Below are 122,950 nucleotides of genomic sequence, written 5' to 3'. Positions count from 1 at the left end.
TCGAATACAAAATGATGCCTTATTATGTCGGTATGATATCGACAAAATAGTAGTAACAAATTATAGTGTACAGCAAGTGTTTGATACAAATGTAATGAATATGTCCAATAAACTTTCATTTTATGTAGTGTTTCCTATTTTGAAAAAAAAAAATGTTATAGACAATGTATACACACATCGCGCACAAAAGCAGGATTTGGCAGAATTACCCTAAAACATATTTGTAAATACAAATTCTGGGATACATGGCAAAGACGCCTAAAATACTGATGCTGAAATACGATCTTAAACGATCTTACGCATATTTTTGGCGTAAGATCGTTTTGTGAACCTGGCCTCTGGCCTTTGCACTTTCGAAAGTCGCAGGAAAGGTAAGACAGACGCCGACGACGTTGCGAGCAGACGACGTTGCAAAGGAGCAGACGACGCTCAGACGCGATCAGCCAATCAGGGCTCGGCGTTCTGACGTCAGCGCTACCCCCTGCGCACGAAGCAGACGAACTTGCCCTCCGCATAGCGAAATAAATCAGAAATACACTATCAACATATAAAAAGTATTTGAAAATATAAGTACAATAACACATCCGGCAGAAAGGCAGGTAGTGAAATACATTTTGTCAAAAATCCACTTTTACATGTCCTCGTAATCCGTAGGACCCGTTTGTTGAGTGAATCCGTTGGTGTATAGACCTTTCCAGAAAGAGCGCTCTGGCCGCCGCCATTTTGCGAATCGAGCGACCCCTATCAGCCAGAAATTTCTGGCACCCGCCTGAGCTGTGGAAACCCGGTCAGCGTGGCTCCCCACTTGCATTGTGCATTTGGAGTTCGCCGGCTTTTCTTGGTAGTTTTTACTTTATTTGCCTTCCATTGTGACAACCAGGGAATAGTTCAGGGCTCGGAGCTTACTCGGCCTTCACAGGAAACGAACGAAGAGAGCGAACGTCGAGCTGCCCGCGACGCAGGCAGTTCGACGTTCTTGGAGGATTATTTATGTTGAGATAATCTCCAAAAAGCCTTCCCGTCTATGTTCCGGGTCTTCGCAAAAAATAGCTGATAGGGTCGGGCCCGGGTTGTGGCGACGGAACAGACACGTTCGTTCATTTGCTTTGAAGCTGTGCGAAAAAAACAGCTCTCTTCTAGATGTTCCCCAAAACACACCGGATTCTGTCCGATTGTCATTAAGTGACTATCGGCGATCGTCGGCACTGTATATTGGACACGCTGTTTTATTCGAGACCTTTCTCAAGTCCTGTTCGGATAACGCGGCACCGTGGGGTACGTACAATATATCTCTATGTTGTTCGATTGATGATACTCGTTGAATTTCATGTTGTGGGCGGTGAATATCCATGCAGTTCGGATATCTTGTGTGGTCAAATATTTTCGACGGCTAGACCTTTGTAAATTGACACAGCTTGAGTGTACGGTGCCGTAAAAAAATCAACATAAGATGAAACAAATTTTCCGGTTGCATTTGTTCTGTCGCGCACGGACTCACCAAAACAGCTTTCCTTCCTTTGTTTTTGTTTTAAAAAAAAAAGTACAATACATTCTTAAAAACCCCGAGAAATTCCATTCGCCATAGAACACGAAATAAAAAAATTGAAAGCCGTTTACAACTCCCTGTAACACCGAATTGGAGCGCAGCTCTTGAGGAGGAGGAGGGAAGGGTACTGAGGGTTACCTGTTCTCGGGGCGGGGGGGGGGGGGGGTCATGTGACCTTGGGGGGTCACGTGACCCCCCAGAAAAATGTTTCCGCTAGATTTAGCGGGGAATTTTTTCCGCTAGATTTAGCGGGGAAATTTTTCCGCTAGGTTTAAAGGGAAAATTTTTCCGCTAGACAGCGGGGAATTTTTTCCGCTAAATCTAGCGGGGAAATTTTTCCGCTAGATTTAGCGGGGAAATTTTACCGCTAGATTTAGCGCGGAATTTTTTCCGCTAGGTTTAGCGGGGAAATTTTTCCGCTAGATTTAGTGGGTTAATTTTCCCGCTAGATTTAGCGGGGAATTTTTGCCGCTATTTAGCGGTAATTTTTCCGCTAGATTTAGCGGAGAAATTTTTCCGCTAAATTTAGCGGGAAAATTTTTCCGCTATTTAGCGGGGAACTTTCCGCTAAATCTAGCGGGAAAAAATTTTTCCGCTAGATTTAGAGGGGAATTTTCCGCTAGATTTAGCGGGAAAATTTTTCCGCTATTTAGCGGGGAATTTTCCGCTAAATCTAGCGGGAAAAAATTTTTCCGCTAGATTTAGAGGGGAATTTTTCGCTAGATTTAGCGGGGAAATTTTTCCGCTAGACTTAGCGGGGAATATTTTCCGCTAGATTTAGCGGGGAAATTTTGTGCGCTAGATTTAGCGGGGAATCTCCCGCAAGATTTTTCCGCTAGATTTAGCGGAGAAATTTTTCCGCTAGATTTAGCGGAGAAATTTTTCCGCTAAATCTAGCGGGGAATTTTTCCCCGCTAGATTTAGCGGGGAATTTTTTCCGCTAAATCTAGCGGGGAACATTTTTCCGCTAGATATAGCGGGGAAATTTTTCCGCTAGGTTTAGCGGGAAAATTTTTCCGCTAGATTTAGTGGGGAATGTTTCCCGCTAGATTTTTCCGCTACAGCGGAGAAATTTTTCCGCTAGATTTAGCGGGGAAATGTTTCCGCTAGATTTAGCGGGGAAATTTTTCCGCTAGATCTAGCGGAGAATATTTTCCGCTAGATTTAGCGGGGAAACTTTTCCGCTACATCTAGCGGGAAAAATTTTTCCGCTAGATTTAGCGGGGAATATTTTCCGCTAGATTTAGCGTGGAAATTTTTCCGCTAGATTTAGCGGGGAATGTTTCCCGCTATTTTTCCGCTAAATTTAGCGGAGAAATTTTTCCGCTGGATTTAGCGGGGACATTTTCCCGCTATATTTAGCGGGGAATTTTTATCGCTAGATTTAGCGGGGAATTTTTTCCGCTAAATTTAGCGGAGAAATTTTTCCGCTAGATTTAGCGGAGAAATTTTTCCGCTAAATTTAGCGGGAAAATTTTTCCGCTAGATTTAGCGGGGAATGTTCCGCTAAATAGCGGGAAAAATTTTTTCCGCTAGATTTAGCGGGGAAACTCCGCTAAATTTAGCGGGGAAATTTTGCCGCTACATTTAGCGGGGAAATTTTTCCGCTACAGCGGGGAATATTTTCCGCTAGATTTAGCGGGGAAATTTTGTGCGGGGAATCGCGCGAATGTGCGGGGATTTAGCGGGGAATCTCCCGCTAGATTTTTCCGCTAGATTTAGCGGAGAAATTTTTCCGCTAAATCTAGCGGGGAATTTTTCCCCGCTAGATTTAGCGGGGAATTTTTTCCGCTAAATCTAGCGGGGAACATTTTTCCGCTAGATATAGCGGGGAAATTTTTCCGCTAGGTTTAGCGGGAAAATTTTTCCGCTAGATTTAGTGGGGAATGTTTCCCGCTAGATTTTTCCGCTACAGCGGAGAAATTTTTCCGCTAGATTTAGCGGGGAAATGTTTCCGCTAGATTTAGCGGGGAAATTTTTCCGCTAGATCTAGCGGAGAATATTTTCCGCTAGATTTAGCGGGGAAACTTTTCCGCTACATCTAGCGGGAAAAATTTTTCCGCTAGATTTAGCGGGGAATATTTTCCGCTAGATTTAGCGTGGAAATTTTTCCGCTAGATTTAGCGGGGAATGTTTCCCGCTATTTTTCCGCTAAATTTAGCGGAGAAATTTTTCCGCTGGATTTAGCGGGGACATTTTCCCGCTATATTTAGCGGGGAATTTTTATCGCTAGATTTAGCGGGGAATTTTTTCCGCTAAATTTAGCGGAGAAATTTTTCCGCTAGATTTAGCGGAGAAATTTTTCCGCTAAATTTAGCGGGAAAATTTTTCCGCTAGATTTAGCGGGGAATGTTCCGCTAAACAGCGGGAAAAATTTTTTCCGCTAGATTTAGCGGGGAAATTCTGCTCAATTTAGCGGGGAAATTTTGCCGCTACATTTAGCGGGGAAATTTTTCCGCTACAGCGGGGAATATTTTCCGCTAGATTTAGCGGGGAAATTTTGTGCGGGGAATCGCGCGAATGTGCGGGGATTTAGCGGGGAATCTCCCGCTAGATTTTTCTGCTAGATTTAGCGGAGAAATTTTTCCGCTAGATTTAGCGGGTAAATTTTTCCGCTACATTTAGCGGGAAATTTTTCCCCGCTACATTTAGCGGGGAATTTCTTCCGCTAAATCTAGCGGGGAAAATTTTTCCGCTAGATTTAGCGGGGAAATTTTTCCGCTAGGTTTAGCGGGGAAATTTTTCCGCTAGATTTAGCGGGGAAATTTTCCCGCTACATTTAGCGGGGAATTTTTCCCGCTAGATTTAGCGGGGAAATTTTTCCGCTAGATTTAGCGGGGAAATGTTTCCGCTAGATTTAGCGGGGAAATTTTTCCGCTAGATTTAGCGGGGAATATTTTCCGCTAGATTTAGCGTGGAAACTTTTCCGCTACATTTAGCGGGGAATTTTTCCGCTAGATTTAGCGGGGAATTTTTTCCGCTAAGTCTAGCTGGGAAAATTTTTACGCTAGATTTAGCGGAGAAATTTTTCCGCTAAATCTAGCGGGGAAACTTTTCCGCTAGATTTAGCGGGCAAATTTACCCATAATGCACCGCGCGGTTACGCCGACGGCGACGGCGACGCCGACGCCGACGGCGACGCCGCTCAAGCCGGAAACGGGCCCCTAATGGCGCGTTCACACTGGAAGCGGATCCGCGTTCGCGAAGCGGATCCGCGCGTTCTCAACCGCAAAGCGGCTAGGATCGAGCGGTTGGAGCGCGTTTTTGCCAACCGCTTCGGGACCGATTTCTCCCAACCGCGTTCACGAACCGCAAAGCGGCAACCAATCACAACGCGACGCTGACGTGACGTCAGTGAGTTTCAAAACAAGATGGCACCTGTCGCTGGTGAAGCATCCAAGGCGCTGTAGTCCCAGCGCTGTAGTCTTAGCTTTCGACAAATCAACGGAGAAACTGGATGCTCACGTCCGTCACTTGAATCCGCCGCGAAAAGAATTGACTCGTAATTTTAACGGGCTTCGCACCGGTGATTTGGTTCGGGTAAGAGTTTGTTTATTATTCCGGGTGCCACAGCCCAAGCTCGCTGTCTTGTTAATCTGCCTGTAGAACATCGGAACCCGCCCCTGATCGACCGAAATGTCAGCTTTTCTACCCAATAAGTTTGTCGCGTGAACTATTGAAAGCTTTCGACACCGTGCATGATCACCACGAAGGCCGATAGAGACGTTGTGAGCTTGATTGCGTAGCTGACGCACTACCGCGGAGGGGGCAGGGTACCTGCGCTAGCTCGACCTGTAACGTTTACTACTAATAAAATAAATAAAGGGAACCTACTCAAGGCATAAAGTGTACGTACCAGACAATTCAGAGGTAATCCTTACGGCGTTTATTTGAGCTTAATGTCAAACAAAGAGTAGACTCGATCGACGAGCGAGTGACGAGAGGAGAGTCCGCCACCAACGAAGTCACGACCGGCTAGCACCGAACACATTCCCCCGCACCACGGTCCACCCCACCGCTCACAACTTCGAAAATGATAAAAGCGAACAACAACGAGGGGGGAAAACTGGCCCTCTGTCCCGAAAACAAGGTCAGCTATTCATGCGGGAAGGGTCCACTTCGAAGAAAAGGTCGGCGGCATCCTGTTCTGAGTCAGCAAGGCGCGCCTAGCTGGGCTTTGCGTGTGGGCGAAGTCGAGGGAATCACAGGCGAGTTTGGCGGGTCCATGCTTCTTTTTTCGCTGCCTGAACTTGTGATGCGCGCGAACATCCCGGAGAAAAATATTCCGAGTGCCAAAATAGCAAAACTTTGGCTTTGGACCTTGAATTAAAGTGGATTTTGGATTGTAATACAGGGTTGCCAAACGCAAGTCTCAAAAGATCACGCGTGATCGCCGAGAAACCGCCAACCGCCTCTCGGTGGGTCTGAACGGGGTCGCTCGCCAACCGCATCCGCGACCGCTTCGCGAACGCGGATCCGCTTCCAGTGTGAATGCGCCATGAGAGCTGCGCTCTAAAAATAGAACGCGGCAATTTAGCCTCCACTAGTGCCTGGAAGTGCGCTTACGCAGGCTGCCACTGCCCACTGACTAGAAAACCCACAGCTCAGCGCAGTCGGGCAACACTGACCTACCCTCTCAAAACCAGGGACGTCCGCTGTAAATCGCTTCGTTCGAGACTGCCGCTGGAAAGGTCTATACACCATTCCATTTAGCGCTTTCTGGGCGGCACCATTTTGTTCGACCGCAGCGCCCTCTCCACACATCCGGGAAGTTCAGCGGGTTCGTCGGGGTAAAACGAGAGAGAGGGCACGCGCCCGACTCCGCTAGCAGACGACAAACCGGGAGGTGGCCGTTCTCCATCTTTGGGCTGTATCGGCGGGCTCTACCGAACATCGAACTCTCGCTAGTGGCTGACGTTGTGAAGTGGTTCGCGTTCTTAGAATAGTTGTGGCTACTCCAAAATCAGCCTATAGCTCTCTGTTGCGACGCCGACGGCGACGCCGCTCAAGCCGGAAACGGGCCCCTAAGAGCTGCGCCAAGGTATATGTACATGGGTAGCGAAGCTTCGGCCAAAAAGCGGTTCAAAACGAATCGCCAGCGACATCGACCTGGAGGGTCACGTGAAGAATGCGATTGAAGCGCGACTAGGAGAGGTGCGGACAAACATTATTAAAATTAATTAGTTTGTGACTAGAAGTATAATCATTGGTATTTTTAAACAAGCTAAATATAATTATTAGATAATATCAATCATATTTAACGCGCTACAAAATTCAAAACTGTTGTTGTTTTCGCTAATATTATGCATACTTCTTATTAGCGTCCTCTGTACGCCACTAGCAAAAAGGCCGACTAGCAATAGCGATATTTGCAGTTTTTTGTAGACCTCGTGGCGCGCGGAAAGGCGGTCTGCTGACGTCCGTCTGCTTGCTTGTGCTTGGGCCTCCACGTGCTCTTCGCTTTTAATTGTTCTAGTGGCAGTTAACACCGTTTCGGGAGTTTTGTTGTTTGCTCGGGCGTGATTAGCCCAGTTACTTGCGCGGGAACTTGGCTGTCGTGCGCTTGGATCTTGGACGCTACTGCGCCCAAGGGGCTCAACGTCTTTTGCGAGGGTGAGCACAGCGCGATACGCAAAGGAACGGTGCTCCGTGGAAATGTGTGGAAGCAACACCCGCACGGCTGGCATCTCGCTGCACCGGTTTCCCCTCGACTCTCGAAGGTGAGACTTCACTACTGCCAGTGACATGCCTGCTGTGTGATGTATGCCGCTTGAGCGGTCTCCTCTTAACTCTTGTTAGTTTTACCTAAAACTATTGGGGTTGTCTGGATGTGCACAAGAAACTACACCTGAAGGCGTAATATGTTATACGAGGAATGTTTTAAGTTCGAAATCACTCTGACTTCGCAGCGTTGTGTGCCGTCATTATAAAAGTGCCCATGATATTAAAATTTACCTGTACCGGCCTGGCTCTGAGGAGCCTAGTGTCGTGATCATCGGCGTGGTTATCAGTGGTACAACACAGATATATAATAGGGCATCTGTGCGTAAGAATCGTGTTTTTACTCTTCATGATGTACACAGAGCAGTGATGTCATGCATTTGTTAAGGTCCTTGCACCGATTTGCTTTGGTTTGTGGACATTTTGGCTACATTTTCTTTTCGTAAGTATTCATGGCACCCTCATAGCACTATGCCTTATCTGCAGGCGCGCAGCCTGGCTTCGGTTCTGCAACAACCGAAGTCTACAGGGGAAGACTCCATGGCAGCTACGAGACAGGGTAGTTTGCTCCTTACATTTCGAGGAGTCAGCTCTCCTGCGCGCTGAACACCTCCGTCACAATGCGTTGCCAAGTGTGCTTCCCACAAAAAGTAAGGAGACCAATAAACCTTCCGTGCACTTTGTGACTAAGCATGGTTAATCTGCTCTTAGAAAAAGGGTTACCACATGGGGTTGAAATATTGCTTTTGTGGGCACATAACATTTTTATCCTATTTGAAGGGACGACACATGGCGACATTTCCAGCAAAAGCTCTCCATTATCAGCAGTTTTGTATGGTGAGCTTTTTCACTGAAACTAACATAAAGTGGCAGCAAATGCCAGCACCACTGCATTACCTCATGGTCTTCATGACTTGAGCATTTTGCAAAAGAACTAGGTGAGATTAGCTGGGAAAAGCTGGTTGAACATGGACAGAAGTACTGCTAGAAGTTCATTTCAGGCCCGTTTATAATGACATGTTTTACTTGAGGTGACATAATCAACGTCACAGAGCACCTTTTGCCTTTCCGACACCCAGTCTTCCATAATAAAGCTGCCGATGAAAAAAAGTGATTTACATTTTGTGTTAAAATAGGCGAATTCACCATAAATTTGCAGAGGTGAGTGTGACACCCTCATTGAGCTACACATGCTTCGGCAGTTCAGACTCACGGAGCTTCTGTAGTCACCCTGACGATCAGTCTTCCGAAATGAAACTTTCGTGAGAACAAGGTGATTTTCTTTGTTGTGTGTTAGAATAGACACATAGGAAGGAACTCAACTACTTTTCCATGGCCAACTTCATGCTAAATTTGCAGAGAGGAATTCACCAGCCTCATCGAGCTGCACATACTCCGGCCACTCAGACTGGTGGAGTTCCTGTAGTCACCCTGACGACCAGTCTTCTGAATTAAACCTGTCATAAAAGAAGGCGAATATACTTTTTATGCATTCAAATAGGGGAATAAGGGTGGACTTCCTCTTCTCCTTTGTTAAGTTCACATTAAATTTGCAGAGCGGATTTCTGTGACTTCATTGGACCACACATACTCGTGCACCTTACTAGAGAACAGTCGACTAGGGGCCAATAATAAGTGGTGGCCGAATATTGCTTGTTCTATCTTTTTTATTCCCTTTTCTATGTGAGCTTTCTTTCTCAAGTGGTAGAAACAGCGCAACTTGACGTAAAACAGGAAACAAGGAGTATACAGACAGGCGCAGTAAAAGTACACAGAGAGGCACTGTTTCTGCCAGCTTAAATGAACGACCAACTCGTCCAACTTTCCACTCTGTTGAACTTGCTTTCTTACTTGCAGTTTTTACAAAAGCTTTTCTTTCTTTCTTTCTTCTTTTTTTTTTGCGGTTGATCACAGCTACGCTCTACGTCAAGATGCTGCTCCTGCTCAAGAGTCCAGCGGGGACGTGGCTGACATGGAGATTTTGGTTTCTTCACCGTCGCCTAGAGACTCTCTCTCTGGCTGTGCTGCTGGGCCTTCTCACAAATGTGAGTGCTTTCTATGATGCGAACTTTTTTCTTTTGCAGTTTTTTTTTTGTGAAGTTACAAAAGATCAGGCCGCAAAAATAAAAAGCCAAGGCTCGAAAAACACCAGGGGATACTAAACTTTATCTTGAGAGCAGATGACGGAAGGGGTCACATAACACCAGACCTACTAGCTGGCAGCTACAAATCGAAGTTTGTTCAAAGTTCACCACATTTTTGTTTCACGGTATTGTCATTGTCAAGCACACAAAAAGACAAAAAAAAAAGTTCCACACGCAGGTGTTAACACCGTCAAATCAAAACAGCTGAACCGGTTTCACTGAATCATAAGTCTTCCCGCAAAACCTCACGTAAGACGATGCTTTTTAAAGTTATCGAAAAGCTGCCGTGATCATATGTGTGTGATGCTGAGCCTGTCATGGTCCCTTGTCCTATTTGCCAAACTTTAGTCGCCTGTTGTTGTGCGAGCGCTTCACTGTTACAATGCCATGGGCATAAGTAAGGTATGGTCAAGCTTTAAGAAAATGCATTTCACAGTTTGGATGCCTATTCTGACTTGCATGTTTCTGTGTGCGCCCTTGTCTTTTTGGACTATCAGGACTCTGGCCAACATGAAGCGCCTAGTCCAACATAAAGATGCACTGTTGCTTTCCTAAACTTGAATTGCATGTGTAGTTTGTCAAACTTGCGGTTCTTGTTTAAAGACACTTCAGATCATTGAGCAACGTTCTTGAGCGTGAATAGATTACACATTTAATAATTTGATGGCGAATGCAAGTTTTTCTTGGAGACCTAATCTGGGTCATTTGCCAAATTGCAGCACCCTGCAAAAGCCGCAGCATCGGCAACAAGAAGGTGAACGCCTGAGAGCCAAGGTGCGACAGCTTCAAGAGCGTAACAAGAGGCTGCAAAGAAGGCTGCAACGACAACGTCAGATGAGGGCTGTTGCCGAAGTCGTTGAGATTGTCCGCGTTCATGTGTCTCCTCGTGTAGCCGCACTCGTTGAAGCCCAGCTTAGAATGAGCAATGTGAGCCGGTTTGGCCAGAGATGGTGCAGCCACAACAAAGCCTTGGCTTTAGGCCTCTACTTTCATAGCCCCAAAGGCTATAAGTATTGCAGGCGACTGCTCAGGCTGCCATCAGTAAGGTCACTGCAGCTATGGCTTCAGCGTGTGCCACTAAAGATTGGATTTTACCCTGGAATTTTCGAGCTGATAAAGAGGCGGGCAGCTTCTTTTCCTCGAGCCGATCGGGCCTGCAGCATAGTCTTTGATGAAATGCACATCAAAAGAGGGCTTTCATACAACCCATCGTCTGACAGGTTTGAAAGACTTAAAGAACATAGTGGACAGCAAGGCAAAAAACTGGCAAATAAGGCTCTCATGTTCATGGCGAAAGGAGTCGGAACACCGTGAAAGCAGCCGCTTGGCTATTTTCTGCTCACAAAGGCACACCTTCAGATGTACTAAAAGATCTATTTTTACAGTGCTACAGCGCCCTTGTGGACGCTGGCCTGAAGCCGGTAGCTGTTGTATGCGATGAACGGTACCAGAACGTGTATCTTTTTCAAGCATCGTAACTGCCGAAAAGCCTTACGTAGAGATCAATGGCAAGCCACTTTTTTTTTTCCTTTTCGATGCTCCGCACCTTTTGAAGTGACTAAGAAACATGTTATTTAAATACGACTAAAAAGTTGGTGATTACATAGTGAAAAGTTCCTACATCAAGGAAGCTTATGAAAAGGACCGTAAACTTGAGATCGGTTCTATGCCAAAGCTGAAGGAGAAGCATTTTAATTTTACCTTCTCGTCAAAGATGTCGGTGAAGCTAGCAGCTCAAGTGTTTAGCAATCACTGCGCAGCTGCAATGTATGCCCTTGTGACTTCTTAGCAATTGCCAGCCACAGCTGTTAACACAGAGAGATTCGTTGAAAGAATCGACCGTCTCTTTGGCAGCCTAAATAGCTCGCAGGAATCTGCAAAGACGCCATATGCCTCTGCAATCTGTAACGGCTCTGTCCATGAGGAGTTTCTGAAAGAGTGCATTCTGGTTTTTAAGAGCCTGCAAGTACTCGGATGTGGAAGGCAGCCGCACTGCATTCGTGGCTTCTGCTTAACAGTTAGGTCTCTACTGCTGCTCAGCAATCACCTCGCGGTTAATTGCGGTTTTTCCCACCTTTTAAAACGCCATCTGAACCAGGACACCCTTGAAAACACTTTTGTTGTTATACGTTCAAAATCAGGTGCAAACACGAACTCCACTTTCCGTCAATTTCAGGCTGCGTTCAGGCACCTTTTGATTAGCAACCTATTCAAGCAGTCGGAAAAACCAAACTGTGCTGATGACATGTTTCTCCTTGCTACGTTCCCAGCAGGCCTTTTGGCACCTTCTCCTCGTCTTGCCTTAGGAAGCACAGTTTTTCTTACCACGGCAGACGATTCGCCTTCAAACTACCCTTTGGCAATAGGAGAGAACAACATGGTTTATTTTGCTGAGTGGCTGGCATCGAAATTCCTCAAGGTTCATTCCTGTGTAGGAACATCCCAGAAATATGAGTTGAGGACAGAAAATGTGTGTTTTTCTGAGGGAAATCAAGTGCTCTTGTATTTGAGTGTGAAAGGAACTGCCGACTCCCACTTTGGAATCCTCTCAGTTCCTTCTGCTTCTTTCATATTATTTGTTGAAGCTTGTGAGGAAGTCTTCGAGACATGTATCAACAACATAATTTCAAAGGAGAACGTAGGGCGGACTCTTTGTGTCCTTTTTAACCAGAAGATTTCAAAGTCTCTGACTGTATGTGACGAAACTGTTTATGATAATTTATTTTCTCTGATTGCCAGAGTCATTCTGCGCTGGTTCGAGCGGAAAAAAAATGCTGACTATTTGATACAGTAGCGAAGTGTAAAGCTAGGCAGCAAGTGCACAGACTACGTATGTGAGACCACCCAGAGTACTTTTTAAAGCAGTGCAGGCATGTTCTATTCGAGCCTTTCATTTTCTTCGGTTTCTCGAGGAGTAATGTAGTCTTCTAACTTATTCACATATATAGAGTTTAAAGCTGTGAAGCAAAACTGGCTTATGAAGTGCAGCATACCACAGGGCTCCAAGAGGGTTTACTCCACTTGGCTTCCTTGACATGCACCAAACAATCGCTGCGTTGCAGTGTAGCAGCACCAGCAGATGCAAGTTAAGATATTTTCAGCATTATGGTACCTTGCCCAAGGAATGTGTAGAAAAGTGTAGCTTTTCTGTGTATTACAGTGGTGGCCTCAGCTGTCGTCGGAAAACTGTGGAACCCCCGGGTTATTAGTGGCTGCCTATCAACTGTCAATGTCCTTACAACATCGAGCCGATTGTACAATGTCTTATGTTATAACAGTGTGCCTTATGTACCGATCTACTAATTTTCTTCGACCATGACCTTTTGAAAATAGTTGATACCGATTGTGTAATTCTAGTGAGTAATCTGAGTGAATGATTGTGAGTGAATAAAACAAATAAAACACGACTGTTAAAGCGACGTTGGACTTGCATTAGAGTTACTGTTGTGTATTTCATACGCCCAACACACTCCAGCAATTTGATTCACTCTTTTTTGTGACATTACATAATTTGCTTTAAGGTTTCTCACATATTTCCCAGGGATCCTGAAGGAACAAAAAGCAAAACACTGCGGCTGGAGTTTGACCACAGTGCAAAGACACGATGGTTGTGACGAAATGAAACTACTCTCATAGCAGGTCGGCTAACAAAGTCGGCTGCAGAAAAAAAAACATTTCGAACAAAATATAAAAGCAAGGGCAAATAAGGGTGTAAACGATCCAGTATTCCAGTATATAGTAAACACAAGGTGTAAACACCCCAAGAAAAACCCGAGTGCAGGTAAAAAGAACGACATATACACTAAAAAGTATCAAACAAAGCTCAAACACGGAGCTATGTTTGAGACTTTTTAGTGTTTATGTCGTTCATTTACCTGTGATCTCTGGAATTAGTTTTGTTTAATTTTCGCGCCAAACTGCACGCACGCATGCCGTCACGTTTTTTTCCGGAAGTGCCGTCACTTCCTGTTCATTTTTTGTTCCGCCGGAAGTGTCCCCACGACTCATAGATGGCGCTAAAGCAGCTCCATGGGCCGCCATTTTTTCGACATGTGGGCTTCTATGGAAGCTTCGCTACCCATGTACATATACCTTGGCTGCGCTCTAAAAATAGAACGCGGCAATTTAGCCTCCACCAGTGCCTGGAAGTGCGCTTACGCAGGCTGCCACTGCCCACTGACTAGAAAACCCACAGCTCAGCGCAGTCGGGCAACACTGACCTACCCTCTCAAAACCAGGGACGTCCGCTGTAAATCGCTTCGTTCGAGACTGCCGCTGGAAAGGTCTATACACCATTCCATTTAGCGCTCTCTGGGCGGCACCATTTTGTTCGACCGCAGCGCCCTCTCCACACATCCGGGAAGTTCAGCGGGTTCGGCGGGGTAAAACGAGAGAGAGGGCACCCGCCCGACTCCGCTAGCAGACGACAAACCGGGAGGTGGCCGTTCTCCATCTTTGGGCTGTATCGGCGGGCTCTACCGAACATCGAACTCTCGCTAGTGGCTGACGTTGTGAAGTGGTTCGCGTTCTTAGAATAGTTGTGGCTACTCCAAAATCAGCCTATAGCTCTCTGTTGCGACGCCGACGGCGACGCCGCTCAAGCCGGAAACGGGCCCCTAAGAGCTGCGCTCTAAAAATAGAACGCGGCAATTTAGCCTCCACCAGTGCCTGGAAGTGCGCTTACGCAGGCTGCCACTGCCCACTGACTAGAAAACCTACAGCTCAGCGCAGTCGGGCAACACTGACCTACCCTCTCAAAACCAGGGACGTCCGCTGTAAATCGCTTCGTTTTAGCGCTCTCTGGGCGGCACCATTTTGTTCGACCGCAGCGCCCTCTCCACACATCCGGGAAGTTCAGCGGGTTCGGCGGGGTAAAACGAGAGAGAGGGCACGCGCCCGACTCCGCTAGCAGACGACAAACCGGGAGGTGGCCGTTCTCCATCTTTGGGCTGTATAGGCGGGCTTAGTCCTGCCTCGTCTGGAATACTGCTGCTCCGTGTGGGGACCCTTCCAGGCTCACCTCATCGACAGGCTGGAGGGCGTGCAGCGCCGGGCTACTCGAACACTTCATACTCGGATGTTGGGCCGGCAAGTTCCTGTGCCGCCATATGAAGCTCGCCTTAGGGCCCTTGGGTGGCAAAGCCTCTGCCACCGCCGGACAGTGGCTCGGGTTGGGCTCCTTTGTAGGTTGCTCGACGGGTCCATGAGCGATACCCACCTCCACTCATTCATCAGGATCGGGAAGCGATCCGGGCAGCCAGAACTCTTGCACGCCCGAACAGTGCGCCACTCGCACTCCGTACTCCCCGCCGCCCTCAGAGACTTTCTTGCGGCCCCCCTGTCGATTCGATCTCCACTCCCCAACAACCGTGACGAGTCCGCTGCCTTGCGCCGTGCATTTTCGCGGTCAAAGCACCTAAACTGATTCTACGCCATGATCATTGTTCGGTTTCATTTTGTTTTTATTCGTTCTCTGTTATTGTTGTTTGTTTTGTTATTTCATGCCCCGGGTGGTTGGCTGACAGGCACTCTAGTGTACGGGCTCTCGCCTTTCTGTCATCGCCTCGCAAGCCACCCGGGGTTACATTGCTCTTGCAAATAAAGATTATTATTATTATTATTATTACCGAACATCGAACTCTCGCTCGTGGCTGACGTTGTGAAGTGGTTCGCGTTCTTAGAATAGTTGTGGCTACTCCAAAATCAGCCTATAGCTCTCTGTTGTTCTATTTTGCTAAATGATCAACTAGCATATCTTTTTTCCGTTACTTAAATAGCAGTTGAGACAGCCGGCAGTACTACCCTCAACTACTGCCTGTATTGCGGCAGGAGAGCACGTTTTATTTATTATTTCAGACTTCCACTCATGATCGCTAAAGGCCTACACCAGTACGAACTTTGTATAGTAAAAAAGGTACAGCAACCGGATTTACTTTTCGCCAAAGAGACCGGCCAATCTGACACAGGTTTCCCTTTTTTGTTTTTTATTTGCACGCAGGTAACAGCGCAATTGGACCCTGTGAGTCTTTTTATCTAGCATAGTATAACACGACAACTGGCATACCAAAATCTGCGCATCTGCGCTTGAAAGTTCCAAAATGACGCGATTTTAAACAGAGTTTGCACGCCAGCCGGACGCTAGCTACAGCCCACTCGGCGGAGCGGACGGCATGCGGGGTGAGAGGGGGAGTGCATTTTTTTCTCGTTTACCCTCTCTGCTATGACCCTAATAGAACGGTCTATACAAAGAAGAAGAAAAAAAAAATTTCAGTCTTTTTAGTTTGGCGAAGACGGAAGACCAGCGAAGCTGTACTATGGGGGAAATTAAGTAATGGCCGGGTGCAAGTCGGCAAGCCAGAGTGGAAAGGTTGCCGCCATCTATGAGCAACGGCAGGAACTAGACAACCGGCAAGCCGTTGTCTGGTTGCCGCCGTCGTTCATAGATGGCGGTAGTTGTCCGGAGTTTTGCTTCGACATTTGCTTGCCCGTGGACACGATACTTCGGAAACTAGGCCTTAACAGCTCCGCTGTAAAAAACATTACGTTAATTTTGAGGTATGTGTTTACCAATAAAGAGTACTCACTGTAGAATTTCCCCTTTCACGTTTTTGACCCCCGAAATAAAGGACGCATTAAAATTTGTAGCGAGGTACACCCGGCCCTGATAGTATCCTGATACCAGAATATAAAACCAAAACCATAAAAATTATATATACAGCATATCTTTTTATGATTTTGGTTTTACATTTATAGTGGTTTTATTATTATTAATATTTATTGATTTTAAATAGCTTAAGCGTTAAGCAACCGCAATCTTACCGAGAAACGCATGCCAGGAGCGCTACGTGCTCCGCATTGTAAGCGGGGCTAGTGACGTCACTCCCCACTTCGTACTCTGCCATTGCGGCGGCAGCTTATGCAACCGCTATCTTTACCAAAAAACTCAGGCGGGAAGGCTACATGCTTATCTATCACGTGGCTTTGACGCTTGATTTGAGGTTTTCTTATTGAAGGGAAAGTCAAAACCACATGATAGGAGATAAAGCGCGCGCCAACCGTGATAAGGCACGCGCGGTGGTTTTCTGTCAACTATTCTGTTGACTACTGTTCTGTCGACGGACACGAAAAAACCCGACCAACGAGTCATATGCAGCTCTGCTCTGAAGAGTGCTCACAGATGTTGAAAACTTCTTTATTATGTAAAATATGAAACAGCAAATGATGGGTATAAGCCAGTGTATCAAACAAGCACCAGACAAGCCTGTATATAAGCGCATACCCAGGCTTCACATCATGTCATGGGACTATGTTCCAGACTTACGAACACCGTACAGCTTAGGCAAGGCAACAGTGGGTGAAGGTGAACATTGGTATGCCAGTGTTAAAAACCTTTCTTTTGGGGTCAGACCGAGTAAGCTTGAAAATAAAGCCACAAGGAGTTCTATGTTTGAAACATGTTTGGATGCTAACGAGGAATCCGAAAGAGACTAGCAAATAGCTCGGTTAAACGATCACCGTACCAATGTGATTTTTGCTGGTGTTTTTAGTATGAAAGGGAGTATCAGAATATTAACTTTATTTCCTCTCATCACTGAACAAACCAATTTGTAACTTTCCAGTGTCACCGGGATACACCTGCCTAATTTTAATGCACTAAAAGTTGATGCTACAGATATGTTGCATTGTAAAAATAACAGAGCAAAAACTTTTTTCTTAATTTCAGCACTGGTAAGCCCTCTTATTGCAATACCACAAAGGCTTCAGACAATTACATACAGTCCAATAAAAAGATATGTTGTAAATTTAATAGTACGAGTCGAAATAGCGCACACCTGGATTTAGTACTATGCACTAGTAATAATATCTATCTCAAATAAAAACTAGCACAGCAGCAATGAGTCACTTAATGCAAGTAAAAGAGCTTCTTTCTTCCACATGATCATAGTTTGTGAACTATGCTACCTGTGTCAGGGCCCAGTGTATGCAAGGGCACAGCCTTCATATTCATTCGTAAACAGAGGATCAATGTGACAACCTGGAGTACAGCACAAGTCATTCTTGGCAGTGGAATAAGCAAAAGCACCTGAGGCATCCTCTGCACTCTGGAATGTTATGCTTGAAATAGTAGAGCAGGAAAATACGTATTTCCACCACTAAATAGACAGGTCAAGCACAGGCCCAGAGTTGATTGGTCATTACAAGTTTAAAAATAAAGGTGCATGGTCATCAAGCCAGACTTGCACACACTCTTTTCACATGCATTGGTCAATTGTCATTAAAAAGTGGATATGTTTGCACACGTATGACTGCGTGGTCAGCATTTATCCTTTCCTGGTACATTTCGTCTTCATCCTCATATGTAATACATGCCTCAACCCCCTCTTTCTCATTTTTCATCTGTTATCATGCTGTCAAGAGGGCAGCCAGCACTGCACCGTCTCATATAGGCTCACGCTTAACTACAAGGTTGTCTCTAGCTTTCAGCTATTTGAATATGTTGTTTGTACCAATAAACTTTTAACTTTGAAACTACAACCTTAAAGGCACAAAAGATACGCTGCACTAGCAGATTCAACTCCTCCCACATTCTCATAAGAATGGGAATTATAATGAAAAGTTAGATATATAGTCACACACATGCACATAAACCTGCTTGAGCAACTTTTTCATCCAACGAATGTATGCTTACATAATGCTTTCGTAGCGCACAGATCATTTGGATTATTGCGCTGCTACAGTGAAAATATTTCACCTAGAGCAGCCGTGCAGCTTCAAGAAGATTAATGATAAAACCTTGCAAGAATTAAAAGGAATGTATAACTGCATCTAAAAAATATACAGCTCCTAGACAGAGCTCCAACATTTGAAGCATGGACGGAATGTTGTCTTAGAAGAGACATTTTGATTGTATGGCGTGATATGGTAGGTACACTCTTTCTGCATGACCCATAATAATTGTAAGCAACCTAAAAAAATTAGACGTTTACAATTCTCTGTAATGCCGAATTAAAGTGCAGCTTTTGAGGTGGAGCAGGGGAAGGTGTGGAGAGAAGGGCATGCTCTTCCGCACCCTCCCCTCCTAGTCTGCTGCCCTCCCATTTAGCAAGAGACTTTAGTAAAACTTACCGCTAAATTTGGCGAAAATTTTTCCGCTAAATTTAGCAAGGAAATATTTCTGCTAAATTTAATAGGAAATTTAGGAAAAATTTTCTCGCTACATTTAGCAGGGAGACTAAATTGGTTTGAGGTCACGTGACGTCAATTTCCCTGCTAATTTACCGGGAAAATTTTTACCCTTAACTTACCGGGTGAACTTCCCTGCTAAATTTAGTGGGGAAATTTTTCTGCTATATTTAGCGAGGAAATTTTTTTGCTACATTTAACGAGAAACTTTTTTCGCTAACTTTAGCGAGAAAATTTCCAATAAATAATGCAACGTGCACGGTTACGCCGACGGCGACACCGCTCAAACCGGAATCGGGCGCCTAAAAGCTGCACTCTAAAAGATGTTTGACATCAGCTCCAATCTCAAATTCAGAAATCTAAACTATGCGACATTAGATGATCTAGTCACGAAGTCCACTTCTAGAGCAGCAGTCTTTCAATAGAGGAACAAGACACCAACAAAACTTCATGGCCCTCCTTGCAATAGAAGGAGCAGTGAATACAAAATAGCTACAATAAAGAAATTAGTCTTCCAAAACTTCTTGCACATCCTTCCCTACATCCATATACCAAACTTTCATGTAACAACAAAAACTAAAAATCAGATCAAACATCAGAGTCAGACGTCCACCAAAATGGAACGCTTAGGGAGACGCAGATGCCAAGGAACTTGGTAGAAAAAGTCCCTCGTAGACGTCCAAACCGTACTGACCACCACCGACAAATTAAAACAGAACGACCTTTGGAATAGGGTCCAGGGTAAAACAAGATCTACACTAATGAAAAACAAATCTGCTCATTAAAAAGAAACAAATATTGTTCAAGATGATGCACACACACGTGACGAGGATGTTGATATCAACCACGGCGAAAAGTCTAGCTCTGGTCGAGTCCCGCAGTGAAAAGCACCCGCCAAAATGAGGCGTCGGAACGGTAAAGGCAACGACAGGCCGTAAAGCCACCCCGCTCGCTTTTGTTACGGGGCACTGGCAAAGAGTGCTCGAAGCACTAGAAGTAGTGCCACCAGGGCGGCGCTGGCGGCGATTGAAGATGCGGCTGCAATGCGACACTTGAGGGTGTCGTACTTGCTCGGATTGTCTTCGATTACTTTCTCAAACTCTGCCTCCACAATCTGGCCGTCGAAGTAGGTGATGGGGTCGTTGTAGGGGTACTCGTACCCTTGCAGACACTCGCACTTGTAGCCGCCAGAGTCGAAGCCGCGGCCCAGGATGGGGACACACTACGCAGGAAGAAAAGTATGGGTCATAGATTTCTTCATTTTTATCCACTTTTCAATTGAGCAAAACAATGTCTTTACCCCAGTGTCGGGCACCCCGGACATCAATTTGTGACGGTGCTACAAACCGCCAGTTCTTTAGCTGTTCAGCTTAGGGGATACATAAACCTAGATTTAAAATTTTTCGAAGACATTATTTTTTTTTTAATTTTTAGGTTTTTAAATTTTAGAAACTAATCATGCACCCTTACACTAAATTTGGTAACCATACTCCAAATGCTTACGTTGATATAAAATATTTTAAACACATTGTGAGGCAATAACAAAGTAAAGGGGTTCAATGTTTGAATGCATTTTTCTTAGTTCCACTTTTGCTGCAAATTTCATAAGGAATCTTTTGTTCCAAGGTGGAAGTATATATTCTGACACCTCAACACAGTCGAATCGCGTTCATTCGAACTCGGGGGGACCGAAAATTTGTTTGAATAAAGCAAAGTTTGAATTACCGGGAGTTTCCTCCCACAGAAACGCACACGATGGGACCTGCATGTTAGTTTGAATTGATGAAACAAACGCAGATGAAGCATATGATTTGTTCTTGAACAAATTTAAAAAAAAACTATATGAAAGCTGCTTTACGTATAAAAAATTAAGCACTCATAGAAAAAGTCGTAAACCATGGATTACAAAACAATTGCTCACGAATATTCGTACTAAAAATGTGTCATATCAAAAATTTGTAAAAACAAAATCAATTGAACTAACAAGTATTTAAACGTTATCGAAACCAATTAAACAAAGAACTCCAAAATGCTAAGAAAATTAATTTTTGTGACTTTGTTCTTTCTTCTAATAACAGAGTCGACGTTGTGTGGAAAAAACTAAACTCTGTATTGGGTCGTTCGTGCGCCACGAAACAAGTTTTAAAGATCAGCCATAATGGTCAAGAGCTGTCAGGACAAGCATTGTCAGATGCGTTTTATGACTCTTATGTAAGTCTTGTTAAAGAACGTCCAGAGTTAGATGCTTGCAAATATATCAATGCTCGAAATAATCAATCCATGTTTCTTATGCTTGGAAGAAGAGTGTGTTGGTCCATGTTTCTTATGCCTGTTACGGCCTCAGATGTAATATCTGTCTTTAAAGGGAAGATGGGGCACTTCTACATTTGAGAAAAAACGCTTGAATTGCGTTCATTTGGCCTTTAGAATAACAGATATCAAAATTATATTTCAATGCGACGCGCCGGAGAGCCACAAGAGCAATTTCAAAATAGGGCTGAAGCCCCGCCCCCCTAGCCTTGGGCAGCCAAAAGAGCCGTCGATGACGTCACGGACAGCGACAGTCTTTCGCGTTTTTCTCGCGTTTAACAATACTTACGCAGCAAATGGTTTGGGTATTCGGTTTCACGGGGTAAAAATACACTAGAATTCACTTCTAACTCATTTTTTCCAAGAAGCTCCGTAGCTTCCCTTTAATGTACTAAAAAATAGCCAAAGTTGCGACTCTGATGGATTGCAGATCAAACCAGTTAAATATGTAATTGATCTTATTTCTCTTCCCTTAGCACACATATTCAATCTCTGTTTCATAAACGGTGAGTTTTTTGTCAAATGCAACTAGCAAAGGTAACAGTTTTATATAAAAAAGGAAATAAAAACAAACTGGGCAATTATCGACCTGTTTCAATTCTTTCTGTTTTCTCTAAGGGTTTAGAAAATGTCATACTACTTCAAATAACAACATTTGCTAATAATAATGACTTAATTAGCGCATCGCAGTTTGGTTTTCGAAAACATTGATCCACAGAACTGGCTCTCCTTGCGCAAAAAGAACATATACTTAGAAATTTTAAAAAAAGGAAACTCACTCTCGGCTTATTTGTAGACTTTACTAAAGCGTTCGACTATCTAGATCATAATTTGCTACTAAAGAAGTTAGATATGTATGGATTTTGTGGTCATGTATCAAAACTTCTATGTTCATATTTATCTTCCCGCAGACAGCATGTTCATATAGACGGCCACTCATCTGAAATAAAACCGATTGAATCGAGGGTTCTCCAGGGAAGCATTCTTGGGGAACCCCTGCGAATGCAATGTACATATAAATGATATCGTAAATATTAGTCACTCAACTCAATTTATTATTTATGCAGATAATGCAAGCTTATTGCTTGATGGTGATGATGTGTCAGAGCTTATTGATAATGCGAACGAAACACTAGAAAAGCTTAATAGATGGAACAGACATAATGCATTAAAAATAAATGCCGTTAAGACTAAGGCAGTTATATTCCAACCTAAGAATAAACATAATATTACCAAGAATATTTTTATAAATTCTTCTCAAATAGAAATAGTTCTTGCATTTAAAACTTGGGGCGTTATTTTTCAAGAAAACTTATCATGGGACGACCATATTAATCATATCATATCAAAATTATCTAGCATTGTCGGTATTCTATATCGTCATAAACACATTCTACCACTTAGAACAAAGTTAATATTATATAATCCATTATTTTTTTCTCATTTAAATTATGGTCAACTCATGGGGCACTACTACCTATACCAACATCCACAAAATCTTTGTTACAAAAAAAGATATTAAGAAGTATCTCTAATCTGTGACTAGAACATCCAACTGATGATCTTTTTAGTAAAATTTGTGTGATGAAAGTTTTTCATTTATATAAATATTGTTTATGTGCAAGGTATAAAATAGAAACAAATTTATCCCAATATCACCTTAAAAACTTAGCAAAGCTAACAGATAAAATTTATAGATACCCAACACAAATTAATGAACCTTGGGAAGTACCCTTTTTTAGAACAAACTACGGCCACCAAAGTTTAAAATATACTTTGCCGACTACCCTTAACCAGCTTAGTAGGCAAGGCATTGAGCTTAGCAATATATCGGCGAGCATCTTACGGGAAATGTTTAGTTCAAATGTTTATTTCGAGCCAAATTGTCCGCAATAAGCGCTAAAATCTCTTGAATCGATGTTTTCTTTCGCGTTTATTTCAGTGATGCTCTAACGTTCTGTGCATGTTTTCACTATTGTGTAAATTGTATCAATATGCTACTTATCTTGTATAGCGTTAGTTCTTTTGTAAAGTTTCTCAAACATGTAGTACACATATCATGTTTTATTTTTGTACAAGTCTTTGGTGAATGCATCGCGACTGCTGGTTTAGGTGGCTCGGGGCTCGTCAAACTGTTTTTACAGCTTTTTTTCCCATGCCGCCCTTTCAACAGTTTTTGTTTTGTAGGAAAAAATAAAGGTACTATTATTATTATAAGAGAGAGTGAATCACCGAGATTAGACTATAAAGATGTTTCTGGACTGAAATTTACCGAGAGTTGCAGGAAATTTCCCGCAACTCTCGGGGCGTCGCCCCAGTCAATCCCGGTACGATTATTACCGCGACTGTGTAATTGATTTGCACGGCACACAAGTGCCGGTTTCGGCTGAAATTTGGGCAATGTGGTCCGAGACGTGCCTGCAACCCAGTTCAATCACCAAAAAGATGTCCGAAATTGCCTTCATTGTCCCTTTAAACAAAAAAATGTCTTTTAAGAATTAGTTTCCCTCGAAAGCCCCAATTCCTGCGCAAGTGCCTCTCCAAACGGGAGTTTCGTGTCCTCACCCTCGAGGAGCGCCGGTCGCACTTGTGGGTGTCCTGGAATGCGTTGAACTCCGAGTAGGCCTCGTAGTCCGGGCACTGGTTGATGTCCAGCTCGTTGATGAGCATCGACACGCTCACAACACCCCTGCAGGCAGCACAACACGCCACACTCTGACCCACGGCGCTGGTTGTGCCCCAAAAGACCTTTCTGAAACTCGCAAGTTTTTCACACCGCACTAGGGAACAAAAGTGGCAAGGCAGGCGAATTGGTTCATAACTTATAAAGTTAAACACTCTAATAATGAACAAGGAGAACAAGGAAGGCGAACAGGACGAGCGCTAGAGAACATCTCCCTCTCTTAGCTTTCTGGAAATGGAACAGCTTACAAACTTCATTAGAAACGCAATAGAGACTGGCAAGAGAGGTCCGTTTGATCCGTGGAACGTGCATCGACGCACGACAGGAAAAACACTTTGCTCGGGAGTCGGAACGACTGAGAGGATTTGGATGCACAAACGAGCCCTCGGAACCCCCCGTTTCTGAGAAAGACGGCAGTGTTCCCACTGGGGCCACCTACTTGAACTCGAGGCGGTTGTGAAGGGAGTCCCATCCGAAGAAGGGGGAGGCGTAAGTGATGATCCAGTTTTTGTGGAAGCCCCTGCAGTCGAAGTAGGGCGACGTCCAGTAGCCGTGCTCCACCTCTGCTGCCTTGTACTGCAGCGGGAAGTGGTCGTAGTGGATCGGGCTGTGGCCAGACGAGTTGTACCTGGGTGGCAGAGCCGGGCGTCACCGTACTTGCACTTTTCAAGATACGAAGCAACCCAAACGAAAACAGGCAACACAGTGAAATCCACTTCCAACGATTTATCGCTTATATATAACGATCGGTTTCCGTAAACCGTTCTTGCGCAACGGTTGTTACGTCGAAATGCAACATAGTCGGGTCGGGCGACTAAGCGGGTCCCCACCTGATCTGGATCTTGGTAGTGTACGTGACCAGCTCGTCCATGTTGGCAGCCCAGCGGGTCTTGAGCTTGGCAAAGAAGTCCCGGTGGATGTAGTCTCCCTGGCGCATGCGGGCCACGTCGTCCACGAAGAAGCGCAGGGCATTGCGGGTCTTGCGGTAGGCGTAGGGCGCAAACAAAGTGCGGTTAGGGAACTGTTTGTGGTCGAAGTAGACGCCCACGCCCTGGATCTTCTCGTTGCCGATGACGAGCGAGAGGGCCTCGGCGATCACCTGGTCCGGGGTGAGGGAGCGGTCGGGCACCCGGAACTCGGCAAACAGCTCTTTGGGGTCCACGGTCTGGATGAAGCCCGACAGGAAGTTGGCCAGCCGCACGGCCGACCGGGCCTCGTTCTCCAACTTTTGGTCCCGGCCGTACGCTACGTCCCCGGACAAGACCAGACGCTCTGGGTGGTTGCGTCCCACCTCCCAGCAGTTGGACGGGGTCACCTGGAAGGGGGGGTCAGTGTCGCTATCGCGCCAATGTGCACCAGCGGACATTTCAGTTTCAATGGTAGGGGCTTGTTTCTGCACACTCTATATCGTGAAGAAAAATTTTAGAAACAGGTGGGTGGTACATTGAACCTGCTAGGAAGAATCTTGGAATTGCTGTAACTGCATTCCTAAGACATGAGCTCTCTTTTGTCATTGCAACGTCCTTGTGAAAACAATTCCTTTAGATCCATGTCGACGAGAGACTGGCGAATGATGCAATCTCGCATTCCGAAGGGAGAGCGAAACCGGAAATAAACCTGTGGGGATTTTTTCCGTCTACCCGGCACAACTCACCGACTTCATGTGTGCAAAGATGGTGTGGGGGTCGAAGTGTGCACCCTTGCTGATGTTGAGTATGGCCATGTGGTTGGCCTGCTTGCCGATATACAGGCGCCGGTCCTCTTGCGACAGCGGCAGCAGGTTCTGCGTCTGCACCATCATGTCTGCGCGCACAGGTGGCAGCCACTCAATTGTCTGGCCAAAGACTTGGCCAGAAACGGCATCAATTCTATCAATGCAAAACAATGGCATGCCACGAATATGTGGTCAAAGCTGCGAGTGTCCTCGGTGCATAAGTAAATGGGCACCGAGCATTTTTCTTGAGGAGCAGAAGAGACAGTATGTCCACTGAATGGTACTAGTCATTATATTCCTTTGACACTCTTAGTGTAGAGACTCTGTAGTCACGGTTAACACTACCTTCCGGAGGATATACAGTCAGAAAAAATTAAACAATAAAGAAAAATTTTATTAATGCTTTATATTGGTGGGCTTTTACTCGCTCTTGTAAGGTTCCGTTTGATAATATAAGTAATGGAAAGAACATAAAACACAGGGACAATCAAGAAAATTTCCCAACTGGCAGCAGACGTTTAATGACAACTCTAACGGGCCGGGGTTTTCCTCCCAAAGGAGGAGGAGGGTGAGGGATCCGTTGTCAGGGAAGGGAGAAGGGAAACCATAAAGCATGGAGGAAAAAGGGAGAGGGGGAGGAGAGGGGAGGGATGGAAGGAGCCTAACGAACTGGTGAAGGAGAGAGAGGGTGGTCATGGCTGAAGTTCAGGTAGAAGAAAGGCCAGGTCGGCCTTGGAGAGGGCGAGGGAACTGATGTTCGCCTCCCTCGCTTTCTCCGATGAAGGCCTCGAGAATTTTGCATCCGTATCTCGACTTGCACAAAGCCAACACGGATGTGGCCTCAAAGCCAGGGGAACGCGAGGCACAAGCTGCGACGTGTTCAGCAATAGGATGAAGGCTCAGGAAAGAGAGGTTTAAGGGTGGCGTTCTTTACTTGAGTGGTGCGCTACCTAACTCTGTCATTGATACATCGGCCAGACTTTATCCTTACCAGCACGCTCTCCATTCCAAGTATGTTCCTTTGGATTTTTTGTGCGAAATTAAATTCTCACCAATAATCACAAATGTAATTATACCAAATAAAAAAAAAATGCCGGAAACATAGTTTGGATTTATAAAAGTGGCTTTGTTTATTGTTTATTTTTTTATTTGCGACATTCCTCATACTCATCTGGGTGCCCGTCATAACTGCATTTTTGAGGTCTCACACTTGACCAGATTCTTCCTGGACTACTTGGTAACTCCATAGCCCTGTTACTAACTGAGCAAAACAAACACATCCCACCATCACTAACCCCAATAACAGCATGCCAAGCTTACATGAGGTGCTCAATTCGGGTGCCAAAACTATACTGGGTTTTCATATGAAACCCTTGACAACATTTCTATGATTTCTGACAAATGCAGAGTCACTCCAGAACATTAATTAGGAAGCCAAGGAGAAGACATCTTGGCCTCCAAGTAAATGGCCAAGTACAAATTTTCTCAGACACACACTACTGTGGCGGCTTCTTTGCAGAACTCCCTGACAGCTCTTTAACAATCTAAGGTTTGTAACATAAATTTACGAAAGGAAAGAAACAAACAAGCATCCACTTCCTTCAAGTACCCAATATTTATTGGTGTCGCTACCGGCACGCCAGGACATTGTCTGTGGGTTTTCAAGATAAGTACCATGACCCGAAATAAAGATATTCTCCCCGACCGACAAAAAAGAAACAGGGTAGAAATAACAACAGATACTAGTGAGCTTTCAACACCCTGAAAAACCTAGGCCAAGGAACAAAAAGAAGATGACACACAAAAAGGCCTCAAAAGCTTTTTTTTGTATGTGTTGTCCCCTTTCTTCGTTCCTCGTTCTATTTAGCAAATAAGACGTCCAATCCATCTGTTAAAGGGTAACTGCAAAGAAAAAAGTGATTTTTTAAACAGCCTTATTGGGACTAGCATGTCACAAAACAAATCTTCCGCGAAAAAACAAATTTTTTTAGCAATATTTACGCCACAGGATGCAATTTAGTCGGAGTCACAACCTCTCCACATTTGAAACTCCCACTCTTCCGACACGCGCAGAGTGGCTGGAATACGTCACTCTGTGACGTATAGCAGCCACAACGTGACGTATAATACCAACTTTGTGGCGCGCGATTTAAAACGGGCGAAATAGTTGCAAACTAAAATCAGTCCCGCGCAATAAATATTGCTCTAAAAATTTTTGTTTTGTTGGAAAAATTGTTTTGTGACATGCTTGTCCCACTTAGGCTGTTTAAAAATACACTTTTTTTTCTTTGCAGTTACCCTTTAATACCATTTCTGCTTACTAAACTTCCTAAATAGCTACTTTCCAAAAGTCTGTCTACCCACCCTGTCCAGAACCAAATCTGACGCTACGGACCAATGCTCTAATGGCAGCATTATGCATCTCCTCTACAACAGGAAGACAAATGTCTCGGAAAGCAGAAAGCACGGAATTGATTTGAGCAAATTGGTCCTTGTACGTTGTCATTGATTCACGAAGGTCAAGGGTGCTTGAAATTAAGCGATCTTGTTCTCATATCACCGCCGTTAGTGCAAAAAAATATTGGAAGTTTCAAAACTGCCCCCAGACAGCACGGATTTTTGAAAAGGGTCCATTCCGAGACCTCCGAGGTGTTCCCGGCGCCTCGAACGAGTGCCAAGGCCCACTCACAGCCAATCTTCTCGCAGTTGTATCCCTTCTTGTACTCCTGGTCGGTGGCCCTCTCGATGAGCTCCCCGTGGAACGGGTTGCGCACAATGCGGGGCCGCCGCCACCCCGGCCGGCAGCGGCACTGGTAGCCTCCCCGACGGAAGCCATAGCCGTTCACCGGCTCGCACTGCGGGCGAGCGGAAAGCCATGCAGCCACGTAAGCATAAACCGCACCAAAAGTAAGGGTGCAAATGAGGTGGTGTAAATTAAACATAGTAATTACAACGAACCCCGAAACTAAGGCAAGACAAGGAGAGCACAAACATAAAGTCTCAAAACGCCACGTTTTTGTGTTCGAGACTTCGTGTCTTGACGTCCTTCTCTCGACTCGGTCCTTGGGGTTCCTTGTAATTATGCATTACTGTATTATCCCAAAAGACAGCCCCTTCCAACAGCGTAAACTGAAAGAGTTAAAAAAAGGGAACTGGCAGTCTTTCAGTATGTGACCCAAAAGGCTCGTGAAAATTGCTCAACTTGGGTCCTTGCTTGCTCATACTGTATGCATTAGGAGCCCTAGACCACTTTGTTAATGATGCTACAAACACTAACGGGACAAACTGAAGTGCGTGGTTAATTCTGATATATGAATGATCGGCTCGGTAATATCTTAAATGTAGCTGAATTGCAAAGGCACTTTACACTCCCGCCCAGAGTTTTTAGTTGAGAACCCAAGCGGGGCCGCCGCCACCCCGGCCGGCAGCGGCACTGGTAGCCGCCCCGACGGAAGCCGTAGCTGTTTACCAGCTCGCACTGCGGGCGAGCGGAAAGCCGTGCAGCCACGTAAGCATAAACCGGTTGGTATGATACACGGATATGCCCAGTTCTACGCTGGGTCTTGCAACAGTATTATGATGACGGCTCGTTGCTTGCGATAAGACTTCAAAATTATGAATGTCTCCTTCATACATCTGACAACCTCGTGGGTTCACAAGGTAAGCTCTTTAAAACAACTGCTGGTCTCCTAGTGGAGAATAATTGCGCCGTTTGCAAGCATGGCAAACTGATTTCTTTCATTTCTGCTGGCTAAAAGCCAGAAAATGTGAGAGTCTCTCAGCACTGCACCGATTCCGACTTCGTTTCAAAGGATTAATTACTCGAGGATAATGTCCTGCACTTCTGTAGTCGTTTTTTTTACAGTTCTTCATCTCTTATGTTTTCTCTGGCAAAAAATGTTTGGCTTTGCAGACTAAAAGACATTGCGACCCCCATTTGAGCTAAACGAGCTATCTCAACTCATAATAGCCCACTTACATTGAACATTGAAACAATAAGGAAAAATATGACAACAAAGTGCCTCCTAGAAAATAGGAATGAAAATTAGTTTCTCTTAGCAGTTTAATGAACACAATTCTTCTGCAGTAAAGTAAACTCTCGGAACGAAAGTGGAATGAGCAGCTAAGTTAAAGAAAGCCCGTCCGCCTGTTTTCAAAAGTCCGGCGCACATTAAAGTAGATAAGTTATATTCAATCTCTCTTCAAGTATCAAAGGCAATTGTGCGATGGTTTAATTGCGATTCCACGACCCAAGCTTATGAAAGACTCAAAAGCAAGGCTCCAGATCATTAGCCCCATTACAAGCTTATTCAACTGCACCGCTACGAGGCACATCAAGGAAGCTGCCGCCAAACGTACACTGCATTAACTAGTGGCAAGTGGGAGACTGCTGACCGACCTCGGTGGTGTCGTTCTTGCAGCGCGACGTGCCGGCAAAGTAGTTTGGCCGAGGGTTGCCGCTTCCGATGGGACACTGGTTGATGTCCAGCCTCTCAAAGTCCATCTCCATCACAGCTACGGCCACATACCTTGGAAACAAAAGCAATTGCATGGGCTTATGTTGACATCTGAGTACTGCGCCACAGCATCCTGCTTGGACATCTTTCACTCATTCTTTGCCCCACCAAGTTTACCCAAGGAAGCTGGGCTCCACATGTTAGACACGTGGAGCCACCTTTTGCCAATGACGAGGACTATGGTTTTACAGGTTTCTATCAATCCCTTTTTCCATTTTGTGTCACAGGCTCCCCAGTCCTATTCATGAAAATCTCATGCGTGGCGCCATTAAGTTGCTTTGCAAGCGAGAAGAGAATACTTTGAGAGGGCCCAAAGCTTTCAGAACAATGCAAGCAATGTATCATTCATTTTTTTTTTATTGTTTGTTAAATGTGTGCGGTTGATGCTTGCCTTCCTATGTTCTGATAATATAACGCAGTTTCTCTTTTCCCAATGGTAGAGTTCATTAATGCTCATATATTTCTGCGTACATGAGGAATTGATTTCCTACAAAAACAATCGTGAACCACGACCACTCTCCTGTAACAATACCCTTTGGGCGCTGCAAGATAACCCAAATGAATGAATAAATAAATGTGCCTCAAGGGACAAAGAAGCTGCTGGAGGGCACACTGGAAGTGAACCGCTCACTTTGGGATCTCGATGTGGCGCCACTGGGTGTGACGTGGGTAGATGTCGGGGATGGGTACCGTCGCCCCGTAGGTCCACTTGTTGGAGCGGTCGCAGTCAAAGTAAGGACGCGTCCACTTGACCGGACCGGGATTGTCGGACGCGGCTATAAAACAAAAAAAAAAGTACAATGAGCCGAGCGCAGCAAGACAACACTCGCTGCCAGGAGGCGTTGTTGGTCAGTTCGAGTGCTGCGATACATTTTTGTGTACAAAACCAGCACATCTAAAGACTGGTTCACACATTTGCGTCTGAGTGCGCTCGAGTGTGTTGTATTCCCTCGTAACCACTTAATGGGCTAGCACACTGGCGCCATCTGGCAACCCCAGAAACACTTTCGACTGCATATATACCAACGAAAATAATCCCTGGAGAAGGGGAACAAGGGCAACAGAGGACAAACATAAATCTCAAAACACAGCTAGGTGACTGGTACGAGACTAAAACAATCCGCCGGGTCACGGTATCGAACCTAAATTTCCAGTGTCCCCCCTGTTCTCCTTCTCCAGGGACTATTTTCATCATTCTGGTACAGGTTGCATGCAACTTTGTATTAATTGCATTATCATCATAAACTTAAAATGCAGGTCGTTCACCCTTGTTGGTGTTAGACCGGCGGCAGCTGATAAAACCCGTTTGCTCTACTGACGTCTAACTCCTGGTTAGCTCAGATGGTAGAGCGCTCCACTGGAAATGGAGAGGTCCCTGGTTCGATACGAGGACCAGGTGGATTTTTTCAGTTGCAAACTAGTCACCTAGCTGAGTTCGGAGATTTATATTTGTCCTTTGCCCCCCTTGTTCCCCTTCTCCAGGGATTATTCTTGTCATTCTTGTCCAGCTCACTTGCACCTTTGCACTTTCACCCTTGAAATAATTTTAACAGTGTTATAAGAAACCATTTCTCATATATATTGCGGAAGAATTGATTTCGCAAATACTGCAAAACCTTTAGCCTAGTCATACACAGGCCGAAAGTATTCCGAGTGCTGTCTAACAGATGGCACTGGCATGCCAGCAAAGGTAGTGCAACGCACCCTGGCACACTTAAATGCAAATACGCAAACCAGTTTTAGGTCCTGGCGAAACTTGCCACATAAAATTACTTTAAATCATCATAAATGACAATAATATTCTTTCCTAGGGATTGCCACCAGCTCATTTTTATATTTTACATACTTACTATTAGAAGTAATTCATATTTCAATGGTCATCCTGTCAAGAAACCCCAAGTGGACCTCCTGTGTTTCCTCAATACAAGGCAGACAGAGTTTCTAAGGCTCGCGATAATTCAAAACTCGGATATTTCTTACTCCTGGTTAATTCAAACTAATTTCAAAATTTTGGTTATCCCGCTATGTTTTTAGTGTATTCATAAGCCGCTTAATTTGAATGGCGTTTTCATGTAATTCATACCTTTTGTTCTCGCAGCCCCGTTGAGTGCGCTTCTTAAAGGGCATCGGTGCACTGCAGAGGTGACACCCGCGGAGCTTGCTTCCGCGGGTGTTGCTTCTCCACAGTACACCGGTGCTCGGTGAGAAGCGTACTCAACAGGGCTCAAGCGGACACATAAGCTATGAAAACGGGTGCCACGCGAAAATTGTCATAGGAACTTGCGCCGATGCTGTGATGTGGAGGCATGGCATAGGTCCGTGCCACAGTGTCCGTGCAAGTTTCTATGAAAACTGACATACGGTGCCCATTTTCATCAGTCATGTGTCTTGGCCTGATGAACAAACTTAATTTTGTTTTCAGTTGTCATGTGCTGTTTAAACAGTCCACGATAAACAACATTTTTGGGAGATAAATAAAGTTATGTCATACCTTTCACAATTGATTCATGTGTGGCATACCTGGTTATGATTAGTAGGTCCATGTAGAGGAAATAATCAAATATCTGTTTTGTAAGTGTAGCCCTTCATATGGCAAATCACAATTCTATCTTGCATCATATTTAGATGAAGTTCTGATAATTCAAAGTTCTGATAATTCAAACAAAATTTGTGGATTTCTGGAATTTCAATTAACAAGAGTCTACTGTATTTTGGGCCGACGCTCACCGGGGGGCCCGTGCCAGGTGAAGGTTTCGTTGGTGCCATTGTAGTGGGTGATCTGCACGGTGTAGGTGGTCTTGGAGTCCTGGCGTTTGGTCAGGTCGGGGAGCCAGTGGTGGTACCACTCATTGATGCGGTACTGGTCGCTCGAGTAGTTGCGGCTAGGTGTGTCCAGGGGTATGGCCCCCAGGTCGATGGCCTCGATCGTGTTCAGTGTCGACGTCCCCTCCAAATGGTACGGGTCGTTGAAGTCATCCGCCCTGTTTAAAAGCATCGACGCGCTTGCTTGGTGTTCCTCAACAAATGCAACCACTCAAGAGAGCAATGCCAGTTCGTGCAAAATTGAGCTTGGCAATAAATCTGCAGTACCTTTTGGCTGGAATATTAGAAGCATGTGCACTTTAAAACAGGGCTGACGTGAGCCAGAGGGCTGCAGGGCAGTAGCGGAAGATTAGTCGAGAACATTTCAGTCGCTGCTAACATTCAGGGACCTCGGAGAGCCACTGACTTGATGTCACCATTGGGCTCTGAATCCACTGTGTAATAGTTGCCTTTATGTAGCAAATAGAGGTACCAGCATTTTACATAAATGCAGTAATGTGTATGAATATTTTAATGCAGCTCATTTACTCTTATGACAGGAGAAGAGGACAGCATTGATGCTTCCATGACTTTTTCACACAAAACACTTGTCACGACACTTGTCTGCTGTGATGACAACGAACAAGATTATAAGTCTGCTGTCTAAACAGCAGACTTGTGATCTTTAAATGTTCACACCATTTTTTTAAAGAGAATAGCCGTCTTCGGTTTAGGCAAATTATTCAGCCAGTCATGCAAGGAAAATGAATATCCACATCATTTATCTTGTCCTGAAACTCAAGATAGGCCATGTGCTGCACAACTGAAGTGTTATCAATGGCCATTATAAGGAGCTTCTTTCTGGTAGCTGTTTTCAACTTGCTCTATTCCTAGCATAAACTTAATTCCAAAAGAAAAAACACTTCAAAGCACTATGAACCCTACACTTTCATAAAGGATGTTCTACTTGTTTTGTCAATTTATTTAACTGCTACTCTTACTCATACCTATTTTTTGTGAATTTGGATTTATTAAAAAAAATGTCAATATTCGAGTATAGATACATTTGATATAGAATAGTTGGTGCCATTTCTAAGCCTGTCAATCTCTCCACAACTATCATTTATTTTTTCTCTCGCTTTAATAATAAAAATCACAATAAAAAAAGAAGAGAAAAACTTACAGGAGATCTTTTTAGTAAAGTATAGGGATGGTGGCATTGAGAAGACGCCCCACCGGTCTCCTTGCAAACTTCAAACGATTGACAAAGTAGGGGCTTATTGCCAACATCCGTTCGGAACCATAACAACCTATTTAGACATATGATTGTGCAAGTCACTGTTCCAGGCTCAGGCCTCTCACAGGAAAGAGGAGGCAGTGTCTATATAACAGTGAAAGCTACAATCCCATAGATTTCTGTTAATATAGCCGACAATTAAAAATGCTTTTGTAACTTTTAATGCATTTCTGCATGGACATTTTCTTTCTCCATTCACAATTTTGGAGATCTACAAAGAAAACAAAAATTAAACTCCGACAAAAGGCGAATTTCAAAGACTTGGGGATTTCGTGCAAGTTCCAAGAAATGCCCAATATGTGATAGTAACACACTCTGAAAAACACCCTAAAGATTGTACCAAAAATAAGCTGACACTCGGAACCCTACTCATAATACACCATCTCTACCCTAGGTGTTCTTTTACTTCCCATTGATCTGTCAATGGAAAGAACCTATGCCGAGCTTGATTTGTGTTTACATGACCGGTGCTATGTCTTAAGCTTGAAGTTAATACATTAAATTTCTCCACCCTGTACATTGCACAGGGTTTGCAGGAAGTTTCCTCTGCCCACCTGTAGGCCCGTGGTGCAAAGAGAGGCATGGTCTTGTTAAAGAAGCTCTTGTAGGAGGGGGTGAAGGACATGTTGGGGGCATAGTAGATGGCACTGCTGTTGAGGAACCGATTGGCTGCCACGTCCGCAATCACCGACATGAAGTAATACATGAAGCCAGGCTCATCGTTGTCCGCTGCCTTTTGCAGGATGTAGCTGAGGAAGAGCAAGAAGGCAGATTTTTTGGGTACTGCAGCATGTGCAAAGGGAGCAAGTGCAACGTATTCCCCCAAAACATGTATGCTGTTCTCTTTGCTGCAATAATGAACCATGCATCGCCAAATGCTCGTTATCCCCCCAAAGGTAGCTCTAGCAGTCCAAACCAAATGCCAAATATTTCAGAACTAAGCGTTATCTCATTAAAACGTTATAAGTGATTTTCTCAAAAATTTCAATGGGAAAATGGGACTTGTTTTCGCTTGTCTTCGGTAACTAGCACCAGTCAGCTCTATGTTTTCGAGAGCACCGTCGAACAACATTTTCCCATCGAAAATTTTAGAAAATTACTCGTGACTCTTGAATGAGATAATGAATGGTACTGAAACTTTGGGGTCTGGTTCAGACCATTAACAATGCATTTGGGGGGAGAAGAGCGTTCAACGATGCATAGAATACATTTTAGATGAAAAGCACCGTAAATCTTTTTTGGGGCACCTTGTACTGTATAGAGAAAGAGACCAGAACAACTCATTGAGGGCGAGCATCATTTAGATTTGTCAACGGTGAGGTAAGTGAACAGCCTTCTGAACGATTTCTTCACTGACATAATTTAACGCACCACATTTGTCCCGCGCTGGTGAGTGTTGGCTACGAGACGCAACTGTCGCACAGACACTGCAATAAAAAATAGAACTGCGATCCATTTTACACTTTTATTTATTTATTCATTCATTTTACCCTCAGGGCCAGAGGCACCTCAGAGGGGAGTGGTGAGAGAACAAACAAGATAACAGAGGAAAATACACAATAGTTAAACAACAGGAAATATGTGGCTTTGAACAGTTTCACAAAAAAGAATGCAATCAACTATTGATGAAAGCGACATAGGTAGACGATTCCATTCATTCGAAACTCCAGGGATAAATGATGCAAAATATTTGTTATAATTGGTGTCACTAGGGTGTCACTAGGGTCAGCAGCACCCAGTGTGGTGGCCCGTTGCGAAACCCTCCCCCCACCCCCCCCCCCCCCCCCCCCTTTTTCAGTGCCTAGCTGCACCTTCCCGAGCACTGCAACCAAGACGGTCCCCCCAGGCCCCGTCCAGTGACCAGGGACGGCGCCAGGATTACCATAATGGGGAGGGCGTGAGGAGGCGAACCAAGTTGGGGGGGGGGGGGGGGGGGGGGGGGCATGCATGTCTTTTCGCATTAATGGTTATCATAAGGCTAACAGAAAGATAATAAGGAACGAGAAACAATTGCTGAATCGAACTGGGCATGGGCATTGTTTAAAGCTCAGTTTATCTTTTTACACATATTTACAGCAGTTTTCATACAATTTCACTTTTGCAATATTCACCTCTATTTACAATTTTATATGCTACTAGTTCAAAGTTTCCTGCATTTGCCTGATCCAGGTGTGAAAAAAAAAAAAAAAAAACCGATGGTGGGGTAATTAGATGATTTTTGAGTACAGTGTTGTGATGAAAAATTCTGTGAAACAGACAAATACAATAAATTTTGCGGCAATGTGCGAGACTGGGTAGAAATAATGTGTTTTTAATTTATGCTACACTAGCAGTGTGATTGTAATTAGCCAGAATAAAATGCGGAAAAGAGAATGCAAGCGCATGGCGTCAAAGTGTTTATCAGGGTGTCTAGCAAATTATTATTTTGAAATTCCCTGACTTTTCCAGGTTTTCCCTGACAATTTCAGGTAAATTCCCTGACCACTGCAGAGGCAGTTAAATATGTAAGACCACATTACAACACAAGGCAATGAGCATTAAGCACTGAGAGGATCATTTTGCATGGGCTTAATCTAACTAGCATATACCAAAATATTTGGGTTCGTCAGGTCCGAATTAAGCGAGCACTTTCTTGGCGCCGACATCGTTAGTGAAGAGGCCACACAATGAAAACACGACACTCAAGCACATACGTTCTTAACCGAATGGCAGCATGGCCGCCGGATGCACAGTTTGGGATACTTTTGGCTTAAGGCTTGGATTGGATTGGGGTCTGCAGCTTTTCTATTTGTTACTAAATCTAGTAGCTCTCTAACTGCATCCGGCCTAGTGTCGCACCCTCAATCCAATCCAATCCAAGGCTTAGACTGGATTTTCCAGCTGTTTCCTTTGCATCGGGCGGTACACTCTACACCAAGTGAGCAGAGCCCACGCTCCACTCTAAGCAGAATGTATTGCCTATTTTTCTGCCCCCAAGTCCTCAAGCATTAGCTCAGAGCACTCGATGGCGTTTCCGACTCATTTTTCCTGACTGGGCTCGCTTTTTGACAATATCCCAGACAATTCCCCGATTTTTCCTGGTGATTAAAATTTTCCTCACAATTACCGGTTTTCCCGGTCGCAAGACACCCTGGTTCATTTTGAATGCTAGCTTGTGCACTGGAATTTGGAAGCAACTTCTAAACTAGATGTTTGTGCCCTAGTCTTGCCTAAAATTGAATTGTTATTTCGGATACTCTATCTCCAGTCACTGCGTGGTTCAGAGAGAACAGAGAATCACCACCCGACCTATAGGAAACCACATAAAAACAAAAACATGCGTCCAGATTAATTCGGCACTTGAGCCCCGTACAGTGGTGTAGGAACGAGGGGGGGGGGGGGGGGGGCAGCTATGCCATTTACTGGCCCAATATAATATTTAATCTCTGCGAGAGAATGAAAACACCAAGAAAGGTGTTTTATATGTGCATGAGCTCTGATCATACAAACTCAGCTCACATGCAATGCCCAATGTTAGTTGTGAACAGCATTATTATTCTAGTACAGTGTAGTGCTATCAGAGAAACAGAAAAGCACAAATGTGAATGCTTTATTGTCATGTGCATCGGCAAAATGAAAGCAATTTTTAAAGTACACGCTCATGCTTTCCATAAAGCTGTTTGGACCTCTTGAGGATGTCTACAGAAACATGCCCATCATTGACAAGCTCTTTCAGCAACTTTCTGAGGGCGTGCAGTCAAAGCTAGGGGCGACCATGCCTCTTCAGCACTTACACCGCTCTGCACAACCACCCTTCCATTTCCAATTGCCACAAGAAGTTGTCCCAGATTATATAAAAATGTCCGACAGAGAATCCACCATTCTGTGATCTGTTGGTTCGAGTGTTGTTGATAGTGCTTAAAGTCTCTACAAACTATGGTAAAGGGAGAGGGGTTCATATTAAATGCACACAAAAACAACTCGATTAAAATGGATATGTCACCCAGCATGTTCCTCAGGGAAGAAACAGACCAACAGCGCGAATTCCGATTATTTTTCTCATCAAGAGTTAAAAGGACACTGACACCACCAAAAAAATTTCTTTTATTTTTTGCCAGACGGTCTAATATGGTGTCAGAAGACTATGCAATCATTATTTTGCTACAATGTCACATAGATTTTTAATAAAGTCCAAAAACGCAACTGTTCGAAACCAAAACTGGACTGGGGAGGAACAAGAAATATAGAGGAGAAAGTTACCGGAAGTATGTGGCTGTGCAACTTTTCTTGATTTCAATCAACATATTTGCAGAATTTTAGAAGCAAAAAAAAAAAAAGGAAAATTTTTTGTCTATTCTTAGCATTGAGGCTGTACCTTCGATGACCCACGGCTTTGATTATCTTTGGTGGTTGTGTGTCTAAACTATAGAAAACCGGTGGCAATCAGTTTGTCGAACGACGTTTCATGGACAAATCGTTTCGTCGACACTGCGATGTTTTATGGACTGATTGTTTCGTAGAAACGAGCACGCGCTTGTTTCATCGACAGATGTTGCGACGTTTCGTCGACAGCTCGCTCCGCCAGCTGCGCCTCCTCGCGACCTCTGCGCCTGCGCGGCGCACGGCCTTGTGTTGGATGGATGGATGTATGAAAGATGGCCGACTGGGCCAAGTATGGCGAACCAGTGCGCAACCATCTTGCCTCCCCAACTTAAACTATCGCAATTTTTTTTTTTTTTTGGGGGGGGGGGGGATGGGGGGGGGGGGGGGGGGGCTCTCCGATTGCACTGATTTCGGAACTTACGATTTGAGTGGTTTCGCTCGTGTCTTTGCCCGAACCTTTGGGGAAGCGTTGTCAAAGCCGGAAAGTTTTGTTCTCGACCACTCTCCTTTCTCAAGTTATATTCTTAACATATTCAGCATTATGCGCCGCTCTTGAGGGCTACGCTTTCAGCGGCATACGTGATCGAGGTGTCTGTACGTCATGGAATACAACCCTTCGCGGGCTGGCCGCCGGCACTCCGATTGTTTTGAAAAAGTGACCGGGTCATTTCCAGAGCAAGCGTATCTTTCCGCGCGTCGAGTCTTTTGGCAGAATCCTCAAGAGCCACCTGAACATAGCATAGATAGTCCACACATCAAAACACTAAAGCTCTTAAAGAAAATTTGAAAGAATAAACGAGGCCTGTTTGCGGTGCACACAGCCTTCCTACCGTTGAAAATGGCATAAAATCGGTTTTCAAGCTAATTGGCATCTGGTCTTAGCCGCTAGCAATAAACTTTGAAGGAGACTGAGCATTTTCCCATGCGTGGTTTACTTTAGTGGTAATAAAACATGGTTATTTTATCCTCCAAACACTGGGTATTCAACGTACTGTACTTACCAGACCGCATATGATTTTTAGTCTTTAGCATATTTAGCTTCTGGATAATGAATAACACAATAGTTCTGCATATGTTATGCCTGTACTGAAATTTTGCATGCAGATAAACCAATATGTGACCAAAGAACATCAGATTTGGAAGCTGCTCTTTTACGAAAGAGCTACGACCTTGCCCCAGGTATCTGTCTGCTGGCATCGATAAAAGAACAATTTAATGTTGCGTGTGAGGACCAGTCGGCTGCTGCCGACAGATCTCGTCTAGTGGTACTACCGCCTCCAAGGCCTTGCATGTGGCGACTGCTCGAGGGAAGCTATATAATGCATTAAGATGCACATTCGATATCAACTATGGTTTACTTTGTGTAATACCACTAAACTTGGTGTACTGTTTTATTTATCTGTTACCAATTCTCGTGTTTATTTATTTATTTATTTATCTTTTTTTAGGTTTACCCGCGGGCAGCGTGCTCCCGGTAGTGCGAGTGTTATTGGTTTTTGTGCTTTTGTTATTTTTTTTTATTTGACATTGTTTACAGCCCCCTTCTTGTGTAAAGTCCTTTTTAATCGGCCCTTAAGGATAAATGACGATGAAACGAGTGTGACTAAACAGTTTTTTCGCGTATAAGTCGCAGTAGCCAGTAAAACACTGCATTACTTTTCCTTTTGAATAATTGAGGGTAATGAACATGCTTAACTCCACTTCAAATATTAGGGTTGTAATGTTGCAATAAAAGGCTGCAAGCTGTATTTTTGTTTAAAAACAACCAATATGAAGAAAAAAAAAACAGTGTTCACGCCCTTTTCCGCAACTCACCATTGGATCAAAGTTTTGCTTTGTGCCTACGCATATTTTTCTCCACCGCTTTTCTTCTTCCAGTAACTTTCGGTTCTATAAACGGGCATCGGAACTTGCAAATATCCGAATAGGCCGTGCGCGAAGTCCTGCGCGCTCTTGCTTTTCCATCTGACACGGATGAGAGCGAGAGGATAGCGCAGTTGCTAACCTTGGAGAGCAACTGCGCTAGGCATCGTCTTTTTCATCTGCTACAAGCGCATGTACCTTAAGTTTCCAGCATTCCTTTCAAGACCGCAAAAAAAAAAAAAGTTTGTCGACGAAACGTTTTACAATGGTGCTGTCGACGAAACGATTGTCGAAGAAACGTCACACTGTCGACGAAACGTGTGTCCATGAAACGTGTGTCCACGAAAAGTTGTCCACGAAACGTAATTCCACGAAACGAGTTTCGACGAAATGATAGGGACCCATAGAAAACGGCATGTGACCACGAAGATGAGAGTGAGCGCAACCCAAACTGGCTGGTTCTCAATCAGCAGTTTTTGGACAAAAAGAAAACGAATTTTTAGCCGCAAATTGTGTTCTGGGCAGTTGGGCTCTCATATGGCATGTACAAATAAAAATCTTGGCGCTTAAATACCCTGTCAGTGTCCCTGAAACTCACGAAATCAACATGGTTGCTCACAACACAGTTCTCTCTCTTTGACGATGGCTGCAACACGAAACTTGAATGGGAACATTCTAACACATTTCTGATTACAATGTGGAGTACTTATGATTGTGCTTTCACCAACGCCAAAGCTATGGCGGGGGGTCTCAGACCACCCCTCAAAATCAGCGGGAGGATGTCCGATGGGGGCATTCGCTCGCACAGGCCGCGATCGAGCGCAGCTCATACCAAAATCTCCCGAACCGACAATTTCAGAAACTGGTGGATTTCCCGTGAAAAATATTTGCACGAGACAATTCACGTGGAGCAACTTTGATTGCGATTTTGCGGCTGCGACGTCGGGCACCGCAGCTTCCGCCACGCTTGTTTTGCCGCACGAGCGACGTCGCAGCTGCAAAATCGAGCAAATCCGCACCATGTAAATCACAAATACTTAAAAAAAAAAATCACAAAACGAAGACACAGAAGAGCGAACTTAGGAATCCAAAGCTTGCGAATTCCGGAAACACACGCGTCTGACACCACCGTGTTTACATAACGGAAGCGAGACAACCCCCACGATTCTCGACCGATGTTTCAACCACAGTGGGTTCAACAACCCGAGATTCAAACTCGCATTTGGAAAACTTCTCGAGCGGCCGATACAGCCTCACTTCCCGTAGGGGACCGCAGCACTTAGAAAACGCGCGCGGAATGCTCGGCGACGATGCGTCAAGCCGAAACGATGCGTGCCTCTTTCCGTCGGCGGTTGGGCGTAGTCAACGGACTCACCTGAAGAAGAAGGCGCGCGAAATGGCCATGTTGTGCAGGTGGAGCAGGTTGGTCCGGTTGGGGAACACCGGGTCGATGTTGAGCCTTTTGATATTGGGCACATGAGTCACGGTGTCGTTGGGCAGGAACAACTGGTTCACATCGACCAACTTGCAGTTGGCGGCCGTCACCCTGTCCAGTCGCGTTCGGATCTCGTCAAAGCTGTCCCGCACGTGCCAGTGGAACTGGGCGAGCACGCTCACCACGATGCAGGCGAAGACGACGTTGGCGAGGATCTGAGGAACGCAAGCCATCTCGGAGGCAGCGGCGTTCGGTGTCACGGAATGCGCGAAAAATGCATAATCCGAAGCGCTGACCCTACACAACCGAACTGGGCGCCGCCATGTTCTTCAACGATGGGCGAGGCGGCAAACAACGTAAAAAAAATGCGAAAGTTTGGGAACCGGTTCGAACGTTGCGCGCCATTGGACGCTCAGGATGGCGGTTCTTTTGAAATGGCGCGTTAGTGGAATTTAAAGCTGAACCTTTGTTGACGTCGAATTAGCACTGCCTATGCCAGGAAAGACCGACAACAAAACAAAAACACTGCACGAGGTTAAATTGACTACTGCGATTCGCATTCTCCGCGCCATCCGTGCGGTGTTCGGGTGACCACGCTTGTCTACTCTTTACACGTTCCAGCGCGTACTTGAACATGACAGCGATCTTTTAGGAAAATCATCAGAGGTCTAAAGTGTCTGAACGGCAGATCGTACAACCCGTGTTCTTTTTGTTTTGTTTTTAATGACACGTTGTTAAGTTTGGCGACATTTTTATGAAAAAGTGAAGCCCTCTACACCAGCGGAGGATCTAAAGTCCCTGTATAGTAGGATCTACCCAGCAGAGCTATTCTTGACACAACCTATGGTGCTGTGCTGTGGTCTTGTATAGTGGTTTCTGATCGACCTGCGGTACACACGGTACCAAGCAACGTCGGCACGTTGGTACCCGGCAGTGGTACACGCGCATCTCGGTCGCTGCAGCGCAAGTGCGGCCGGTCACCGGACACCGGACGGCCATCTGGCCATCTTGCATGCGGCCATGCGGCGAAGTTGCGTTTTTTTCGTTAGCGTTGCAGAGGCTGGCGGCGGCGTACCGAAGACACGTTTTCTACTCGCTTGTCGTCATTCGCCAATTTTTTATTTTTTTTTTTCTGTGTATAAGCAGTGAGATTTGGCGTTGAGAACCCGTGAAAATATTTACGAAAGCGCAGTACAGCAGGAAAAAGGCACAACTGGCCGAAAGCAGTTTCGCCGGTTTCGCGGTCCAAACAAAACCATAGAGCTATTATAATGTACGCTGGAGGTTCAACTGGCGCTAGTGTCTACAGGGGCGGATTTACAGGGGGGGGGGTCCGGATGTCCTGACCCCCCTCTTGATTTCTGCATGTGTAAAATTTAGGGCGTGAAACGATAGAGAGGAGGAGGGGGTTCCTAAACATACGCTGGCCAACACCTGACCCCCCCCCCCCCCCCCCCCCCCCCCTCTCAGGAAACAAATTATTGCATCCGCCCCTGAGTGTCTATGACCAGTCTACTTTTGCGGTGCTCCTGTGCATTCCTATGGCAAAACGCGCGCGAACTTTGTCTCTTCGCCGGAAAATAACATGAATAACTTTTATTAGTTCTGTTGTACCAGATAGTATGTACCTTTATTAATATTGTAAAAGTGTAATTACTTTACTTACAACATTTTTCTTTACCACTGAACGATGTTACGCTTCGCTATATTTCAGGCCCAAACCTCTGTTCCATGGCAGGTATGTAAAAACGAGCGACGATTCTGAGCTAAATAACGGAATGCAGAGTGTGTTCAAGGTTCGCTAGCATTCCGGTGGTGCTTATATATAATACTGCTCATATGCCCGTCCTGTCACTCTATGAATATGACTCCGTCGTGCATCTTTGCGATCGGTTAAAGAACATTCGAATGTAAAAAAAAAAAAAAAAAAGTACGTGGGCTACGAAAGGTGTGTCTTTTTATTATTTCCTATGTCAGGCAGTTTTTATCGGGCACCTGCTCTCTGACTTTTCCATATTTGTAAAGATTTGGAGCGTGCGGTTGATTATTTGAACTCAGAACATGCATCTTCGCACATATTCATGAGCAGAAAGAATAAAGCAGTACTTATTTATTGCAAATCGTACTATATTACATGGCTTTCAATTTATTTTGATCGCCTGCATGCACACGGAGTTACTTATGCAGTGTTACTGCATAGTTTTTGCCGTCTCTCTTGGTTTTCCACATGTCCTTCGCCGACGCCGTGTTCGCGCTAACAGTGCCGACAGTGCACACAAATACATGAACGAAACGGTTTTGGCACCGTTTTTTATGCCACGAATTTCAAATAAAAACGCTGTATGACTGAAAAATGTTCCAATGTGCCTAGTACGCACGAAATATTCGTGATATTTGCTCTTGTAATCAAGCGAAGCAAGAAAATGCACTCGCTTTTCCCCTTGTTCCAATAGAAAAGTATTACCGGAAGTAGTTGGCCAGGGAGGAGAGTGGCATGGTTTCGGTTGCGATCGACACGTCGACAAGAGATTATGCATAGAGCGTGGACTATTAACGGCCGTTATCTCATGCTTTTTGGTCCCGAGAGCGTCATTTGTGGTCTCTAAACTAACCTAAATAGTCAGACCTCGAAGCTTTAGCGCAAGACCGAGACGTATAGCTTGTCTTAACACAAGTTTGTTGTATTTTTGTACTTGAGCCTTTTTGTTAGCGGTTCAAGGTATGTGGACGAGCCAGTGCTGGGAATCTCGACGCTGCGAAGCTCGGGGATCATGCTTGTGTACGAATCAACAAGCTGTAGCAACCAATAAGCATGCATACATCGAGCTCGCGCCTTTACATCAGTGTTGTTTATCAAGACGTTTGTTTATTTTCGTGCGTCCATAGACGAAAAATAACTTTTTGCAATTACAGATTTTCTTAATACGCCGGAGTACGCGAGGTAAACCTCTGAGGCGTTACTGAAAAGCTCAATTTTAACACACTTCTTATCTCTTATATCTGACCCGCTGCACTGCACGAAGCGAAATCCCCACCCACTTGCATTCCACTAATATTCAACATCGCGTATGCGCATAAAGTTATCCTGCAATCATGTAGGCACATTCGCAGATACAAACCGTTTTAAGAAAGCAAAAGTCGAGCACTTGTGTGAAATATGTCGCACCGTTCGTCGGAAAGTGCGCCGGACGGCCATGAACCCTTATGTGGTGCGCCAAACGAACGAAATTATTCAAAGCGCATTTGACGGTTGGTAATGGCCATAATATTTGTTATGTGTTTGCTTACTTCCTGACTGAGTATGCCGAGATAATTTCAGACACACCATTCAGGCACAGATCTTGGGCGTTAGTAAAAGCTCGTCCAACAAGACTTAGCGAGGAGTAGGGGACGCTTGTACCCTCTGGCGTAGCTAGCCGATTGTTTGCGAAAACTTAACCTTCTATCAATATAAAATTTGAGTGGGAGATATATGACGACACGAGGAAGGCATCATAGTTTTGCGCAGTAGTGAGGTCAAATTTATTGCTTTTCCTGAAAGGTTCATGCGTCAACGCTGGGCTCAACGTTGATACTCCTAGATGATGCGGCTTGCTTTTCGCCCAGTGAAGTAGCAAGAAGCGGACGCTTGGCAAACAAAACGCACGCAAGGCTCAAGGTGACCAATTGTCAGTTGTAGTTCACTGGTACTAGACGGTATTATTGAAATTGAGCTCTAAGAAGCACTCGTGGGGCGAGGTGACTAAGCCACGTCTTATTAAGTTTGCATACGGACGCACAATATCCGGTGTTTCGGGAACCAAGGAAAGTGCCCCGGTCTTCGTCTTGTATCGCTCGAGAATGAGTGCATTGTGCGTCCGTAAAAAGTCAGCTAATCGAAAATACAAGCAGCGCGTTCGGTCGCGGCGTGATAGCATGAGATGAAGCTGCGCAGTCAAAACCGAAACTGAGTGGCCAACTAGTTCCAACTTCCCAGAGTGCACTGCGTGGTATTTCGCCACGATGGGGCGTGTTTCAACGGTTTTTTGGTTTCAACGCGTCAACTTTCGGTTTTTCGTATTAAAGTTACAAAAAATGATCCCGATTTTAATTATTTATTTTTAAGAAATACATATTATTAACAATAAAAAGCTTGAAGCCAAATTTGTCAAAATATTTACTATTTCTGAATGTTGTATGGTCGGCGCATATAATTTCGTCTGGCAACAACAAAATCGAGCGCAATGGCGGCGGTGGACCCTCTGTCGTCTTCTCCGTCTTCTGGGATGGAAGATGCGGATTTACTGTATCCGGAGCTGATGTCCACCGAGGCTCTGCTGTCCTTATTCAAAAAGGTGCTACACGTTGAGCGCTTCCCGAAGCACATCGGATCAAATGCTCATCGAGTTTCAAAGAGCACCCGTAGTCTTCGCAACACGTTTTCGCGTCCTACTAAGCCGGGTGGGAATCGTCACTTTTCCCGTTGCCGCTGCTTCTCGGCTACTGTTAAGCACGCAACTTAATGCAAGCACGTTCAAACCTCCAACTGATTGTTGTACCACAGCCGTAGTTGTCAAAGACGTGCGTTTGCAGAAAGCGATTGCATATTAAATATTTGGGCGGGCTGGCAGGCGCACTTGCGTATTGGTTTTGCGTTTTAACGTTGCTGTTCAAGCTGGAACGCCATCCAGGGTAGTATTCTTTTTTTGCAAATAAATATTATTGTTAAATAAGTTGATCCACGTACCTATACGGTCCTACTCATATCGGGCGCAGACTTTTTTTCTTTTGTGCGTGAAGCATACAATTTTTGCCGTTTACACATTAAACCAACATGGGAAATCTGGACGTTAAATGTTAAAGCACACCCAGCGTTTGCACGCAACCGAACGTATTACTTTGTTTGACGGACCAAGACCCAGTGGAAAACTGCATTCCTTTCCGCAAAGCACACAGCGTTTGCACGCAACCGAACGTATTACTTTGCTTGACGGACCAAGACCCAGTGGAAAACTGCATTCCTTTCCTCAATGAGCCTGTAATGCAATCCCCGATGCAAATCCCCTTTCTTGCTCAAATCGGTTTTCGAGAAAATCTGATACACCCCTTCGTGTGACTGATCTAGAACTAACTTGCATGTGTCACATTCTGAAACAGCTGTCAAAATTGCAGTTAACTTCTCATGTCGAAAAGAAAACACGCACAACTGGATGACTGCATCTTCACCACAGCTTTTCAAACAAGCTACCCGATATCAAAGTTGCCAGCTGTCGTTTTGTGGCTCGCCTCTGCTCTACCTGCTACGGCTTCTTGTCAGTGTCTCATTTGTCATGTCAGTTGACAAGTGGCTCTCCTGCACTTCGCAACGTGTAACAATCTCTAGTGGAATCCTGGGAAAATAAATGGTCTGTGGGGACGTAGCTTGACACTGCCAGGTGACAGTTCCTTTGTGTGGTAGACCGCTCTAAAAATATTGCGTACCACTTCTGGCTGGTCTCAAACACTGGGCTCGTTCGATTTACCTGCACCAGCCTACATCGATGCGGAAAAGTGTAGCGCAGTACAGAAAAGTGCAGGTTAATGTACTTCTAGTATGTGCTTTAAAGTGGACTACACCCGTAAATCGAATATGGTGGTGTGCACAAAGTGTGGCTGATGCAGGAGTGTTAGGTGAATTGAATGCAGCATGTGTAAGACATACTCTTCTAGAAGCAGATGTAGTTGCAACTTGCATGAAATTGGATATTGTAGCCCACATTGCACCGCACACTATTTTCCAGTCTACCTGATAAGAGCGTGAGTTTGAGACCTTGAGAGAGAGCATATTGGTGTCACCATTATTGATCAATGTGGAAGCCAACATCCCGGGTAACCTTTTGTAATGCCGCTCAGCCTCTCATCTCCCCATTTCTCCAGAGACACGTGAGCCATCCTCGACTAGAGGAACTAGACAAGGACTCCCTGGTGAAGCTGTACCGGACAACGCTGCTGCCCTTGCCGCAGCGTGAATACGGGCAGAGTCGGGTAGGGAAGCGACTGGCGGCTTTGCAGAGCAGTGCCGACAGCCGCCACCAAAAGAGGAAGGCAGACTCGGAGGACGCTGTGCCATCGACTCGGTCAGTGCTTTCGATCGGTGCACATTAGAGTAAGAAAAGTGAACTTTTGTTTCTACGCTACAGGTGGGGGCGGGTGGGCAAACGTGACCCAGGAGCAACTAATGAAGACCTTATTCCAACCTGACGTTGTGGGGTAGGGTCAAACAAACATTCAGAGACCCCTTTGTATTATGGCTGGTTCACTCGTGCATCATAACATAAAATAAACACTTGGAATAGCACTGCTGCAGCGCTGGCTCAAACTTAACACTGAGAGAAAATCGTAAGGGTGCAGGCGAGCTGGTGAATATTAACCATGTTGAAATAACCTGAGACTGGGGTAGAGAAGAAGCATCAAAGCGTAGAAGGGACAGAATAATAGGACGTCGTCCTGTCTATTTTCTGTCCCTTCTACGCTTTGATGCTTCTTCTCTACCCCAGTCTCAGGTTATTTCAACATGGTTAACACTGAGGCAGCACTGTATCACTGATACAGCACAGAATCAGTGCTGCATCAGCAAGGTCCCTTGTAGTACTTTGATTTAGTTAGCTTCATTGCAGAGTTCAGAGCTAAAGCAAGATATACAGATTGAGAATCTCATTAAAGCTGCATTAGATATTTTAACTGCCCTGCAGTTTATAAAAAAATTATCAGAATTAGACCGGTGTTAATTCACTTTTGTCTTTGAGTACACAATGATCAGGGAGCCTGATCAGCTCTTTAAGCTTTGCGTCATTATCCTAGCCCTCTTGCCACTTCCTAATTAATCTCCGAAGCTCAATAATCTCGCACATAATTCGTATGGAGGCCAACGCTACATTACAGCAAACTCGCGTGTTTATTAAGGCAGTAAAGATGGGATAGACTCAAACCGCAGCATGCTCCAAAGTATCACGGTAATGCCCTCGATACTTCAATAATAATCTGCCATAAACGTTCAAGACAAATCGATTCCTTCACTTTAATCTCAACTTCCATCTGGCTGCCCCACACTGTCAACAAATACCAGCAGGCACCATAGAGAAGAAAATATGAATTATTTTACCTTGTGACCAAGTCACTGTACTTTTGTTGATTTCTCACAATTTCATGCTTCCATGAATTGAAGAAAGTAAATGTAGCCTAAATCACTGAGTTCACTTCATTTTTTTTTTTCATTTTTTCTGGATGAAGTTCAAGCTTTTTAGAATCATATTGGAAAACAAAGCAAATCAGCTGAAGTATCCCAGAACTCTCAAGATTTCAAGTAAAAACCTACACTTTAGTGCTCTAGGAATGTAGCTCCGTTCATGTCAATTTTAATCCGTTTTAATCTCCAAGGACTTCATTCTATTTCCTTGGGGGCGGCACCACACATTTGAGTTCCATCAGGTAAAACCGGCCACTAAAATGATAAGACTTTCTGGTAACCAGGTCCAGGTGGCACTTTTTAAAGCAGCCAGAATGTTTAAACCATGCTAAATTACATTCAGAACCCCCTGTTTTGGGTTAGCTATAAACAAAAGCAAGCTGTGACAGTTACAGAGTCCCTACAGTTTTTTTCCCCTTCTCCAACAAAACAGGGGTAGTGGAAAGAGCCATCCTCAGCAGAGTTCGAGGCTAAAGCCCCCTCCAAGCATGCAGGGGTCCAACGACACCAAACCCTCCAAGAAGGCCAAGACCCCCTCGATGGGGGAGGGCGACCAGGCCTGGGGCGCTTGGGATAAGCCAAAATCGAAGCCAAGCAAGGTTAGTTGCAAAGACTGCTAGCTCTCCCATGACTGCCTTATGTTTCTGCTCAAGCCCGCCAGCGCAATCACCGATTGGCTGCAGTGTGTCCGCGTCTGCCGCAGTAGCATGGTCATGAGTGTGCCCCCCCCCCCTCTCCCCTGCAACACCCCCTCCTCCCATGCTCGGCTATGGAGCTGGGTGTGAAGAGTGGGGGGAGGGGTGTGTCGCTCGTTGTACTTCCTTTTATTAGGTGCCATTGACGTTTCGTGGCAGACAAAAACCAGAGTGTGTGGCCGCTTTCTACATTCCCGGCACGGGGCACCTGCTTATAATAAGTGCTTGGTGAGTGGCGCCACCACGGACCCCGAGCCATGTGGATTTGCCTGCCCACGTCTGGCTGTGCGTGGCTTTCCCGTGTCTGGGGAAAAGGGCATCCTGGTGGTTGAGCTGAGCCCGGGGCAGGTTTGGACCCTTCGGGGTTCCCCTGGTAATTACAGTACTTCGGCTCCAGCTTCTCATAGACGGGCGTCCTGGCTTGGCCCGGATGCCAGGACGCCCGTCCTGATACCAGGATGCCCGTCCTGATACCAGGATGATTCAGTCAGTCGCCTTTCTTCTCCTATCCTACCTTTGCTTTTTCTCTCTTTCTGCCCTTTTTTTCTATTTCACCTTCTTTGGCGGCAAAGGTGGCGACAGAATTCTCTGTTGCTCCACATTTGATTCTAGCACCCTGGTAGCACTGGCAGAGTAACATACTCGGGCAAGCCACACCTGTTATGGGATGTTACCTATCCCCTTGTTGGGCTTTGTAGTGGGCGGTGCACTATAGATTACTGAAGTCTCTGCCCTTCAAATGGTCTCTAAACAAAAAACCTTCCCCTATCAGACTTTGAAAAGGGTCCGGTCCGAAGTAATCCGCAAAGACACTTCAGCTGCAGCCCGGGGAAGCTTCATCTGCTTTCTGGTAAACCACTAGCTAAACTTTCTCCATTTCTAATTTCGAAAACTTTGGAAAACTCATTTGGTCATAACTTCAAGGCCAAGAAATTAGCATCTGGTGACTTGCTCGTTGAGGTGGAAAACAGAGTGCAGAATGTTGTTCTTTTAGATTTAAACAAGATCTCAGGCTACGAAGTATCTGTCACCCCACATTGCACCTTGAACAGCTGTCGGGGCGTCATCTTAGAGGACCACCTCTTGCAGTCTAGCAAAGAGGAGATCTTAGAGGGCCTTTCCGGGCAGGGGGGGTGGTCGCTGTGCAACAAATCTCCATAGGCAGAGACGGACAGGAGAGACCATTGAAACACCTAGTCCTCCCTTTTGCATCCACCGTGCTGCCTAAAAGCGTCGAGACAGGCTATCTTCTCTCCAAGGTGCGCCCCTGCATACCAAACCCAAGACTATGCTCAGATGCCAACGATTTGGTCACAGCTCTGTCAGAAAAACGTGGAAAAACGACATGTGCAAAGTGCAGAGCTATAACCATCCAGCTGACACGTGCGAGGATACACTTCTCAAGTGTGTCAACTGCTCTGGTGCCCACCCCACCTTCTTTCGAGCCTGTCCAAAGTTTCAAGAGGAAAATAAAGTCCTAACGCTAAAGGTAAAGAAAAACCTGGCATACCCTGAGGCAAGTAAACGATTTTCCTTCCTCCAAGGAGTCATATATGCCGGGGTGACTGCCAGGGGGGCAGTGCCGCTACTAAACGCATCGGTGGGCCCCCGGTACAGTCTTTGCGACTTAGAGTGCTCGCCCAGCCCCCCAACCACCAGCGAAGCCTCGGTTGGGGGGCTGGGCCAAATACAATAGCTGTAAAGACCTTTACAGCTATGGTATTTGGGGCCGAATGCTGAAGTGTGTAGGAGACTTTTTGATGGACAGGACATTCCAGGTCCGACTGGGCTCTACTTTGTCAGATCCATTTGTTAAAAAAAAAAGAGTTTCTCAGGGGGGCATCATAGCGTCACCTCGCTTGTCGTCAAGATAAATTCCATCGCCAGAATTTTCCTGTCTTACATCTCATACTCACTTTAAGTAGACGATTTTCAGATCTCGTGTTCCTCTTGTAACAGTTTTACCTGTGAACGCCAACTTCAGTTAGCTCTAAGCAAACTTAGTAGTTGGGCAGACAAAAATGGTTTTAGCTTTTCTCCGGAAAAAACGGCTTGTGTGCTGTTTTTCTTGCGTTGTGGGCTACCTTTGAATCCAAACCTCGAACTAAAAGCAATGCAGTTGCCTGTTAAAAATGAGCACAGATTTCTGGGTGTGATCTTTGACAAGAAGCTTACTTTTATTTCCCACTTGAAGTGCCTTAAAGAACCTTAGGAAAAAAAAAAGTTTTTTTTTAATCAGTCTTGTTGGGACAAGCATGACAAAAAATAAATTTTACGCAAAAAAAAAAAATATTTAGAACAATATTGACGGCAAGAGATTTATTTGAAATTCTGCGCGCAAAGTCTATGACCTCACGGAAATGTCCTTCGCTCTTCCGACCTCAACAAGGTGATCATTCACTCTTTCCGCCTCAACGTGAAGGTGAAGCCGATCCACCTCACCTCCACACCAAGAGAGAAAACAAGTGGAAAAAAGGTGACTACCGACTAAATTACGTCTCGCGCCATCAATATTGCTCTAAAAGATTTTTTTTTCCGCATTGTATTTATATTTTGACACGCCCCAACCAGACTGTTCAAAGAGAAGTTTTCTAAGGAAAAATGCCTTGAAAGTATGAACCCCTTAAAAGTTTTGGCACGCGAGATTTGAGAATCAGATAGAAGATGTCTGCTGCACCTATACAATTCCCTTGTGCAATCTAGTCTTGACTATGGTGCTATACTGTATGGATCAGCACGACAATCGGCTCTGAAAATGTTAGATCCAGTGCACCATCTTGGTTTACGACTTGCCACATGTTTTCCGTACATCCGTCATTCTGAGGTTATACGCAGAGTCCAACAAGTTGTCATTGGATAAAAGACGTCAATATCTAAGTAAGAGATATGACTACAAAATCTTAGCTAACCTTCGCCATCCAACATGATCCCATAGAACATTCAAGGTTCTCTCGCCTTTTCGCAAATAGGCCCAGCATCATGCGGCCGTCAAGCCTTTGCCTTGCAGGCTATCATACATCTCTTTAGATTTTTCCTGATGGAATGTTCCTACTTTCACCATTTGACTATATTGCTCCCTGGGAGAGACTGCTGGTTTGTTGCAATTGCTTGCTTACAAAATATAATAAGCACTGTGTTACTTCAATGGTTATTCTGCAAGATTTTCAAAAGTTGCAGACAAAGTATGCTGATTATTGTCAGTTTTATACCGATGGTGCTAAGGCTCAATCCTTCGCTGGATGTGCCGTGCATTCTGAGAACTTTTGTGGAACAAAGTGCCTCAGTTCCATCGTTGGTATCTTTACAGCAGAACTGTATGCAGTATTGTTAACAGTTGACCATAGTAGACTGAAGAGAACAGTAAGGTCGATTATATATGTGGACTCACAAAGTGTGATCACTGCAATTAGTTCCTTCAAAGACACAAAAAATATGCTTGTACAGCTTATCTTGTACAGCTTATGCATGCCAAGATTACTTGTGCATTGCAGAACAGATCACATATTATACTTTGCTGGATTTCAAGTCATATAGGTATACTGGGTAATGAATGACAAAGCTGATATGCTCGCTGCTTCCACTCGGAACCTTCAGCAGTTAGCAGCCTCCTCCCCTTACCAGGATATTAAACCGGTCGTGAGGATATCACTTTTCCAGAGATGGCAAACAGAATGGGACAAAAAATCTGACAATAAGCTTCACCTCACCAAGCCCATTCTTGGATTGTGGGAGAGCACCCCTTTAAATGGACGATGCAACCATTTTTGTAAAAAAAATGGGTTGTGCGTGTGTTTATACAGCCTAGAACTTGGTCTGCCTCACATGGGCGACAAGTCTCCCAGCTGTAGATGAGAAATTTAGCCAGTGCGGTACAACCGCTAGCCTGGGGTCTTTAACGTGCATCACGCAGTAGTGATACACGACCGCACGCCGGTACGATGCTCATCCAGATCGAAACGGGCAGGGGTGGGGCTCGAACAACCATTTTTGTACTTTGCGTAAGTACCGTTTAGAACGGATCCCTGACGTTAATGACCTGTGAAACACCCGTTTGTTTTCCACCACATGAAATCAATGTCGCAGAAAAGATTAAAGAAAAACAAGCAGCGTTCACCCCCTCAAATCGCAGCCAGAACAAGCTGCCTCGTGATCTGGAGCCAATTATGTGCTGCCAATGTTGATCATAGCCACGCGCTGGAGTTGGCAGGGCACAGTACACATGCCGAGTTCTAGATATTGTTACGGTTCAGCTGTTGTCATCATTGCAGTGATTGGGCACGGGCCACAACCTAAATTCTTCTCGAGTTATCAATTATCACGAGCCCAAATTGAGTGCTCACACAATGTTCGGGTCAAGTCTATGAGCCACATTCAAATATCATCACTGGAGGATACTGCAATCCCCCAGTTACGTCATCAAGTTTTGCGAAGGAGAGATTGAATGAAAACACTCACTTTTGTCCTTGAAATTACACAACAGCAAAGGAGTTTCTTGGCCAGTGGCATTGCGTGCGAGTATCCTTGAGTCCCACTAGTGTCAGTAAGCTCGTGTAAAGTGAAGAACATTCCAATTGAATATCGTTGCACTGCCCTTTTAAAGAACCGATTCCATGAGGTCTTATGTCGCCTGGTAGACCTCTTCTGTGGAGAAGATCCACCACGCTGTATACACTGCGGGGATATTGTTTCCATCCTACACATTCTATGAATTTGTTCCAGTCTTGATGTAAAACGGTGGCATCAGTTTCCTGAATTATTTAGATGTCATGTACCTTTTCACCCTCTTATTTTACTAGGAGATCGCCCCCTTATCCCATTTGAATGTGTTCTCAGTTTTATTTCTAGCACTGGCTTTTTACACCAGCTTTACCCATGATAATGACAGGCAGCATCCCATTTTAACCAGAATGTGAATGAACCCAGTTTGGCGCACCTTGGTCTAAGTAGCATTTTGCGCCATAAAGCCTCCAATCATCGCTTTCTACATCGTCGTTTTCTTTTTCACGTGTTCTGGTCTTTGTCTGCCGTGAAACATCAATGGCGTTTTTCTTTTATGCCATCCTGATACCAGCGGGGTGGCACGCTGGTACCGTATGCAATAGGGCCTCTGTGTCCAATATAGCAAAAGTATATGGATGTAGAGAAGGGGAGTTGAGGTATTTTGCTTCTGGCTCAGGGCGCAGCGTGATGAACTGGCCCAGCGGCATTCTGGCCAGGGTTTCACGAACACCATGCGGGCAACCCCAGGTGCGCCAAGCCGCTGAAAAAGGGGTTGGAACATACTGCCACATTATCTGTTGTTGCAACATGGCAGTCAGTTTCATGCTTAGCATGTCACACCCCATATGGCATTTTATTCCTTAGGGTTAGCATCGGTCTAGTCCAGCTCGTATTGCCGCCGACTGTACAGGCACTTGAAGCACTCATACCAGGTGTTTCACCCAACACTGGCAAATACCTTACCGCAAAAACTGTGCGTCGCACAGGAGATATTTATGCCGTATTTGTCGTCACCGAAGGGCCTTTTTAGACAGGTGCCCAGCATTTCGGATAATCAAAGCATTAATCGGTTTTCAAAAAAATAACTTTCCGATTTGTAAAATTAAACATACTGTTTTAAGAACGTGCTACCGAAAAGCGCCAAAAATTTCCGAAAGACCTGCATCGTGCCGAAAGCATTGGAGACATGTAAGAGCTACTGCTCGAGCGACAAGGTGCATGGTCGGCGGAGCAACAAATGCACACAATGAGGAACACGAAAGATCTTGTGGTTCCGTCAAAGTTGAATGAATTTCTGGGACCCAGGAAAACGAAGCATGCAATCCAAATCTTTCTAATATTGACCAATTTAGTGGTTTTTCCACAATGCCAAACAAGTTTCTGAATAGATTAGAGCATTTACTTTTACTAATTAAAAGTGAATTGTTAAGCTAATTAAAGACCTCATTAAATGCTTTGTACCTTAATAATTAGGCCCTTAAACAATGACTGTAATATGGAACTTTTGTTTTGTGTGGTTGGTGAAAAACCCGATTTAGTGAAGGTGCTGATATAGTGACGTTCGTGAAAACCCAACTTCACCACGGAGGTTGTGCTGCATAGGTCTCGGACACACACCACGTGGCGTCAGTCAAACGGCGACTGCTGGAGCCATCCAACCAGGTTCCAGTGGACTCCCAGCCGTGCGACTTCAAGCTTCCCTTCAATAATAATAATAATCCCTGGAAAAGGGGAACAAGGAGGACAAAGGACATGCAGAAATCTTCAAACACAGCTACAGTGAAACCTGTTTATAACGAACAGCAGGAAACGCTACGATCAGTTCGATATAGCAAAACCCATTTACAAAACCCAGCTACGACTTTCCCGACGATTAAATATCGATCTTTAAATCGCTGCAGCCACCCAGATCCAGCGGTGAAACCCTCAACGTTCAGGAGGGATGCAAAATCTCTAGTCTTGCTTTGCAACATCGGTTTGGAGACCGGCAGGTTCCGCGCACGAATGCCTAAAAACCATTGGTACAGCGCTTTTTCCACCTTGTCGTACGCCGGCTTGCGGATGCGCCTGCTGTCCGCGTTTGGCCGTTCACGAGGCTTGTACTTCTGGGTCAAACTAGAGTGCCTTCAAGTTCTCTTCGGCGGGACATGAAGGCCCCTTAGGTCAAATGAAAGTGACTTTAGGTGAAACAGGGCGCGAAGGGAGAGGAGGCGAGAACTTCTCTTTCTTTCTCATCTCTTCGCTTCCTTCTTGTAACAACGCGCTAGATTTTTTTTAGCTTATCTTCGTTTTTTAATTGCTTTTCTTCGTAAGCAACCGCTTTGCACTTAAAAGATTTTTTTCAGTGCCCCTTCGGAATCGCTTTTCTTCGCTTATTTTTGTTAGCAGCTCGAGCTTTTGGAATTTTTTTTTTTCTTTCCACTTTTTCGGGCGAAGGCATTGGCTGAAAGACGAGTGTTTGCACGTTTTTGGAAGCCTTCCCAGGGGAAAAAAAGTTCGATATAGCCAATACGTTGTTCGTTATAAAAAGTACTTTTTACATACATTTTGATTTAAATTTTTCGTGAGTTCGATATCGACAATAATTCGCTGTATGTGGGTTCGTTCTAAACGGGTTTCACTGTAGGTGACTGGTGCGTGACTGAAAAAATCTGCCTGGTCCTGGTATCGAACCAGGGACCTTTACATTTCCAGTGGAGCACTCTACCAACTGAGCTACCCAGGAGTTAGACGTCAGTAGAGAAACGGGTTTTAAAAGCTGCCACCATAATGATAATGCCATCATGATGATAATGCACTAGTTGCATTATCCTCATAACCTCAAAAAGCAGGCCATTCAGCCTTGTTGGTGACTGGTAGCAGCTGTTAAAACCAGTTTCCTCGACTGATGTCCAAGTCGCGGTTAGCTCAGTTGGTAGAACGTTCCACTGGAACTGGAGAGGTACATGGATCGATACCACCAGGCGGATCTTTTCAGTCATCACCTAGCTGTGCGTGGAGATTTGTGTTCGTCCTTTATCCCCCTTGTTCCCCTTCTCAAGGGATTATTATTGTTATTCTTGTTCAGCTCGCTTGCACCCCTGCATTAATTGTATTATAAGTACTTCCCTTCAGCTTTCTCGGCACTTCATGCAGCGTGCAAAGCATTTCACTAAATTAAAAATATTTTATAGATGCCACAAATGTAAGAGCAGTTTGCCCCGTTTTTGCAGAAAACAAGCCCAAGAAACCACAGGCCTGAAGCGGAAGGTCCTCCTAGCAAAAAGCAGCGAAACCCAATCACATGGCCTTGAAGAAGTCGTTGAGTCTCTCACCGTGTGCTGCATTGCATATAGGTACAACTCAGCCTTGCAATCCATGTTGCATTATACAAAAAATGCACTGCAACCCTGTCTACTTTCTTAACTTCTTTATTGGTGCTATTCGTTTTCCAACTGCCTCTCTTTTAGTGTAATATTTTGTTGTGCTATAGAATCAGTCATACTCACGGTTGTTGCTAGAGTCACCAAACCTTTTCAGCGAATTCCTGGACAAGATGGGGTATGAGAAGACAGTGGGTTGAACTTGAGCTTGCATACATCGGTATGAAAGCTTAACCTGTTCTACTTGCTGCAACATTCACTCATCGTAAGCAGAAGTGAACCGAGCGATGCTGATAGCAAAGTACATGTGTTATATTGGCAGCAGGCACCTTCCCTAAGTGGTAGATTGCAGCCATCAAAGGCAGAAGCATCGAGCAAGTGCCGACGGCAGGGACACATGCAACATCTTGTGGCCGTTCGGGGGCTTTGCCACAAGAGTATGGTCATGGTTAAAAGGAACACAAACCATGGAGCTGCTACCAAGCAGAACCTGCATCACCTCATAATGGAGGGCAAAGGAAATAAAAGGGACCAGTTCATCCTTCAACCTATGGTGCTAGGTTTGTGCTGTCCCACGATGCATCCCAACACAAACAAGAAATGTGAAGTGGTATCGCAGTGAATTGGCTGCTCAGAATCCTGCAATGCCTTTAGCCTTTTCGCTACAAATGACACTGCCATTGTCCCCTCACTGTCATTGGCCACACAGTTGTCAACAGTCTTTGGTTTCTGCGCAGGAGGAAATGCGACTAAAGACCGAGACAAATATCCAACGACACACACCGACGACAATCTTAACAGAGCAGCACCGCCGACTTTTGCCAGGCAGCTTTGCGAACTCTGAACGGCCAACGCTTCATCGTTCATCTCTCGTAACCGTGAGAGTACCTAGGCATGTGTTGGTAGTCGAGTAGTTCGATTCCGCGATTCCTGCCCATGCTTATCACGAGAACATCAAAATGGCATTGGTGCCTTCCTTGTCACTCCTCCAAAAACTGCGCAAATTCTTTGGTTGCTAGAGACTGCTGTGGATGAGTACATAGAAATGGAGCTCATTTCGAAAGAATGATTATCTGAAACCTAAAAGCCGACCTCACTTTACTGTAGGCTGTCCCGACACGAGATTAAGGTAAAATCCCGCAGAAGTGCACACTTCATTCAAGCGCCCACTAATAACATTTCCCAAACTTGGGAATTCTGCAAGTATACTATATGTTAACCGCCTGACTTGGCCAGACAAGGCCCCATATCTAGATTAATCCAGTTTTCAGTGAAAATGGGGTGGGCGCTCCCTCAGCATTTTACGGTAACAAGACGGCAAAAAGTGTGCACGTTCAGATGTTCATTGAAATTGCCAGCACAGGAGATAAGGAAAACCACTGACCAAATGCACAACAGGTGTTGTTTTCATAGATGATTACAATGATGACAGCACGAAATAATACACCTTATTGCTAGTGTGAAACGGATCAGTTTTATTGTTATATACTGTGGGGACCGAAGAAAGAGAATAAGGATGGCTCGGGGGCCTCTCCTTGGGCACCAATATGGAGATGAGATGACCACTACAAACTATGACAAAAGAAACATCACACACAAGTGTGATGCTTCTTCTGTGTTTGGTACAAAAAAGAAATGGACTGCTTGGAGTGACTAACAAGTAAGGGCTTTATGAGCCATGAAAATGCCTTTGTGCATCCCAAAAGGTTCGGGACCCCCATTTGAAAACTACTTACCCAAAAAATCTGGAAGACAGCAATCGTCATTGGCCCTAGCAACCCTGCTGCCAGTCAAGCTCGCTTTGTTCAGCTCTCCAACACTGTAATGCGGCTTTGCTGGCTCCTAGCTCCCAAAAGTCTCTATACGAATAGAATTAATGCTTTTTATTGCCACGCAAATTCTAAAAAGAAAGACATGGCAGCTTGATGACTCGGTTCCGTTGCACCATTTTCAAGTTGCTGCCCAGGGCACACGCCACGTGTAGTGGTACAATTGGTGCTCTTGCTACTCTTGTAACTCTCGTACCTGGGGCTTTGATGCCAGGAGGATGGCTGCGCAATCGAGCGATGGTAAACAGAAGCATGGAACATTGAGCCAAATACTTTACCAGGGAGAATACATTCCCCTCCGTTCATTCGCTGGAGACAGTGCACCAACACCGCTAAATTCCCCCTAGAGGCGCGGACATCCGAGAGAGTGCACGTGTGACGCCGAGGAAGAGGGCTGCCGTCGGTGCACCGAGATACCGGGTTCGCCGAGACAGCATAGATGGCCGTCTCGACCGGCCGTTCGAGTGATAGACGGCAGCACCCAATTCAAGGGGGAAAACCCTGGGGCTGTGGCACACAAACAGCCGCTGGAGCTACGCAAAGCCTGTCCGTGCCAAGGCCATTGGATTTCCGCGAAGCAAGATGTATTCCCCTAGTAAAGTTTTTGATCGAGAGCGCAGGACCGTACAAAGAACAAGAAGGGGCAGAAAGAAATTTGACACGGGAGGCGGTGTAATGCAACTGCTCGTTTATTGTTAATTATTCGGTCTTGTCGTTTATTATAAATAGTGGCGGGAGAGATTACAGTGTCGGCCGGCCACACGCCTCGTGGGTCCAAAGTACATTGCGCATCCCGTGTGCACAGCAACATGCCCTCAGCCCTCCTCCTCTTCATTGTCGTTCTTTCTCTTGTTTTTCTCGCGTAAGAGAGAGAGAAAGAGGGGGAATGAAAGGTGACTGGTGCGTCGACGCGCCGTAACCGTGAGAAACAGATGCACACACACTCTCGGACCACGTGCACTAAAAGGGAGGAGGCTTTTCTCTCTCTTCTCTCTCTCTGCATGAAGCCTAGTGCCTCTGCTAAGCCCCTGGGGGAGGAATCAAAAGGGGAGAGGGGGAAGGAGGATGTTTGTGTATAGCAGGGAGTCGACTATCGTTTTTTTAAACCCTTTGTTATTTTCATTTTTTTTTGTGCGTTTTTTTTTTTTTTTTTTTCATTTGGAAGAGATGCAGGGATTTAGTAGCTCAGCGGAAAGCGAAACCAAAAGATGCAAAATAGACTCGTCTGCTTTCTGTTGGCGCTTCCGTAAATGTGGGAATGTTTTCACCTTTTTTTTTTTAGTTCTTTTTCTTGTTTTGTCATGTTTTTCTGGTTGAGAATTCCCCACACGGGGCATAAAAAGGGGGGTGGTTGTCGTCGTTGTGGCGTTTGGAATGTTTGTCTGTGCTAGGCGTGGTGGCATTTATGTCTTGCGTGTCTCTTTTACGCGTGAATGATTCAAATGATTCCCGAACTAAGGATTTTTTCTCTCACAAAGGCAGCGTGGTTTTTGATTCGGGGACACTCGGTTGCTGTTTAGTTTAAGGTGGGTCAAGAAGGGAAGCCGGCTTCAAATACTGACAAGAAATACTACTAGTACCACGCTTTTGCACTCGACAGTCGTCTTTTCTTCCCCATCTGTCGTTTCAGGGGTTCCGGAATAGCGTCAAGACGTACCGTGTGCGACATCATTCATTGCAGTGAAACTTCATTGATCAAAAATTAAAAAAAAGACTGGGCAAAACTGTACAGTCTGTTTGCATTAATCGTCACTCCATTCATGTGCCTTGGAATTGGAACGAGGCAATGAAAGGAGCAACGTCGCTTACCCATACACACACACAAAAAAAAAAAAAAGAAGGTCGATGGGTGGCAATGTTGTGAAGTTTCTCGGATCCGAAGAGCCTCAACGAGGGAAGCGTTGAGATCAAATAACCGAGAGAAAGCGACCAACTAAACTGGTACCTCAGAGTCTAAAGAGCACTATCGTACAACACAGGAAAGGACACTTCCGGCTAGAGCCCTGACCACTTTGAACATAGCGGATACACCCTGGAAGCAATGAAAAGAGCAACGAGGAGTCCGCTCCAGCCCAGTGTTGTACATACACACAAATGTTCCCAAATATCCTTTTTTTGAAGGCAGCCGTACGACCGGACTGTAGCTATGTCTTTTTCTCAAATACCGACGAAAGCTAAGCAAAGGGAAATCGGCACGCACAAAGGGTGGCGCGTCATCGCCGCAAACTCGTGTTACAATGCGAAAGAACACTCTCCAAAACACGGCCGTGTGGCAGTCTCCGTCGTCTGCGACGGAAATGCTGCTAGTCATGTCTCTAACGAAACAAGCCCAAACGTGCTGAGAATTAGGGTGGCTGGACTGGAAGGTTCTTCGAAGTCAAACATATGAACGGAGGGCAGCCAGCCGGGATGCCATAAGGGTATGATACAGATGAGATATAACGCAACAATTGGCACCGAGCATTCTTTTTTTCTCCGGTCGCACCTAGAACAAGACGTGCGCCGCATCGAAGGAAGCATTTGGAATGGAAGTTGGTTTCAGCACTCGCAGCAAACGCAAACGGGCGCGTAAAAGGTATACTACCGTGACCTGCAAACAGTGGGTGTGCTCTCGTAGAAACAAATTAAACTACCAACCACCATTGTTGCATTATTTAACTGTTTGGCAGAATAGTACTACCACTTTCCTTATTTCAGGGTGCATAAGTGACGTTAACAGCAGCAAAACTAGAGTTTTATGGTAGACGCATTGAGCAGCTTTCTGTTGGCTGTATATGGCTGGCATTGCTTGGTGCAGGATAATGGCAATAAAATCGAAAGAGGTCGTGGCGGGGGACGCTGTTCCAATCGGTAATTGTTTTGCAGAAGAAAGGAGAATAACCGAAACAATCCGAGCGACTTGGAGCCACTTATTGCCTCAAAGTTTGCGCATATTTATGCTGGTTGAGAAGGTATGTGGAAGATTAACAGTGCTCAAAGTAGAAAAAATTTACATTGCAATCTAGAAGAGTGGCATTACGTTATTGATGTCAACAAAGAAACAAAAATAATTGCTTTTTTTTTCGTACCATTCAATCCACATTTCTTTTCCTGCACAGTGGTCAACCTCGAGCCAGCGTCAACGAGTGAGTATTAGGCGAGGCGAGGTAGTGTAGGGGTGGCACCATTGGAACTGGGGACGAGAAACATTTCGGGGAATGGTCTTTAGTTCTCGGACGCCCAGGGGTGAATGTATTGATGCGCGTGTCCTGTTTCATTAAGACCGATTCCTCCCATGTGACTAAGAAGCAGAGATCTCCCAAAAGCAAAGGAACGAGCAAAGATGACAGAAGGTAACACTCTGCTCAATGGCGGGTGGCAACGGCTGCGATAGCACAGACAATGCGGAACAACACTCGAAGCACAAAAAAGCCTGGCTGCTACGCCTCTCTGGCTAGCACACACCCGTAGATGCCGATAGGTTACGGGCAGTCTGGGCCTAAATTAGAAAATCAAAACTACGGCCTTTCGACGTGGCTCCGAGGCTGCTATATGACAGCAGTGCTAGGCAATAAGTACTCTACGCAAAAGAATGTGTCTCTGTGACCCTGAGGAAGTATATAATGAGAACTATGTGAGACGAAACAACTTGGAGTGAAATAAATAGGCTTGCCTTTTGGGGCAAAAAACAAACAAACAATGGAAACAAATGCTACTAGAAGTCAACAATCGACACGCTCGACAGGCTTTCGTGCTCGGTGCCCCACAGACAGAACGGAAGGGCCTTCTCTTCAACGGAACACACACACTCGTTGGGAAATGGCGTCGCGTAAAAAATGCTTTTGCCACTCACTCAACAGTCAAGCAAAAACTCTGTACGAGCAGCCTACGATAACAGAGACCGGCACGGGACAGCTTCAAAATGACTAGACCCGTTGTGCCGCCGAGCTAGCTGCGATAACAACGCGACAGCGAGATCATCAGAAACTGGCGCACACGGAATGGCTTGATTCCCTAGTTTGCAGCAAGGTTCAACTCGCACTTCTTGTTTTCGAATGCCGGCGCCTGCAGCCACAAAAGCTCTTGCGTAACCACCCCGGCACCCACTTTCCTTCCTGTTTGTAGCCCACGTGCCTACCAGGAGGTTGTATGTTGCTCTTCCAAGGGGAGGGAGGTGGGTTGCCTGATTTTGGGCGCTTGCTGAAGGTACCGTGGCGGGGGCCAAACGAGGAATGCTCGGCGGCATGCCTGCTGAGCCGGGAGGGGCCAACGAAAGAGAGTGGACGAGGTCGCGAGCAGAGAGCGGACAACGCCAAGCTGCCGGCCACGGGACCAACTACACGTACACAGTCTCACAAAGCTACACAGAGAGATTCAACCACGTGACTGCTACACAACCGATGTATAAAAAATGTTGAGCAATGATGGCTATTTTCTTACGTCTCCGTCGACGGCTCCCCCGGCGCGACTGGCCGTCCTCTCGACGGAGACTTCGGCGCGTTGGGGGGCGCCTCCGATCTGCGAGGGGAGGAGACCCTTTCCCCGCATCAAGCGAGGGAGAGAGGGGACCCCGGGACCGTCGCCAGCTACCCGGGCGTCGGAAGTGCGCCATCCCTTCAAAGGGCCGCGCAGCGTCGACTCGACGAGTGACCTCCTCTGCCGAAGCTCGTTTCGTGCGCAATTTAGTATCGCTAAATTTACGTCTCTCCTTTTTTTTTTTTTTTTTTATTTCTAGATAAAAGCAAAACGAAATTACTGCATTTCCAGTCACCGCGAGCTAGGTCGCTAAACGTACGACGTAGCGTGCGATGCCGGCACGTGCGGCGACGCACTGCGCTCGTGGCACATCCTCGACGCGACGACGTCGCGCGTTCCATGTGGTAATGGCAGTGTAATGCGTCGACGGCTTCATGCCCGTTGCACGGCGCTCGTTATCGTCTGCGACGCGTTTTCTTTCTTCCATAAGACAAACTCAAAACGGGTTTACATCTGAGAGACGTCGGGCGCCAATGTGATTCTCCCTGTGCCGTGTTGGGGCATCGCCTTGCGTTTCGGCGAGCTTCGCATGCGCCCCCGGGCATTCGTACGCGTGGAACAATAGCGCAAGAGTTGGCTCGTCCACTAGCTCGAAACCAGTGCCTGGCACGGGAAGGAAACCAGAGACAACTGAAATTAATCGGTATCTCGTCCTAAGCAGGGGGAATGCAAAGCGGCAATGTGTACCCGGCAATCCTCAGAATGTGCAAGACTCCGCACTGCCGTGGAGTGCACCGAACAGCCAGAGACGAACTAACACATCCACCTCTGTCGTCTCGGATACGCGCGGGCTAGAATAGAGCCCACGTCAAAAAACGTCTTCGACGGACCAGATTCCTCTCTATTTGGCCAGTACTTGCGCGGCAACTCGACGCTTTGTTACTTCAACTGTACAAAATTATTGTTAGCAAACGACGCCCCCCCCGCCCCCCCACCTTGGAGAAGGTGGAATAAACGTCTTTCTGCCGAGGGCTGCAGCCTTCAATGTGGGACCGCCTTTGGCCGCGTGCGACGGCCGCGGCCGGACTGCCTCACGCAACGAGCCTACAAAGAATGTGCCGGTGCAGATCTCAACAGCCGGAACGTTCCTTGTTGGTGGGGGTGCCTCGACCTCTCGTATCGCTACAATACAGTCGCCCGCCCTCGTGAGCGTGGGTTATATATATATGTATATATTTATAAATCCTATAAAAAAGCAGGAAAAAAAACCTTACGGCCGCAGAAGGCCGCCGAACGAGCGGCGCCCTGCTGCCTTCCCTCGGCCGTCGAGCCACATCTTATGTATACTATGTACAGGTCGTCGCAATTTCTCTATATGTCGGAATCGCAAGCCACACGTGGCACGGGAAACTTCTGTCCCATCGCCAGACCGAACGGCAAACGTCTGGCGGCTTACGAGCCAACTCCTGCCGGCTCGAGGTCTGTGAGCGAGATGGTCTGTGCCGTTTGCGGGACCAGCTTCCTCGCGGCGCCAGCGCTGCCACGTCCCGCGATCGACTGGCGCATCGTTCCCCCCTCCCGACGTTCTGTGCTTTGAAGTCCTGCGCCCGTCGCAGAAGACAAGATGCATCTTTGGTCGAGGTCTAGGCGTACTCTCGGAACCAAGTTCTCTTCCCGGACCCTCGGAACCCACTTGCCTTTTGTTCTTTCGAAGGTGCACTATATTTGCGGAGACATAGAAAAACGGAAACCCAAGGCGGCGTAGAACTCGCCCGCGATGTCCGAAGGCTGCCACTTCTAGCATTTAGTGTGTCGTCAGCTTCTCCTCTTGAGTGTGAGCACCGTGGGGGGGGTCCTTTGGGGCTTGTGCAGATAGAGAGACCCCCAATCTTCCTCGTCCCTGATGTAATGTTTCTAATTTTTGGTTTTCCTTTTGCCACTTTTGTCTCGCGCGGTGGCTGCACGCCCGAATGGTTAATCACCGAGGAGCAAAGGTGTGCGCACCAGTTCTATAATTATTTTTAGAAAGACCCCGAGGGAAATGGCCCAGCAGTCGGAGCCAACTTGGCAAGCGATCGGGAAAGAATCCGCGGGAAACTTAAAAGAGCCTCCCACCTTTTTTGCAAGAAGCGGAAGCTTCGCCGGCTTCCTGCTGCACCCGAATGACCATCTGAGTACCAGCACCTGCTTCTTTGCCGCACGCTAACACGCCCCCAATTTGTCGCTTTTTTTTTTTTATCGAACCGAGATGAAATCGTCAATGTATGTGACGAAACAACGCCGAGCCGCACCGAAAGCTCGCGCCCTCGCTCCGTCGCGCGACAACTCGCCACCGCGGCCAACGCGGTGGCTTGTCCCCGGCCCCGAAGTGAGGGCGCGCACACGCACTTTGCACGCCGATTTCGCGCCTTGGTCCGCGACGCCGCATCGGTCCCACTGAAGCTTGTGCCGCCGCTCACGTGTACTTGGAGACCGCGTCGCACCTCGCCTCCTCTGGCAGCACGTGGAAGAGGACCGAGATCAGGAGGCGCCGGATGGCCGAGAGCTCGCCCTTGATCTCTTGCAGCTCTCGGCTCTGGCTGCGCCCCAGTGCGGCCAGGCACCCCTCGAGGCCGGCGAGCCGCGAGGCCACCGTGCCAAGGGTGGTGGTGGCAGGTGGCAGCGCGTGCTCGCCGCCCCGGTGCTCGGCCGCGCGGGGCAGCGTGTGCGCCCCACCGGTCCCCCCCGCCGGCGCCGCCACGGGAGTGTGAGGCGGGGCCTCCTTGCCACGCTGCGCGTCCGACTTCTTGAAGAACTCCTCGTGGAAGCCCCCCAGCCGCCCGAGGTCTCCGTCCAGCTCCTCGAAGTTGCGGCCGACCAGCAGCTCCGAGCCAGAGAGGCCGCCCCCGGACAGCAGGCTCGACAAGTCGAGCAGGTCATTGGCCGGGGGCGGGTCCGAGCGGCCGGCCTCGTGGAAGTGCAGCAGGCTGGTCAGGTCTTCGACAAGGGGCGGGGCCTCGTGATGGTGCGGGTGACCGCCTCGGCCCCCCGCCAGGTGACTCTCGCTGGTGGCCGACGAGGACGGGCGGGGCGCGGCGGCCGACGACTGCAGGTGGCTCTTGAGGTCGCCCAGCAGGCCCCGGGGCCAGGTCATGGTGGCCGAGGGGTCGCCGCACCGCCCCAGCTCCGCCACGTGCAACATGTGGCTCGAGCTGGCCGCAGAGGCCGCGCCCCCGTGCGCAGCCGCCACCCCCGCCGCCCGTCTTGCCGTACCTGCGGGGTGGGGGGAGACGCCACACAGTGGGCATCCCTCACGCAGCACCACGGTTTGCATGGTCGGCTCTAAAGGCTGGTTCATACAATTGTGTGTAAGCGCAAACAACTGCATTACGAACGCTTGTGACTGCTTACGGCGAGGTGGTTGCTACGGTAGCTAAGATCAAACAATGCGTCGTAGTGGAACGAAAGGAGTTGTAATGCAGTCGGTTACATTCAAACGTACCCATCTGTACCAGTTTTTAGCGAGTCAACATTTTTTTAAGAGCCTTAGCTTCTCTGGAGGCTAAGCTAAGGCTCTTGACGAAATGTTGCTTTGAGGCCTCCAAAAGGTTCCCTTTCAAAGTTTTGTTTTTCCAGCTTTGACCATGTTCATGTTTCATTTGGTCTTTTATGATGTGCGGCATTTAGACATTAGTTTGACCATTCGTTCAAACCATTTTTTCAAAGTAAAATGTAGTCTCCCATCTATCTAACATTTGCTAAACTGAAACTGCATAGCTGAATGGCTTTAGAACGAATGTCAATTTGTGCCGCATAATTTTCACTCGATTAATCAAGTATTTATCTAGATGCTTTGCGCACAGCACAAAAGTGTACATATAAACAAGATGTCACTTTAAAACTTGTTTTCTGGCACACCGTAAAGTTCCGAAAGAATCCCTGCCGCCGAAAGATCACCCATCCCGTTTTTCTGGCTAAATATCTGTAACATCAAAATTTCTAAACATTGCCCACCCCCCGGTTCCCATCAGACGTCAAGCGATGTCCGACGGGAATCGCATCAACTGCGCTATTTGCTGTACCGCCACGTCTGACAGGCGAGTTCATAGCGGATTCCCACGTTTTTCTCCGCGATCTGCGTGCACGATATCTGCTCTCATAAAATGCTAGTTGTTTCCATGCGCATGTTGCACCGTGAAATGCGAATCTGCTGTGTCCGCAATCTGCGGTATTCGTTCCCATGACATAAGGATTGTAGCGGATTCCCATACTTTTGTCCGCGATCTCGATTCCATGCAAGTTGGTCGCGCGTGTGTATTGCATCGTGAAGTACGATTTTGCAGCGTTCGCGATCTGCGGTATTTTTCCCTGTAACATACACGAGTTTGTAGTGGATTCCCGAGTTTTTGTCTGCGATATGCACGTGCGATATTGGTTCCCGTGACAGGCAAGTTTGTAGAGGATTGCCAAGTGTTTATTGCACCATAAAACTTGTATCTGCTGTGTGTGCAATTTGCGGCATTCATTCCGTGAGATGCGAGTTTTCAGCGGGTTTCCGCAGGCCCTTTGCAGCGTGAAATCTGCTGCGTCCGCAACCTACAGTATCCTTTCCCGTGACACAGGCGTTTGTAGCAAATTGATTCCCGCGTGTTTATCACATAGTGAAACGCGAATTTGCAGTATCCCCGTTCTGCGGTGTCAGTTCCCGCGTCACGTGGTTTGTAGCCGGTGCCAGGGTGTTTATCATAAATTTTTTTTAATAAGTTTGATTAAGATAGATGGTGTTTTTCACCATTTATCTCTTTATTTTAAGTGGGCATTCTTTCGGAACTTTACGGTATATAGACTCAAAACCTCTCAAAAATAAAAAAAAAATATCTATACTATGCCAAATGCCTCGATAAGAAACAGACACAGCTTTCAAAAACATTCATTGTGGCTGTTGTCCACACATATTAAAGGAGCTGTGCAAAAGTTTCAGTGCTTTGCTTAAATAATTTGGGAGTTGGTGTCTCGACCTTTCTGAAGTAAAGAACAAAACACCGCTCTTGCCCGCATGTCCTAGTTTTTATTTTAAAAATGGACAAAGATTGAGGTTTTTGGCACCCCTCAACTCCTTAACCATCTTCCGAGTCAAGTGCGCTGTGACGTCAATGGGGGTTGCGCGGGGTTCCAGGAGGCTCTCTCTTTAGAGCCATCAGTGAGCAGCGAGAACTCATCCGCTCGCGACCGCGTGACCACGTGCTGACGGGCACAGCGCGAACAATATGGTGAAAGGAGGAAAATCTCATCCGGCTCCGGCCATACCCGTCCAGCTCCGTCTCCCTCCCCCTCGGGCTTTTGGCGACTGTTCGCGGTAGCAGACAGAGCTGACGGTTCTGTGGACCTAGGATAGATGGCGCCGCTAAAACTCCGTATAATAAAAGTTTTGTCGATGATACCAGGTTCTTGACGCATTTATAAATTTATGCTGGAACGACAATATTTACAGCAAAGTTACCTTTTATCGAGCAGGTATTCGCACAACTTGCTATCTTTCTACAAGAGCCCCACTGATGTCATGCCGCGTGTTTCTCATAGCCGCCGCTCACGGCTGCAGGTCGGGGAATATTCTCATTTTTGCCTCGCGATTACGCGGCAGAATGGCAACATTTCGAAGGAAGGAGGTGTGTTTTTTGTCCTTTGTGACAAGATGAACAATGTCAAAAGTAGAAGATGCCAATTCTTTCAACATTAAAATCGTTGCACTGCTCCTTTAATCACAATGCTATTTCTGATTTCAGACATTCCTGCATGCTCACATCTAATAGATGTGACTATAATACCCTACAATAAGGGGCCTTATGTATTTACTTATGCTTATTCATTGATGACTATGCGGTGTCTGAAATTTCTTGATTTCCAAATGAATTTAAGAAAATGCCCCAAAACAATGCTCCGTGCTGATATTCCTCGTGAATTTGAATTTATCAGAAGAGCTGACTTTTCAATAAGTCAGTGGCCAAAGAAAAGTACTATGAATGCTTGTGGTGCCATCAGTAATATCCTGAACAATGTGTTATCCATTGCACATGGATACATTACATCAAGCTGGGACTTCCTTGCATCTGGGATTTGCTGCCCTATCTCATCGCACTTTATAGCACCCGTCTTCAGAAAACCTAAGATTGGGGATTGTAAAAACAAATGGGGTCTAGAGAACTTTGGTGCATCCTCCCACCCCTATGTGTTTCCCAGTCTCAGTTTTCTGGTCACTTGCCTACTTGTTTGTTGCTTAGATATGTCAGTGCAGCAAACTGTTCCAGCAATATCTGATGAGAATTGATGTTTTTTCGCTCTCGCATCATTCATTTCGTGTAACAGGAAATTTAATGCCATAGAAATGACCCAAATAAATCTCTACTTAGAGAAACAAGCTTAAAAAAAACACCCTTTGCATTTCCCTGCAAAACTCGAGAAATTAGCTTGTTTTGGCCTGTATGGCATTTTGCCTCACTACCAACAGAGAATGAGTTAAACTTTTGTATTCCGAGTAAATAATCTAGAGGTGGGTACGATACAGTCTACGGAGGCATTGAGTGCACTGAGTTAACCCCAGCCAATGCCCACATTCAAGCACTGGTTCGTAACCCCCACTCTGGCTGAGGACCACCAATATGCGACGTCAAACATATAATGAGGCGACATGCCATGCAGGGACAATGCAACGACGAAGGAGGGCTGCATACAACGACAAATGCCTGCAACACTGGTGTCTCTCGTTTACAGCCTGGCATTTAGAACTTGTCACACGTGAGACTGAAGGGATGGTGGGAATAAAAGAATCCTGGGAGGCACGCTTTGTCGGTTTACGGCTCCACAATATCGAACAAGCTCATGCGTGATGACGTGTTCATGCTTTGTCGTACAATCACGGACAAAACAAATTAGGATGTGCCCATACATCCTAGTTCACGTCCCTAGTCGATACTACACAGTGGTACTAAGAGAAACCATTTTTTTGTATGAGAAACCTTTTTAACACAAAGTCAACGCACAAAGTGCATCCTTGTGTTTAAATTCATTTGGTCCACGACTGTACGAAAACCGAACAAGGTTCCGCTGTTATGCTCGAGTCCCGCTAGAGCAACCAGCAGAAATGACCAACACCGACGAGCCTCCAACACGTGCAGCATGCACATGATGGGGTACTGATCTCGGAGGTGTCGCACTACGTTCAAGAGGATTGCGTTGCTGTCAAGGAGGTCCCCTGGAGATTTGCTTTTGGTACTTTGCTGTGGGGACTCGTTTCCTCTTGCAAATGTAGAACAGAGACCTTCACTTTTTGACAAACAAATAAATGTTCGACAAAACGTGGTCGCTTATTGTTACTGATTAGCAGATGAATGTGAATGCAATACCTTCTTTCCCCTGGTTTTGGGCGTTCTAGCAGATATAGAAGCACTCAAAGAAGTTTGGCAAATAAAATTTTACTCAGGATTGACCCAATCCCGAAGAAACAAAATTTCACGTGGAAATGAAATAACAAAGCAACCCATATTCAAAATGCTAAGAAAGCAGCCATACAAAATCGAAATTATGAATGTAGTAGGCTGAAATGTTTATTGTAGTACGCTTGAATGTTTATTGTTTCAGGCAACTCAAAAGAAACAAACTGCATCCCATCCCCCAAGTCCTCTAAGGCACTAGATATTTTCTGCCACGACCGTTTTGGAGGAAAGACCACAGTCCCCACAAATAAATCCCCACAACGAATCCCCGGGGGACCTCCCCGACTTTCCTCCTTACCCCTAGATGCCCCTTTCCACTTCCATCCTCCTCTCTCTCTCTCTAATCATCCTCTCCCTCCTGCTTTCCTCCTCCTTCTCGGGTGTAGTGCGACGCCTCTGATATCAGTACCCACGATGGCACCCTTGGCAGGCTTGCAGTCACTCGGCGCTCGCAAAGTAAGCACGCGTGACTGAAAGCCTGCCAAAATATAGCTTTGTGTACATGCTGCACTTGTTTGAGGCTTCTCGGTGATGGTTGTTTTCACTTGCTGCTCTACTAGAACTCTGGCATTATGATCGTTTAACCTAACGACCACAAAGTCTGAACAACGCACCTTTGGAAAACTCAACACTTTTTTGGCTCGGGTGTAGTGCAAAAAAAAGGCATACACAAGCAAGGGTCGGCTTCCAAGCATCGTAAAAGTAGGGTCTCTGATTCAGATATTGTGGGTTGTCCAACAATAACACAAACTTCGTTGCCGCATGCAACTTTCAATGCCGCACACCAGGCGTGTTTGCAGAAGCGTGCAGACAAGCGCAACCACCCGTGGATCGATTCTCGGCCGGCACGACACAAGACGCACAGGAGGAACGACATCGAGTGTGCAGCGCTCTCGGGCGGTGGTTGAAGCTCTCTACCTTTCTGCCGCCAGATTGTCACGCCTGTAAGAATCCCTGCGCCTGCAGAGAAATCCAACAGAAGGGGGGCTCGACAAACACGCCGAATCTGGCCGGCCCGGAGAGGTGGCCAGTGGAAGAGGGCAACCTAACCCTCTAGTCTATGATTTCTTCTTGTTTAAAATGTCAAGCTTACGGTATTCAAGGATATTGGGGTATGTACGTCATCAATGTGTTTGATACACATGTCAGCGAGGTAATGTTACTAGGATGCTGAACTGAACACCATCGTAAAAACTTTTCTGTTGTTATCACTTTGGCGATACAGAAAGCTTCGAAGCACATGTCCGATTGAAGGGCAGAGGTTGACAGACTCGAAAAGTTTAATCGCAGATGACGGGGTGATGAGCTCGTGCCACTTTTCTAACAAAACATTTCACTTTGATGAAAAGCTGTTTACGGCAATGCCACGTAAGGCGAGTCAATTTTTCATTGGATAACTGAAGCCAAACTGACTGCTGTGGGCCTGCTGGTTTGTTTGTTTGTTTCAATAATCCAGAAGGTGCCTCATTATTCCAGGGGAGCCTGAGAAAGTACACGTAACACGAGGGTTATGTCAGCATCCTACTACTAGCTGAATGTTGTACTTGCATGGTGTCTGCTCTCTCGGTTTTCTCGTTATAGCCCAGTGAAGTCCGACACTGCTTATGCATGCTGGTCATACCAAGCAATAGATGCAGCCAAAGTCGGTTCCTGTTTGTGACCATGTCTAAAGCGAGAAAGATATTTATCAAACCTTTCAAGGAAATAACATGGGAAGTATTAGTACTTCCCAAAGCAAAATCACCATTGCTGTCGCAACCGTTTATAACGAAGCCGGTTATATTGAAACAGTGGCTATGGCAAAGCGATCAAGATTTCCCATTCCTGCTTATACTTTTTCAATGTATTTGTGTCTGTTCTTAGCGAAGGAAATCGAGCGGCTCCCATGGATATAGCAAAGATAAATTTTGTGACAAATTGTAAGCTATAAGCCGCATCGCACGCGGAAAAGTCATTGTGGCGTGCCGATAGCGGCGTTCAGAGCACTATTGATAACATACCGACAGATATCACGGAGAGAGCCTAGATTTAAAAGAGGGAGCAACCCCAACCATAGAGAGCATTTGCAATTTAATGGCAGACGCCTCCTGGGCAGATTGCCGCAAGTGGGTTAGGCATTTGGTTGTCTCGTGGCCAGTGTGGCGAGGAAACAGGTGGACAGACGGACACGTTTGCAGTCGGTGAACGCTTTCGACTCCTTGCAGGCTGCAGCTCATTTTGCAAACACGGCCCACAAACCACGTGACCTCGATCGAGCAGTTGCCCCTCTCTTAAATTAAGGCTCTCTATACCGACGAAACATGAATTTGAACCCCTGAGCTTGAACTCAGTGCAGTGTGCGCTTCTTTGTTTGCTTCGTGTTCCGTGTCGGCATCGCTAGCCGGTGTGGTCGCTCTACCCACGAAAGTCTAGCTTCGCTCAAGCACCGATTCGGCGACTCACTGCCACTCAACGTTGCCAAGTCCCGGCACCGCCAACACCTCAACAGAAAAGGTGAAGGCAATCCCATTGAAAAAAAAAGGATTCCACCATCCTCGACGAAGTGTGCATAAACGTAAGGAATGCTATCCTCCGCCAGCGTCCTCCGCGGCGGCCATCGCAGCTGTCAACACAGTCCATACATAGCTTGGAGGATTTTCTTTCGATTGGAGCTTCTCACAGTTGGCGAGAAGCGGCTACAATCTAGCAGAGAGCGCATGCGGAGAAGCCTCAACCGCTTTCTGCATGCACGATAAGCATATATGCTCGTGACAACTCGTGTTATCTTTTTTTTTTTTTTGCATTACTTTTATGGAGTTAAGATACAACGAAGCAGCGGATGTAGTGAAGCGATCTCCGATTCCTGTTGACTTCGTTATGACCGGTCTCGACAGTACTAACCCAAAATTTTTGGGATAGTGTGGATTTGCCTTTTAAGAAGTGTCCTGTACTACTAACAGAGTCCCATCCTGTTTTGAGTGTTGTGAAAGAATTTGTTTATTCAATGTTTCTAATAGTTCAGTCGAGCCCAGATTATATTGAATTCAAAGGGGATCATAAATTAGTTTGATATATCGATAATTTGATATACAAAAATATGTTAACTTAAGCTCCAGTTGAATTCTCCGCCCATCTCTGCTAATACCGAAGGCCGCGACAAACAAAACCTTACCAAATAGAGAATCACAAACACTGCTGCGTTTACGTGACGGTTTTTGCGATCGTTTACGCTGGGCCACAACCTTCACACAGCGTCAACAACAAATCACGAAAATGATTTTAAGAAATTAAAAAAAAGAAAAAAGGGAGTTGCATAAATAAAGAATAAAGTTAAGCAACAAAAATAAAACCTCACTAAATTCAAACAGCAAAAAAAGAAAGGAAAAAAAAAATGTGCAAAGCAGAAACGGCGAAAGAAAAAGGTGAACAAAGGCGTTCAAAGTTTGATTGCTCAACCATTGTTGTCAACACACTCGACTTGACAAAGACATTTTTTTTGCTTATTTTTTTGAAGGGTTAAGGAGTCGCGCTGTGACAGCGGTGTTAAGGGAAAGAGCGCATGCTACCGTTCCAACAGCCGGCACTCCCTGCCCTCCTTACCAGCGCGCGTTTCCCTTCCCCTTACTTTTGCCATCCCCCACTTTTTTTTTTTTTTTACAATTGCTCTTTTACTGTGTAACCCCTTGCGCGTATGCTGGCTTGGTGGTCTGCCAGCCACGCAAGCTGAGCTATGTGCTCGCAGCTGGTGCAATCCGACGGGGGGATCCGCGGGAGAAGCGAACCTTCCGTGCTTCGTTCGCTATATCGAGTGTCTCTGCCATGGGAGTTCGATACAGAAAAGCAATTTTCCTATTCAATTACATGCGATTTTCAAGGTGATGTTTGGACTGTTCAATATAAACAATAAGTTGAAATACCCGGGGTGATATAACCTGGCTTGACTGTAACATCAGCTTTCACTTGGGCACACTTGTTATATACCGGGTGATTCAAGGAGATGGCAAGCTCTTTAAATCGACCGGAAAATTCGGTTTCTTAACCTATCGCGCTACGACTTTGTGCAGCGTTGCCCACAGATGGTGCTTTTTTTTTTTTTTTAAATTTGGAAAGAGCGAACTTACCTGAGGAAAAAGTAAAGAAAGAAAAAGGCTTAGCTCCTATGGAAACGCAGCGACGCCACCGGTCTGCAAACAACACGGCGCCGTTTCGCACTGGAGACAAGGGATGGCGTAAGCGGTCGCGACGCCAACTGCCGCCAACGAACGAGCAGACGACGCCGAGAGCCGGCGTATCTAGCAGACAAGGAACTGCAGTTCCTTGTTGTTACCGCGCCTGTTTTTGTTTCTGCGACTGTCGCCGCCCGCGGAACGCGCTCCGCTTTTGAGTCGAAAAGATTGTCTGCTAAAGACGCTGGCTCTCGGCGCCGTATGCTCGTTCGTTGGCGGCGTTCGTTGCGCCATCTCTTGTGTCCCGTGTGAAACGGCGTCGTGTTGTTTGAAGACCGGTGGCGTCGCTGCGTTTCCATAGGAGCTAAGCCTTTTTCTTTCTTTACTTTTTCCTCAGGTAAGTTCGCTCTTTGCAAATTTTACAAAAAAAATGCACCATCCGTGGGCAACGCTGTACAAAGTCATAGCGCGATAGGTTAGGAAACCGAATTTTCCGGTCGATTTAAAGAGCCTGCCGTCTCCTAGAATCAACCGGTAGAATTACTCATATAACGGATACTGTGCAATGTACGGCGAGCTAAAGCAGACATGTATGCGTTGGCCTCTCTTTCCGTCTATGCAGTCAGCTATTTACTATGTTGTGAAGCATTGGCTGGACTAGCCAAGCTTTTTATGCCACTTTTGCGAAGGAATGTATCTTTCCTTGCTGTATTGCTTTTGTTGCTAAGGGCCTTATGACATCCATCGTGTTCTAAACTAAGCGATTTCTCGCCTAGAAATTCAGGCTTATGAAAAGCATATACCATTCCAGGCTGTAGCAAACACGCAGCTAATCTGACAGTCAACTAAGAATTCAAAGATGGCAGGCAATGAGGGGAAGCTCAACAATGGTGCATCCATGAATTCTATAACTGGAGAAAAAAAATGTCTTCAGCATGCTGCTAGAAAAAATAGACAATAAAAGTCTGCATGCCAAACTAAGCCACGACTGTGCCATAGCTGTGGTTGTCATGCCATTCAAGTATGTTAATGGTGACTGCATTAACAAAAAAATAAAAAAAGAATTCAGCAGCAGTTTCTGTTGGTAGGGGTTTAGGGGTTAGAGTAGCAGCAAATCATGGTAAGGTTTTTTGTTCTTTTTTTTTTTATCTCCGCATAAATAGAGAGAAGAAAATAAACAACATTGTGGAGCAGTATGGCAGCCTTAAACTAACTGGTATGTTAGAAGTTTCATTCATCTGTCTTATAACTTAGTAGGGAGATTTAAAACTATCACTGACATTAAACTGAAGAAACTTACAAAATAGAAAAGCACATTCTTAAAAACAATTTAACGTGTTCACCTTGGGGTATTTATAAGAACCATAAGATTAGAATGTCAATAGTACCATTCTTGTGTTGCATATGACCTCAAATTTTAACTCTCTAGTATTTACAAGTGTTTCTGGGCATTTCAAATTGTCAGACGGTTCAAGAAGCATCCGACACATGTCGAGATACTTTTGGGTATGTGGTTGTTGTGTTATGGCCCAAAACAATTTCTAGTCGTAACACAGCACTATGCAAAGTGCTATTTGTGCTCAATTAAAAACCAGACAGGTTATTGCATATAATTATAAAGATTTTTTTTTTTTTTTCTCCTTTCAGTTACTCTAAGTATTTATGTTGCATGGTATTTGTAGTTGTGTTTATATTATGACAATCCACGAAAAAGGGTGCGCAAGAAGTTCAGCAGGCATAATGCTTTAGCTCTTTCAATAGAGACTTTTAGAATAGGAAGCCCCAACATTTGGGTGCCCCTAAGGAATTGGGGAACCCAAACACAATAAGGTTGGCGTCGCCAGCTTGTAGAATAGGGTTTTTGCAACGCAGCATAGCGCGCTTACGTTTCCCGCTTGCAGCGCCAATGCAGCCAACAAGCGTAATAATCAATAAATAAAATATTAAAAAACAAAACTTGCTTAGCAAGTACATTTTGTTTACAAATAATAGTTAAGGTCAAACCAAATCAATCCGGCTAAAACTAAGGACCATCTAAAATCAGTATAAATATTGTTAGTCATTTTCAGCCAAAAAAATCCAACCTGTAGCACACTAATTTAGCGTTTGTGTGCCGCATTGGCCTTCAACTACGCTGAAACTGACACAAATGCAAGCGAGCATATTCTGCGAGCAGCTGCTTTATCGAGATCTGAGCTGGAGCGACTTTGAAGCCTTGGAAGACCTGTTTTTAAGCTACAGGTAACGTGCCACGAACGAAATCCAGTCGGAGTCTCGGAGTAATGAGTTGTCGCCATGTCAGCAGTTGCAGCGTCTCTTTAGGCTTAGGAATGGTCAGAATCGGAAGACAAATCTTTAAAAGAGGGCGAGCTCACCGCTCATTTTTTGTGATTTGAGCAAGATAAAGTGAAGCAAAAGCCAGCTGCACTATTCACTGGCAATGAACGCAGCAAATACTCCAGCGACCACAACGAATTTGCTCTCAAGCAAACGGAAAGGGTGCTGTCGTGTTTGCCGACACAACCAGGCCCCAGGCAAATAGAGGTTCCTTGCTATTTTTCGAATTTTGTGTTAGGGCCGGTGCCAACCCGAAACCCAAAACGCAGTTTGAGTTTGGCGCATGCGCAGTGGGAAGTCACCATTTTTTAGGGGCCCTCCAAGCTTTGGGGCCCCCTATTCTAGAACTCTTTAATGGCTAAGACGCAGGGTTTCAACCAATGTAATCCAGCAGTCTAGACATTTTTTCCCTCCAAGCAAATGTATGCAAATGCTCCACACTGCCGCGCTACCAGAAGCAACCTTAAAAAAAATGGAAGGCAATGTGGGCGAGCGAGGGCAGACGAGCGAGCAATCACTGCAGGGTTTGTGTCCTGCGAAGCATAATTTGCACAAGAAAAGAAAACATGTTCGAGTCATCTGATAATTAAACTGTTACAAATTGAGTGCTGCGGTGAAGTGACGTCGGACGCAAGCTGAAATTGTTATCGTCAGCAATTTCACGTTCGAAACGATCAACGACCAGCGCTTCCTTCTGTAAATTTCAAGTTGTTCCGCCGCCATGCACAGGCTCAAATCCACCGGTGGCTAAAAGAGCACTTGGTACGGCACTTTAGGGGCCGTGAGACCTCTCTCACTGCCCATGCGTTGACGAGTTGTCGTCACCGCAATACTGCCCCATCGTGCAGTCGCGAACGGGTAAACAAACTCTCCCCGGTCGATAATGCGCACTCGGCAGAGAGCTGCCACGTCCCGTCCATACGGTAGCTAAAAAAGCTTTTGCTCTTGACCGGGACCAAATTCAGAATCCAGGCTGGCTAAAACTGATGCATGCATATCGGCACGCCGCTTCGATACGCATGTCAGATCTGCGTATCGCTCAATCTCTATAGTTGGACACAGAAGCACGAGGTACGGCGCGTTTCGAGCATTTTATCATTGCCACGCATCCAACGAGATGCGGCATCAACCGATAAGAACGCCAAATCGTGAAGTGTGAACATGACGTGCCGAGTCCCGCCTTTCTTAGCCCATCAGTTAATGTGACTGGCCTCGGGGTACCGGAGGGCGGGAGGGGTACTGACCTCCCAACAGGGTCCGAGACGGCGCTGTCCAGCGAGGCCGAGGACTTGGCAGCGGCCTGCCCGAGCAGGGTCTGCAGGGTGCAGGCCCCCTGGGGCTGCCCCGACAGGGGGATGCTCTGCAGCACCACCTCGTACTCCACAAACTCCGAGCGGGGCAGAGAAAGCACCTGGCGCTCCTCGTCCGGCAGCTTGGCCATCATCAGCAGGGCCTCCTGGTTGTGGATCGTCACCCCCTTGGGACGCTCCTCCTTCGGAAGGTTCTGCACGGGGGGTGACGTCCGTAGAGTTTGTACAACGAACCTAGAGGAAGCCGCATCTGGGTGATGTGGTCACCGGCGCTCTCCCCTTTTCCCTGATCGTGGCATCAATTAAATGTTCACACTCACTTGCCTAGAAGAGGAGCTTCGCCGTTTTCTGTTCTATTTTGGCTGCATCGGGATGGCGGGGTGTAAGGGCGGATGCCGGTGGTCCCAATAGACCCGGATTTCTAGCGAGCATTTATTAAACGCTAAGAATCACAAAAATATCACTCGCAGGAACGGTATACCTATACTCATTTCGCCTTAAGAACTGTAGTAAAAAAAGTCTGGCTCCTTGCGGAGAATTACTAATTTTCCCCTTTATGTAGAGAGTTAAAATATATGCAGGTGCATTTTAGACTAGATATTTGTTATGTTATCAAGAAGTACACGTTCCAAACGCCAAAAGCACCGCTTCTTCCTATGACAACCAAATCTTGTAAGAATTACTTCTTGTGGCGTATGAACAATGCGCAAGACCTCCTTTTTTCTTGAGGTGAAAATGAGTATAGACTTTTCCAGCTTCGTTTTGCGAGAAAACACCCGCGCCGTGCAGGGTACAAAAGTTCGAAGAACAATTAGATGACTTGAATCGCGTTGCGGCAAAACAAACATGCCCGACCTGTCGTCTGCTTTTTTTTTCTGGACTTCTGTCGTTCTCTTTCTCATTCGTTCTCTCGGATAACCAATATTGGCACTTACAATTTGCTGCTCTCTGCTCTTAACCCCCCCGGGTATGTCGGAGGTGGTCTGCAAGTGTCTGGGTTCCAGCGGCAAAAGGCCGGCGGTATTGCCAGTTGGTGGCCGACAAACCGTTACGCAAATCAACACGCATCCTCTTGTGCCATGTGTAAGGGACCCCGGGAATCTCGAGAGCTGCACTGCTGCATTGTACCGAGACTGACGGGATGTCGAAGGAATGGTCAATGAGGCAACGTGTATAGTAAAAACCCACATATACTACACAGTTTCTCTTTCCCACATTTGCCCATAAACTTTGTGCTCGTATTATACGTGGATCTGCGGGATACGTGCAGACGGGGGTTCGCACAGTTTCGGTTTCCAGCGATCATCAACGGCGGCGGCGAGTTGTGCGGTTGTGCCACTACCAGATCTCGACGGCATACGGTACACAGTCGCCAGAGTTTCCGTCTCTTTGTGTCCCAACGTTGGCAACATCTACCGTTCTCCCCACACATCTTGCCAAGCTGCATGATGACAGCATCATAAAAATAATACTCAATTGCATTTAAAAAAAAAAAGTTATCTCGGTGGTTGGGAGCATTGGCAGCAGTGCAGCGAGACAAAAGTTTGTGACGAAGTAAAGCTACATTCATGGACAAAGAAGACTGAAACGGGCCCTTTTCACGTGCAAGGGCATAAGAAAACGTTTCTAGGGACCCAAGGAAGGATAGTTTGCCACGACCAATCTGGGTCCGATAAGGTTTATAGCAAGGTTCACACACCTCACCATAAACATTGAGCTGCTGCAGGCAAAGGCTATGCACCTATGTGTTCACGGGTCGCATTATACGTAGATCAGACTTCTTTTCTTTTTTTCGCAGGTCTCAGATTTCATCTTGCATTATATGCAGGTTTGCATAATACACGGGTTTTTACGGTATGCTTAAGTGGCTATTCTTACTTTAAGTTAGAGGAAGAGTAACACTTCCGAGAAAGCGTAACACAGATTGGATGCTCGTGGAAAGGCTGCAAAGGGAGACTAGCAGACGACAAGAAGAAAGCGCGCTGTATTAAATGAAGCTGGTCGCACAAACAAACATTTTGCACACTTTTAGAGTGCCTTCAAGTGCATCGAAGCTTGACTACAGTCGCTGCTCGCCACGCCATTTGCTCGGCCGCAACTGCTCGGGTCATTCTTAATTAGAAATTACACTTCTCAACTTGTACAAAGCTTAAAGACTAATGGAGGTGTTTTGTAAGCCATGTCTAAGATGGTGAAAGCAGTTTTGATGTGGTGCATTGTACATACATCATTATCACAATTTCCATAATTCTCCACTGCACTCATTGATGGTGCTGGCTATTGTCTGTAGACACCCGATTTCACCACCCATTTGAACGAAACCCCAAGACTCAAAACAAAGTTAGTATCTTTTCTACAATCCTTCTCTTAAAACTGTTAGGCTCAAAATAATTGCTTATTAAGGTGCATTTAAGAATTTGTCGTATCTTTGTCAAACGCACGTAACCTAGCCATCAAAGAGGCAACATTACTACTCGGATTCTAAAAGAAATGCACGGCACCACAAGGCACTGTTGCTAAAAGTTGGTGTGTGTATGTATATACAGCCTGAACTTAGCCTGTCTCAAAGGGCGACTTGTCTCTCGGCTGTAGGTGAGCAATTTAGCCAGTGCAGTACAACCGCTAGCATGGGGTCTTTAATGTGCACCACGCAGTAGTGGTACACGACCACATGCCGGTACGATGCTCATCCAGATCAAAACAGGCAGGGATGGGGTTGAACCCAGGGCCCCTGGGTTCTGCAGCGCGAGGCACTGTTGCTTGTAATCACTTTCACGGTTTTATTTGTAGCCAAAGCTCGAAGGTTGGAAAACAACATACTACTCAGTAAGCTTATCATGGTTCGACAGGTCACAAACGCAGAAGTAAAGTTGTATACATTCGAGGCGATGACATGTCACAAGACCAATATGCTAAACAAGCTCAAAAGTGCAGCTTCTGAGCAAGTCTGCCATTCATTCCACATGTGCACTTGGAAACCTATATTTCTAACCAACCGTGTGGAAGCAAGTCTCTAGAATGTTATACATGAGCAAGAACAAATGGGTACAATTACACTTTGTATTTCTGGAAATGCAATTAAAAGAAGTGGCACAAGTCAACCTATATCATCATGTCTACATGTTCACCCTGGTATTGGTATACTGGCCACAACAGGCCCCATTTAATTTGATCTGCACAAGCACCAAAACTGTGCCTGTACCTTATTATGCAAAAGGATGCTGACAAATCATGCACTACCGGAAGATCATGTCATCTTCGTCAAATGCTAGGCACACTGTGAACAATCTGAGAACCCAACACCTGTCTCCCTCAACTGGTCTTGGCACTGACACAGTAAAGCACTGCACTGCCTATCGACCTTGTAAAGAATAATGCACATGCTAGGGAATGTTTACCACACAGCTATATGCATAAATAGATGATCAAATGTTCTAAAATAGTGCCTAAACTGGAAGAACACTTACTTATGGGTAGGGAAGGACATGGAACTTTGGGAGTTCGGGAGATCCCCGAGTCCCCAAAGTTTTGTTGCTAGTCGCCCAGTTTGGGAACCCCCCCATTAAACGATGCTGAAGAAGGAGGTATGGCAGTTCTTGCACCCAAAATTGAAAAGGCTGGTGAAGTCGATTGACACCAAATGGCGCCACTGGACAAGGAAAGGCAGAGCCTTCCTCGTGCGACAACAGCCTCTGGTGCCTGCGATAATTCCAAGCTAATCAATCTTTTCATACCAATTTTAATAGAGAAACCGTCCACGCATAAATGTAATGTTTGGTTTCTTAGGATGCTCAGAGCCCATAGATTGAGTTATGACCATAGATAGACTACTGCAGAAAGTGGTTCAGTGCCCCTTTATGGGGGTACTCACAATGTCGTGAAGCTTCTCCAGCTGCTCGTCCACGATGCCGTAGACGTACAGGGTGTGGCAGCTGTTGCTCCCAACCACAATCAAACTCGAGGAAGGCTGCGGGAGAGCAGGGGGGCCTCGCGTAAGGACAGCGCTATGGCAGGGGCAAGCCGCGGGAAAAGGAGGGAGGCGATGCTGTGCACAACCTTCATATGTCACGTCGCTTTCCCTTTTCCTTCGCTTCGAGTCGGGTTTTAGATACAATCAGGTTTTGTCACGTCACAGTTCAAACTACATTAACTTTAGAAGTCCATGGACAGGTAAGGGGCACATTACACGAGGTAAGCTTGATCTCCAATAATATCTTAGGGCACTGGTCTCCTTAATATTTCTCTACCCTCGTTGTAATCTCGGAAAAAAGTTCTTGAGGCAAGATACGAGTTTCAGAACTCTTTCTTTTTTATTCTTTATTCCTTACCGCTAGTAGACACCTCGATATGGCCTATAATGAGCATATCAAAATCAGCAAATAAATTATAAATAAGTGTATTAATAGAAAAATCCTAGCACAAAATATCCAGTCTAGACATGAATCAGTTCATACATCACTTCAGGGAAATTCTTTCAGTTAAATGTCTATGTTGAAATTCAGTGATTTTTTAAGGTTAGCTCTGAACTCTAAAGCTAACGAAAGTTGTGAGGATAAAAAATTTGTTCTCTGAGCCTACATAGTCATACTTTTTAGTTTTGAATTTTTGTGAAAAAAGAAAGGCCCAGGTTTATGCAGTCCTTCATGACAATCTGGACAAAACCAGCCAAAGTTTAGGGCACTAGCTGGGCAAAAACAAAACCGAAGTTGAAACCCAGTTGCAAATTTACTTCACCCATGATCTCTATTCATTGTCAGTGGAGGACTGGAGAAAATACTGAAGCAGACAGCTGACACTTTTTTAACCATATTGCATTAGCATACACAGTGAAGTAACTTATTTCCAGAGCAAACAGCTCACGTTCTAAGCTGTCACTAACGTGCTGAACAAAATTGTCTACCCTCCTTTATTGCAGCTTCCGCTGCAATAAAGGAGGCTAGACAAGGTGCAGGCACCTGTAACAGTCTGGGAGGCCACAGTATTTGACTCTATCTTCCATGCACATCCATACCTGGTGCTAATTGTACATAACTGGGACGGGTCGATTTCAACACTTTCAACACCATAAAGAAATCGAATTAGTGTTTTGTTTTACAAAAAGTTTTTATGAGCTCACACTTCTTTTCCTCCTCAGCCATTCTAATTTCTCTCAAACAAACAAAATAAGGATTATCTCTAGCCAATAGGCACTCTGCTTGTTAGGCTTGCAAAGGCTAGAACAGTGCGATAGCTCAGAAGTACCAAATTAGAAAATAATACTCCATGCAGCCAGTGACCACGTCAAGTAATGCATGCACCACAAGGCCAGACGGCATCCTACTGAAAAAATCGCACGATGAAGAAACAGATCATCCCAGTTCTTTCTACAACAGTCAATATTTCTAAAATAAAGCATCTATCATCTCTCTCATGGTTCCTTTAAGGTGAAGATTAGGCACCAACAGATCTACATACAAACTCTTTCTTACTTTTCAACAACTACTAGTTCACAGCTGGCACCATTATTTCATTCAGTTGCTCGTGGAAACCAGGCAACGAAGCGTACGGACTGGACACGTACGCCAGCATCGAGCCTCCAAATATGCTGCTGCTTGCTGTGATCGTCGCAATTCACCCACATGAATATTGGGAAACCGGAAACTAATGTAAGACGCCTGCTGCACCCTCCGCGTACGAAAGACGGCAACGTTCGGGATGAAGGGGTGGCCTCACCTCGACAGCCAGCAGGTCTGGAGAGAGAATCCCGTAAAGCTCGTCCCAACTCCTCACTTCGGGTTTGTCCGTGTCGGGGTTCCACTGCAGCAGGAACAGCTGCGAGCTTCCTTCCAGGGGACCCTGAACCACGCAGAGGAGACGGCAACGGCGCTCTGTAGATTCTGATGCTATCATTGCACAGCAATGTGGAAGTGCCCACCCAGATTTCGGCACAGGCCGGGTAAAATGAAGGGCAAGCGCTCGTTTGGTTAGATCGGCAGAAAGGCAAACAACAATAACCAGGGTTCCATGTCTTTGGGGTTTATTTCTCTTCGAATCTTTTATTTATTTATTTTTTTTCTCACACAAATTCTAGGTACTACGGTGCTCACTTCTGGTGCTTGACAAAGGATTGGCGTTTGTCTGGGCTTGCTTTGAACAAACCGGAACAACCTCTGAGGAATATACGCGTGACTCAAATGCTCAGAAAACATCCCAATCCCGATAAGGGAAGGAAACAGAACAAGGGGTGACAATGGCACAGAAAAAAAGCAGCCTCGGGGACAGTTCAGCGCGAGATGCCTTCCAGGTGAACATAAAATGAAGTTTGTATACTCCGTCTCAACCTACGATAGACTGATGCCCAATGCTGCAAGCCGCCGGGTCCAATTATGAGCCTGTTAGAAACCATGCGGTATATTCGCTCCGTCTTACGTATCATTGCACCAAGAAGTGCCATGCCGAGGCGCTCTTTTCGTCTACTTATCGAGCCTTAGTGGTGGCTTCGTCTGCTTGCTACTTCTGAAGGGATTAAATATTGCCTAGAAGTGATGTGGCAAAAAGAACCTGGGATATCAGAACCAAAAATGAAGCTGAGTCAGACTGAGTGTTCGACACGGGAGCGTATGCTCAAAAACACATGGGGAAGGGAGATATGGGTCCAGATACATACACAAATATTGGATTGGATTGTTATGGCTCAGGCAAAACAACTTTATGTCAGTGAGGCCTGCGCACCCTTCAACTTCTCCAATCAGTTTACGAAATATGGCATGCATGTTTATTAAACTAACTACCTTGTCCATTTACTTCATCAATATAAAATACAGTGCTATCCAAACGGAGAGCCATACACATAAGGTTAATGCTCTTCATACTCTGCATATCGGAATTTCTTTCACGCACTCTTTTGCAATGCAGATGCAAGCTTTTCCGAGGTAGTGCTCCGTCCACCAGCCTTCGGGCCCTAAACCATCATAGGGTGAGATGGGAGTATAGTTAAGAGACTTTTCCTGCAAAGCTCATTTAAGAACAGCTTTAATTCGGAGGGGGGGGGGGGGGGGGGGGGGGGGTACCAAAAAAATGGGATCCTAATGATATAGGTCAATTCACGGCGCCATACGTGTGTTACGTTGCGTTACGGGAGCTTATGCCTGCTAATGTTGGGGGTTGCCGGAACAATAGCATTTCCTATTAAACATGCCGACCAATTCAATGAGCAGCTATACGTGCGAAATACGAAACACGAATGTCCCGACGACTCGTAACGTAACATGAAAAAACGTAAGCAGATGCCTGCGTGAGTGGGCCTTTCCACTGCCCCTTGCGGCCCCATTGGCCAGAAATGGGCCCGCACCGCACGCACCTCGGTGGCGGCGTGTATATTGAGCAGAGTCTCGAGGGGCCCCCGCGTGTGGTCAAGGAGGTAGCGCTCCGAGCGGCTGCGCACCACCATGCTGTCCAGGGGGAGCTCCACCGTGCACACAAAACGGTCCCCTTCCAGGCTCTCGATGCACGACACCCTGACGAGAGGGAAAGGATGGGGTCGCAGTGTTGCATGCCACACCAACGTCGAAACGGGCTTGCCATGCGTAGCCTCTTGGCAAGAGGCTGCGTACGCCCACAACTGCCCCGACATACATCGAGGGCACGACACACTTCAAATAAAACTCAAAAAGCAGTTTTGCACGTTTGGACGCCATAACTTGGCACAAAGGTGCGGCACATGTCACCTCACTACCGTTATATCTCGAGTGATAGCCCACCTAAAATCAAAAGCAAATCGGATGGCTAACTTTTGGTGTGCCATAAAAAAAAGTTGAAAAAATGCTAGTTTTAGATTTTGTGACCCTCGAAACTTGTGATCGCTGGAAGAGGCGATGAACAAAAGATGGCTGTCCTTCCGAGTCAGCAATGGTCGCTTATCTTCTGCCGTGGTTAAGTAATGCCATTTTTGTCGAGGTCACCATTGGCCAGAGCCTTGCAATCACTGGAAGTAAACTATCTTTCGGATAGCAAATCATGCCAAAAAAAATTACAGAAGTACACTTAAAACTACCGTAATATCCCGAGTCATCGCCCACCCCCCTACCGCCTGAAATTCGTTAAAAAAGTGGGGTGGGCCATGTCTCGGTGGGTGAGCACAAACACTTGAAAAAAAGCGGAAAAAACGGCCTATTTTTCTCTCCGTATCTAGCGCTGATGCACAAGAGATACATCAAACTCAAAACTCGATTTAGTTTCATTGTTTTATAGAAAAAAATGCTCACGAAAGAATATTTTACTATAGCGAAGTCCGTTGCTTGCATACGCGCTAGAAACACCGCCGATCTGCATATAGCGCAAACGTTTGTTCCGTGAAAGAATGTCACCACTATGTTCTCCTAGTTAGTAAAAAAAAAAAAAAGAAAGAAAAGTCTACAAGAAAATAGAAAACCGACCAGGCGCAACGAGCGAGCGGACCAAAGAAGCGACCAAGAGCAATGCTGGGAAAGCGGGAAAGCCGGCGGTCGCGTTGGCAAATACTTAGGCGTCGGGCAAGGTCGGGCGCCTTGTCAATTGTCAATTGCAAGCTCTTGCACAACTTGTTTGGTGCGTACATACGTGCGTCCGTGCAGGGCGGGCTATCAATGCACAGTTGGGACGCTCTGCAAACGTCTGTGTAGGACGTTCCAGCAAAGCTTTATTTACGCTTTGGCTTTGCCTAAAATATTGCACAACCGCGGTCGCGACGGGCGGGAAGAAGGAGCGGGTTCGCGGTGACCTTATTTCGGCGGAGACAGACTTTGACCTAACACTCCGCGGTTACGTTATCAAACTCTTATTTTGTTATCTCCATCCTTTTTTTTTTTTGCACGGATACACGATTACTTAGGTGTCGCTCACGGAGGAAATGCGTAAACAAAAAGAAGTGTCTTTACCTCCTTCGTTTTACTTTGTCACGGACGTCCTCCAACTGTGAGGTCCGCAGCCGCGTCATTCGGGTAGGATGAGTGTTCGCGGATCGCAGAGTCCGCGCTGGGGTATTTGAAGGGGTGGGCGATGACTCAGTGTTTTTTCGGAAATCGATATTGGCCCAAAAAATGGGGTGGGCGATGACTCGGGGATGGGCGATGACTCGGGATATTACGGTAATTAAATGTAGGAATGTGAAAGCATTCCTACACGCAGCACGCCACGCTGTCCGCCGCACAAAGGACAGCGGGCACTGCGGACAGCGGGCAGCGCACTTGCTCCTCCACGGGTAAAGACGGCCGGCAGCGCGCCCCGCTCCTGAGCGGTGCAACATGGCTGAAGCAGAGTATAGAACGCGTGAGGAGCGAGAATTTTCCGCTCCCCCTAACCACCCCCCCCCTTTCCCGGGCCTCCTGCCATGCCTGACACATGACTCAAGAAAGGGGATAGACGGGCTGCCGAACGCACAGCACACCCTCTTTAGTTGCCCATTTTTCGCAGTCACAAACAACGCCGGCTGCACTCCATGGACATCATATTATTGCCCGTTTTTTCAGAGTCACATGGGACAGTGAATACTTTCGCATTAATAGGGGTGGGCTATCTTTCGGGGGTGGGGCATCTTTTGGGATATTACGGTAGTAGTTGTTATGACAGGCTTTTAGTTATGAGGGACAAGCGAAATAAATAACGGGTCACTAGTTTGTGCTATCTGTCTCTCTCCTGCTTTATGCAACACCTTTGCCTACAACAACAATATTGTAAACAACCCAATTTTCGTAAGGACCTAATTTTTGTGAATTTCAAAATTTGCAACACATTGTGAAAAATTTATCGAGCGAATATTTCAGCCTGCGGTAACGAATACAGAGAATATCACTCCAAATTGCAAAATTTTGTGGACACAAAATATTCCCGAAACACTCACTTCGCGAAATATTGAACCCTGGAAAATTAGGCTCTTTGCGACATATTTGGGAGGTGTCGGTGTTGTTTGTCTGTTGGGAAAACTGTATGCGTCCCTTCTTCATTCTTTGTGCCTCACCTTTCTGTTTTAATTCAAATGCAGAAAGCATGTCACTTACCTCTCCAGTCCAAGGATGACCTCCATATCCGTCATCTGAATGTCTGAACATGGAATATTGTAAAACTGAAAAGAGAAGCAAAAAGCACACAATCAGAACCTTGTTCGCATTCAGCAAAAACACCGTAAAATGACTATAGGCCTGTTCATAGATACATTGTTACACAATCTCCTTCCGGGTGGCGTCGCTTGACTCGAGCAGTGCTTCAGGAGATTGTAAAGCTTGCCTTAGCTGCTATGTATGATTCCTTGCCGACGGCCTGCATTATAGGAGTTGCACATTCCAGAGTAGCTATTTTTAGCGGGCCTACTTGGGCTTTCTTATTTAATAAAAAATACAAGATACAATAGAAATAATTGCTTGAGTGGTCTATAACCGACCTTGAAGGTTGCTCGGCTTGTGCGAGAGAGTATAACATTCTAGATAAAGCAAAGGCCTTTACCGTTTTTCTCTGTAAAGGCCAAATCAAGAGAAAAATGTTCTTTGATTGTCTTTGTACGATATCTAGTCATTACCCAATGCTGCCAAAACACAACCCGTTTCATATTCTATGGCTCTTTGCTTTCTGACTTATAGCACAGGGGATATTTACCAAGGAGCTGCAAGCCGTATGATGAACCGAAAAAAGCCACAGCTTGGTAACTTCTCTTAATAATTATTTGCAAGTACTATTGACTACTATACATAGTAACCAAGGTAGAAGAAATGGCTAAGCAAATACACATAAAGAAAACAATGCAAAAAAATTGCAATTACACATAAAAATGCTAAAATTTATAAACAAAAATAATCATAGTAGGAAGTTGCCTAGCTACAACAGAAGAACTTTTTATGGTGGCACCAACCCCATGCAGGCAAGCCCAAGCTAACGCATCGGTCGAGTTTCCCCATTTAGCACTAGCGTGCCAGGATCCAGTGGCTGACACTGCTCCTAGCATGCCTAGCATCCTAAACTGTACAGACGTTTGAAATTCTGATACTATCGGTATATCGCACGTATACGCTGATGTACCTAGTAAAGACTTCTATGTAAATTGACCTTACCACAAAAAGCTCCTACTGTCCATTCCACACATTATCTCCGCATGTAATTTACTGAGACAAGGAAGTTATCACTGAACCAGTATCCTTGCAGCAAAGCACTCACCATGAGGGTGGACTCCGTTGCCAAAATCAGTCTTTTCCCATTTTTGCTCCAGGTTCCACACACATATCTCGATCTGAAACACACATAAGGAGACACAGTAAAATTATTCTTAATCCTGGAAGTTCCTGCAATGCATAAAGGCATTACTACAGGATGAGGTAAGAAACGATAAAACATAGTGATGTTCACGGAGAGTATCATCTTCCATCGCAGTATTTTCTAACAATTTGAACAAATTAGCTAGGGCTAAGAAAAAAAAAACTCTTCAGCAGCATGTTCTGAGAACATCAACTCATAGTCTTTTCTTGCTGACACACAAAAAGATGCTTCAAAATATGACCTGCATTTGTCAGCCCATTAATACAGAGTAGAAATGATTATTAGGTTAGAGGAAACAACGTAATAATAGTGAAACAAATGACACTCACAAAAGTAAGTGTCCATGTTGTATTTTCTCAAGTGCACTATTATTCTTTCAGTCTCACAATTACCTTCTCCAATGTACTTCCTGCTTCCTATTTCACGGGGTATCATACTTACTAGAATGTACCAAGAGTTCTTTCTAAACATTTCGTGCTCTAAAGTTGACCCTCAGAATATAATTGGATGGTTGCAAAATTAACTTCATCGGTGGTGCCTTTTTTAAATACCTGTGACATTCTGAGTTCCCGGAGGTTTTTCAGTTCTATGCTGGCAATCTGTTGATACTCGAAATAAAGACCATAAAATTCAGATCCAAATTCATCAAACCTGCTGTATGAGCCATTTTTTTGGTTTTAACCTACAATAGTAACTCAGTTAAGGTATCTCAATCAGCTCGACTGTTTCCAAGCTACTTTTGTTCCTGACGAGCGTTCTAACCGAACTGAATAAGGTACCATAAGGGTGTTCTATTAAGCCTCACGTTATACTTCTGTTTTTATTTCTTCTCCCAGGGCAGTATGCCAGGTTTCCTCCTGCGTTATAAATGTGGTCACACTAGAGTCGAATAAATATGACAATAAAAATTATAAAACAACATCTTCGAGGCAAGTGTTAAGAAAACATTCCTTATGTGTCGAAACCAAAACTTGTTTCGAACCCTTCCCCCTTCAAACTTGAGGGCTCGCTCGTACCCAGGGCAAACTATCGGTCAGTGCAGAGCAGTTGGCTCACCCAGCGAAGGGGGTGATGGTCTTGACTTCCTGCAGCTCCGAGCTTTCTTCGTTGACTATGTAGATGCGGGCACACTCCTTGAACACCAGGACAAACACGTCCTTCTCGGGATGCCACAGGCACCCTGCAACAACAATCACACACGCACCTCGGTGAAGGGACGACCTTGCCTCAAACCGTCGAAATGTTGCACAAGACGTCGACTTGCAATTACATCCAGCTTTCACCATTTGGTCCCGACAATCTAGTGGCCGTGGACCCTCCACGAATGGTTTGCAGTTTCTACGAAAGTTATATACAGTCTAAGCTCGTTATAACAGACCTTGATTTTGGCCAAGATTTTGGTCTGCTGTAAAAACAGTATGTTGTATGCAGATATGAAGTTGAGTCAATGGTATGTAGAGGAAAGCCAACCAAACTTTACAAATCAGTATGTTATACCCAAATGTCTCTTGTAACCAGGTCTGTTGTAATGAGCTTAGACTGTAATATGGTACCGTATACACCTCCGACATTTCCAATGTCATTAAACTAGATGTAAAACAGCACGAAAAGGACCAGAACTGACAGGACCAAGTGCTGTCCTGTCGATTCTCGTTCTTCGTCCGTTGTCTTTGGCGCCGTCTTACGGTATGCTATCATACTGACTAGCCCGACTTTCCATCCTTTTAAGCTATAAAGACCAACTGCAGAAACCTACGTCCCGACATTTCAAAATTAAATTACGTTGCTGCAACAAAACAATGATGGATATGATATGTTTTGTTTTCAAAAAGCGACATGCTGTAAAAGCTCAGGGTACACCCACTCTTCAATGGGGATTATTTGGTCTCAAAATGATCCGAGGTGCAATAGCGCCGAAATTCCTCCGAGAAAATTTATGGCTCAAAAATACCTGCAGGGGCACTCTCGGTGCAACCGGCTATTAGGTTGACTCAAAGTCAAATTCACTATACGGACGCTAAAACTGCGGTATAGCGGCCAAAACTCTTCTCCGACCGGTGCGTTTACCGAATTTTAATTTCGTCCCCTCGGTTTCTGCCTGTGGCAACGTAGCATCTGGGGAATGCCGCGGTTTACCACAATCCCAGTGGTGGCACGGCAGAGAAAGTGAATACAGCAGGCACCCGTTCTGTCGTGACTCACTTTACAGCCGGCCAGTCTGGGGATGCTTAGGCACCCGTGGGTTGGCACGTCACGACACCGTGAGGCACCTGCACCCACTCGTCTCTGCCGGCGCTTCTACAACCAACCACAGAGATTGCGACGACCCGTAGCTTTCCCCGGCGGCTCCTAGCTGCATCGCTTTATTACCACTCCATGGACACTCCGGTGTTTGGTGCAAAGGACGCTAGGTGTACCAGTTGGAGAAGTGTTCCAGACACCGTAATTGCAGGAAGTCAATCTGTCATCAAAATATGGTGCCTCGCTCCACTCCACAGCGCGTTAACGCCGCAGTTTGCCCCATTATATAATCGGGATTAGACATTTTCATGCAAAACACGATTTTGCCTGGTCGGCATACTTCGAGTATAGACAGCTATAGACAGCCAGTTGCGATATTTACATGGTCAAGCTAGTCAAAAATATGTGGATTGTTGTGATACGACTGTGGAGCTCTCATTACTTCGATACGACTGGCCTAGTCACAAGAGCAGTTCCAATCAGTCAGGTAAGATGCTATGGCTGTTTCACTGGTTTGCTTTGTAGATATCAGGGATCTGTAGCAAATATTATTACACATTCGTAAAGTTGCCAGCCGAAAAGCAAGTTTGCCAAGATGAACGCGGGCCAGAATGAGCCCACACTTATCTTCCGAGAAGAATTAGAAAGTTGGTAGTGTGCAATGCACGTTACAGAAGCGTTAAAGTCAAATTTGGGAGTTTTACGTGCCAAACCAGTGACGGGCATCTGGCACGCCCCAGCGGAGGACTGAGGATTAATTTCGACCACCTGGGGATCTTTTGACGTGCAATTGAAAGCTCGGCCTTCTCCGTAATAAGCCTCCGTCAGATTGCGAGCACCTCGGCCGGGATTCGAACCCGCCACATGGGGATCCGTAAACCGGCGCTAACGCCTCGGAGCCACCGAGGCGGCTTACAGAAGCGTTGTGGAAGCTAATCGTAAGCTCGCACTGAGCAGGAACAAACTAAACTATGGCCGCCAGTGATGCCATTTTCGGCACCACGACGCACTTGAGCAAGGAGGGAGTCAATAATCTTTGTGCACGATTGCCAAAAAGCACTTACAAACTACGGCTGCTAAAATGGGCCGCTGGGATAACTGGAAATGCAGCAGAAAAACACAGCGAAAGAAGTGGCGGTACGAACAAGAAACCTCTTTGAATACGAAGATGACATCAGGGCAGGTTGCTTGACAAATGGCCGACTTGATGCACGCCTGCTGAGAAGCTGATGGTTAATATGAGCTTTAGAGTGGATTGCGGTTTGCCACTATAGTGTAATATTTTGGCAGTGGTCGTATTTGGTCTCCTTAAATCAATATAAGTTATTTACTTTGGCTCGGCTTTTGACCGGAGTCGCCCTTTAAGGTGAAACGAAGTATCAGTCTACTATGGTGGCATCGACCCGAGGGATTGAGAGTAAAAGCACTACTCTGACAAGGGTTATGACAATGCTCATAAAGAGAAAACAAATATGTTTACATTGGTGCACTGTCAAGGAACCTAGGTTAGTTTAAAATGAAATGTTTTTTCACAGGTTTTGCACAAATATATATATATAAAGCTTGACCTTCTACTCCCCGCTTTAAAACAAAGAAACAAATTAGCCTGACTGAATATGCAACAGATTAATTGGTTGCATATTCTGATGAAACATTTAAGTTCTCAACGAGGGCTGGCAATTTGAAATCAAAGCAGACATACACAGAGCAACACTGTTAGCATGAACAGGCAATCAATCATTGTTTTTTCCTGCTTTTGTCATAGAACTGAATCACTGCCATAAAGACTACTAGACTGGTGCAGAGCACTTATTTGGGACTCCACCTTAAGCAGTAAAATTGTGTGCTTCGCAATACCTTGTCCTAATAAAATAAAAAAATGCCAATGTCACGTTTGCGTTAATTGTGTTGTGCAGTGTACAACTTGAAACCCTGCATCCATTGTAGGAACGTTCGTCGGCAAACGTAAAGATCCATCAGTGACAAAAGCAGCTACGTCGCTCTGTTGACAGCAAACACGTTGAACCACGAATCCTCGACCATGTCAACAACCCCAAAGGGTTGAGGAACTGACAGAAAATACCCGCATTCTTCCGTTGCAACAGACGTGCGGTGCATACATTATGACAGCAGCACGGTGCTCCCGCTTGGAACACTTGCGGCGGCTCGGGTACAGGGATGTAATCGGCCGGCCGTCACGCGTCACGAACACGCTTGACGGAGCACGACAATTATCATGGGTGACAAAGGGGAAAGGAGCCAACACTATTCAGAGAGAGACGGGGCTCTGCAGGCACTGTGAGAGTGTTAAACACACGCGCGTGCCAGACTGAGGAGGAAGTCAAGCATGCACCGAAGGGCTTCCAGCCCTCTGAGCCAGCTGGATGCTGTAGTAAACCTTATTTTGAGGGAGGGAGGAAAGACAGGGAGGCTTTTAGATTCCTGTTATACTTTAAAACAATTCTTTACAGACTAGACAAAAATCTAACATTTTGGAAGCGACAAGTGCCACTATTTGGAGAGCGACTGTGAACATGAATGGAAATGAGTCAATTTGGTAAACGGAAAATCTGACTGGAATAATTGCCATTACCCAGTAGCCAGTACATTCCTTATGTATGCCTAAAAGAACTGGGTTCTTTTCATGCACTTTATAGTCGCTATGTACTGGCTACATTTTTTTTCTACTTTTAGAAGAGAAAATTTTGAGCTAATGCAAACTTCAACGTGAAGCAGCGTACAGAAGTCAATTAGCCTTATTGGTGACACACTAAAATGCCACAAGAACAAGAATCAGGGTGACCACCTTCCTTCTAGCCAAACGCAGGACTCGCTGACGGGAGGGGGCGGGGGGAGGGGACAGTATTATTACAACTGTGGCAACAAAAAGAAATCTTTTAGAGGAAATTTATTAACAAGCACGCCACAAAAGTTGACAACATAAAACTCGGCTGTGGCAGACCCCAACGTATCAAAAGGAAAGACAAAACAGTCAATATTTTTCGGCTTATTGTTTTCTGTCGACACTTACTTTTAATAACATGCTTCTCCAAAACTTTAGAACTTTATATTTTTTTCGACCGTTTTGAGTTGCAGGCTTTTTGCCTTGTGTGGCCGTCTTCACTAAAAAAAATCTTTCCACAGCAATAACTGAAATAATTTATTTTTTAACTTTCGGCGAGCAATTCTTGCTCGCAATATTTTGCCACCAAGGGAGAAGGCACAATGGCACATCAATTCGCCTAAAAGAATGACAGTCGCCTCCGGTAATGCTTGGATAAAAAATGGCGTACCATTGCGACTCACATGCTTACAGCGACCTCCGTTCTTCCTCGAGCCCCATTGTTCGACAGCGCCATGAGTTGCGTAGTTAATTTTACGACAGTGTGCAATGGGGGACATCTTGAAGATTTTGGTATTTCTTGCGGGACACGGGACACGAGCCCTCAATGCAAGACAGTATGGGTGGTCGCCCTAACAAGAGTATGACGTGACCATACAAATATAACCATTGGTGACCTTTTCAAGTTCCCTATTTTAATGAAACTCCCCTAACCTTCTTATACAAAAATGTCTCAAATCATTCGCGAGAGCAGAACTGAAAAAAATTGCAGCCTTTCCACTCTGGTGAAGAAGGAAGGCCAGCAGAGCTGTGCAATGGAAATTAATGGCCGGCCACAAGTCGGCAAGCCAAAGTGGAAAGGCTGCCGCCATCTATGAGAGACGGCGGCAACCAGATACGTGACTTGCCGCCGTCGCTCCTAGATGGCGGTAGGTGTCCAGAGTTCGGTGTCTTCATTTCTTTGCGGGGGACACGATCCTGGGGAAACTAGCCCTTAACAGCTCCGCTGTAAAAACTAAAACATCATAATTGTAGAATTGCCCGAGACTGCGGTGACGACAGAAAAACAACAGCCATTTTTCTGTCGTTCCTGTCATTTTTCTGCAGTCACCGCAGTCTAGAATAATGCCACAATTATGAACTTGCACCAGCTCACTCGTGCCCTCACGTTTTGTTTGTTAAAACATCACAAGCACCTAATATAAACTGGCATCCTTTTAGCTGCTGGGAACCCTTCCATGCACATTTAAAGAACTTCACTCGTCTCCCAGGCATATACAATGTTCCCTCCCATTTCAGGCATACAATGTTCCCGCCCATTGGCAGCATCCCTGGCACCCACTGAATCAGCACGATCATTAACAAATTCACCCCATTTATTTTTAGATAGCACACCCAGTTATGTGGAAACCATAATTGTAAAGTTTCTTCTACTTTCCTTGTCAATTAAATCGCCCCGTTTAATCCCATGACCAGCATAAAATACCAGTATAACACTCTCGGTGCAGTGAATAATAATGTTTTTAACTTAAATTTTGCACCAGTTGCTTCTGACTAATTTCTAACCTCCCTGTTGTACATCACTACAGCCACTCATAAGCAAATAAAATAAACAAATGAAAAGTATGAAGCTCACTATAATTAGTAACAAATTCAATAACTTTAAGGCTTCCCAAGTTTCAATGGAATTTCACTAACTGTAACTTACAGTAACATTGTTGGAGAAATGGTAACTTTTATACTTGTAAGAGTAATATGTTTTTCAAATTTGCCAAAATGTTAATTTCTTTAATATTCTGCGCTAGAAAAATTTTATGATTGGGATAACTTTGCTCATTGAGCTTTATGTATGTGGAAAAATGTGTATCAACAATTTTTTGCAAATGTTTTCTATTTGTGGAAATGAAGTAGTATATGAGCAGAGTTGTTTACAGTACAATATATTTTCCACATTGGAAACCACACTACCGATCAGCAAACACAGCAAACCTCTACATAGAATTACATATTTTAAAAACATTAAAAGAAATTTGCTGTGGGTAACTGTAACCAGTGGCAACCGAGGCGATGGCCTGCCACGACACCCTTTGCCCCCTCCCTGCCCTTTCGTGGCCAACTGCAACACCACCGCCCTCGTCTCCTCCCCTCCCCACCTCTCATGGCTCACCGCGACACCCCCCTTTTCCCCCTATTCACTACCCAGCTGCATCCCCGTGAGCGCTGCACCCAGGGCAGTAACCACCCCTTCCCCCACCCTCCCCCCCCCACCCTTGTAATGCCACTGACTGCAACTAGCAGTAACTTAATTTCATTCCAACTCGGGTAACTGCAGCTCAATTACCTTTGAAAAGTAACTTTTAAAGCTGTTCTTAGAGGGACACTGACAGGGTATTTATGCTCGCCGAGGTTTTTAGTTGTACGTGACATATGAGAGCTCAACTACCCAGAACAGAATTTGCGGCTCGAAATTCGGTTTCTTTCCGCCCGAAAACCGCCGATCAAGAACTGGCCGGTCCGGGTCTAGCTCACTCTCTTTTCCGCGGACACGGGCCGTTTTCTAAGGTATCGATGCGACCACCAAATTTAATCAAAGTCGTGGGTCAGTGAAGGCACACACTCAATATTAAAAATAGAAAAAAATATGAAACCCATTTTTTGTGGCTTCTAAAAAGCTGCAAATACGTTGATTAAAAAAAAAGTTCCACAGACAACTGGAAGCATTCTGTGCGTGCGTCGCTTCGCGTATCGTGGGCTTGATCGTGGGACTCGCGGGGACGGCGATGGCAGCGGACGACGGGCGTGGGACCTCTATTTCAGAACTGTCGTTCGCGGTACCGGCGAATTTTGTCTGCCTTTAAAAGAGAAATTTGGGACTGATCAAAAGAATTGGTATTCATCCCGTACGACACGCCCGACCACCAAGCCGATTTGCACGAAGACGTCGCCAAGCCGTCGCTCCCTTCTCGTGGCTGAAGACATCGCTCGCACAAACGTCAAGCACGACGTGTCTACTTCGAGTTGAATATGCACGCGTACGATTTCTTTACTAGGTGCGAATGTCGCCAATGCGTGGTGCTTCCCGACTTCGACCCGGGAGTGCTTTTGCTAGAGGAAAATCTGCATCAAACTTTCCAACTTAGTTTACCGGCTGTATTATTACTAAGGAAAGAGATCCATCAGTAGGAAGTTGCCCCAGTGGCTCAATGGGAATGACGCTCGCTTCGCACGCCGAAGGACCGGGTTCGATCCCCCGTGTAACTTTTTCTTTTCTTTTTCAAACATTTTTTGATGTTTACATATTTTTTTTTACAATTATCACTGAAGAAACAAACAAAAAAATAAACAAATGTTGTAGACGACACTTCGCTGAATTAAATGGTATGGGATTTCCTTTTTGACACCTGCGAACTCAATCACTTTCCACAAAATGCAAGGAGCACATAAATCAGGTAGCGTCCGCTTTCCGAGGTGCCCGTAAATGTTCTACAGGAATTGCAGCCAGCCATTGGTCCCGATCCCGTTGATCTTTCGGAAACTCTGTCGCACAATGCCCTTTTTTTTTCGGACGCAGGACATGTGAGCCAGCTCTTCACGCAACATCTTGGGTGTATTCTTTTTGGAGCCGATCAGGGAAATTCACCACGGGCACTCACTACTCATCACCAACTCCTCAATGTACAAAACAACTCATCTTGGAGTACAGAACAACGAGCGGAACAAACATAACTGCATAAGAATCGCACGGCGAACAGTTCCCGTACGCCGCATGTCGTGTCGTCTGCTACCGGAGAGGAAAAACAAAAAAACAAAAAAACCGCACGGTTGGGCGTAGTTACGTGACTTCCGCCACTCGCTCTCTTCTCTCCACTTCTCCGACCTCCGACGGGTTTCGGTTTCGATTTCGAGCAGTTGCGTCTTTTGGCTTTATTAAAAAAATATGCTACTCTCTTGCAAAGGGTAGTCCTCCGACATCATAATAAAGCGCCTGGCAAAAAATGAAAAAAAAATTTGGGGGGGTGTCAGTGTCCCTTTAAGCTAAGAATTAAATTCACAAAAGAGCAGAAAGTGTCTCCTATGTAGGCAGCTTAAATGCAATACAAGTTAAGGCCCGTTCACACTCTTGCGACCTCTTGAAACTGGGTTCCTTGAAACCTCTTACAACAAGAGGACACACTGGCGCCACCTATTGGGTAGAAATGTAAACTTGGCAGTCCGGCATAATTTCTATTTCTCTTGCGCATTATCTTTTCTTTCTTGGCTCGAAAAACTTTTGTCAACGTTATAAACGAGCCTTTGCTATAGGTATTACGCACATTTGACCTCAGAAATACCGCAAAACCTTCGCTCTTGTGAAATGCAGTTCCAGGGTCACCGCATGATGGCGCCAGCGTGCCAGTGTGTTCTCTCCATAGAGTTATTATAATATATGCTAGAGGTTGAAGTGGCATAGTGTGCTGACGGAAATTGAAGCAGACAGCAAACAGTAAAAATTGACTTCCAGTAATGCATTTCTATGGGAAAAAGGGAGTGCATTTTCTCCCTGCGCTTGATCATAAGAGCAAATATCCCGAATAATTCGCACATACTAGGTAGCTTAGAAAATTTCTCAGTCAGGCCGACGAAATAATTGGTCAGTTACGGCGTTTTTCTTTCAAATTCATCGCATTAAAAACAGTGCTAAAATGGCTTCGTACGTGCGTTTATGTGCACTGTCGGACACTCCTAGCGCGAACACGACGTCGGCGCTTTTCAACATGAGGGATATACGTGCCAAACAAATGAAGGACATCTGGAAATTAAGGAAGACGGCAAGAACTACGCAGTAACACTGGATCAGTAACTACCCGCACGTGTACAATCAAAATAAATTGAAGGCCACGTAATATATTCCAATTTTAAATAAGTAAGTACCGCTTTGTTCTTTCTGCTCATGAAGATGAGCGAAGAGGTTTGTTCTGCGTTGAAAACATCACCTGCACGCTCGAAATCTTTGAGAATAAGTGCCCAATAAAAGCTGCCCGGCAGAGAAAACAATACAAAGAGATACCATTCATAGCCCACAAACTCTATTCTTTATTTGGATGCTCTTATCTGGTCACGTACGATGGGGTCATTTTCATATAGTGACAGGACTGGTATATTATCAATATATAAGCGTCACCGGAATGCTGGCGAGCCTTGAACTCGCCCTATATTCCTTTCGATTGTTATTTTGCTTTGAATCGTCACTTGTTTTTACACACCTGCTGTGGAACACATGTTTGGGACTGAAATGTAGCAAAGTTAAACATTGGTTACTGATCAAAAAAAATGTGCAAACTAAAGCAATTACACTTTTACAATGTTAATCAAGGTACCTACTATTCGGTACGACCCAAATAACCAAAGCGTTCCGTGTTATTATCCGGCGAAGAGACAAAATGCACGCGCGTTTTCCCATAGGAACGCACAGGAGCACCGCAAAAGTAGATTGGTTGCTGTCTGCTTCAATTTGCGTCACGGAAGTCGCATAGACATTAGTGCCAGTTGAACCTCTAGCGTACATTATAATAACTCTATGGTTCTCTCATCCTAAAAAAGTTTAAGAGGTTTTAACAAGTCTCGTCTCTCTCAGTCAAACTCGGTTGCAAGAGTGTGAACGGGCCTTTACAGATACCTAGAATAGACCCTGTCCAAAATTTTTAACTGCAGAGCATGCACACAGCAGCAAATATGCTTTACAATTGTTTCAAGAAATAAACATTTTGTTTCTTAAAATACATATTCTTTTGCATATATATGCCTTCACCAACGGCTAATCTTATGAAAGGAACTGATGTGTAGCCTCCTGCAGCACTGAACTTGTTTTTATCCACCGGAGGTATTGCAGTGAACCCGCCCACTGACCACCACTCACTTTCGAATGTCTCACCACAGCCACCTTCACCCTCTATGCACGTATGAACAGAGAGGATGCATACCATAGGGCAAAGGAAGTAGGGGCAAAGAGGAGGTAGGGCAAGGGATGCGTTGTGACCCGGGTCAACGCAGGATATGAAGATTGACTCCAAGGTCAAGATTTCCTGGGGACCTAATTCACCCCCATCAAAAGCGGCGGAGCAAAGGCTTCCCGCTACAACTCGGCGAAACAGCATGCCCAGCGTGCGACATTGTTAGCACAAACAAACAACCGTTTTATGGCAACCACCGTCATTGTTGAGGTTTCACAGCGGATCCCATGGTGTGGTTCGTGTAAGGTCATGACCCGCTACATTTAGCAAAAAACGCTTCCCGCTAAACTTGAGGGGAATCGGGTCGTCACGTGACATCACGTCATGCCGTATGACGTCATGGCATCATGGGACGTCAGCAGAGTGTGCAGCACCTCAACTGTCACATAAAAAAAAAAAAGGGTTTGTTTTTTTAGTTTGTTATTAACAATAGTAGTGAGGTTAACAGTGCTTGTTTTGGGGCACTGACCTAAGTGGTAAAGTTCGGCACCCCCAAATATACCTTTAATAATAAATGTGAGAAAGCAACAATGTCGTGCTCGCAGAAACGTTGTTGTGCAGCGTAGACTACGCAGAGTGGCATAAACACTCAAATACCCTGGGAATCGGTCAAAAAAATATATGTTTGTTCGTAAAGAGGAGAATGTTTCGTTAAAACTGTATATTGCTAGTCTTCCTTTTTTTTTTTTTTCTTCGTAAATTTTAGGGTGTTGCTTTCTGCTTGGTAAAAGAAAAATATGTTGCAGTTTAAAAAGGTCCCAGTGGCATCGTAAATATGTTCTCGACCTTTGTACAAAGCTTGTAACTTTGATTTATTAATTTATTTGCATATTTGTGAGAGTTTCAGGGCCTAAAATTATTAAAAAGGAAGACAGCAGGAAAAAGACACTAATCAAATAATCTACAGAAACAAATGAATTATGAATCACAGTAAAAATTGGTTAAAATGTATAGCGTGACTGAGCGGAATATCGCACTGCCCGAGTCTGCCCTTCGCAGCATTAATGGGGAATTGCTTCTTTAACATGATTGATTCTGTTTTTAACTCGATTTTGCATTTAAATAACGGCCTTCACCGGATTGTCACCCGTTCATGTCCCACGATCCAGTTTTGTTTTTGTCTTTTTGTCAGCAACACCAGGCGGCGCCTGCCACGATGTTTGGGCACTGCGGGGTTTTTTCTGTCAAGGAATGAGCAAACGCTCACCCTGGAGCACGGGCAGCTGTTGGAGGGAGAGGAGGCACCACTTGGAGAAGGAGACGCACTGGACGGCCGTGTTCATGCGCCAGATGGAGAGCTCGAGGGAGCCATCGTCCACCCGCTCCGCTATCACGCTGATCAGCGGAGGCCACTTCTTGGGGCTGCTGTAGCACAGGCCGTGCACCGTCCTGCAACAGGGCATCACCTTCAGGACACAGCCATGGGTTGCCAGCCGGCCTCTTCAGAGAGGCTAGAGCCCCAGTCGATCTACTCCTACTTTTTCATTCGCTGCAGACACGAAACAGAAGTATCTGCGAACATGCCTCGAGCATGTTTGAAGCATGTTTGAACATGATTGCAGACAGTTGCCACCTGACCAATGGGTCACCATGCAAAACGTGCCTCAGACAGTCTGCAGACTGTTTCTTACTATGATTACCGCCTGCAGACAGCAATCTGTCTTTTGTACGATGGATGATCGGGGTGACCGTAGTTTAAGGCCCATCGCAAAAAAAGCAGTGAGGTTCCGGCGAGCCCGGAGAATGAAGCGCCGATGCGAAAGTCGATCGTGAAGGGCCAATGCGCATCGTTGTTTGATGTCCCCTTTGTTATCCTCGTTGACCCGTCTCGGATCTCTACTGCTGCCTGCCACGATGATATATAAGGTTCAAATCATGCGTAACTAAACCACACGCTAGGCGTACCCTCGAGGGATCGTGGCATTTTTGTGCGCGTGTGTCTGGACTTTGACGTGAATGTTGGACTTTATGCCTCCCTCGTGCCAAGCAACTTTGACTTCTGATTATCTTAACTTGGTAAAAAGATACTTAGCGTCGGCGCTCACATTACTGACAAAAGGTTATGAGTATGACCCGGGCTGTCATCACATACATTGGCAAGGAAACATTGCAGGAAAACTGTAAACATTACTCCTGAGCCTCCTCACATCATTATAGCTTTCACTTCATCTGTGCTCGTACCTCCTTTTCGTATGTATGTGGCGTTAACGCCACTGCTGCGTGAGGTTTGCTGCAGAGGTAGGGTGCATCCAGCGCAGCGACCACTGGAATAAATGTGTCTATAGTTTGTGACATTGGAGCAGAATAAATGGCTCTTGCATCTCGAAAGCTGTCCGGCACGTAATACACCAAGAACATTTGTTCTCCTCAAGTAAAGAATCTTCCGGATGCCCTCAAGGTGAATGAAGTGAAAGAGACAAAAATGAAACAGTGTTCCTGATGTCGCCACTCAACCGCTGCATCATGAATCATTCGTGATGTGGTGGTTGGGTGGCGACATTGGTACACTGAGTGGAGACATTGAAGTGCAAGTAGGTACTTCAACCTGAACAATCAATTAGCAAATTTTGGTGTTGACACCACACTTTCTCAGCTCAATGTGTCATTTATGCCAGCAAGTATAAGGACAGTCTATGAAGCGTAAGCTAAATGATGTGTAGCATGTTTGCCAGGAACAATGTTTGCACTGCTTATGGAGCTATAGTCCCCGAGAGAATGAGAGCAGCAGGGAGGACGTCCTTCAATTGTCCCATTTCCAGTACAAGCTCCCTCCAGCACCTCGAGAGTGCCAAGCGTGCGCGCGCAGCAAGATACGGTGGAAGGCAATGAGCGCGTCCTGAAGGCCCGTCGGAAATAAATGCCCTGTCATTCTCACTCTCTCAGTGACTATAGTAGAGGCACCTGCAGAGACAGCTGTTGCGGGTTAGCAGCTATCAGCATTCCAGGTGCGTAATATTAACACCGTGGATTGTGGTACTCTTTATCCGTGAATTCTGACCGAAGGTGGGTGCATGGACTCTTACAAGCCGAAGATTTTGACGTGTTTTTAAGGTCAAGCGATGCTTGTTCCAGAAATTAGCCAATTTCCACCTACAAGTAACCAATAGAAGCTGATATGTGATTGAAAGGGTTTCACCGACCGTTGTGCAATGAATAAGTTTCAAATGGCACACATTTGTCTCCATCAAATCAAGAGGAGTGAGCACAGCTCGCATCCCCAAACGAAAATCACGAGTGTTGTTATCAAGAATGTAATTATGCCACGGTCAAACAACAACCAGATTTGATAACCTCATCCTAGCAATCATCTGGCACTCTGCAAAAGCAGCTGCGTGTCTCACCAACGTCCTGTGTAAATGTCCATTACGGACGCTTTCATGGATTTGTTTAATTTGTCCGAAGGTGTGCAGTCCTAAAAGACGCTAAGAATGTCAAGCAAGAACCAGAGTGGAATGGTAACTAATAACACACTAAAACATTAAGCAATATTGTTAACCTTGGTACTTACTAATGCTCAATCATAAATCAAATGCGACATATGAAAGTTAAAACATTTGAATTTGCAATATGTAGCTTGCACTGATGTCACTTGGTCAGATATAATAGGAGAAAGGGCACGTGAGTGTGGCTTCTGCTGCATTAATATCACGCTTCTGGCCCCCAGAAAGACGGGTGGACAGACGTCGCGTGCGAGCTATATATAAGTATGTATCGAGCTACAAAGCACATGGTTAATCTATGGGCTAAAGAAAACGAAAGGGGGCAAACATCAAATTGTGTTTCAAACTTGTGTTCAGTGTAGAGAACCTGCTGGGTGCACTGAAACATGAAATATAAAGAAATTGTAGTGTTTACGCAACTATTTTGAGCTTGCAGTCGGAGGGGTAGGATGCTTTCCCACATATCTCCAAGCTATGCAGGAAAGTAAGCACTATTGGGGGGTTTCTCCATTCATCTACGTATTCGGAAATTGTTCTTGCAAATGTGTAGCAACCTAACCATTCAGCGACACAAAAACCAAAGGGAATGCGTACGTTTGACAGCAAATTACAAATTTTAGTATTTTAGCTAAAAAGTGCCACGATTGTCCTGGTTCGCCTGTCAATTACTATATAAACACAGCAAATAGAAAACGTTGATCATACTAAATGAAAAGGATTAAACATGTGCACACAGTTCACGAGGGAAGACCCCTGCGGGGCTAAATTGTCCAGTAAAACCAAATAACTTCCCACCACAATCCGCACAAACGCGTCATTCAAGATTTTTATTACACTGTGCCTCATTAAATATTCACTCGACCATGTCCGTGCTTTCATCGAACCTATACGCGCATTTGCATTGCGCAGTTTGCATCGGAGATTTTTTTTTCTCTTTTTATCGTGTTAATTACCCTTTAATCGAGACTATAACACACGCACAGGAAAACCCAAAAACAAATTCTAGTTGCTAGAGCATGCACCGACGCCACCCTCCTCAGCATCCGCGTACTCGCGCGTATCCTGTCAACGCTACGGGAAGAAGCCAAAAAACCGGCTCACCTGAACAAACCCAACACCTGATGGCGACAAAAATGAACTTGATGATGACTAGTAGACGAGTTTTTGGGTGGTTGCAGCGGCGTGATGAAAACGCAGTCGCCGTCCGCCCAGATGAGACCAACCGTGCAATAAAAACCTGCATAGCACCATAGAGCGCGCGCGCTTTCTTTTCAACCAAAAAGATATTTAACTTCAAGGCTTTGCTTTCTCACTCCTCAACGATCATAAATCTGTAGTCCTTTGAGGAACCGTCATTATTACGAGAAGAACGGTCCCGCATGCAATTCATTTGTTTGTGTTTTTTTTTTTTACTTTTTTCGTAATCTCGGTCGGGCGAACGGAGCGGCGAGATCGGTGTTGCGAGGCGAAGCCGACTTTCCGGGGGAAACCGCGGCGGTGCATGGTTGCCCCAATGAGGCCCGCCGGTGGTTTAGCGCCGAGGTGGGGTGCTCGCGCGCGAACGGACCACGGCTCGAGCTCCCGAGTTTGGCGTCAATGGAGTCCCCGCTTGCTCCAGATGAGCTTTCCGATCTTCCTCCTCCCCCACCCCCCTTTTTTTTTTTTTTTTTTTTCCTCCGTTTTACTCCTTGCCCTCCTCCGGCCGAAAGGCCCACGACACAAGCCCAACCCTCGGACGGTCACTCCAGCCGCTTACGGAGACCGCAAGACGCCCCAAAAAGTAGGCCGGGAAATACGGGCCATGCGTGACTACTGAGCGCGTTTCGGGCAGACCCTCACAGAACGAGGGATCTGAACCCCTCCACTTTTTTTTTTCTCCCCAAAATGAAAACCGATTATAGAAAGACATACGCAATGCGCACGCGAAAGAGAGGTGAGCGTGCCAAAAAGACGAGCGGGTACTAACAGCTTTTGAGCGCATTGCATCCAGTTCGCCTGATCCTACAGCGCGACAACTCCATCGTGGGGTGCGAGGGTCACATTCCTCCAGGAAACGTAGCACAAATCAAAGGAGATTAGGAAACTCGAAAGCCGCAAGGACCGCAGTCCGCAGACCCACTGGGGGATGCTTATCTACGGTGGCTCCGGTTCACAGAGCGGACGCTAGATGTCGGGCCAAGTGGGACCGCTTGAAACTAGGTGTTCGTAAATAATCATTTGATTTCGACATTGTTAAATATAGGGTTGAATAATTTTGTTATATATTTTTAAATTAGGTACATACCGTGCATGTCTGACTATGTGCTTTTAATTTATGATTTAAAAATACACTATTGCCATCTGGGAAAAGATAAGGCTGGATTAACTAGATCCTTTATTTAATGTGCCATTGTAATGCGCCATTTTTCTACGCCCAGGTTTTTTTCCCCCTTCAAAGTAAAAGTTTTGTCAGTTGTAATAATAACAATTAGTATGTTTTTAATATCAAAAATGTTAACTTAAATAATATTATGGAGGAAACTTTTTAATATAGAACAGCAAATGCAATTAAAAAAAAACGCATTGAAAACTTTGCAAACCGAAACTAAAAACATCTGTTTTGAGACTTTTTACGTTGCTCTATCCGTTTGTAGCCATCGTGGGCGGAGCCGAAGTACAGTCGTACTCGTACAGTGGTGTAGCCGAAGCCGGTTGAAACAAACGAACTTCGGCAACTTGGGTTGACGAGGTTGACGACGCGCCGGACGGTCGACGCGGTTTCGTTTCGTTTCTTTTGTTGTGTGTGAGCGAAGCTCCGAAAAATCGGAGGAAGGTAAGATTCATGCTGCCTTCAATGCAAATCCTCGGTTTACGTAACGCTGGAAAGCAGCCGGGGTTCCAAAGTGCGATCAAACACCTAAGTTGGAACGGTTGATAACTAGCGTTCCTTCAAGGCCGCCGAAGTTTCCGTTGCGTCCGTGTTGATTTCTCAACAACGCTCTTCTTGATCGCGCTATGAATTGCCGCGAGAACGTTCACGGATCCCGCATCCTCCGATCCGCAGTTTCATACGCGCGATGTTGATTTGAGATTATGCGGCAGCATGCAGGGCTCTGCTACTTGAGCGGACGACTGATAAGAGATGATTCTGTCCGCTCCGATGACGCCTCCTGCAAGAACCGATTCCGTTTCGTCGGGCGGGCCCGTTAAAACATCAGTGGAACCTGTCCGGTCGGGTTTACCTTATTTCAGCGAATGTTCGCTGGTTCGGTTGAAGAATGGGAAAAAAAAAAGAAAAAAAAAAAAAAAAAGGGGGGGGGGGGGGGGGGGCGGGGCGTTCGGCGTTCCTCGTTCCTCAAGGCCGTTTGGACGATTACAAGATCCGCGTAAATAATGTCCCTGCTTGCCGAGGCACGTGTCCTTCGTCAGTGCGCGGTTGTTTCCGGCGTCCTTCGACGAGCGGCGGTGCGTGATTCGCGTCGAGTCATTCGGTGGTTGTCCGTCGCCGCAGCAGCATCATGAGCACGCTGAGTCTGGTGGTGCCCAAGGAGTACGGCTACGTGGTCTTGGTCGGAGTCGGGTCCACGCTGGTCAACATGTGGCTCTCCATCAGGGTGGGCAAGGCCCGCAGACTCTACGACGTCAAGGTAATTGATGAGTGGCTACATACGCGTCTCCGTAGTGTTTCGTATGAGCCGATTTTATTTGGAATTGTGGTCTGTGCTGCCAGCTGGTGCGCACCATGCCGTGAGTCGGCACCTTTTGTGTATGTAGGTTCTGTGTGTGTGTGGGGGGGGGGGGGGGGGGGCATGGGGAGGGGCAGCTGATTATGAGAGTTACAGATAGACCTCATACACATAGATTCTCATGCATTCTCTACTTGTTAACATACACTTGTACATGTAAGTTTCATTCACATGTATTTTCTAGTTGTTAACATACAGCTGAGGAGGCAGCCAGCACTTGGATCTACGGGCTTCTGCTTTTTGGCTGCCTCAGGCTCTCGGCTGTATGGAAGTAAATCCAATAAGCTCCTTTGAACCTTTGACCCAGTTCGGAAAAAAAGTGTCTTTTGTTGGAGGTTGTGAACCCTGCACAATGGCGGACACAAGCACGAGCCTCTCGCATTCGATTGTGCAAGCCCTTGTGCAGCGGGAGCATGTACAAGCTACTGACCTGCTGACCTGCTTTCCTTTGCAGCGTTTGGGGTTGTCATTGCCATCTAAGTAGTTCTATAGACTTGCATGTCCATAGTGTTAGACCTTGTAACATTAGACATGCGACTTTTGAAAGGTCTCTATTGGGTAGAAGACTGGACATTCATGCCTCCATCGGTTCACTCTGGCTGCAGAAACAGCAAACACAAATTACTCGTGTTTTTTTTTTTACTTGCGTTTGACTGGAACTTGTGTTCAATATCAGTGCAGTATATATATGCATGGCTTCATTCAGTCACTTTTAGATGTCTGTCAATCTCTTCTATTGTAGATTAAAACGGTTTTCAGACAACTTGTGCCTCAAGTTGCAAGTTTGTGTAATGTTTGCATCATGCACACAAGTTGCTCAGAAGTCAGCGCAATTTAACTTCTTAGACAAAAAGTGGGGGTGATGCAATAATTATCATGTTGTGTAAAGCCCGGGACTGTAAGGAAATAATAGACTTCCAAGTCTAAGGAAAAAAAGAAAACTGGTTGGAAATGCCGCTCATTTTGTGAGAAGAGGTTTCTGCAGTGTATGTTCTACCGGTCTCAAGGTCATCGCTTTGAAGAATTAATTTGTTGCTTTGTTAACATAGGGGGTTTCCCTGAAAAAGTTTCGTGGCAACAGCATTGTGTGTGTATAAGGAGTGAGAGAAGAAAGAAAAACATTACATTAGAGTTACGCTTTTTTCTTCTTTTAGGTTTAAACTTTTTTTTTTTTTTACCTCACCTCTGTCTTGGGTTTTACTCAGTTTGACTAACTCTCATCAGCTTGCCTGCACACTCACTGTCTTTATGCAATAATTGTGCAGGTTTGGGAGGTTATTTGAGCTGCATGTGAGTAACTGTTTTAACAGTTGATGCCCTCTTGTGTTGCAGTACCCTGCGATGTATTCTGACACCAACATCGTCTTCAACTGCATCCAAAGGTCTCACCAAAACTTGTGAGTATGCATTTTCTGCCGCACGCTTCAAGTAATGTGTACTCTATCAGATCTTGTGTTCATCAGCTGAGGGGGAAACTGTAAGTAATCTGTTTTGCCCTTAATTCTTTTCCAGCTTGGAGTACTACCCACAGTTCCTGATGGTCCTGTTTCTCGGTGGCATAGAGTATCCCGTGAGAATGCTTTAATTTTCATTTTTTGTTACTTCATCTTTTCAAAAGTGGAAGTTGAGGCTTTTTCAAAAATATCTGGTTGAGGCACTCAAGGTCACTATTTTTTGCATTCATTTTCTTGAAAGCAAGCTTAGGAGCAAAGCTGGCGTCATTCTTTTCTGTATACTGTAAGGGGCCGATTGTACTCTTGGCATACAAACGGTGTAATAAAGGTTAATGTTGCATTGAGTGGTAAATCCAGTACAAGTAGCCTGCTATAATCTGTTTTTTTTTATGTGACAGCAATAATAGCACACAGATGACTGTATTTCTCATATTGCTCATCTAATTTTGACATCTCACTCGATAGCTACTGCAGGCTGTAAACAACTGTGTACTTCCAGGCCCATTATTTCATCAGTTTGCTTTATCTGGCAGAAACTATACAGCTTTTTGCTTTATTTTGTGGAAACAAAATTTTTTTGGTCAGGGGTAAGCAGCTTTATAATCTTGTTTATTATTTATTGAGGCCAATACATCTGTGTGATATATTTGTTTTTATTAATTGCTATTTGCAACATTTTTAAATCCACAAAATATAATGTGTTCACTAATGAAAACAAAATCCCTCATCATAATACATTATATTTTTTTTTCTGATAATAATTAAGGATGCTTGGTTTCCTTCATTAGAAGGGGAATTATTAAAATTAAACTAATGGTGCTGGTTCCACAGAGCTGGCACTTTCTGTTCTGTCCAGTAGCCGTAGAGGGATTTTCTCTTCCATCCGTTAAACCATAGTGTAACTAATGGGAGGTTTTTACCAGAGCAAATTGCATGCCATAGAATCAAACATTGTCTGCAACATACACAAAAGTGTTGTTTGTTTAAATGTATTCAATGAAATTACCATCTTTTGCTAAAATTTTGCTTTATGAAATGACATTCACCAAACTGATATTGTCTGCATGTCTGCATTTAATGATGTAATTTGTTTGCACTATTACCCCCTAAAGGAAATCCTATAAATATCCCAGAGTAGATTAATACTCCAGAAATTTATCACATTTTCCGAACATACAGCTCACCTTTCATATCCAAATTATTTGTTTCCGAGAAATGGAATGACATGCCAAATTCCCCAAAATTTGTCATAAAATTTAAGTAAAAAAACAACAAAACACTCGCATAGTACTCCTGCAAAAGTCGGAGAGTGTGTGTCTAGTGCCTCTATGCCATACCCTCAAGGCAATCAAATTTGGTCCGACACGTTGCGCCATCTAGCTCAAAATATTTGCAACACTGGGAAGGCCCTTTCAGCAGCTTGCTTGCTCGTGGGGCTGTACGCGCATGATTTTGAAGGTGTTGTTTCGGGCGGTTTTGGTCTTTTATTCTTAACATTGTTATCGGATGTTGCAGAAGACCAAACGTTGAAGCTGAAGGCACTGTTTCGTACCGGACTGTAGTTACCCCGGAAGCTTAGCAGTTGTGAAACTCAGCAGTTTCCTGTCAAGGCCGTGGAAAGTATAATGCCGTCGGAAATGAATAAATGCTGTAAACCGTGTAGAATAAGCATTCCGTTCACTTTGCCTGACTTGAGATAGATTTTCAAATACGCTATTTGACTAGATATTTGGAATTAATGTGCTCGAAGCCCGGCGTTGTCTTTGGATTCAATGCGATGACTCTTGAGTCAGATCAGTTCTTTGACACTCTCTCTGCTCCGCGGGCACATCTTGATCGAACGGCGTTTTGTGGACGTTCGATCGTAGTTACCGAAAACCGAAGTGAGCATTTTCTCCGCTTCACCAGTTGCAGAGTGGACTGTCGTTTGTGCCTTTAGCATGATTGCGTAGCTGCCAAGACGGTTGCTCTATTTCGAACTGTGCCTATTCGGTTCTAACTTGGTCCCCGCTGCAAGAAAACAGTCTACTCAAAAATATTTTTTAAAAATGTAGGGGTGGATTGGTGGTGTTTATTTTATTTGGATTATCCATGCAGTATTTGTGTTCTATGTAAAAAAAAGAACGACCAGCTGCGTACGACACCATCCAAACTACAGCCAGCTTGCACGAAAAACACATTTTTCGGACTGTCTTAGAAAAAAGGGGGTGGATGAGGGTAAGGGAGGGGGGGGGGGGTTTTTAGTCCCGCTTTTCTAGAGGAGGGAAGCTCGACGAAGTCTTTGCTTTTGTAATTTTGAGGCACGTGCAAATAACATAAAAACAAAAAAGAAAACTGCTCTTGTCTTAGACTGCTTCGGGTCCAGCATTCAGAAGCTGGGCAGTAAAAAAGGAGGGGGGAGGGGGGGGATTGCGACCCCCCTCCCCCCTTTTGATTCAAGTTTTGTTGCTTGAAACGAGAGGGGAGGTGGGTGTCATGGCAGGCCACCACACTGGGTGCCGCTAGCCCTATACTCCGTTTCACCCCACAATGGACTAGGGCCCGTAGGCTGGCGCGCGGAGCACTATTCCAGAAAAGCTTGCATCTGCATTGCGAAAGACTGCACGAGAAAAATTCCGATCCGCAGAATACGACGAGCACTAAGCTTACGCATATAGTTCTCTGGTGTGATAGCGCGCTATTTCATATTGGTGAAGTAAAGGTACATGGTATTTAGTTTCATAAACATTCATGTCATATTTCGTAAACATGTCAATTGTTTGGAGAAGATGGAGGGCGCGGGCAACATTGAAATAAAGTCGTTTCGCCTTAGCCATAACAATCCAACCTTTGTATGCGTAAAACGCACCCAGACCCGTAATTCCCTTCCGCACGTGGTCTGTACGTATGTGCTCCTGTGTCAAACACTTGATCCGACTCATCTTCATTTCTTAATTGCCACTGGTTCTGATCCCGGGTTCTCTTTGCCACATCGCTTCCAGACAGTATTTAATCCCTTCAGTAGTAGCAAGCAGAAGGAGCCACAGCGAGGGCTCAATAAGCAGGCGAAAAACTCGCCTTCGCATGATGTGTCTTTGCGCACTGATGCATACAACGGAGCAAATATACCACAAGGTTTCTAACTGGCTCGTGATTGGACCCGGCGGCTTGTAGCGTTGGGCTTTAGTTCATCGTAGGATGAGAGGGAGTAAAGTAATGCCACTGCTGCCACCAGATGTCAGAAATTTGTGTCGGAGTCTATATTGCGGTTATTCATTAATGGCAGCAGCCACCGTTCATTGGATTGTTTTATTGACAAATAAATACTGTAAATGACCTTTGTTTTCGCAGGGTTAATATGTTGCGAGTTATGGATTTCAGGAATATTTTGAATTTTGCGGCTTGGAGTGATGTGTTACGTATGCACTACCATGAGGCAATATATTTGTGTAATAAATTTTTTTTTTTTTTTACAGCAGAGCTGTTAAGGGCTGGGTTCTCCAGGTTTGTGTCTGGTACCAAATGTCGACAGAACACTCTGGTTGCCACCATCGCTCATAGATTGCGTTAGCTGTCCAGTGTGTTGCGTTTGCCAGTTGTCTGCTTGCCGCCGTTGCTCATAGATGGCGGCAACCTTTCCAGCCTTTCCACTCTGACTTGCCAACTTCCGGCCAGCCATTACTTCATTCCCACAATAGTACAGCTCCGGTCTTCCTTCTTGACCAGGGTGGAACATTTTTTTATTTTTTTATTTTTCAAGTCGCAAATTTTACCGAAATTCCCATTTAAGTTGTTTACAGTTAGCAAACTTTCCACATTTTAATTGATCCTTTATGTTCCTGGTTTTGTAAATTTCATAGATAGCTTTTCCATTTTTGTCTCGCAGATTTGTGTTTTCCTTCAGGCAGACCAACCAATTGGGATGCCACAGTTCCTTTTACAATTTCATATAATGTGATGAGATTATGTTGATAATTAACACTTCTAGTGTATTTGCTTTATTGTATGTAAATCATTTGATGCGTGCAGAAAGTCCAGTACATATCACAACGAATAAAAGGAACCTAGTTAATGATGACGCAGATGTTCGCATCTTCCCGAAGTTTGAGTGCCCAGCACAACATTCACTTTATTGCCAAGAACTTCCCCCGAGAATAGAGAGGATCGTCGGGCAGTTTCTATTCTCCCAGATTATATTCATTTGCATTGTTTCTCCTGCGTGTTCAGAGGCTGGCGGCCGCTTCTGGTGTGGTGTTCCTGGCAGGGCGGATCGTCTATGCGCTTGGATACTCCACTGGGGGTAGGTACTGTCCGAAAGGACGCTCTTTATCTCTTTAGACAAAGTCAGCACCATGTGGCAATAGGGCCAGTTAAGGGCCACGGCATTCATGGGGGCCTTCACATGGCAAAGAGCGTTTCATCTATATGGTGATTTTGTGGTGCCATCAGCTCTGTCAGGGACAAGTCTACTCTTGAAAACCAAACACTGTACAGACCTTCCACCAAAAGTCTGGGAAGGACGAGGGTGAAGTGAGTAGCTGGCTGAATTCGGTCTCTGTAGTCCATCGAGGATCTCAAAATTTCAATCCAACTTTGCCGACCATTTTTTTTTTTTTTTTTGTCCGCATTGCAAACATATATTTCTGCTACTTTACTAATGCTTGTGCGGCCCATTGTACATTGTTAGGCAGCCACTGCAGAACAGAACATGTGTTTATTGACCGTAGCCCTTGTACGCTATATGGAGGACTACCACACCCTTTGCCCTCCGTTTAGGGCCGCCGCCGCTTCTGTGCTTTTGTAAATGTGCACTTCCCCCGCCTCCACGTCGGCCTAGACCTTTCCAAGCCTAAAATCATGGAGGAAAAAAAAGACAAAATATCTGGATTCTTTTTGTGTGTTTTATTTTTGTGCTGACATCTTCATTTCTTTCCCTTATTGCATCCATCAGTGGCATAGTCCCCAGCTTTCGAGAAGTTATGATACTTAGCGCTAGCTCATCCAAGCCATACCCTCACCCCGAAGCTTTTACGGATGTTCAAGACAAATAGAACTGTGTTGAGGTGGACCCTTATGTTTGCTCTGTACCCAGTGATGATGCCCCCCACATGGAAGGCGAAACAATGTTAAGTGAATTTGTTTTGTTTGTAAGTTAAAGTCAGCGTACTCATTTCAGGGCTAGGCAGTATCGCAATTCAAATGTATCGTGATAGTATCTTGGATACACTTCGCAATCTTAAAGATACTCGAGAGGCACAGATACTTTTGAGTATCTGTGTCTCTGTATCGAGATACATGTGAAAAATCTATTTGTATCTCAGTAGTGAAATACATTTAAGATGTATCGCTTGTATCGGGATACTTTGCCAGACTTAGGTATCTCGTTACATTTGTTGTCCTTTTTAAGGTAAATTTAAAGGATAAAAACATCCGTTTCATGTAAGTTGCTTCGCAATTTATAATATGAACTTGTCCAATAACATAATCCATCTGTCACCAACATTAAAAAAAAAAAAATGTGGTGTAAAGAAGGTTACTTGCAAGAATAACGAAATCACCTCCTCTCACAATGCCCTCAACTCTTTCCAGTTTAGCAGAGTGAACGCTGTAAAGGAGTTGAGTGGAGAAAAAGTATGGCCCTGTTATCCAATGTGCCCACACCATGGGTGACTCGGAAGCACATAAGACGACAGGTAGAGAGGCACCCTCACGGCAAAACGGGGTTCATTTCAAACAGATGCCTTTTGTCAAGCATGGTATGCAGTCTTTACCGTTCTGTAATTAATGATAAATAAAGCATTTGAGGTAAGGGGTAGTGCATAAAATAGCACAAAAAGAGGAGCACAAGCATAGATTATCATTCGCATTTGCCACAAACTACACACCCCCCCATAGCACCGTTTGGTAAAAAATGTATTTCTATCTGTATCTGTATTCCGAAATACTCTTTCACCATCTTTGCAGAAGTATCCCAGGTATATCCTGTTGCTTAACGGAGAAATGTATCTCAGTATTTGTATTCCCAAGTATGTTTTGGAGTATCTCTGCCCAGCCCTGACTCATTTTAGTCACGACATCTCCCGGCTTCTAGAGTGTTCCTGCATCACCATCGCATTCCATCTATGTTCACAGGGGGATTAGTGGGCAAGTGCGTTAGCGCACCGCAGCTTCAAGAATGTGGAGCAAAAGACCACGCTGCAGGACCGAGGGATCCTGGGTTCGATCCCCATCCCTGCCTGTTTGGATCTGGATAAGCATTTGTAACGGCGTGCAGTCTGGTATCACTACTGGGTGGTGCACGTTAAAGGAGCTGTGCAGCAATTTCACTGCTTTGCTTAAATAATTTGGGAGTTGGTGTCTCAACCTTTCTGAAGTAAAGAACAAAAAACCGCTTTTGCGTGCACGCCCTAGTTTTTATTTTAAAAAATGACAAAGATTGAGGTTTTCGGCACCTTTCAACTCCTTCACCATCTTCCGAGTCACGTGCACTGTGACGTCAATGGGGTTTGCGCAGGGCTCCGGTGAAGATCTCTCTCTAGAGCCATCAGTGGGCAGCGAGAACTCACCTGCTGGCGACCACGTGACCACATGCTTGCGCAGCGCGGTTTACATGGCAAAAGGAGGAAAGTGCCAACGTGCTCGTCCGGGTCCGGCTATCCATCGTCCGGCTCTGCCCCTTTCCACTCCGGCTTCTGGCGGCTGTTCACGGTAGCAGATAGAGCTGACGGTTTTGTGGACCTAGGATAGATGGCGCCACTAAAACTCTGTATAATAGAAGTTTTGTTGATGATACCACGTTTTTGACGCATTTATATTTATGTTAGAACGACAAGATTTATAGAAAAATTACCTTTTATTGAGCAGGTATTTGCACAACTTGCTATCTTTTTACAAGTCCCCCTTTGACGTCACGCCACGTCGTTCTTATGGTCGCCGCTCGCGGTTGCAGGTCGGGGAATATTCGAATTTTTGCCTTGTGATTACGCGGCGGAATCGCAACATTTTGAAGGAAGGGGATGTGTTTTCTGTCCTTTGTGACGAGATAAACAATGTCAAAGTAGAAGATGCAAATTCTTTCAACGTTCAAATCGTTGCACAGCTCCCTTAATGACCCCAGGCTAGCAGTGGTACTGCATTGGTTGTGTTGCTCATCTACAGAATAGGTGAGCAATTCAGCCAGTGCAATGCAGTGTGTAAATGCAGACATCTTTTCTTCCATTTTATTTTTTCAGCGTTTACATGCATTCTTTTACGCTTCCATTGCAGACCCAGCCAAGCGCATGCGTGGAGGATTCCAGTACATTGGCCTGCTGACGCTGCTGGGTCTCTCGGCCCGACTCGGAGTCCGCATGCTGGGCCTGGTTCATTAGAGGGATGCGCACCCCAAGCTGGTGCTCGGACCCCTGGCACCGAAAACGGAAGCAGATCGGCTGGCATCACTGTAGCCGCACGAATGTCTTCACCTAGTTTGCGCGCCTGAACGTGTCTGTACGCACTTATCAACGCGTTCCTTTAGTCTCTCGCCGGGGGCACTGGAAAGCCTCTTTGGTAGAAGGTGCGGGATTTATGGGGCACTGCGGCATAATCACTTCTTTGTTATGTTTTATGAGCCTGTTTTACAATAAATGGTTTGCACCCATGCCTTGGCCTGGCTTGAACATTTTTTTGTACTTTGTTGAATGTGTGCTTCTATTCTTTGCTTATTGGTGTAGAAAAAAAAGTGGGATATATAATGTTAACCCTGCTGTTGTTAATTTATTCACTTCAGAAAACAAAATGTTCTCTTTATTTTTTTTTTTTTTTTTGTGTTCCCGTTTGTGATTTTGCATACTTTTGACCACCATGTAAAAGGAGGAGAGGGAAGCTGCTTTTGTAAGAATTTGAGTGACAGGTTCATCGTCTAGACTCTAGAATCTTCTGGGAGGGGAATAGCGACGTCTGGGCATATCCGGGAGGCACAAAGGAGGATCCTGATAAGAGGAGCTCCTTCTTCCCCTCTTCTCTGGAGGTCATCGGAGCACTCTTTCAGTGACGAGCCATGCCAAAAATGTTGAACCTGGAACTGCGGCCAGTGTTACCTGAATTTCGCGGTGATAGATAATAGAACACAGGCCTATGACTGACCTTGGTGAGTGGGACAAGTATTGGCTCGTTTCCACCGAAACACGTGATGGTAGATGGCATATGCATATCAGCTAAGCTTTTTAAGGAAAAGTTTCTATTTAAAATTTTATTGGTGGTGCTGTAATCACCAACCTGAGTGTTTAGCTTGGCATACATGCGGCATCTTTTCGGGAGGCACTCACTTGATCGAATGACGTTTTAGCGAACGCCCACGTTTCACCGATTGACACTTTAGCAAATAGTCGGACACCACGAGCGGCGTTTTCGGGTGGACCAAATGGGTTCACAATTTTGTAATGAGCCGCCGCAGACTGTCGCCGTGAAGCGGCGTAAACGCAGCGCGGCGGATGGGTTAACGCGCGCCCCCGTTATTCGCTAAAACGTCGATTCGCTCAAATGTCGCTGTTCGCTAAAACGTCATTCGCTCATGTGATATGGACCCCAGTCTGCATTTGTTTTTTTGCACTGAAAAGATGGGGTCCATATTGTCATAAAGTGTCATTCGGTGAAACGTGGGCGTTCGCTAAAACGTCATTTGATCAAGTGAGTGCCTCCCATATAGGTATGATGTCTTGCAAGTGCTTTAAAGACTGTATTTTGCTACATGGTATTTTTTAATTTTGAAGTTTTGCACGTATTTATTAGCTCGGTTATACATGATCTACGAGACATCTTGAAACATGGTGTAGCAAATCCGGGAGCTCCTTAAAAACATTGTTCCACGAAAACTCCCAGCCCCCTTCCAGCTCCCACGCCTTGTCAAGCCAAAACAAATGGCCAAAACATAACCCTTCTTCAATTTCTTTTTTTTTTTTTTTAATGCAGCGAAGCTGGATATGGCTAGGGTTCTGTGGATTTTTCATGTGCGTCAACAAAAACTCGCACTGCCCTCTCTTAGTCGTCGTTTCAAGCTCTTGCCTGCCTATAGTCCGTTGCTACCTAAGAACGAAGGGCGAGGGTAAGACGGGCCGGGGAGGAGGAAGCAGACGGAATGCTGGAGAAGAGAGGGGAAACCTCCTTCTCTCTTTAGCGTTCCGTCTGCTTCCTCCTCCCAGGCCCCCAGGCCCGTCTTACCCACCCTCGCCCTTCGTTCTTAGGTTGCAACGGACTATAGTTTCCTTCCGCTCTCCCGGGGCGGCGGTCCCGTCGCGCGTGTCTACTTTCCCCCGGGTGGTGGTCCCATCGACCGTCTAGTTTCCTTCGGCTCTTCGGGGCGGCGATAGTTCGTACCTTTGCTCAGAATTCTGTCACATCGGTGTCATGTGCTAAACAGCTTCACAGAGTGGAATGGCTCATGATTTTTTTTTTGTTATATAGATATTATTAGCAATGTTTTTAATATACCAATATGTTCAACATAAAGTTGAAAATATAAAGATATTCAGTTGCACGATATTCAGTCAGTTGTATGATATTCAGCACGATTCCCGCGAGACTGCGCGCTTTATTGAGAGCAATGTTGGCAGCAGATTTATAATGAATCTATAATGCAGCTTCTCTGGAAATTGCGTGAAATAACAAATTTATTCAAGTTAAATTTTAATAAAAAAAAAGAAAAAGAAAAAAAAAAAAAAATTGGGCTCGTCCGGGATTTGAACCCGGGACCTCTCGCACCCGAAGCGAGAATCATACCCCTAGACCAACGAGCCGGCCCTATTCGAGGCTTCTCTTAACGACGATGTGTTAGGTGCGGTGAAGAAATTGTAAGCGATGCAGGCCCAATAAGTGTATAGTAGGGATGCAGGCAAGGGATATATAATGAGTACAGGACTATTCCAGTGTCAGTTACCACACTAATTACTACGAAGTAATACATGAATCCTAGATTGTAAAATTTTATAATAAAAAAAAAAATAATAATGCTGCGTTGTGATAACGAAACTGATCAGAAAAGCCCCCGATCGTGCCCGAAAAGTTGAAAATTAAAACTTCAGGGAAAGAGAGAGAGACAAAGAGTAACAGAGATTAATTAAAACTTGGGTTTGGGCTAGTTGTTCTGTATTGATTAAAAGGTTTAAAACGCGTCTCCGTGTCTTTGTCTGTTCTGTTCGCGCCTTCTAAACCTTCAATTTCATATTTATTTATTTATGTATTTTTACAGCGGTAGATGCCTTTCCACAACGCAGCAGCTACCACCGTCAATCGCAGCACAGTTTATGGTCGTTTGTAATTTATGTACTAGATCCATCATCCAAGCTGCAGATAGGCGCGGAGCAAGCAGACATTTGTCAAGGTGCGCCGTGTATAAATTTTACGTTCAGATTAGGCATGGTGCGGACTATCTAAGCAAAAACTTTTGATTTGATCCACATCTTATGAAATATTTTTTTACTTTTGATTTGATCCACATTTTATGAAATATTTTTTTTACATAAGGTATACATATATAAAACAGCGCAAAATCATATGCCATTCCACTCTGTCAAGTTGGATGACCCGCGAAGCTGTTCATGACAGACCCGCCCCGAGGAGCCGGAGGAAACTAGACACGCCCGAGACACGCGCGACGGGACCGCCACCTGGCGGAAAGTAGACACGGGACTGCCACCCCGGGAGCGTGGAGGAAACTAGGGCAAGCACTTGGAACGACAACAAAAAAAGGGCAGTGCAAGCATAGACTTGGCAGTGCAAGCGTAGAATTGGGTCGCACAGCGGCAAATATTTGAGAAACCTTTATTTTCTACCCGAGAGTCTAGTGGTAATTTGAGCTAGTTGGTACATCACTAAGATTAAACAGCACAGAAAACATTGGAGGAAGAGACCAGCGTTCTTTCATTAGTGTCCTTTTCTCTTCCCCCAACGTTTTGTATGCTGTTTAATCTTAGTGTAGTACCCGAGAGTACTGATATTGAGAATGGTGCCTATGCGGTACGGAGGGCAAGTTCGCTTCTTTTGCAGGGGTTGCAAAAAAAATAGTGGACGTAGACCTCAAGGAATCTACCATTGAGGTCTACATTCTTTCAATCAAAGCAAATCAGAGCTCGGGGTCGTTCCGACGTCCCCGCAACTCCTGCGCTAGAAGCAGACGACTTTCTCACAACATTGAATCTTATACAGGAGCAGATTTAAGAAGAGAGGGGGGGGGAACGGGGCAACCCACCCCGCCCCTTTGCCCTTTAAGCTCCCCAAGGTCAACTTTGTTATAATAAGATCATTGATATACACCAGCCACAAGTTTCGATCTTGGTGACATAGCAAATGTTGGGTCAACAAAATAGATCTGGGCAACGTTTCAACCGTACGTCATATCTCAGCAGGCTGCCCCCCACCCCACTCCACCAGCTGAATGCCTACCGCTCCTCCCTGCATTGATAACTAATCCACTGCATTGATAACCCACTGCATTGATAACTAATCTACTGAAAATGCATTTATCCAAGTGATGAGACGTATAATCTTTTGCATAGAATGAGTTCGATTTTGCATCAAATTCGAGACCCCAGTTTTTGTTGACACACACGAAAAATCCACGGAACCCCAGCCGTAAACAGCTTCGCTTTAAAAATGAACAGAATAGACAAGGACAAGGACAGCACTGTTTATCTGCGTCTTCTCTTGCCCAACCTTCTTAATTCATTCTGGCGGCATTTTTATTTCTTTAATCCACGGTGTCGAACCGGAACCGAACCGAACCGGTATTTTTTCCGGAACTGAACCCAAACCGTTATATTGTTATCCCGATGAACCCGAACCGGAACTGACCCGGAAAAAAAATAACGGTTACCGGCTCATGTCAAAACGGTTCGGCCACGCGTTGTTGACAATGAATGTGCTATCAATGCCATTTGTTTTTTAAGTGCCGTCAACTGACACACACCTCGCTTACATATTTTTGCTTCTCCACTCAGTCTTAGGAATATAAACGCTGCATCCATGAATCTTGACAAACGCTGCATCCATGAATCTTGACATAGGAACCAGTATTGTGCTGGTCGCGACTTGCACGGAAGAAAAAGAATTGAAAGGCTGTGCAAAAAAAAAAAAAAAAAAAATTGCGTCACGGGATTTTATTTTCCTACAATCTCGTAAATCCTAAATGCTGCTGTGTGCTCATTTCATAACACGTTTCTAGAACGCGCGAGTTCTTGAAGCTTGCTTCCATCGGAATGAGAAAAGAAAAGGCTGTGGAGTTCGATAATAATGCATCCGGTTTCGTATAGGCACTTAGAAGCTAACATATTTGTGAGACAGCGAACTCTTCTATTTTAATATTTATCCTATTACGTCCTTCTGGCGTTGCATTCGGTGAAGTGTTTCTCATATTCCGTATCTTGTTTAATGAAAACTTCTTTAAGGTTCTAATTTGAGTTACCGAAGGTTAGTTCAAATAAAGAAAGCTGTATTTTCTCCCCACTGTTCCTTCAATTGCTTACACGCCGAGGTGGCGGGATAGTTAGTGAGTTCTACTTGTAAGTGGGTTTGTAAGGAGGTCGCGGATTTTACAGCTACTGCGTCGAACCCAATAAGATGAATTCCGAATGCGTAAACGTCGGTGAGGTAACCTTTGAGTGCACATAAAGAAACCATTCCTGGTAGAGATCTCTGAACCTTACACTACGATGTATCCCGTTTCGTATGTGCTGATTTCAGATGTTTTATTTGTAATTTATTTTGATGTTGCAATTTGTCATTTATAATTTCCGAACCGGTTCGCAAACCGGTTCGCGGATCGAATTAATCGAACCGGAACTGAACCGGAACAAAATAAATTTAGCTGAACCTGAACCGTAACCGAACCCGTATTTTTTTCGGTTCGACACACTGCTTTAATCATAAGCTCTGATGACTCAATGCGAAAGTGTGCACTTGCAAGCAAATATTCGGTCACCATGCACAAACCTATTATTCTTTTTTCAGCTGAAAAATATTTAAAATATTACTGAATGCACTAATTAGTCTGCTAATTAATGGCTATACCCTTACCTTCCAACTTCCAACGTCCTCACTTACCAAAGATGGAATTAACAAAGCTTCGGAATTTTATCTGCCCGATTCGAGATACTATTTCCAATC

At 45.4% G+C, this 122,950-nt stretch overlaps 5 protein-coding genes and 1 non-coding gene across 8 annotated transcripts; 3 read left to right on the top strand and 3 right to left on the bottom strand.

The window, feature by feature from the left end:
- Positions 1–11,668: 11,668 nt before the first annotated feature.
- Positions 11,669–12,237, top strand: LOC115312778 (the record flags this gene model as incomplete). Its single annotated transcript, XM_029971682.2, is given in 2 exon segments — positions 11,669–12,185; positions 12,188–12,237. Coding segments are annotated over 2 exon segments (567 nt in total), but the record flags the coding sequence as incomplete, so codon positions are not given.
- Positions 12,238–16,587: 4,350 nt separating this feature from the next.
- Positions 16,588–42,846, bottom strand: LOC8040362. Its single transcript, XM_029972027.4, has 11 exons — positions 41,518–42,846; positions 34,472–34,666; positions 32,546–32,799; positions 30,450–30,594; positions 29,701–29,830; positions 27,991–28,156; positions 25,242–25,390; positions 24,418–24,902; positions 24,027–24,215; positions 23,470–23,593; positions 16,588–19,816 (listed from the first exon to the last, which is right to left on the bottom strand). The coding sequence occupies exons 1-11, from the start codon at positions 41,808–41,810 to the stop codon at positions 19,553–19,555; spliced, it is 2,394 nt and encodes a 797-aa protein (XP_029827887.1). The 5' UTR covers positions 41,811–42,846; the 3' UTR covers positions 16,588–19,552.
- Positions 42,847–45,779: 2,933 nt separating this feature from the next.
- Positions 45,780–60,870, top strand: LOC8040360 (ashwin). Of its 2 annotated transcripts, XM_029972030.2 has the most exons (5): positions 45,800–46,017; positions 47,473–47,672; positions 49,215–49,380; positions 57,189–57,311; positions 60,798–60,870. In XM_029972030.2, the coding sequence occupies exons 1-4, from the start codon at positions 45,952–45,954 to the stop codon at positions 57,267–57,269; spliced, it is 513 nt and encodes a 170-aa protein (XP_029827890.1). In that variant the 5' UTR covers positions 45,800–45,951; the 3' UTR covers positions 57,270–57,311; positions 60,798–60,870. The 2 variants fall into 2 exon arrangements, with proteins under 2 accessions (XP_042147825.1, XP_029827890.1); XM_042291891.1 differs by having other exon boundaries at positions 45,780–45,911; positions 57,189–60,870.
- On the bottom strand, positions 60,453–106,918 carry LOC8040357 (WD repeat and coiled-coil-containing protein). Its single transcript, XM_029972028.4, is given in 12 exon segments — positions 60,453–66,854; positions 66,856–66,874; positions 78,818–79,077; positions 82,755–82,850; positions 84,596–84,718; positions 86,223–86,379; positions 88,897–88,961; positions 90,044–90,116; positions 91,199–91,322; positions 102,423–102,604; positions 105,757–105,892; positions 106,622–106,918. Coding segments are annotated over 12 exon segments (2,067 nt in total). The 5' UTR covers positions 106,677–106,918; the 3' UTR covers positions 60,453–66,077.
- A 362-nt stretch (positions 106,919–107,280) lies between these two features.
- On the top strand, positions 107,281–117,455 carry LOC8040358 (microsomal glutathione S-transferase 3). 2 transcript variants are annotated; one of them, XM_029972025.4, is made up of 6 exons: positions 107,281–107,467; positions 108,149–108,281; positions 109,713–109,777; positions 109,893–109,950; positions 114,041–114,113; positions 117,080–117,455. In XM_029972025.4, the coding sequence occupies exons 2-6, from the start codon at positions 108,153–108,155 to the stop codon at positions 117,181–117,183; spliced, it is 429 nt and encodes a 142-aa protein (XP_029827885.3). In that variant the 5' UTR covers positions 107,281–107,467; positions 108,149–108,152; the 3' UTR covers positions 117,184–117,455. The 2 variants fall into 2 exon arrangements, with proteins under 2 accessions (XP_029827885.3, XP_029827886.3); XM_029972026.4 differs by having other exon boundaries at positions 107,291–107,467; positions 108,146–108,281.
- Positions 117,456–119,514: 2,059 nt separating this feature from the next.
- Positions 119,515–119,586, bottom strand: Trnap-cgg. Its single transcript has one exon. It is a non-coding gene; the product is annotated as a tRNA-Pro (tRNA).
- Between the last annotated feature and the right edge of the window lie 3,364 nt (positions 119,587–122,950).

The sequence above is a fragment of the Ixodes scapularis genome, unplaced genomic scaffold (genome assembly GCF_016920785.2).
Source record: "Ixodes scapularis isolate PalLabHiFi unplaced genomic scaffold, ASM1692078v2 PGA_scaffold2__306_contigs__length_199485367, whole genome shotgun sequence".
NCBI classification, from domain to species: Eukaryota; Metazoa; Arthropoda; class Arachnida; order Ixodida; family Ixodidae; genus Ixodes; species Ixodes scapularis.
This window is presented reverse-complemented; position numbering and strand designations above follow the sequence as displayed.

Coding starts and splice junctions, on each gene's coding strand:
- LOC8040358 (XM_029972025.4), top strand. CDS start 108,153: ATGAGCACGCTGAGTCTGGTGGTGCCCAAGGAGTACGGCTACGTGGTC. Junction 109,778..109,892: donor CAAAGGTCTCACCAAAACTT/GTGAGTATGCAT, acceptor ATTCTTTTCCAG/CTTGGAGTACTACCCACAGT. Junction 114,114..117,079: donor GCTTGGATACTCCACTGGGG/GTAGGTACTGTC, acceptor CTTCCATTGCAG/ACCCAGCCAAGCGCATGCGT.
- LOC8040360 (XM_042291891.1), top strand. CDS start 45,801: ATGGCGGCGGTGGACCCTCTGTCGTCTTCTCCGTCTTCTGGGATGGAA. Junction 47,673..49,214: donor GACGCTGTGCCATCGACTCG/GTCAGTGCTTTC, acceptor CCAACAAAACAG/GGGTAGTGGAAAGAGCCATC. Junction 49,381..57,188: donor CAAAATCGAAGCCAAGCAAG/GTTAGTTGCAAA, acceptor CCGTTTTTGCAG/AAAACAAGCCCAAGAAACCA.
- LOC8040362 (XM_029972027.4), bottom strand. CDS start 41,810: ATGGCTTGCGTTCCTCAGATCCTCGCCAACGTCGTCTTCGCCTGCATC. Junction 29,831..30,449: donor CGCCACATCGAGATCCCAAA/GTGAGCGGTTCA, acceptor TTTGTTTCCAAG/GTATGTGGCCGTAGCTGTGA. Junction 25,391..27,990: donor CAACTGCGAGAAGATTGGCT/GTGAGTGGGCCT, acceptor CTGTGCGCGCAG/ACATGATGGTGCAGACGCAG.